Source organism: Ochotona princeps, chromosome 10 (genome assembly GCF_030435755.1).
Source record: "Ochotona princeps isolate mOchPri1 chromosome 10, mOchPri1.hap1, whole genome shotgun sequence".
Taxonomy (NCBI): Eukaryota; Metazoa; Chordata; class Mammalia; order Lagomorpha; family Ochotonidae; genus Ochotona; species Ochotona princeps.
This window is the reverse complement of record NC_080841.1, coordinates 74,575,770-74,719,948: the sequence shown is the minus strand read 5'-3', so window position 1 is coordinate 74,719,948 and position 144,179 is coordinate 74,575,770. Positions and strand designations below refer to the sequence as shown.

Sequence of the window (144,179 nt, the reverse complement as noted above, 5' to 3'; positions counted from 1 at the left end):
CTTAGTTTGATGTAATCCTATTTGTTTATTTTTGCCTTAATTGAATGTGCTTCCGGGGTCTTTTCTGAGGAGTGTTTGGCTACACCCATGTTTTCCCAACTTTCCCTGATGTTTTCTCCAGCAATCTGATCGTATCAAGTCAATACATTTAGACTTTTTTTTTTAATTGCTTTATTTTGACGGTCCTTATATGGTTGATTAGGGCACAAAGAGTGAAGGGCTACAAGAAAGTGGGTAAAATTATTGTTTCCACATGATTGCTTTTTTTTCTGTATCTGGGGTAAAGGGGAGATAAAGGGAGAAGCCCCACCCAGTCTCCCACCCATCCCAGGTCCCTGATGTGGGGCATGCAGCGAGGGTCCTGCTCAAGGGGTTTTGATACTTCAACAGTTCTGAATTGCTGCCAATCTTGCCGTTCCAAGCATGATGAGATCGCTGCAGAATCCATTGGCTGACATAGTCCACCTTAGGAGTCTCTGCCCAGATTTTCACCGCCAACACATGGCTGGGGTACATATCGATTTGTTCTGTCCTCCGTCCTCTGTTGTGGTACCAGGTGTCTTCTGCAGGTTCTGATGGACTGTCATTCTCCGTGTACACCTGGGTATGCTGTCCACTGCTCCGTCTGAGCCTCTGAGGAGATTCAGCTTTGACACATGCACCCCATGGTCAGACCATGGATGGAACTGGCACTTCTCTTCATAGTTGGGGTTCTGAGTCCAGCAGTTCGATTGGGGAGATCCCCAAAGAAACTTTGTCTGAGGTGATCCCAGACCAGATTCTTACGTGTGCTTGCCAGCACAGGGCCCGGCACAGTCTGTCGTCACAATCAGCTGGTGGCTGCAACTGATGTGTCAGTTGTTTCCAGCCCTGTCTTCCACATGAACCAATAGATGTTGCAGTCCAGCCTGATCCTGCCCAGCGCACACTCAGCCCTCACGCAAACCAGTGGGAGCTGCAGCCTAGTCGGAGCAACCTGCAGGAGAGTCCCTGCCCCTGCCCTGGTTCCTGTGCTTGCCAGTATGTACAGCAGACTAGTCCAGTCTGTCCCACATTCCATTCAGCTCTTATACATGTCAGTGGGCACTGAAGCCTAGTTCCAACTAGCCCTACTATCCAGCCCACACACATGCTGGTGGGGGCCATTCTGTCCAGCCAGGTCTGTCCCAGTCCTGGTTTTCATGCTCTCCAATGGGAGTGATAACCCAAGAGGAAGGTGCCCACTATTTCCTTCCTGGGCCTATTCCCAGATCATGCACTTTCCAGGTGGTTCTGCAGTTTAACTTGACAGAATAAGCCCCAGTGCCAGCATCTGCCTTCTGATGCTGAGGCAAAGTCCAACCAATCCTCACCCATTCAATCAATTCTGGCTCTTCCCTGATGTGGTTCACATGAGGCCTACAGGTGTTGTAGGCCTGCCTGATCTGTCTGCCCCAATCCCGACTCATGCTTTCCAGTGGACGAGGATTTCCAGCAGAGGGGCCCTTCACATTCTCCCTACCAGCTTTACCCTTTCCCTCCCTGGTTCCTACATATGTTGATTTGGTGCTACAGCCCAGTCTGACATGGTGTCCCTCATCTTGGCATTTGCCAGTGGGTGCTATAACCTGGCCCGGCCTGCCCCCTCCCCTGCCCCAGTTTCAGTTAACGCTGGTGAGGGTTACAGTCTAGCCCAGCCCAGCAGGCACCCAATCCCAGCTGTAATGTGTACTGGTATGTATTACGACCAAACCCAGCCTGACCCACACTGTTCTGGGGCTCAGATACCTCAGCAGGTGATGTGAACTGGTTCAGCCTGATCTGTCCCCTACCTATGCCAAATGTATGCCAGTGGGTACCTTTCCCTGGTCTGGACAGGTCTGGGCTGTTCCTCCCTATTGTGGTTCTCTGTGCCCTGCCAGAGGAGTTTCCCAAGCTCCTCCATCAGAACCCCTCCCTATGCCCGATCCTGACTGGTCTTCTGACATTCTGGTTCTTTCTGTTGGATGTTTCAGTCCAGCCAAGGCTCATCCATACCCAGATACAACTCACACATGGCTCAGTAGGAGCAAAGGCCTAGGTTAGTCCGTCCTACATCTACCCAGGTTATCCAGATTACAAGATGGTGCTGGAGTCTAGCCTGGATTGGTGTATCCAATCCCAGTTCACACTTGTGCCAAGGGAGACTGCAGCCATGTCCAGACCAGAACGCAGCCCCTACTCTGGTCCTGGCACTCACCAGTGGGAACCCCAACCCAGCTAGGGTGTCTTCTTAGCTCCCCAACTGGACCTGTTCCCAGCCATAGATTGTGCGCATGCCAGCTTGGCACAGCCCCTCACCTGTCTTGACCTTTTCCTTAGATGCTGTGGCCTAACATTCCTGGCTCATGCAGACCAGTAGGTGTAAGAGCCTAGCTTGGCATGACCTTTGCTCCATCATGATTTCTATTCTTGCTTGTGAGCTAAGGTTTGCTCAGCCCTGCCTGGTCTGCCCCTGCCATAACCAACCCACACATTAGTCAACCATTGGAGCTACTTTGCCCAGTTTGAGCTTGTCCATCAGTGAGAGTTGTAACCCACTAAAGGAGTTTCCCAAGGTCCCCCACTTGACCCACACCCAGATCCAGTTCTCATACATGCCAGTGGGTGTTAGGCCAGTGTCTGGTGTAGTCTGGCCTTCCATTTGGCCTTATATGAGCTGGTGAACGTTGCAGCCTGGCCCACCGCACACCCTATTTTAGAATGCACATTTGGGTGCTGCTGCCTTGACCAGCCCAGACTGTTGTCGGTTCCTTTACCCATGAGTGATGACAGGTTTCATGGTCACAGCTAGCTGAGTCCATCACCACCCTAACTCTTGAGCTAACCAGTTGGACTAGTATTTCCGCAGTGCTTGGCCCATACATCCCCCACAGAATCTACCCCCGGAAATGATTCTCTTGTGTGCTGGTTAGTGTCATGGCCCTGCCTAATGTGACCCGTCCCCTGATCCAACATTCTGTCAGGTACTAAGATCTGGCCCTGCTAGACAAGCCCACAGCCTTGGCTTTCACATGGACTGGTGTGTGGTAGTCAGCATTACTTGGTGATAACAAGTTCTACATAGCACTCGTAAGTAAGCTGGAATATCAGTCTGACCCATACAGATCGTCCAGTCTCTCCTCCAAACCACCAGGTCTCACGTATTCTCGCTTACCTTCAAGGAAAAGTTACTATGTCGTTGGAAGTCCTTCAAGATTGATTCGCAACCCACAAGCACAATGGGCTCACCATGGACGTATCAGGGCAGCAATTCCATATCCCCAAGACCCCAGAGCTTGCTGCCAGCCTGGGGCCCAGCTCACCTTATAGTAGCGATGGCTGGAGCCAGAGCTCCAAGTATGGAGTCTAACATAGCCCGGGACCTCCCAGCAGCCAACAGGCTGCTGGAAGTTCTCTTACCCAGACCCCAAGGTCGCACCATCCTGGTCCCACCCACTGCATGGTGCTGGTGGCGGGTGGAGCCCGGGCCCACCCTATTCCCCAAAGTTCCCCTCTCAGCATACTCACCAGGAAGGGAAAAGCTTCTGGAGCCCAGGCAGGCCCGGGCCCAGCTCACTGCATGCTCATGTTGGCTGGAGCCAGGGCCCCAAACATGGAGTCCGACATTTAGGCTCTTAATCATATAGGTCTTATTTCATAATTCTACACATGTAGATCCAATTTTCCCAGCCTTATTTGTTGAATAGATTGATTTTTCACCCTGGATCGATTCCAGTTTTTCTGGCAAATATTGGTTGCTTATGGATATTTGGATTCGTTTCTGTGATGTCTGTTTTTGGCCAGTACTAGGCTGTTTGGATTAGAACTGCTCTGCAGTACATCTTGAAGCTTGGTATTATGATACCTCCAGTTTGTTTTTGTTATTTATTTAGCTATTTGGGGCCTCTTGTGTTTCCACATGAATTTTACCATAATTGTTTTCTAGATTTGAGAAGAATGATTTCGGTATTATGATTGGGATTACACTGAATCTTTTCATTGCTTTCAGTAGTATGGAAATTTTGATGTCCAATCCATGGACATGGGAGATTTTTCCATGTTTTGGCAGGATGGCAGTTTTAACTCCTATGCTACCGTGCCAGACCCAGTAAATAAATCCTTCAACAAAAAGGTTAAGTTTGGCTAAAAACACCCCCAGATAATGGTTGACCAAATATCTGGGCCAATCAATTTAACACAGAAGATGAATCATCCCAAAGGATTCACAAAGAAATGGTTGGAAAAAGAAGAAAGATGTTTTTATGACTGTTCAGCTAGGGAAGAAATCCTTCTGACGGTGTTATGCTCATGGCAGCGTGACAGAAAGTGAGTAGGGAAAAGGGGAGATTAACTCAGTCTGTATGCCAGCATTAACTATGCCAGCATTCACCTGCCACTCTGTGGTGCCATCCTACACATCGCTCACCTTACTTCTGCTCAAGAGCTGACTTCGGGAGGTTTCATGCTTCCACGTCATTATTTTACTTGTGTTATTAGGAGCAATTCTACGCCCTGTGGATTTAGGCCTCTGGCAGTTGTGCCAGGTTCAAATGCCTTCTTAATCAAAGAAGTCATGGATTTAACTCAAGCCCACCATAAAGTAAAATATTCATGTCTGTGTACATAAGGATGCCATAAAAGAAATATTTACACATTTAAACTAACATACAGATCTGCTTTATAACTCCTGCATATAGTACAATGATAACATCATTACATAGAATAAACATGACTGAATCTAGGCCTCCATAAATAGCAGTTGGCATTCTTGGCCCAATGTCACAATCTTTGTTTGGTAATTTTATGCAGTGTCATAAATACTTACTACAAGAAGGTGGTAGGCATGGCTTGTACCTGAATGCTTTAGTGTTATTGTTGAATTGGACAAAAACCTACATTCCTCCTCACACACCCTGCCTTCCCACTCCTCACACCTGCATTGTTCAGAAGGTCCTCTGAAGTCTAGAGAATGAATTGCTCCCTTTTTGTTCTTTCGAAGAAAGGCTTTATTAAACCATAAACTCACAGCACAGAACTTTTATAGCACATATAAAAGCTGCAACCACAATCCTATAAATGCCCGTGTATATGAGTTTCCTATTGCCGTGCAACAGATTACATGAGCTTAGCCACTTAGGGCAGCATCTGTTTTTACAAGTTCACAGTTGTGTAGATCAAAGTCTAGCAAGACCGGGCAGGGAACCTGCTCAGAGTGTTACAAAGTGAAAGTCAAGGTGCTGGCCCGCTGAGCTCTCAGCCCAGGCTCCGGGGAAAGAATTTGTTTCTGAGCTCACTGTTGCTGTTGGTAGGACTCAGTTCCTACACTCCCTGTGTCACTGACATGTATCTCTGTCTCCAAGCCACCTCCATGTGCTTCCTCCCTCTCACTTCCCTTTCCCTAGGTCTCCAAAGGACGTGCTTTTTCAAGAGTTTCTGTAATCTTACCTCATTTATCCAGATGATCCCCCTGCTCATGAACCCCAAATCAACTGAGTTTGATGCCTTAATGACATCTGTGCCATCTCTTATAGTAATGTCAGGTGACATTACCACAGGTGTTATCGCCAGGGGGACAGAAATCACCGGAGTCACCTTACAATTCTTACCTCACCTTGCCACCCAGGTAAAAGGATGGGGACATTGTCAAGTCTCTGTGAGCACTTGCTTGAACTTGCCCCTTCCTCAATCCTGGATTCTGAGGCCAACCTTTCCTTTCTTACTCCTGTTGAATGTAACATTAAGCAATAGATCATTTCCAACTGGTACGGATGAAATGGTGTGAAAGCAACGTTCTGAGACTCGTGGCCACACTGATGCCAGCAGCTGTGACAACAAACATTTATTGTTGATTCTAAGAACAGACCGTATTGTGGTTAATCCGGCTGCTTGTGAGCATGTCTTCTGTTTTCGGTAGTTTATTTTGTTTCACAGATACAGCTTCTAACCTCCTTGTGTATGTCTCCGGGTTCACTCAGATTTTTGTAAGGACAGAAGCCTAAGCATGTGATCACAGGGGCATGGAAGACCCATATTTGGGTTTTACTGAGGCAAAAAGGATTCCTTCAGCTTTCATTTTGGGTTTCGAACTAAACAAAATCATGGTGAGAAAGTATGGCCAATATAATAGCAATCCTTGTTGTTGGGTTTATGTTTCCTTGATGGCCTGGCACACAGTTTACATAAATACAATGCTTCTGGATATACAAGAGCACTTCAGAAAGTTTGTGGGAAGTGAACTAATAGGTAAGTTGATAGGGGCCAGTGCAATGGCTCAACTAGCTAGACCTCTGATTCCATGTGCCATCATTCCACAGGAGCGCCTGTTCAAGTTCCGGCTGCTGCACTTCCCATCTAGCTCCCTGTTAACGCACCTGGAAAACAAAGGATAGTCTAAGTGCTTGAGACTCTGCACTTAGAGAGAACCAGAAGAAGTTCCTGACTCCTGGCTTCAGCTCAGCTCAGCTCTGGCCATTGCAGCCATTTGGAGGAAGATCTTTCTCTCTGTGTCTCTCTTTCTCTTTGTAAATCTACCTTTCCAGTAAAAGTCCTAAAACAAACAAAAAAATAAGTTGATTTTGATGTAAAAAATTGTGAATTTCATGCAGACGAGAGGGTCTTCAAAAAGTCCATGGAAATGGGTATCATAAAAAATAATTCATGACTTAAAAAAAACTCTTTGCACCAAAATAAACACTTCTGAATATCATTTTAAAACCAAGCTGTTCGAATCATCTGCCTCCTCACTCACTAATTCTGAGTTTTTTGGATTGTGTGATCTTTCCTCAGCATCAGATTTCCTTCGGGACAAGCATCTGCCCTGCTAATTTAGCTTTGTGCTCCCTATGCTGCTGTGCGTTAGATGTGCATGTATTCCCCCCTGGAGGACAGAATCAATTGCTCAGAAAAAGATACTGAAATCTCTCACTGTGGTGAGTTGTTCTTCCCTACTCACTCCATGCTTCACATATTTCGAGACTGTGATGGCAAGTGCATAAAATTATCTACAATGTTCAATTTTCCCAGAGCACTAATTCTTTAAGAATCACTATGCTGGGGCCCAGCGCCGTGGCCTAGCGGCTAAAGTCCTCGCCTTGAAAGCCCCGGGATCCCATATGGGCGCCGGTTCTAATCCCGGCAGCTCCACTTCCCATCCAGCTCCCTGCTTGTGGCCTGGGAAAGCAGTCGAGGACGGCCCAAAGCTTTGGGATCCTGCACCCGCGTGGGAGACCCGGAAGAGGTTCCTGGTTCCTGGCTTCGGATCGGCGCGTTGCGGCTCACTTGGGGAGTGAAACATCAGATGGAAGATCTTCCTCTCTGTCTCCTCCTCCTCTCTGTATATCCGGCTTTCCAATAATAATCAAATCTTTAAAAAAAAAAAAAGGAATCACTATGCAGAAGCTCTCTATATTATTTTGTGCATTTTTAAATCTTGCTTGCTGTAACTATTTTGTGTCTGATTCAAACATGGCAATGTCATCTCTCCTTGAGCCACTATCTTTTTGTTCAGCGGAGCTTCTTCTGCTTTAAATGTCTAGTATTTCTGTGTCTTTGTGACAAAGGTATAATTACATAGAACTGGTTTTTAAAATCTAACCTTGCAACTTTCACCTTTCTCCAAAAGGATCTGATATCATTATACCTATTATATCAATTTGTAGCATTTAAATTTATTTCCCCATAGAATTTTATATATCTTATTCTGTAGCCTTTTAACACATTTCCAATTCCATTTTGCGTTCTTTTTATTAACTTCTCTCCTCTGGCTCAATATTTTTCTTTTAATATGAGTCTCTAAGAACTTAATGTTAGACAATGTTTTAACTTCTTTCTGAATAATATAAGGAAGGCCCTTGTAACATTATTCTGATAATTTTCTTCTAATTTCTCTATTTTATTATTTTTATAGCTCAGATCAGATATTTTATTGCTCATGTAGTCACGTTTTTCAATCAATACTTTCTTCTCTGTTCTTGCATTTCAAAACTTCACTTAGAATAACTCTTTGGCCTGATAAAGGTGCGTTAGAATTTCTTTCAACAGGAATCTCTCTGTCATTACTCAGCTCACCCGCGATGGCTTGTCTGGAAAACACTTTTGCATTCTGATCTTGGATGACAATTTCTCCAAATAAGCAACTCTGGTTGATTTTATTTTTCTTATCACATTAAATATATCTCACTACCGTCTCTAACGGCAGCGCAGCTGTTAGGAAGCCAACTTTTGGCTTTCTGCATTTTCATTTGAGCACAACATTGAATTTGTATCTAAATCTATGTATTTCTCTATCATCTGTCCTTTTGTTATGAGATGTGTTGGCTTCCAGAACCAGAATTGGTGTATTTTCATAATTTTGCAAAGCGCATATTCGTTCTTTGTGAAAAGGACTTCTTCCCCACTCTTTCTTTTAGCTCCTTTTAGCACTCTGCTAAGGATGTCAGCCCTGTCTCTCTCTGATAATTCTGCCTCTCTCAGTGGCCCGTTTTGTATAATCTCTTGGGATTTTCCTTCTTTGCTTCCTCTAATATGCCCATCATCGAGCAATGGGAAAACCTACTGCGTTTCTGCTTGTTTTTGTTTTTGAATAATCTCTTGGCCTTTACTCATTTATTCAGTGTTTGCTGTTAGTCTGCCTTCGCTCACTGCCACTCCTGAAGGCTTTGCAGCTCTGATTCCACCACCTGTCTAGCTGCTGGCTCCTTTGAGAGAGGGCCTTAAGGGTTTGTCATCTCTGTGATCTATGTGTGCGATCCATGTCCCTGCAAATTCTTTCTGGTGGAATGCTTTGATGGTTCGGTAGAGGTGATGTGCCTGCAGAAGGAATGGAGATTTGCTTCAAAGGCCTTTCCTAGGCTTGGGCCATTGTGAGTTAAGTTCTGTCCATGTGAGGGTTCTCTGAGTCCAACCAGGCTGCTGGCTCAGGGGAGGCTGGCTTCTGGTCAGGAGTTTCTGAGGAGACATTGCCCCCTCTGACTGAGAACAACACTCAGGGCTGATGAAATGTCCCTGCCATGCCTTACACAGAGTGGATTAGCGAGATCCAGTCTGCCAGCAAGGTCCAGCGTGTATGTGGGAGGCAGGAGTGTCGTCCATCTTGTTCTTGGTTGTTCTTTCGTGGCCTAAGTGGAAAAGTCAAACGCTGCAACATCTACACCATTCTCACTTTCTCCTCAGCTGGGGACTCCGGATTTCTCATTGTTATTGACAGTTCAGTTCCGTGTTTCTAATAAAGACATAGCACATCTTTCAGCGTTCTTCATGATCTTGAATAATGTGAGAATTATGTAATTTGACCGAGTGTGGGAAAAGAGCTCTGTTTCTTTCTTCTTCCGTTTGCAGATACAACTCAAAAACATATTTAAGATGACATACTGATACGGATGTAGAAAAGGAATGAGAAAAAGTTAGAACCTCTTGGAAAGTGACACATTGGCATGCTGCAATCTGTCCAAATGTCCTACTCCTTACTTACACAAACCCATGAGTACTGGCAATGAAATAGAGTCAGAAATCAAAGCTGGGTTAGTCCATGTCTATAATCGTTTACCTTCTTTCCTAGGCAGGAGCTGCAGGTTGTCCTCCCATCTCTTCCCATGTCTCACTCTCAGGACCACCTGCTATCTCTGACCTGTGTGAGGCATCCCTTTGGGAAGATTCTAGAAAACAGAGTCCAAAGCAGCCACTAGAAATAAGCTCAAAGAAGGGGAAGTGATTAACTCTGCTTTTCAAGTATTGGTTGTTGATGACACTCAAATAGACTTGTGTTTTGCAAAAACAACTTATTTGGGGAACTAGTTATTTATGAATTCTCAAGTTAATCAGATTTTTAAAGCATTTGGAATACAAAGGTCTTTATGTTGCAATACACCAATGCTGTTACAATTATCAGAATATTTCTCAGTTAGTTAATCCCAGTTACAGCAGCACCGAAATAGCCAAGATTATGCATTATAAATCATTTGAAACATGAAGGAAAACACCAAACACAATTATACTACACAGGTAATTTACGTAGTAACATCTGGGTCCCCAGAGGGCATCAGATTGGCCTTCTGCTATTAAAAAACCCACCAGACATTATAATTAGACCACAGCAACTGCATACTGATGGTGCCTTCCAGTGCTCGATGCTGGCGAAGTGTTCTTTCTAGTCATCTTGGGTAAAATCCACACAGGTTTCTCAGTACAAGTAGGAGAAGAAAATGTACACACGCACAGTCCCCTCATTTGCAGGAAAGGGGAGTGCACTTCTGAAGAATCTGCCCACACCAGCTGGTCCTTCCCCGCAGACTGCAGGCCCCATGGGCGACCAGAGCACCTCCTGGAAAGAATTGACCTGCTAAAAAATGAACACCTGAATTGTTGGCAAATGGCTACATCGCTATCCTCACTCCCATTTGGATGTGAATTACAGCACACACAAATAACAAAATCTCCTATCTTCCCTCAAAAGAAGAACATTCGGAAGGACCAGCACCATGCTAGGAAATAGGCTTGCAAGCATTTTAGTGTCATGGTGTGTTTCCTGAGGCAAAGGAACTCTGTCCACTCTGGCTAACTTTGGACAACTGCACAAATGGTGGCAGCTCAGATTTCTCTCTTTTCTGCCATTCTAAAACGTCTGGCTAACAGAAAGTAAGATGGGTGAGGCAGCAGGAGGAGAAACATGAGAAAAGAAGAACCCGAAGCCAGGATCTCCAGCACAGGTGCATGGTCCCAAGGCTTTGGGCCATCCTCGACTGCTGTCCCAGGCCACAAGCAGTAGATGGGAAGTGGAGCAGCCAGGACATGCACAGGTGCCCATATGGGATTCCTGGCTCATGTGAAGCAAAGATTTTAGCGACTGAGCCTGCACGCTGGGCCACTTACTTTCACTGCTGCGAAACATTTTTATCTTTATTTTCTTTGTCTTCTCTTGATTCTTTTTTTTTTTGCTTAATTTATGCATTGATTTATATAATTTTTCTTCTATATAAGGCTTAGTACAATAAAGATAATACATTGCATATTTTAACATGAAAATTTTTTTTTGATTGTCAAATTCAGAATATGTTCTAATTTTCATTGTTGATCATGGTTATCTGAAATAATAATTTTTCCCAAACATCATCTGTTGAGTTGAAATGCAGAGTAACAGAGAGAGGGAGAGAGCACAAAGGAGAGACAGAAAACTTGCATACGTTGGTTCACTCCCCAAAAGGCTGAAAAAGCTAGATCTGGACCAGGCTGAAGCCAGGAGCCCAGCGCCCATTGTGGTCTCCCACATGGCTGGCAAGGGCCCGAGTGCTTGAGCCGTCCTCTGCTTTCTCAAGTGTATTCAGAGGAGGCTGGTGAGGGAGTGAGCTCTCCAACTGGCTCTCCACTACGGAACGATGGCGTCACAAGCAACAGCTCAACTGGCTGTGCCAGTGTTGGCTCCCAAAAGGATAATTAAAGACTCCAAACACATCAGGATGTGCTATACTTGATTTTAACCAAAAGGTTGAGAAGCAATTCATCAAGATTTTCTAATTAGCACTTTGCTATCTATGTTTTTTTTAAAGTCTAAAATTTTTTTTTTATTTTAGATGATGCTTAGGAATATTTATCTTTAACATGTAATTATGAATTTAAATGAAAAGAACAATTTTCATGTATTTTATGTACAGCATTTTAAGAACCATCTCTCCTTCCTCCTTTCTTTTTTGTTTTTATTTTTGTGATATCATACTTTCAAGTTACTGATAAATGGAGCACAAAATAAAAAAGAACGATTGTCAAAAAAAAAAAAGAAAGAAAGAAAGAAATGCCTGTTTTTCTCAAAGACTTCCTGGAGACATGTCAGAAAAGCCACCTCACTTCCTGGAGACATGGCTTCAGCATCCTCCCAATAGAGGTGCAAGGTGGCCTCTATAATCTGTAACAGTCATCAATTCAGGAAGACATTTATAGGATTAGACTGTTAAATGCACTGCATAGGAACTCTCCTCGTATTTCACTCTGACAACAACCTTGCAAAAGAAAACTTGTCAATTTCTTTGTACAAATCAGGAAACAAGAATCAAAGAGCAGAAGGAACATTCCCAAACCTTCTCAGCTTGTTACTCATTTGGCTTGACTCCAGCCCGTTTGTCTGACCTCTAAGTGCTATTCCCAAATGTCCTGAAGAGGGTGCGAGCAAACCAGGACGTGAAGCTACATTGCAATATGCATCTCTACTCCTGCCTAAAAGGGGGACTCCCAATGAAACTCTTCAGCAATATCCTGACAATATGATATTAGATTTTCTGCCATTGCCTAAACCTGCAATGCAACAATACACTTAAAAAGCACAATGTTGGACTTGTAACTGTTGCTGAAGGACTGTAATAAATGGGGAAGATTGTGAGGGTGAGAAATGGGGAGAGAAAACGGAGGGGCTAGAGGAGGGAATTGCCACACCTATAAAAACCCTATCATGGAAAATAATGTAAATTAAAATCATGAAGAACATAAAACTTAAAAAAGCGAATGTAATGTTATGTTATAGCTTATTATTTTGCATCTTATTAATACAGATTCAGGAACTTTTGGATTAAGTCCTTTAGCAAAATGGTATATAAGTGGTCTACAAGTATCAAAAAGGGTCTGAGATGGGCACCCTCTTTGCTATTTATTTTTAACCCAACTTTTATTATGTTCTGAGGACTGAAATAGATGGGTCATTTTAAAAAATGTTGCTTTAAAGAAAGGAATCATTTTTAAGTATTTCCAAATTTTGTTCATGCCCTTTATCTTTCAGCTGTGAGCGTTTTAGCAGTTCCGATTGTTTAAATCTGTAACTAGGGAAAATTTCAAAGTCTTATTTCTGTCATTAACTACTATGGAATTTGGAATTTGCCGAGACTTTCTTTAGGGCTTATGGAATGATGAATTTTTGTAACTATGTATGCCCTTTAAAAGAAGCTTAATTGTATGCTTCATTCGTAGTTTTTTTTTTTTTTTCCTTTTAAGAAAGCAAGCTAAAGGCAGCTCATTAGATTCTGAGAGATATCTTCTATCTGCTCATTCATGCTCCAGGTATCTCAATAGTCAAGGCTGTACCAGGCCAGGAGTCTGGAAGTCCATCCTGGTCTCCCACATGGGTGGCAAGGACACAAGTACCTGGGCCTTCTGTGGCTTCTTGGAGTGGACATAGGGCCCTGGGCCTCCTCCTGCTGCTTCTTGGGATGGACACAGGGCCCTGGGCCTCCTTCTGCTGCCTCTCGGGGTAGACACCATGACTGGAGCTACACTAGGCTGAAGTCAGGAACCAGGACTCCATCTGGATGCCCCACGTGACTGTCAGGGGCCCAAGTCCCCGGACCATCTTCTGCTTTCCCAGGTGGATTAACCTGGAAGAGGGGCATCTGACCTCACACTGGCTCATATGGGAGCAAGGCCATTGCTTGACTCACTGCACCATATTCCTGGCCCCTCATCACATTTAATATTTTATTAAACCTTTTGCTTTTGTGTTTATGTTTCATACGTTCCTGTATTTCCATTATAGCTTCCTATATGCATTACATTTATTTAATTGTCTTGATCTGTTGTAACACTTGCAAGGATTTTTGGTTTTGTTCTTTTTCTTTTGGGATAGCTATGTGCCATATCACTGTAGCATTATCTTATGCTGTGTCCTGCAGAATCCCAGGCCCGAGTGAGTGCCAGGTTGATCAAGAATAGCAAACCTCGGGGCCCGGCGGCGTGGCCTAGCGGCTAAAGTCCTCACCTTGAAAATCCCGGGATCCCATATGGGCGCCGGTTCTAATCCCAGCAGCTCCACTTCCCATCCAGCTCCCTGCTTGTGGCCTGGGAAAGCAGTCGAGGACGGCCCAATGCATTGGGACACTGCACCCACGTGGGAGACCTGGAAGAGGTTCCTGGTTCCCGGCATCGGATTGGCGCGCACCGGCCCGTTGCGGCTCACTTGGGGAGTGAATCATCGGATGAAGATCTTCCTCTCTGTCTCTCCTCTGTGTATATCTGGCTGTAATAAAATGAATAAATCTTTAAAAAAAAAAAAAAAAGAATAGCAAACCTCTAGGGAGAAAAACACCCAGGCCCCATCACACCAAAATATTTCACCCTCCTTGGTCACAAACAACATCTTCAGATTAGTGACTTGAAATCACTTGGTGAGCAAAGGAAATACTGACGTCCAAGGCGGCACCCAGATCAAGTCAATCAGCACCTCTGGGAGGGTGGACCCTGGTTAGGAGTGCTGGTGCTCTGTGAGCAGGGACTGTGGGCAGGACTGCGTGGAGCAGTGCAGTCTCCAGATGACCCAGGTCCCAACCCTGACAGGTGTTTCATGCTTCTTTGGATGTTTGTTGCTGGCTTTTGAAGAAAGTTATATTATCAATGTACAAAAAAGGGCGGGGCACTAAATCTAAAGTCTGGCATGGTGGCTCAATTGCTAATCCTCACCTTGCAAGCACTGAGATCCCATATGGGTGCCGGTTCTTGTCCCAGCTACTCCACTTCCCATCCAGCTTATCGCCTGGGAAAGCAGTTGAGGACAGGCCAAAGTCTTGGGACCATGCACCCATGTGGGAAACCAGGAAGCTCCTGGCTCCTGGCTTTGTATCAGCTCAGTTCCGGCTGTTGCGGCCACTTGGGGAGTGAACCAGCAGATGCAAGATCTCTCTGTGTGTCTCCTCTTTGTAAAATCTGATCTGACTTTCAGATAAAAAAATTTAAAATATTAAAACAAAAAACCTAATTCTAAAGAGCTTCTAAGCCTTTTGCTGCAGCAACAAATACTCTCATCCTCTGAGTGTGGTCATCGCACACACACACACACACACACACACACACACACACACTTCTTGCTCAGGGGTGTCAAGCCCATTCTCTGAATCTCTGCTCTGTTCTATTCCTCGGTTTTTCTGGTTCATTTTGTTGGAAGGAGTCTGCTCACCTCCAGCGGGACCTCCTCCCCTAAAATTCTGAGGCCAGAAATCCACATCCCCAACCAATGGGATTTCCTTGAACCCCTGGGCACTCACATTTAGGTGCCCATGCACCTGCATGCGCGCACACTGTCGTCCCAACTCAGCCCCGCTAAGATGAACTGTTTTGGAAATAAACTGACTGGCCTCGTGCATTTTCAAAGTCAAAATCCTCACAGCTGAAGAAAAAAAACTCACTCACAGCAGGTCTTGCCAAATACTTCACTCCCATCAAGTACAGCTCTAGCCTACTGTGAATCCCAGCGTCCCTCATCGTCACGTCGTCAGCTTCTCCACCAGAAGCCAAAGGGGCTGTCTCCGCAGCCCATGCATCCTTTCCTGTCATCCCCGATCCCCTCCGTTTCCCAAACAGCTCATGTTTCGTTTATCTTTGACATCTACTCTCCACGCCTTCTCGGTTTTCTCATCACTTCGGGATGTTTAGCGTGTGGAAAAAGTTCCCTATCTTCTCTAGGGGATCGGTGCTCCTGCTGTTTCCGCCCTCCTTGACATCAGGTATGGGGCGACTCAGAAACCGCACGCGATTAGTTGCTGACGCTTGTACTGTGTGCGTGAAGAAATCACCTCTGACGTTAACAGCTGGAGCCAACACATGTCTACAACCTCGCGGTTTCCGCAATAGGGGCTTACAAGGCCGCAGCGAAATATTGCCAGGACAGGCCCTCGCCTGGAAGCCCAGCTAGGAAAGGCTCCGCATCCCAGGGCCAGTTGGCAGCCATCATTCTTTGTGGCTGGCAATGTCTACACAGCCGGTGAGGGAAAGGAGGCGTCTAGAGCCAGCCGGCCAGCAAGACGGAGTCGTGTAGGTTGACACTCTTGGGAGCCACCTGTCATCACCTTGGCCACTTTCTATTGTGTAGGAGCAAGAAGAGAGGACTGGGATGGGGCTTTCTGCCCAGTGGTGGCTGAGACACTGTTTGGTACCTGGATTGGACGTCTGGCTCTGCTCCTGACTCAAGTTTCACACTAATTCTGACCCTGGAAGCGCCGGTGACAATTCATGTGGCTGGATCCCTGCTGCCTGTGTGGCAGACAAGGATGGTGCTCCTGGCTCCCAGCTTCAGGCTCGTCCGGTGCCAAGTGCTGCAGATATTTGGAAAGATGAACTCGCGAATGGAAATCTGTTTGTATTTCTCTGACTTTAAAATAGAATAAATAGAAACTCTTAACCAGGAAGAAAATGATGCAGAGACCGGAGTACCAGGAGGATGGTGTCGGGGAATTGCCATCAAGTTTGCCCATCATGTACTACTAGCCTGACCCCACAGGCTTTCCTCTTCCAGCCTGAGATTCCTGATGTTGGGCAGCCCATTGACGGGTTCTCATCCAGTGACTGACGCGCAGAAACCACTTGCTGCCTTGGCTTAGTTCTAATGTGCCAAAGGGTTTTCAATGTTCAAGCATTAGGTAGGATTTCAGTGTGGAAGCACGCACAGGGAGCTGAATGGGACTTAAAGCCAATCAACAGTCCAGCGCTGAGCAGTTGCAGGGCTCCAGCCCCTGGGCTTACCTGGGGGTCATGGCTCTGTCCATCACAGTGCCCTGTCATCCCTGGGGCACTGTTTACATCGCTTGGTCCATGAAGGCCACTGTCAGGGCCCAGACAGGGAGGAAAACACATTCCTGAAACTGCCAAAAAAAAAAAAAAAACCCAAAAAACATGTGGATTAGCCCATCAGAGGAGGCCAGGACGTGCAGACTCGGTCACTGAATGGTTGTAATTCTGGCTGAATAAATCAGGGATTCTGTCATCAAAGAAAGGAAGAAGACCAGAACCTGGAGGGCAGTCAGCATTCCTTTGCAGTGAGCTCCACTTCAGGGCCATTTACCAAGATATATCATAGAAATCCTAACTTTGAGATCTCCCAGACTGCCTGCGTCACCCTAAAATGAGACATTACAGGCTTGCCCTTGTGGTGTAGTGGGCTAATTCACTGCTTGTGATTCCAGCATCCCAGAAGGTTGAAAACCCAGCTGTTCCACTTCTGATCCAGTCCCCTGCTAATGCACCTGGGAAAGCAGCACAAGATGGCCCAAGATCTTGCGTCCCTGCACCCATGTGGAAGACCTGGAAGAATCTCCAGGATTCTGGTTGCAATGTGGTTCAACTTCTTTGGCCATTTGAGGAGTGAACTTGTGGATGGAAGATTCTTTCTGTGTGTCTCCCTCTGTCTCTGTAATTTTGCCTTTCAAATAATAAATGAAAATAAAACATCTAAATGATGTATTTAAGAACAAAATGAAACATTCTGTTTTCTATTTTCAATGACATTGATTTATTCGATGTGAAAATCACAGGAAAAAAAAAAAGACACGTGACCCAGTACTGACTGTAGCTTCGCATCTTAGCATTCTCCTGCTCCCTTCCCGCTTCAGAGCTGGACCAGGCTCTCTCAAGTGATTTCCTGCAAGAGAATTTTATTAGAAGCTCAGGCTTTCCAGGCGGGAATGGTAGTGTATCAGGCTAATCTTCTGCCTGCTGTACCAGCATCCCATATGAGCACTGATTCTGGTACCAGCAGCCCCACTTCTGATCCACCTTCCTACTTATGGCCTGGGAAAGCAGAGAAGCATGGATCAAGGACCTAAGGACCCTCTACTCATGTAGGAGACTCAGAGGAAGCTCCTGGCTCCTGGCTTCAGATTGGCTCAGCTCCAATTGTTGTGGCCACTTGGGGAGTGCACCAGCAAAAAAAGCTCTTTCTCTCTGTCTTCCATTCTGTCTGTAAGTCAGCCTTTCCAATAAAAATAAATACATCTTTCAAAAACACCATACAAGCTTCTTCCTTCATTTTTGCCCTCAGGTCTGCCAAGAGATGTAGCTCAGACCCATGTCTCTCAGGATCAGTAGTTTTATCCTAAAGAAGCAAAATAACATGAATTCAAGTGTTTTGGGGACTCAACAGCATTGGGGCAAGAACCTGACCATCAGTTTTTGTTTGTTTGTTTGTTTTTATAGTGGATGTCATCTCTATACATCTTGGACCCATTTACATGGTTCTTACGGTGACATAAGCACAAATGCAGCTTCCTGTGTAGAGTAGGGGTGAGGACTGTCGGGTGTGCCCGCGGTGCTGTCCTGTGAGCAGGTGGGAGTGCAGGTGTCACACAGCACAGGCCTGGAAGGACAGCCCCAGCTGTCCCCAGTGGTGCTCCAAGGCACAGGACAGGTGAACAGTGGGCTACGTCAGGGGGTGCCCCACACAAGGCCAATTTGGAAGTGTCCACATCTGAATCCCTAGACGCTTGGAGTCTGTCCCCTACTTTGGCAAAAGGAGTTTGCAGTCATGGTTATGTTAAGGCTCCTGCGGCCAGGAGAGCGCCCAAATGGATCCAAGGGAAGATAAACATAATTGTGCGTCGAATGGGAGGTGAGGCTGGGGGTGGAAGCCGATGTTGTGTGGCCACAAGCCAAGGAATGAAAGCAGGGTCAGGAAAGTGGAGAAACCAAAGACATGCCTACAGACCCTGGCCACACCGTGGTTTTAGACCAATGAGACCCACTTAGGATTTCTGGCCCAGAAGTCCATTCTTGCAAGATTTATTTGTTTGACAGAGAGAACAGGAGACAGTGAGAGTGTCCATCTGGTGGTTTACTCTGCAATGACTGCAACACCCAGAGTTGGGCCAGGCTAAAACCAGGATCCAGGAACTTCATCTGAGTCTCCCACATGAGTGGCAGGCCCTCAAGCACTTGGGCGATCCTCTGCTGCCTTCCCAGGCACATTAGCAGAGAGCTGGATCAGTAGTAGAGCAGCCTGGACTCCAACTAGCACTCAGATATGGGCAGTGGCACGGCAAACAGCAGCTTCATGCACTATGCCACAACTCTGGACCTTCTGCTTCAGTTTCAATAACCCTACTTGCTGGGTTTTGTGTGTTTTCTTACATTCTTGGTACTATGGCATCCTACTAGTGAGCAACAGCATACAAGCGAGTGAGCCTGTGATCTCAACAGCTATCTTATTTACTTGTATGGAGTGAACACATGTCATGGATTTTACAACACAGATTAAGGAACGTAGCAACACTTCCCATTGACCTTCCCTCCTGCCTACATTCCCAGCCCAGCAATCACTTGATCCCATCTTGATTGCGCCGCTTGGATTGTCTTTTAGAGACTGGTTTCTTTCACTACTTGTTTCCCTGCATTAACCAGACCCATTACTAAGATTTCTAAGGATTTCTTTTAAAAAGCCCAAGTGAACCCCATTTATTGATGATGACATGTAAAGTTTCTCCCTATTCCCTCACGGCTACGGGTGATTCTGTTGTGAAAGAGGCACCCAGTGACTGGATTGAGTTTCTTCCTGCTCTATTTTTAATATTGATAAAATTTATTTTTACTGGAAAGGCAGATCCACAGAGAGAATGACATATGGAGAGAAAGATCTTCTATGCTAGCTCACCCGCCAAGCTGAGCCGATCCAAAGCCAGGAGCCAGGAGCTTCTTCCAGGTCTCCCATGTGGGTTCAGGATCCCAAGGCTTTGGGCCATCAACTGCTTTCCCAGGCCACAGGCAGGGAGCTGGAAGGGAAGTGGAGTAGCTGCGACAGGAACCAGTGGCCATTTGGGACCCTGGTGCATGCAAGGTGAGGATTTAACCATTGTGCCGGAACTTCTAAAATCAGCCCGGAGTATTACGGATATCCCAAACACTTGTGAAGAAGCCACTAGACAATAGAAAAATGGCAGACAAGAGTCACTTGCTTGTTGCTACCTCATCATCAGTTAGACTTCTGCTTCTCTGTGGTGCCCACGGGGAGAGGGGACCATGGGATCCACCAGTGCTCCCCAACCCACCCCCAGCAGCCCTGCCTTCTCCACACCCTCCCCAGAACGTCCTTCTCTTCCCGAAATGCTGCATTGTTCCTCAAAGCAGGAAGAGACCTGGCTTCTCTCACCTGCTCCAAACCATGATGCACACAGCGCTGTGGTTGGCATGACTCCTAAATTCAAGACTCTCATGCTTTGGTCCTCCCAGTCTTACTTCTTTGTCCTTTGCAGGGAACGCTTAGGGGATGACAACCGGGAGTCAGAAATGCAGAAACCTGCTCTTTCCCGTTCACACTCCTTGGTTATCTTCCTTAGTTCATTTCCCCCAGAAATGACTCCCCTACCGTGTGGTTTAAAAATAACTCCATAGTATTTGTGTTTTTCAAAAATAAAGAAATTTTACCTAAATTTACTTTTATTTTACAATTTATGAGCATTTTTAAAGATTTATTTTATTTTTATTATAAAGTCAGATATACAGAGAGGAGGAGAGACAGAGAGGAAGATCTTTCGTCCGATGATTCACTCCCCAAGTGAGCGCAAGGGCCGGCACTGCGCCAGTCCGAAGCCGGGAATCAGGAACCTCTTCCAGGTCTCCCATGCAGGTGCAGGGTCCCAAAGCTTTGGTCATCCTCGACTGCTTTCCCAGGCCACAAGCAGGGAGCTGGATGGGAAGTGGAGCTGCTGGGATTAGAACTGGCGTCCATATGGGATCCCGGTGCGTTCAGGGAGAGGACTTTAGTCACTAGGCCACGCCGCCGGGCCCAATTTTATGACATGTTATTGTAGGACCCATCACTATGGCATCGTGAGTAAAGCTGTGACACTAGCATCCATTTGGGCACCAGTTTGTGTCTCAGCCTCTCCAATTCCAATCCAAGTTGCCTGCACAGGAAGACAGAATATGGCAGAAAGTGGCCCCTGCTACCCATGTGGAAAGCCCAGAGGAAGCTTCTGGCACCTGGCTTTGGGTTGTCCTAACCTTGGCTTTTATGGCCATCTGCGGAATGAATCAGCAAATAGAGCATCTCTCTCCCTCTTCTTTTTCTCACTGTTTTTGTTTCCCGCTCTCCGTGGAATTCTAACTTTCAATAAACAAACAAATCTATAAAAATTTCATTGTATTATTTTCAAAATGAATTCTTGCAACAAATATGTGAACTTCCACCACGACCAGGATGGCACTGGCAATTGGCTGCTCAAACCTACTGTCCTGTGATCATTGTTGGCAACTCTATTCAGAAGACTAGAGGTGACAGTGAGAAGATTAGTAAATTTTAATTCTCCTCCAACGCATTCTGCCATTTCAATCCAAAGCAATGAGCAGCATACAGCGTCAGCACTGGGATGAACAGCTGGTTTGTATAGAATAGCTCCTTAATTATATCCATTCAGTGCTTTGCAGCTTCAGGGGTTTGTGATGTTGTTGTTGGAGAAAACCCCTTACTTGTGTTTCTTGTGTGAAAAGCTTGTGCTTCTGGGGTGCTGATCTGAAAAACATGGTGGGAATTGCTTCAGAAAGCTCCTGTGCTGATTTCTCTCTTCAAATTTTACTCTGAAGCAATCATTCTCTTTAGGGACGGGTCTTATTAAACAGAAGATGCCACTAAATCATGAAGAGATAGAAGATGCAACAAGCCAAGCGAGCCTGGGGGAAAGGCACAGAAATGAAGTACGGAGCCTGTCTGTGTCTACCTCTTTCTCTAGCAACAGGAAAGCTGCCTCCAGTGGAGGCCATGGTGCCAAGACCTGCCACCTGCCCCTGGTGCTGGCGGAGGGAGCACTTGTCAACACAAGGGGCAGATGAGGTCCCCAAAGCAGCCATTGTGGGGGAGCAGACATGTTACCGAACTATAATATTAACATTATATATTAATAAAGTCTAACGTGTCTATATTTACTAAAACACCACACTGTACTCATAGATATCTACCACGCACCCTAGTCTGACTGGATCATCGCATCTTGGATACATGTACTAAATAACTACCTCATACATGTGTACAATTAAAATAATATAAAATATTTTCAAGTTCTTAGAAGGGCTCTGCACGGTAGTGTAGCAAGCTAATTCCCTGCCTGTGGACTTCAGTTAGTGTCCCAGCTGCTCCACTCCCGATCCAGCTCCCTGCTTGTGACCTGGGAAAGCAGTAGGCGATGGCCCAAAGCCTTGAGTTCCAGAACCCACTTGGGAGACCTGGAAGAAGCTCCTGGCTCCTGGCTTCAGACCTGCCCAGCTCCAGACATTGTGGCCATTTGGGCAATGAATTAACAGGTAGAAGACCTCTCTGTCTCTCCTCTGTAAAAATCTGCCTTTCTTATAAAAAGAAATATTTTTAAAAATTAAATATCTAAATAAAAAGATTTTAATAAGTAAAATTATTTTTAAGAATAAATAAAAATAATTTTTGTGTGTTTCCCATCACATTGATTTTCTTTTGTTTTCTCTTTTTATTGTTTTTTTGATAGATTAGTCAGTGCTGGAATCTCCCTTCCCCCTCCCCGGAGTTCCCTCCCCTCCCCTCTGTTCTCCCTTCCAGCCTCACAATGGCGGTCTTTCGTGAATTTTTCCAAGTCCATCATGCTGCCGCTGGAGTGTCTCCCAACCATGCAGGAGACTGTCAGTCATTTGTTGTGGGTTCATTCTTGCATCCTAGGGCCCTTAAGTCGGTATAATGAGGACTAGATCTTTGTTATTTATGAGTAGTACCAACAACAGTGATAAAAGGGACATTGACCATCTCAGGTAATTATAAACAATGAATCTCGAAGGATGGTTGATTAATGAATTTCATCACAAGATCTCATTACAAAAGGTACAGGTAAATAGGAATAGACACAAAGCAAGATTCACATGTAATATCCCTAGATCTGACATCATATCATCTTAGAGCAAACGTGATATCCGACCATTTGAGATTGGTTCATTTCCCTTAGTGTAACGATCTCTTGTTTGGCCCATTTGTCCACAAAGAATTGTATTTCATATTTTAAATAGCCAAGTAGTATTCCATAGTGTAGATGAACCAGCTTCTTTATCCAGGCCACTGTTCATGGGCATTTAGGTTGTTTCCGTGTTTTTGCGATTGTTGACTGTGCTGCAATGAACACTGGGGTGCATAAGTCTTCTGGATACATTCCTAGGAGTGCTATTGCTGGGTCATATGGTAGGTGGATTTTTAATTGCCTAAGTGTTCTCCATACTGACCTGTCTCTCCTCTTTCTGTAAAAATCTGACTTTCACATAAAAATAAATCTTTTTCAACAATTAAATAAATATTTTTAAGAATCAATATAAATAATTTCTTTAAAAGTTAGTAGATGTCTCCAGCATAGAATGTGTGGTTTGGTGCAATCCCTAAGCAGAGGCTATGGGCCCTCTGTTGTAGTTGTAATCAGTACTACTCTATTGGGGCCATCTGTTTTGGGAAGTTCATTAGGACAGTGAAGAAATCATCTTCCAGCCTTTTAATCACCTGAAAGTCCATCTACTTTTGCACACGTAAAAATTGTGAATTTCTTTCCAGTCTTCCTGTGTTTTGTCTTGTACCATTCACATGCCCTCACCTGTTTAATACGGGTCTGAGGACCTCTCAGATATCAGAAAACACAAGCTATGTGAGTTGGCTGAAAATCAACTGCTTCAGGCAGAGCTTTGCAACAGAAAGCTCTAATACAAAGGTCAGGTACCTCGCAGAACATTCTGAAACTACCCACAAGGCTTCCTTTGGTAAGCACTGTTTTCTTCATTGCTTAATTATTTAAGTACATACAAAATTTCAGAAACAAAACACACCCACTCCTGCCTAAGAAGGCAGCTGTTCTCGGGAGCACCCGCCGAGGGCTTAACATCTTGTTCTAACAGTGACACAGTGATGGGGTAGGGTTAGGCTAAGGGAGGAGATTCCGGAAGAGATACTTTCACGGGGCTTGGACCCCCATGGGATTAAGGAGCAGCCTTCTCTAGACACAGACAGCAAGGGAACCTGCCTATCTAAAGTTATACACAGTGATGTGGAAAAAGCAAACATCTGGCACCCATGCACATTGCAAGTAAACAAACTACTCATGTGACCAGAAACTCTAGAACAATTGACTTTAAAATCTAATCCTGTAAGTCCTGCAATAAATAAAACATTCACATTTGCAGATATCATAGTAAATCCAAACAAGATGAAAGAATTTTTTAAACAGTTTTTCCAAAGTTTTACTTATTCTTATTTGAAAGGCAAAGAAACAAAGCCAGAGAACTCCCCAAGTGTGTGCAACAGCCAAACAGGGCCGGTGCCCAAGCCAGCACCCTGAACTTCCTCTAGCTCTCCCAGCTGGGTGGCAGGGACTCAGCAGAGAGGACCACAGGAGCTGCAGAGCCAGTTGCTAGTGAAGCCAAACACTCCACATGCCTCCGATGAAAAACTTGCCCCCAAAGCATATACTGCCTGAGCACAGTGGCCAACAACTTCTGTGGCCCAAACGCCAGGCCAAATGCCACGTGCTCCAGTCACCATGGCTACCCCAAATGGGAAATTTTAATGAATAAAATATTTTTAAAAGCAGTTTATTTTATTTTTATTGGAAAGTCAGACATACAGAGAAGAGAGACAGAGAGAAAGAGCTTCCATTCAATGATTCACTCCTCAAGCAGCTGTAATGGCTGGAGTTGCGCCGATCTGAAGCCAGACGCCAGGAGCCTCTTCCAGCTCTCCCACATGGGTGCACGGTCCCAAGGCTTTGGGCCGTCCTTGACTGCTTTCCCAGACTACAAGTAGGGAGCTGGATGGGAAGTGGAGCAGCCAGGACACGAACTGGCGGCCATATGGGATCCTGGTGCATGCAAGGCAAGAACTTTAGCCATTAGGCTACCATGCTGGGTGCCTGAATGAAATATTTTATAAGTGTTATAAACTACAAGTATTTTATAATCTATACAGTTATACTACGTAACTTATAAAACATAACTTTATAACACATATTTATAATATAATTTATAATCTGTATCATATAAGGATGATTTATAGTATATGAATCATATAAATGTTTATTATAAATATAATTATAGACAAGTATCATTTATATACTATATATATCATATGCAATTTCTATATTACATTGATATGAATAAAATATATAGCACATAATTATATTGCAATATAAATTATAGAATTCATATGAATACAATATATAGCATGTAATTATATTGTGATATAAATTATATAATTTATAATATAATGCATAACATGAATTTTTAAGCCAAATATAGATAATATTTATAGCCACATAACTCACATTATAAATTATATAATAGTTATGAATTGTATTTATTTTCACTTACAGATGTGCTTATTTATCTTGAAAGTCAGAGTCGCAGAGATAGAGGGAGGACAGAGGCAGGTGTTCTATGTGCTGGCTCGCTCCACAAGCGACCGCAACGGCCAGGGCCAACCCAGGCAAAGCCAGGAACCCAGACCTTCATCTGGGTCTTTCACGTGGGTCACAGCAGCCTAACTGGTTGGGCCATTTTCTGCTGCTTTTCCCGGGCCACCAGCAGGGAGCTGGATCGGAAGTGGAACTACTGTTCCACTCAAACCCAAACCCACAGCTGCATGGGATGCCACCATTACTGGCTACACCACAATGCAGGTCTCTACATTTATATTATAAAGATGCATCAATCGATATCATAAATTCATATTATACAAGTATTCAAATGTATAATATAGAATGTATAAAAATATTAAGAATAAGTGTGAAATTAGGACTTTTCTGGATAAAATTTAAACTGTTTTGTTTTTTGCCCAAGAAACTCACTATAAAATGTTTTAAGGAAATAATTTTAAGCAAAGGAAAGCTTGAAATAGGGAAAGCAATTAGTAAGCATAACTATCAAATATTGACTTTACAAAACAACAATGTCTGAAGACAAACACACAGACACATAAAAGCAGATGGAAACAGCATGTAGCCTGAAGGGGCTGCTATATGACGGAGAAGGACATTGTTTCAGAGCCTTCTCTCGCTCCTTCCTGTGCCTTAAATAATAGGAGTAGGTTTAGGATTTTGCCTTCTAAGGCTGACGCAAGGCCACTGGAGAACCCTGACTCAGGGGACATGATTGCAGAGCGTCTGCATTCTTATGGACGCTCGTGTGAGTGACGGGAAGCAGCAACTCAATGCAAAGTCCAGGCCAGCAGTGGGAGAGGGCCGCTCGGCCTGGGGCCAGGAGAGGCACCATCAGTGTGATGTGGTTTAGCATCTGGAGGATTTGCTTGCTGAAAGGATGAAGGATGATCACAGAAACCTGGAACTCAACTACTGGCCAGCAAGGAGCCCTGCGAGGGAGCAATCAAGAGCTGTCCAGCTCTGTCCCAGGGAGATGAGGATGAGCCTGAAGACACCGAACACCGTGTAACAGCAGAGTGGGAGACACTGACACCAAGATGCAAAGTTACTTAGAACTGCGATTTTAATGATGTGATCCACAATAACCACAAAATAAAAAGTGCGTTCAGGGAAATAGGTGGGAATGAAAGGGGACATAATCATTGCAATGAGATCCTGGTCTCCACACATGACCCCACATTGTCTGTTACAATGTTCCTTTTCCTTTTGAAAGAGTTACTTATTTACTTGAAAGAGTTACAGAGAGAGAAAGAGAGAGATCTGTTGCTTCACTCCCTGAGTGTCAGCTATGGTCAGGGCTGAGTCAGTTGAAACCAGGAGCCAGGAGCTTCTTCTGTATCTTTCAAACAGGTGCAGAGTCCCAGGGCTTTGGACCATCCTCCACCGCTTTCCCAGGTCACAAGCAGAGACCTGGATGGGCAGTGGAGCAGTTGGGATTCAAAGTGCTGCCCACAGGGAATGCTGGCACTGCATGCAGTGACTTTACCCACTATGTCACAGGACTGCCCCTCCCCCAATATTCCTAATTAGAAATTAGTAACAGGAGTGAATATTAGGCCTGATTGTTAAGTCATTTGTTGGGTTGCCCACAGTTCCTATCAGCATGCCTGGGCTCAGATCCTGGTTCGACTTCCAGTTCCAGCTCCCTGCTAATGCATGCTCTAGGGGAGGTGGCTGATGGTTCAAGGAGGTGGCTCCAATGAGCTTCCAGCTTCCAGCTACTACCTGGCCCAACTCTGGACGTTGTGGGCAGTTGGGGAGGAAATTGATGGTTAGGAGCTTTCTCTCTCTCTCTCTCTCTGCCTCTCAATTAAAACCAATAAAACATTTTAAAAAGTCAGTAATGAAAAGAAATAGTAATTTTCCCTGAAAAAATGAACAACGCTAGTTTAAAAAATAAAGTGACAAATGTAAGATACAATCAGTGACAAATGTAAGATACAATCAAGATGGATACTTGAAACTGTAGAACTAAACGACAGGGAATATGTGAGTACCACTTACCGAAATTTGTGAAAATACATCAAGGTGTTACTTAGTGATAAAACTTCCTGTCTGAAGAATGAACATTTTAGCTCAAAGGGTTAGGAAATGCTTGACAGAGAAACTCTATGGGGTGAAAGGAGGGTCACCTTTACAGAGATGAACAAGCTAGAATACACACACACACACACACACGCACACACACATGCACACACACACACACGCACACACACAGTAGGGGTTTTGCTGCTGTTATTGCTTGCATTTCTCTCTCTCTCTTTTCACTGGTAAAACACCGGCAAGTGGGTTGGTGCCTTCCGGGAGGGAACAGGTAGAATGTGTCCTGTGTGGACAACGGACTGATACCGCTGTGTCACGTGACTGAACAGCAACCACGTGCGTCCTTGCTGAGAAATGAAAAACACAAGTGCACTTATCATGCCAAACATAAAAAATTTCAAATGCACCCGAGGGTCATGTTTACTCGTGTGATGACGCAGCCACTTCCCAAGAGCTGAAGTCTGCCTGGGAGGCAGTTTGACACTTGGGAAGCAGAGTGGGTGGCACACAGGAAAAGACATTATCTGTTCTGTTTCTACAAGTACAGCAAAGAAGCAACTTTAATGTAAGGCTGAATCTTTTTTTTTAATTGTTTATTTTTATTGTGAAGGCAGATTTACAGAGAGAAGGAGATTTATATAGAGAAAAATATTCCATCCATTGGTTCATTCCCCAAGTGGCCACAGTGGGAGGAGCGGAGCTGATCCGCAGCTAGAATCCAGGAGTTTTTTTCTGGGTCTCCCACGTGGGCGCAGGATCCCCAGGCTTTGTGCCACCGTCCACTGCTTTCCCAGCCCACACATAGGGAGTGGAATGGGAAGTAGAGTAGCTGGGATACGAACTGGAACCCCTACGGATGCTGCACTTGGAAGTGGAGGATTAGCTAGCTGAGTCACTGAGCCAGGCCCACGTCTGAATCTAAGTACGTACATTTTGTTTTATATTTTCTGAAGTATTTGAGAGTTTAAGGATAATTTCTAAAACGATCAAAAAATTGTTTCTGCTAGGAGCATCCCTGAAATGTTCATTCTGCTTTTAAAAACATTTACTCATCAGAAAGGCAGAGGGAAAAAGAAAGACTTTCGTTTGCTGGTTCACTCCCCAGATGGCTGCCGTGGCCCTGGTGGGGCTCAGGCCAGAAGCTAACACCTGCATCTGGCTCACCCACCTCAGCACCGGAATCCTCACTGCTGCCTCTGATCACTGCATTGTACAGCTGGTATCGGGAATGGAGCAGGCCTCAAACCTGGTGTTCCGCTGTGTGTCATGGGCATCTTCACTGCCAGGCCAAATGCCCACCCCAGAAACTTTTCTGCAGCACCACAAAGTTCAAAGTCAGTTGGCTTCCATCTTCAGCAAGTGATTCATGAGTCGGCTAGCACTTGACACTACTCCCAATTTGGTTTGCCTGACCCTTCTTAGGAGCATATTGCTGTAGAAAGAATATTGGCCAGCTCAGCAATGATCACAACTAAAAGAACCATCTTACTCCAGGATTATACCTCAGTCAAGATGTCTGCATCAGGGCTCGGCGCGGTAGCCTAGTGGCTAAGGTCGTCACCTAGCACACTCAGGGTTCCATATGGGTGCCAGTTCGTGTCCCAGCTGCTCCACTTCCCTTTCAGCTCCCTGCTTGTGACCTGGGAAGGCAGCAGAGAATGGCCCAACACCTTGGGACCCATTAGGAGACCAGGAGGAGGCTTCTGACTCCTCACTTCGGATTGGCTCGGCTCTGTCATTGTGGCTACCTGGGGAGTGAAGCAGCAGATGGAAGATCTCTGTCCCTCCTCAACTCTGTAAAAATCTGATTTTCCAATAAGAATAAATAATCTTAAAAAAAAAAAAAGACGTTTGCACCAGGGGCTGATGTGGGGGACAGCGGTTTTAAGCATCTGCCTGTAACACTGACTATCCTATATGGGCACCGGTTCACATCCCAGCTGCTGGTCCAGCTTCCTGCTGATGTACCCAGGCAAGCAGAGGAATGAGGCCTGAGTGCTTGGGCTCCTGCTGCCATGTGGAAGGCTAAGATGGAGTTCTGGGCTCCTGGCTTAGACTGGTTCAGTCCTAGCTGTTACATTCTTTTGGGGAATGAATCTGAAAATGAAAGATCACCGTGTCTCTCTGTAATTCTGCCTTTCAAATAATGAAACACACCTTTAAAATAATCCTAACAACACCTGTAGGAACTACAGTATCTGGTTTTCTTCCCTCCTGACTACATCACATCTTCCTGTTAATGCAGCCCAGCCAGCCGTGATGCCTCAGGAAGCAGGGTTCTTGCCTCCCATGGAGGAGACCCAGCCCAGCACCAGCTGTTGTAGGCATTCAAGGCAATGAGCGAGCAGAAGGGAGTTCTGTCCCACTGTTTCTCTCAAAATAGGTAAAGAAAGGATAGGTCTTCCGCTGGTAAGTCTTCAGGGTTAGGGTCAGCGCAGATTCAGTGTCGTACCTACGCACTCTCCTTTGAATTCACTGCTTGAGAAGAGGCTCTGTGAGCCTCCACAGAGCAACATGGTCCCACCGCACACAGCAGACACCACACAGCGCAGGGCACACGGAGCAGGGAGACTCTGGGTGTGGTTCTCATCACAGACCTCCAAATGATGTTTCCCAGCATGATCAAAAGAGGCAACCCCTGGCGCTGGGGCTGTGGTGTATTGGGTTAAGTTGCCACCTGTAGCGCTGGCATCCCATATGGGTGCTGGTTCGAGTCCCAGCTTCCAATTCAGTTCCCTGTTAATGGCCCGGGAAAGCAGCAAGATGTGGCCTAAGTGACTGACCTCCTATGTCTACATGGGAGACTCCGGAAAAGCTCCTGGCTCCCGGCTTTGGACCTGCCCAGCTCCAGTCATTGCAGCCACTTGGGGAGTAAGTCAGCAGATGGAAGATCTGTCCATCCTGCTCTCTGTAAGTCTTTCAAATAAATAAATAAATAAGGAGGTCTACCACATGCCTATTTCTGGAGTTGGAGGTATTTTGAGCGTGTTAATATACATAGTCATTTCTGGAACACAGAATCCATAACGCACCTGCCTTCTTGCCACACCCTTCCTGACCATGCAAATGCAGACATGCATCCTCTGAGCTGCTTTAACTGGGCCGCATGCTTCCTGCATCCCTGCAACCTGACAGAGCAACATTAGCGTGCAGGGACAGGAACAAGCAAGCAGATTGGATGGGCACACCCACAATGGGGAAAGTGTGGAGGTTGACAGGGAGAGAGCAGAGGTACGATCAGAGAGTCCACACCAACCCTGGCAGCTTCATGCTCGCGGCTCCTGGGACCGGCCATAGCTGGGCCTCCCAAGCCCAGCAGACACTGCAACTAGAGAATGTGTTCTCTTAAACAGCAAAAGAGGCACTGCAGATTTGCTATAGCTAGGAAGCTTGATGGGGATCTGGTCCGGCTACAGGAAAGAAGCAGGAGGAGTTTACTCAATGAGGGAGAGGTGATGACAGCAGCAGGGGTCAGAGACAGAGAGGCCAAGATAGAGGCCTGCAGGCTGCACTGCTGGCTTTGAAGATGGACACCGAGGGCCTCCAGAAGGATGCCTTGATCCAGGTCTCCTGGCCTCCCACCCGTCAAGGAGCCAACCTATGCTGATGTAAGCCACTGACTGTGGTGCAGGAATCCCCTTCATCTTGCTGTTGGTAGTCTCAGTTACCTGCAATCCACTGCAGTATACAGACACCCGATGGGACAGTCCAGATATTAAAAACCAGGTTTTTACTCAAGTGCCATTCTGAGCAGCAGGATGTAATCTTGTCCTGACCAGTACCCGGCAACTAGTACCCACCAGCTGGTGCTTACAGTTGTCTCAGTATCCAGCAGCTGGTTCTCACAGCTGTTGCAGCACTAACTGCTGTGGGCATTTAGGGAGTGAATCAATGAGTGGAAAACTCATTCTCTCTCATCTCTCTGCCTTTGAAATCAACAAACACATCTATAAAAGAAAAGGCTCAGGAAACATGCCTGTGTCAGCATGGCCAAAGGGCTTGGTTCAGGCCACCACGTCCGTTGCACTTGTGCACTTCATTTCCAGCATGGACCCCCATTATGGCTCCATAGTGACAAATTCTGAACTGCTTGTGTGGGGAGTGAGCCCTGGGTTGATATCTGTGTCGCGGCGGTGTCTACCTGTGCTATTTGTGAAGATAAACTTGAAGCCGAAAGAAAGGCTGGTACAATGCCAGCTATTGTAGTACAGGTAGTTGGGCCTGCATCCCACCTTGGAATGGTGGTTTAGGTTCCAGCAGCTCTGCTTCCAATTCGGCTTCCGGCTAATGTGCATTCAGGGCGGGCACGGATCATGGTTCAAGTGTATGGGTCTCTGCTGCCCATAAGGAAGGTTCCAGTCTCTTGGCTTCCACCTAACGCAGGCTGATCCCACAAATAAGCCTCAAGACAAGTGTCGAGTTATAGCGGGAAGAGACCATCAAAGCGGACATCTGGAAGTGTGAACGGAGGGGGAGTTTCAGAATACAACTCATGGTAAGTAATGAAACCATGAGGGGGGAGGGAGAGGGAGAACAAAGGTGGGGGAAAGCGGTGGGAGAGAGAGAGAGGGAGAGAACAAGGGAGAGAGGAAAGGAGTGATGGGGAGAAAGGAAGGGAGGGAGGAAGGGAGAGAGAGACGGAGGAGGAAGGAAGGAGGGGTGTGGTGGGAAGCAGATACATCCTACAGAGATTTCTGCTAAGGATAAAGTTATTCAAGTGCAAAGATGAAATGAAGGAAAGACAAACAGAAAAGTAGGGAGGGAGAGAAGGTTAAAGTGAAAAAGAGGTTATGCAGCAACAGTATTGCTTCAGTAAAATACCTTATTAAAGTTTTGAGTTCAAATATAAAACCAAGCCATCATGTCATTTTGATGGGAGGGGGAGGCATTTTAACTTTTTAAGTGCTTGTAAAGTTGTATCTCTTTAGTAAAATATCTTTAAGTTTACAATTCAAATATAAAACCAAACCATCATGTCATTTTGATGGTGGGAGACATTTGACAATTTTAGGTATTTGCAAGGTTTGTGGCTTGTAAAACCCATTCTGAAGGAATTACCAAATGATCTACTTCTTTTTTTTTTTTAAAGATTTATTCATTTTGTTACAGTCAGAAATACACAGAGGAGGAGAGACAGAGAGGAAGATCTTCCGTCCGATGATTCACTCCCCAAGTGAGGCGCAACGGGCCGGTGCACGCCGATCCGAAGCCGGGAACCTGCAACCTCTTCCAGGTCTCCCACGCGGGTGCAGGGTCCCAAAGCTTTGGGCCGTCCTCGACTGCTTTCCCAGGCCACAAGCAGGGAGCTGGATGGGAAGTGGAGCTGCCGGGATTAAAACCGGCGCCCATATGGGATCCCGGGGCTTTCAAGGTGAGGACTTTAGCCGCTAGGCCACGCCGCCGGGCCCGATCTTCTTCATTTTTTAAAACAAATGATGTGTTTCTCTCTCTCTCTCTCTCTCTCTCTCTCTCTCTCTCTCACACACACACACACACACACAAGGGGAGGGGGTAATCTTCCATCCATTGGTTTACTGTACAAATGGCATAATGGCTGAAGCCAGGAACCAGGAGCTTATTCCAGATTTCCATGTGAGTGGCAGGAGCCCAAGCACTTGGGCAGCTTTGTCGTTTTTCCCAGACCATTAACAGGAAGCTGGATCAGAAGTCGAGCAGCTGGAACATGAACTGGCAGCTGTATGGGATGTGAGAATTGTCGGCAGCAGATACCAGATATATCACAATGCCAGTCCTAATATACTTCATTTAAAAGCAAATAAGCTAAGTGTAGTGGCACAGTGTATTGAAAGCGCTACTTGGGGGACCTCCATCCAATACCACAGTGCCTGGTTTGAGTTACAGATACTCAGCACTTCCAAAGATTTCTTATTAATACATCTGGGAGGTACTGAATGAAAGCATAAGTACTTGGACTTCTGCCACCCATGTGGTGGACTGATGGCATTCCTCACTCCATGTTTCAGCTTGCCCAGCACTGACTGTTGTGGGCATTTGGGGAGTGAGTCAGTGGGTGGAAAACTCATTCTCTCCTATCTCTCCTCCTTCATCTCTCTGTCTTTCAAATAAATAAATCTTAACTAAAATAAAATAAAATAAGAGGCAGCAGATGTTTGGCCTACTGGTTAGATGTCTACCTCCCATTAGTACTGGAATACTTGGGTTCAATTCCCGGTCCCTGACTTCAACTTCCAGGCTGTGCAAACTTTGGGAGGCAGCGGCAGATGCTCAAATAATTGGGTTCCCGCCACCCATGTGGGAGACCTGGACTGAGTTCCCAGCTCCTGGCTACTGTCTTCCAGCACTAGCCCAGATGTTGAGGGCATCTCAGAAGTCAACTAGCCGACTGGGAGTGTGCTTGCTTCTTTTTCAAAGTAGTAATAATAGTAATAATGTTAAAAATAGAACCAAAAATGTTTGGGGAAAAGTCCTTAGTGAACTTAAAAAAATGGAAATAAATCAGAAAAAATGTATAATTCTTATTTGACAAGATTTAGAATAAAAATACAACTTAAGAAATAATTGCTCAGGGCCAGCAAAAGGCACAATGGGTTAGGCCACCACCTGTAATACCAGCATCCATTTGCACCTGTTTGGTCAGAAATGGCTGCTCTGCTTCTGATCCAAATCCAGGCTAATGTGTCTGGGAACGCAGAGGAAGATAGTCTGAGCCCTTGAATCCCTGCCACCCATTGGGGAGGACCAGATAGAGTTCCAGGCTCCTGGCTTCAGCCTGGCCCAGTCCCAGCCATCACAGCCAAATGGAGGTGAACTAGCAGATGTAATGAACCAGTGGGTAAAAGACCTTTCTCTGTCTCTCCCATGCATGCTGCAGTTTTGCCTTTAAAAAACAAACAAAAAACTTAAAATATTTTTCTGAGATACATATAACCTTGTCTAAAAACAATAAAATCTATAACTCCAACTTCATGTGCTGTTCATAAAGAAAATTTCATGTGTTAGGTAAAGACAACTGAAGTTTCCAAACCCTTGACTGCTCAGGTTATGAATGACAGGAAAGAGACAGATAGGGGACTAATATCCAGGATTTACAAAGAGCTTCAGAAACCCAGGGACAGTGAAACAAGCAAACAAACAAACAAACAACCCTGTGAAGAAATGGACTAAAGAAATGAGCAGACACTTCTCAAAAGAACAAATTCACACGGGTAATAGACATATGAAAAGGTGCTCAGGCTCCCTACCCATCATGGAAACACAAATGAAAACCACATTGAGATTCCAACTAACTCCAGTGAGGCTGTCCTACAATCAGAACTCGAAAAACGACACCTGCTGGCATGGATGTGGGGAAAAAAGTATCCTCCTTTACTGCTGGTGGGAGTGCAGGTTAGCACAATCACTATGGAAAGTGCTTGGAGAATTGCAAATAAACTTGCCATATGATCCACCTATCCCATTCCTAGGAATATATCCAAAAGAAATGAAGACTACATATGAGAAGGGGATCTGTAATCCTATGTTTACAGCAGCACAATCTACATTAGCAAAGAATAGCAAAGAAACAACCCAGATGCCCATCCAAAGAGAATTGGCTAAAGAAACTGTGGTACAGCTACTCCACGGAACATTACTCAGCCATTAAAAAGAACGAAATCATACCATTTGCAACTAGATGGTCCCAACTAGAGACCATTATTCTCAGTGAAATAAGCCAATCCCAAAAAGACAAATACCATATTTTCTTTCTGACATAAGGCAGCCTTCATTCAAACCCTTTCTGTATTGTTTCCGTTACATCCCATGTGTTTTGATGTTTTTGTTTTCATTTTCACTTCTTCCAAATAGTTTTCTTTTCTCTTGTCGAATTTATCATTGGATCATGGATCGCACAGTGGCATTATTTTACCCAGGAAGCTTTTGTATTTTCTTTTCTTCACCCATGCGTTGGCTATTCCAAGGTGCATTTTTCAACTCTATGGTGCTGTAAATTTTTTAACTTCATATCTATTGCTGAGTTTGTTTTGTGGCTTCTCATTTAAGGAAATGTATCAAGATGGCATAATAGACTATCATATTCAGGTGTGGAGATACAGTGCAGTACTCATCACTACTCCCAAATCAAAGATGGACTCCCAATGAAGCCGTTGGACATATCTAGGCAATAGTATGCTGGACTGTCTGACACTGCCTGGACCAGCAGCATCGGGGCACACTTAAACAACAGACTGATGGACTTAGGACTGCGTATGAAGTTGGGATATGGGAATTTGGTGGGGGTGGAGAAATCCTAGATCCTATGGAATTTTATCAGAAAATTCAAAATAAAAGGAAGAAAAAAGAAATCTATAAGGGTGCCAGTATGAAGATTGGTAATATGACCAATCACTTGCAGGCCACAAAAATACTGATGAGACAAAGAAGCATACTGCAGGGAAGAGGAAGATAAGAGAAGGGGGAAAAGAGCACCCAATAGGTTAAAAAGAAAAGTACATTGAATGGGTACCATAGACCCAACTAATAGGAACCATACTGAAGGTGTTTGTTATTGCAGTGAGAATAAATGGGTTAGCTCCAGCAAATGAAAGATGAAGGTTCTTGGATTGGCCCAAACACAGCAACAAAACTCAGCTATATGCTGATCACACAACACATACATAAGTAAAAGTTACACAAAATGGAAGATACTTAAGTATGAATGGATGTTAGCACTTGTACACAATCAGCGTCAGCCAAAACATAACCGAAGTAGAAAACACAAAGATGCAAACAGGAGACGTGCCTTGCTGTGGTAATAAGCAACATGGATGAACTGATAAGCATTGCCTCTGCAAGGCCAAAGTTCTGGCAGGGGAAATGAGGAGCCCTGGATGGGAGGAAACACCCGTGTGTGTGGGATTCAGCAGGTCCCACCTAAGCTGGTATGACGGACATGATGGTGGGGCATGGCAACACATTATATGCCCTCGGTGGGATTTTAGACAAAACAGCTTTACATAGGAAAGCAGAGTGTTTTTTAAATGAACATAGAATCTATAGAGTAAAATGCACAGATGTTACAGAGAAAATTCCATGAGTTTTGGAGATGGCTTACTGTGTTCCTAGCTGCCTAGCAATGACATAGATCCTCTGTCAGTCTGGAGCAGATCTGTGTACTTTTGTGTCTTTTCTAATGGCCAGGCTTTAACCAGGAAGGCTGGTACTTCTTATACCCTGTCTCAGAAATCTTTACCAACACTATTCGATTCTGCCACAGTTTCTTAGAAAGTTTAAAGGGTTAGCTTTTAAGCCAATAATCAGTCCAGGATTAATCTTAGTGTGTGTTACAAAGCAGTTATCAAGGTTTATGCTTTTTATTGCATATTCTCCAAGTTGTACTCCAGTGGAAAGATTTCTCATTTTCTCCAAGTTGCACTCCAATTATTTGTTGAAAGATTTCTCTTTACATTCAATTGTCCTGGAGCCTTTATATAAGAATCCAATTGAAGGTACATGACGGGGGACTTCAGAAAGTTCATGGAAGTTCAGGTTCTTGATGGTGCTTGGGACACCCCATCCCTGTGTCAGAGTGCTGGAGGTCAAGTTCCAGACTGCACAGGGTGGCAGGAACACTTGGCCATCAACGGGCATTCCCCAGGATGTATTAACAGAAAGCTGGATTGGAAGCCAGGCACTCTAAATGGAAGAAGGGCGTTCTAACCTATGGTTTAAACAGTTATGTCACAAGGCGCACCCCAAACTTAGATTCACTTTTTAAATGTTTATTTTATCTATTTGAAAGGCAGGGAGATACTCATTGGTTTGTTCTTCAAATGACCTTAGAGCTTAGGGGAAGGTCCAGACTATAGACTGGAACCAGGAACTCTACCCTGGCATCTCACAGCAGTGGCAGGGGCCCAAGCACTGACTCCATCTTTCACTACCCTCCCAAGTGCAGAAGCAGGAAGTTGGACTGGAAGGGAGCAGCTGGGTCTCAAACTGGCACTCTGATATGACAGTGCAAGCAACAGTTTATCCCAGTGCAACATAACACTGTCCTCTAAACTTGTATCTTTTAGAACTTTTAGAAGTACCGCAGCCTGCAAGCATGGCAGATACTTAGGGATAACAATGTATCAATGCAGCTTCACTGGTGGTGACAAAGTTATCACACTGGTGAGAGGCTGTGAGAATGGGTGGTGGCAGAGGATAAATGGGAACTGTATGTTTTCTTGCTCACGTTTAATGTAAAACGTCTCTTAAAAAAATATGTATTCTTTAAAAAAAAGCAGCCTTGAGATGAAAATTAAGGAAATAGAAATATCACGAATACAAATGTAGACTTTATCAATAAAGCCAAGATTTAAAAAGCAGCAACTGTGCTCAGGAATGCGAGCTGAAAAAAGGACTTTGCATATTCTACAAATGACTCTAGCATTAGAAACATATTTATATCAAGACTGTCTGTCATTCTCATCCAGAAATAGCGTCATTTAAGCAAAGGAAAGCAGAGAAAGAGGGACGATGCCAGATGCTGGTGAAAGGACAATGACAGGATTGTCTCGTAACGCAAAACATTTGCAGAAGGAAGCCCATTAGAAATAAACGTATTCGGAACACTGGAGTCAAAAACCATCGGACAATTTTGTTCCAAAAGTCTGGTTGAAAATGATGTGCAATTTTAGAAATTCTTTATTTTAACTGAGTGTTTCCAGAAAACAGTTCTCTCATCTCACAAAAAAGTGAGCATAACCTCTCCTTTCACTTCCTAAATGGTTATAAAAGAAAAAAAAAAGCCAACTCTTTTTCTTATCTTAGGCCCCAGGTTTAATGTCTTAGGATGGTGGCATCCTCACACATCTGTAACCTTCCCCTCCACCTTTCAAAGATAAAAGCATGCAGCAGCAAGCAAGCCTTTGGCCTCCTCCAAAACACTTCCAAGCTCCGGCTCAGGGCTGCGGGCTGACTTCCAACAGAGCATGCCATTCCAGAACAGAAAGGCCCAGGACTAAACAAACAAACAAACAAACAAACAAACAAGAAGGTGACTCCTGGATGAACTGTGCCCAAAAGCAAAGCACAGCAACAAAGTTACAGACCGGAGGAGGCCTAAGGCTTCCCTGGAGCTGGTCTTCCCACAAGATCCCTCCTCTACTGAAGGGCTGCTGCCACCTCCTGGACATCCCAAGGGGCTCCGGATTCTGGGCCGTGAAAAACACCACAACCTACTCACAGGTGCTTCTCATTGTTAAGCTGCGTGTCCTGATTTGTAATGTTCTTCTTTTGATAACTACAGCATATGACAGGAATACGACCCAATCTCCTTTTAAGTGATTGCTGCTTGGATTTGGATTTCTGTTCCCTGAATGCTGGCTGCGGAGTAGCAGCCTGGTGGGACAGGCTACGATTCCTCCCTGCCACATTTGCCGTCACCTTTACACTCTGCCGTAAAATCAAAAGTGGCCTTGACACTGTGTTCTGTGTGACATCCTAACATCAAAAGAGCTTTCCTGGTTTTGGTATTGATAGCGCTCAGGTTCCAAGTTCTAGCCAAGTCGTGTGATCCCAGCAAATAGAAACAAGGCAAGTTCAAGAGGTCAAGTGAGATAATGAATTCACTGCCAGCAAGTTTCAACACTGGATTGGGAGCAAGCCAATATCCTTTTCTGCAAAAAGTGTGATCTTGTGACGTGTGAATTTTCAATCATAAAAATGTATGAAATGGGGGCATGGCACAGTGTTAAGTCACTCCCTGGCTGCCCCACTTCCCAGCCAGCACTCTAAAAGCCCAGGAAAAGCAGTGGAAGATGACCCACGTGCTTGGTCCCCTACCATTCATAAGAGATACAGAAGGAGCCCCGGGCTGCAGGCTCTGGCCCGGCCAGCTCAGGCAGCCGTGCTCATCTAGGAAGGAGAGATTCTCTCTTTAACATAAATAAGTTAAAAATTGTTTTTGAAGTACAAAATGTTATTTTTACTGGAGATTGAAATTAGATGTGTACTAGTTGCATCTTAGTTGTTTGGAACGAGCTAAGCTTTGGCATTTCCGGCGCTTTGCCTCACCCACTGCTGCACCAAGTCCTCACCGCATTTTCACACGTGCAGCAAAGAAGCCATCAGCCCGGTTCAACTGCCTGTGATGCTACCCCTGCCTTGAGCTCTTTAGTTTCACACACACACACACACACACACACACACACACAAATCTTAGTAAGAAATTTGAATGCCTATGTTTGCGTTCTTTCAAACGTTGAAAGAGAAACACCTAAAAAGTCTGTTTTCAGTTTTACAACCAGGATGAGTCCATATAGAAATGTAAGCAAGCAGACACTTGGCACAGCAGTTCAAACCCTGCCTGGGATGCCAGATCAGAGTGCTCATTCAACTCTCTGCTCCTCATTCCAGCTCCTGCCAGGGTGCGCTCTGGGAGCAAGCAGGAGGTTCGGACTCTGCCACACAAGGAGGAGACCAGGGTTGGTTGAAAAGATGTTGATGTTGAAAGCATCTAAGGAGTGAGCCAGTGGATAGATGATCTCTCTCTATTTCTGCTTCTCTACCTTCAACATAAAAATTAAGACGTTCAAAACTGGCTTTGGTGTTGTGGTGCAGTGGATTAAGCTGCTACCTTATGTCAATATCTCCTATGAGAACCAGTTCAAATCCCCGCTGCTGCACTTCTGACCCAGTTCCCTGGGAAACAGTGGAAGATGATTCTAAGGCTTTCGCACCTGCCACCCACGGGGGAGACTGTGACTGAGTGGCTGACTCCTGCCTCCCACCTGCCCCAGCCACAGCCATTGTGGCCATTTGGGCATTGAATCAATCGACAGATAATCTCTCTTCCTGTCTCTCCTTCTCTGTAATTCTGCATTTCAAATAGCCTTAAAAATTTTGAAGAAACATCCAAAAAATGTTTCACCTTACATGCACATAATTAAACACACACAGAGCTGGAATTCAATTGATATTCATCATCATAATATTTATAATATATGCACATTATCTGCTTTCTTACATAAATATGAAAACATTTAAAACTTAAATAAAAACAAAATTCTTAGTATCACATTAAGCAAAATTCAAGGCCCAAACTTATTAAGGCAAAGAGGAAGGCCCGGCCAGTGTGCTGTGGAGGTGGAGCCTGAGCTTGACCGTGGCAGGGACCCCTGAGAGTCCGCCTCAGCATGCTCCCTTGTCGCTCAGAACCTCATGCAGCCAGAAGCCAAACTTAGTGGGGCTGAGCCCCACAGCTGATATGTCCCAGCAGCCGTCACACAGCACCTTAAGTAGGTGGGGGAAACGCTCATGTATGCCTCCACCGAGGGCAAGGCCAAGGTGACACGCACGCTGCAGGTCAAGTACAAAGACACACTGGCCACCCAGTTCATGGCCCACAAAGTGGTGCAGGCCGTATCCAGCCCTGCCTCAAAGCCATGTTCACCAACGGGCTGTGGGAGCAGGGCATGGAGGTGGCGTCTTTGAGGCATCCACCCACAGGTCATGGCAGGCCTCATCGAGGTCGCCTACATGGCATCCATCTGCATGGGCGACAAGTGCATGTTGTACATCATGAACGGCTCTGTCGTGTATCAAATTGACAGCATCATGCCAGCCTGCAGCAACTTCCTGGTGCAGCAGCTCAACCCCAGCAACACTGCACATCACCACCCTGGCTGAACAGATTGGCTGCACCGAGCTGCACCAGTGGGCCAGCAAGTACACCTATATGCACTTCGGTTGAGGAGGCCAAGCAAGAGGAGTTTTTCAACCTGTCCCACTAACAGTAACGCTCATCAGTTGGGATGACCTAAACGTGCGCTGCGAGTCCAAAGCGTTCCACGCCTTCATCAACTGGATCAAGTACGACTGAGCAGTCGCGCTTCTATGTGCAGGCTCGCTGAAGGCCGTGCACCTGCCACCTGCTCATGCCGCACTTTGTGCAGATGTCCTACGGTGGGGACTCGTGTTGCAAGAACTACCTGGTGAAGATCTTCCAGGAACTCAGCATGCACAAGCCCACACAGGTGAAGATCTGCCGAGCGCCCAAGGTGGGCTGGCTCATCTACAGGGCCAGTGGCTACTTCCGGCAGTCCCTCAGCTACCTGGAGGTCTACAACCCAGCAAGGCACGTGGCTGTGGCTGGCAGAACAGTAGGTGCGCAGGAGCGGCCTGGCTGGCTATGTGGGAGGCGGGCTGTTGTACGCCATGGGCCGCAGTAACAAGTCCCCCAGGGGCAACACTGACTCTGGCGCCCTAGACTGCTACAATCCCATGACCAACCAATGGTCGCCCTGAGCCTTGATGAGTATGATGAGCATGCTGAGCAACCGCATAGGAGGGTCCGCGTCATTAACCGGCAGGTCTACACGGTGGGCGGCTCCCACAGCTGTAGGAGCCCGAGCGTGACAAGTGGCACCTGGTGTCTGAATGATCATCCCCGTAAACAACATTCACAGCGGGGCATGCGTCTGTGTGTTGCACAACTCCATCTATGCTTGTAGGGGGCTATGACGGGCAGGACCAGCTCAACGGCCGAGCCCTGCAACATGGAGAGGGAGACCTGGAGCTTTGCAGCTCCCATGAAACGCCAGCGAAGCGCCCTGTGGGGGGTTCACTGTGCACCAAGGGAAAGCCTACATCCTAGAGGCTTTGACGGTCACACCTTCCTGGACAGCGTGGGGTGCCCGTGACCCAGACACATTTGCCTGGTGCAACGTGACCTGCATGATATCCGGCTGCAGCGGGTTGGGCATCAAGGTCACCATGTAACCCTGCTGGAAGTAGATGGACCAGCAGAACTATAGTGTTAAAGAGCTTGTTGTGTTCCAAAATGCCAAGGCGAAATGGCCTGTGCCAATAGGGAAGGCAGCACCCAACCATCACACCTCCCACTGGTTTAGGTGAGGGGCGAGTGTGTGATGGGCAGAGCCGGGGAGAGCTGCAATACTCATTGGTTCCAATGGAGGTCGGGACTCAGAATAGATCCAACCCAGGGGTTACAACCACCAGCTGATCGGAGTGATGGATGGTGGCGGGCACTGTGCTTACTAGTAGTACACGTAGGAGCCTGGACTGGGAACACCTCAGAGTTTCTTTGGGGATTCCCCTGAACAAAATGGAGGAATCAAAACATTACCCAAGAAAAGATGGAAGATGGAGTAGATCAATCAACCACCTCAGCTATATGATTCCAGCGGAAAACTGAACAAGGGGAAACTCTAAGATGGACTATATCAATCAGTGGACTCTGCACCAGCCTCATCGTACCTGGACTGTTGCTGATGATATGTTGGAGCTTCTAATTGATAGAGGTGATGCTCTGCTGGCTCTGCCTTCAAACCTGAGAGGGCCTCCCTAAGAGGCCGTTGAACTTGAACTGGACAAGTGGGATGCTGGACTCTGTATGGTGTGAGCTTTTAATTAGGGAATCTCAACGGAACTTGAGCTGTGGTTATGCATCATGGTGAGGGAATTCACCATGGGGGAAGGGTTTGGGGTGAAGAGGGGAGAATCCCAGTACCTATGAAATTGTGTCATGTAATACAATGTAATTAATGAATAATAAAAAAAAAAGAGCTTGTTGTGTTCATGGCATGGAAAAGGAAAAAAAGAGAGAAACCAGAAGGTCCCTTCCCATGGAGGGTATTGTTTTTACACACACACACACACACACATACGGGCAAGGTAGCAGGGAAGACATACCATGACTTCCAGGAAGGAGACTGTATCACCACACCAGAATACAGAGAGGATGGCCAGTCCCACATTCCCAACATTCCCTCAGCCTGTCCAGAAGGTGGCAGAGGAAAGGCCGGCTCCCCCGTCACTAGAGACTATATAAGCTTGGGTCCCTCCCCGACGCCAGCCTGCAATCAATCAGGTGTTCCGTGTCAGTCCCTTGGGAACTGGCCAAGTGAGGACCTCAGGGGGCCAGGGCCCCACCAAGGAGGCCTGGTCCCTGGGAACCGCCCTGCTTAGAGAAGCCCCAAGACTTGGATTTCTCTGCCCTGGGCAAGTTACTTTGTTGATAAGTAATCCTGTAACTTAACCTAGGATGCAAATAAAGAACAAACTAACTAGCAAAAAAAAAAAAAAGACAAGGAGGAAGAATTTTGGAATGATACAAGATACAGTGTACACGAAATGTTAGAGTATGTGAATGATTCATGTTTAACTCAATAACTTTGTATCTTATAATACACATCAAATCTTACATATGAGATATTTTTAAAAATCCAAATCCCAACCTTATTGGTCTTGTGACCTCTGAAAAGTTGTGCCATTCTTATTCATTACCCCTGTGAAGTAAAAACCATCACCTCCAGTCACTGAGTTACTGTGAGGCTTAATGATTGGTAGCAGTAGAAGCCAAGCACGGGACTCGGCACCGGCAAGCCGGCAAAGAGCAGGCGTTTCTCTTCTTTGTTAGTCTTGCTGTTTATCACGCCCACCTTGAGTACTTCCTACTCATCTTCCTCTCAAAGCTGTGGAAGCACTTGGGAAACCTTGGAGCCTTCCACCCAAGGTGGGGCAAGCTCAGATCACTGCAGCTTGGAACAGGAGCTGGGCTCCGAGGGACCAGCCCGCCAGAAGAGCTGCCCCTGACTGCAGCAGCCCTGGGCTACCTAGCTGTGACACTCAGATATAAGCCAAACAAACAGGCACATACAATCCAACTTTTAGCTAACCAAGAAAACTTTAATCCCCCAGAGATTTTTTTATATCCCATTTCTTACCATAACTGAATTGAAAAGTAGAAGTTGACAACAATAATGCCTAAAGGTGAATGTATAAGATTGCACAATCTGAAAGGAAGACACATTCTTTCAAAGTTCCTACAAAGATGTAATATAAAGTAACATTACAACAGAAAGCATTTTTGACATAAAATACCTGGGAATAGTTAGTTACCTCACATAAAGTAGAAGCAGCTGAAAATGCTTGTATTACTAAAAAAAGATTTGCAAAGAAACCAAGCAATTAAAGAACCCTTGAAAAATTATGAAAAATCAGAAGAAAGTCACAGAGAGTGAAGACTGGAGGCTGATGACAGAGTGAGCCTACCTCAACACTTGTGTTCACGTAGGGTCTGTACACACTTCTCATCCACAGAAGCTTCACTTGTAAAAGCCAAGTGGCAGAAACAATCACCGCCAGGTGAACGACAGTGGTCTCCGTGGCACATCCACACCATAAAATACTCCTGGAGCAAAAAAAGGCTGCTTGATACACCAACAGGAGTCGACCTCAAGACCCTTACGGTGAAGCTAATACTAAAAGGTCACATGGCTTCAGCAGTGTAGTGCGAGCAATGCTGCTGCCTGGGACGCTGGCACTGCACATGAATGGGTTTTAGTCCCACCTGCTCTCCTTCTGATCTCGCTCCCTGCTAACGTGTCTGCAAGGTAGCAGACAAAGGCCCAAGTGCTTGAGTATCACGTGGTATCAGGTGGGATACCAGGATGGAGTTTCAGGCTGCTGGCTTTGGCCTGGCCCAGACCTGGTCACTGTGGCGAATTAGGGACTGAACCAGGGGATGGAAAGTCTGTCACTCTGCCTAACAAATAAATATATTTAAAAGGTCGTGTTCCTTTTTTTAAAAAAAAAAATTATTTTATTTTTATTGCAAAGTTAGATATACAGAGAGGAGGAGAGACAGAAAGGAAAATCCTCCATCCAATGATCACTCCCCATGTGGCTGCAATAGCTGGTGTTGAGCCAATCCAAAGCCAAGAACCAGGAGCTTCTCCCGGGCTTCCCACACAGGTGCAGGGTCCCAAGGATTCGGACCGTCTCCTCTACTTCTTTCCCATGCCACAAACAGGGAGCTGGATGGGATGCAGGGCTGCTGGGACTAGAACCAGCACCCATATGGGATCCCAGTGCGCTCAAGATGAAGACTCCAGCCACCAGGCTACCATGGTGGGCTCCCTTTAATGATTTCATCTATATATGGCATGGTTGAAATGACCAAATCACAAATAATTAGTGGTAACTTAGGATTAGGAATGGTAGAGGAAAGTGGGAATTATCATTAGGAAAAGATAAACTGGGAGCTGGCATCGAGGCACAGGGAGCAAAGCCATGCCTGTGACAACAGCATCCTATACAGGGATCTGCTCCACTCCCGACCCAGCTCCTTTCTGGTGGCCCAGGAAAAGCACAGCAGGATGGCTCAAGTGTTTGGGTCCCAGCTGCCCTGTGGGAGATGAGCGCTCAAGTGTTTGGGTCCCTGCTGCCCTGTGCGAGATGAGCTCCTGGCTCCTGGTTCTGATCTGGTGGTTGTGGTCATCTGGGGAGTGAACCAGTGACGGAAGATCTGTCTCTTCCTGTCTCTTTACAAGAAAGAAAAGAAAAAACAAAAGTGAAAGCCCTGTGGGGATGAACGTCTTCATTACGGGAGTGTTTATACTAACGTGCACACATCATACAATACCAGACAGGCATACACACACGTTGTACCAATGCTGATCTTCCGGGGAGAGACCGGCTCATGGGCACAGGAGGCCTCTTTGCATTATCTTTGCAACTTTTCATAAATCTGCAGTGATTTCAAAGTGAATTCCCTAAAAGTTTCATGATGGTGTGCTGGGGAGAGTGGGGGAAGAGGCGAGAGGGTGGGGAGAGAAAATGAAAATATAGCCAGGAAAAAAGATACAAAATATAGTTCCAACTACAGAAGAGATTAAGGGGTATAACATACAAAGTTCAAAGGTTATAAGTCTGAAAATTTAGGGTGAATATTCTACTTTGGGGCTTTACTATAATAATAAATATTATTATTTATTATTTTTATATGAGTTGTTTTTGATAATCACATAGGGTTTGTTACTGAACTTCTTGGAAACTCCAGATGATAGAATTCCTAGTGTCCACAGGAGTACTATGTGTGTGTATGTGTGAGACAGTAATGTCCCCTTCATTGGATCTTAAAATTTTTTCAATAAAAATTTTTTTAATTTAATTTTTATTTTATTTTATTTATTTTTATTGGAAAGTCAGATATACAGAGAGGAGGAGAGACAGACAGGAAGATCTTTCGCCCATTGATTCACTCCCAAAGTGACCACAACTGCCAGAGCTGGGTCTATCCAAAGCCAGGAGCCAGGAGTGTCCTCCAGGTCTCCCATGAGGGTGCAGGGTCCCAAGACTTCAGGCCATCCTCAATTGCTTCCCCAGGCCACAAGCAGGGAGCTGAATGGGAAGCAGGACCGCTGGGACACAAACCAGCGCCCACATGGGATCCTGGCACATGCAAGGTGAAGACTTTAGCTGCTAGGCTGCCACGCTGGGCACAGATCTTAAGAGCTTAAGATTAATTCACCAGGTCCATCTACGTCCTCATGTGGCTGACAGATACAAAAGCTATCAAAAAACATGAGGAAATCGAATCAGCATTATTTTTAAAAATACAGTTCAAACAAGATACACTCCAACAACAACAAAAAAAACAGTTTGGCAACAGAAAATCTTCAACGAAATCCATTACATTAAATCAAACAAAAATCACACTTATATTAGTTGCTGGCTAAAAAAAGAACCTGAAAAACAAAGGAGAGGAAAAAAAAATCTGTTACGTGAAAGAAAAACTGAAGTAAAATATTAAAAGAGTGATGCTAAATCAATTAAAGGCATTCATTTGCCACAGTAAAAAAAAATACATAGAAAGGCAAAATACTGTAAGATCAGAAACAGCTAAAATTCTTTGTTCTCATATATTAATATGAACCTAGAAAATCAAAATCACTAAAAAGATTAGCACTAACAGCATATTTGGTAAGATGTTTATAATAAAAACAAACACTAATTCTTTATTTCTTAAGCATGGAAATGGCTAAAACTACATCAGACACTGTAATAACAAAATATGATGATAAACTACCTAGAATTACATTCACAAATATAGCTTGAGGGTCAATATGAAAGAAACTCTAAAATTTTATTAAGGGACATAAAATAAGAACTGAGTTAAGTGGAAAGACACACTACGTTTCTGGATGAGAACTTTTTAAAACGTCACTTTCATAAATTAGTACATAAATTTAACATAGCTCCTGTGAGAATTCCAGAAGACTTTATTTTGTAATTGGTAAAATGATTGCCAAAAGAGTAGCTGTGAAAAAAAGTGAGGGAAAACCCCGATTTGTAAATTCAAAGTTATGACTCTGGCTTAGGACAACACTGGTGTAACAACAGATGGGACAGTCAACAATATATGGAAACTTAACTCTTTAACTCGGGAAGCAGCCGTGATCCATCCAGTACCGTGGCCTCTTTATCTTCAACTATCTTTCCTTCCACACCACGCGAGGCGTGAGCACACACACCCTACTCCCAAATATCCATGTGAAGCGTATCTCTGCCTGCCTGACTTTTCAGATCCCATGAGAAACGCCCGGCCTATGGTTTGGGTTTCTTTTTCCTTTATGAATAATTTTTTTAAAGTGATTAAAGATTATTTTTACCTGAAAGGCAAAATTACAGATAGAATTACAGAGAGAGGTCTTGTACCCACTGGTTCACTCCCAAAATGCCCCCAAAGGGCTGGCACTGAACCAATCTGAAGACAGGAGCTACTTCCAGGTTTTCCCTGTGGGCACAGGGGTCCAAGGACTTCAGCCATTTTCCGTTGCTTTCCCAGGCAATAAAAGCAGGTAACTGGATTGCAGTAGAGCAGCTCAGACATTAACTGATACCCGTATGGGAATCTGGTGTTGCAGCAGAAGCCTAGCCCACTATATCACGGCACCAAACTAACAATTTTTACTGGCCGCACTTTCCTCTTGACCCAGTTCAGAGCTCTCAATTCATGTGCCCTGTCTGTTTACTTCCAAATAACTTACATATCTGTCTCCTAGATAATTAGGTCCCAGTTGTCTTTTCTCAAATGGTCTCCAATGAGTAATGATCTTGTTTTTCAGACAGATCACACCTCGGTAACCAAGAGGACACGAACATCCCTGCCCTAAACCTACTGGCCTGGTCCTATGTCCACATGCAGTTTCCCATCTGATACAGGGGACGGGCTCTCTGCTCCTCTCGGCGACCACTACCTCTGTCCACCACTCAAGAACTTCCACCCTGGGCCTGATGCTCAATGGCTAAATCCTCACCTTGAACACTCTGGGATCCCATACGGGTGCTAGTTCATGTCTCGGCTGTTCCACTTCCCCTCCAGCTCCCTGCTTGTGGCCTGGGAAAGCAGTCAAGGACAGCTCAAAGTTTTGGGACCCTGCACCTACATGGGAGACCCAGAAGGAGCTCCTGGCTCCTGGCTTCAGACCAGCTCAACTCTGTGGGGAATGAACCAGCACAAAGGAAACCTTTCTCTCTGTATTTCCTTCTCCCTGTAAATGTTTTCCAATAAAAACATATCTTCTTAAAAAAAAACTATCAGTTTCCCTTCTAACTAGTAACTCTCCCACTCTCCGTCACGTCATTCCCCAAACCACACACACACAATCATGGATCATCTCCAAGCCTGTCTGCTCCAGGATGCAGAAAGGATGTGCCCTCTGCTCCCTGGTCACCCTTCCTGACTCTTCCCACCTACTCCCTCCTCTTCCATCTCTCCAGGTCACAAACTGCCTCTGTACTCCCAAATCAAAAGCTGTCTCTTTTCTGTCAACTCCAGTACTAGGCGGTAGCACCTAAAACTCTTCAGGCTTGAAACAGCTGTGAAAACATGCTAAGTCACCAGCACTGAGTACCGGGGTTTCTTCAGGGGGAATGGTAAAGTATGTTAACACTATGGTAATATTGCCTGGCGAGGATTCTGTGATTTAACGTGTGCTAAGCGCTTTGAAAATGCTTGGCACAGCATAAGCATTCAGCAAGTATTGGCTGGTAGCACTAGAGATGTTCCCTTCCTTGAACATTTTTTGTCTCCCATCTGCCAGTTGAATTCCCGAGTACCTTATGGTCCTGGTTTTTCTAGCAACCCCTTTTTGGCATCCTTCACTGACTCCTTCTAGCTGTCTAAATAGCAAAAGATCCTCAGACATATTAGCACTTCCCTCTTTTCTACAGACATGTCTTCTTCCTCAGGGGCTCTACGGCTTCCTCTACGGCTTTTAGTTTCATCTGTGCTGACAAATTTCAACTTTCCAGGTCACTCCTCTTCCCTTGTGGCCTAGACTCTAATACTCCTTTCAAGATTTCCATTTGGCAACTAAACTTCAGTAAGTCCAAATAATTTTCCTCCCTCAACCTGTTACCCTCTGTAAAAGCATCCACTTGCTTTGCTTTCTTTATTCTCATCTTTCACATCAAGCCCATTTTCTGCATGTATCCTTGAAACAGGTTACTTTGTATCAACTCTTGTTTTAAGACTGACTGTAAGAGAGGCAAGATGGCGGCATAGGGTAGACACGTTTGATAAGACGGAGAATCTTTAGACAGGGTGAAGTACAGTAAGTAGATTACAGGGAAAAATAGAGTTCAGGCAGTAAGCAGGGGGTACCTGGAGACCCCCTGGACACAGGGAAGCTGCGGCAATGGGACAGCAGTGTTGCAGTGCACCGAAAAACCCACTAGCAGCCGGTGAGCGGCAACTCAGACCCTGGCGATCCAGGTTCCGGCGATCCAGGTTCCGGCAATCCGTTTCCAGCACCAGCCAGACATACAGCAGTGGCCTCCACACAGCTCTTGTGACCACCAGGAAGGAGCCTGGGTCTGCATGGGGAGCTAGGGAGGCGAGTGCAGTCTGGAACCTGACAATCGAGCTGGGTGATTGGGACCAGCCACAGGCGGAGAAAGAGTAAGAGACTCACGGCACCATCTTGTGTGGAGAAGCGGAACACGGACTTGACGGAGCGGCACAGAGGAGGCTCATTTCTGGCTGATCACACAGAACTGATCCAAGTGGGGAGGGTAGCACCAGCTTCGCTCCCTGCAGGGTCGGTGTGGTCCCTGGAGCTGAAAGCCAGCAGCCACAATTCTCCAGCAGCATCCCACCTGGCGCCATCTCAGGTAGCAGGGCAGCAGGTGTGGACCCGAAGTGAAGGTCCAGAGTGGGCGTGTTACTAGCTAATTGCACTGAGCTGAGCCCACAGCACCAGCCTTGCAGCTTGTAGGGTCTGTGAGGTCCCTGGAGCTGATGGCCGACAGCCCCCGATCACTGTTCGTGCCCTTACAGGTGCCATCTTGGACACTGAGGCAAGTACTCCAAACACTGATAAACTGCAAGAGGAGGAGTGGTAAACTGCGCATGCACTAATTCAGCAGCTCTCAGATATCAGTGCCACAGGACCAGACACTGTTACAATGAAGGGAGGACAGCTGAGCTGCCCAAGAACTAAGCTGGGAACAAAATCACCACCATCTTAAAGCACTGCACAAGCCCCACAGAACAAACAGTCCCAACAAGGCAAGCCATCAACTCCACCCAAAATAACTCCAGGAGGTACTCAGACTTATTGGCCAGCAGGGGGAGACAAGATCAGTACTGCCTACAACTTCAGTGCCACGGACAAAGCAATTATTCAGGACAGCTGTGTTTTCCAAATCCAGGGCACTGACTGAACATAAAGAATCAACTTGTAGACCTGCAGGTAATACACCTTAGAGATGATTTCGTCAACCAGATTGGCAACTACAAAAGGTAAAAGAAAAGACAAAGACACCATGAATATTACTGAAGACTCTCCAACAAGGGAGCAAAAGCTTTGCCCACTCTCACAGTTAACTGAGGAAGACAGTGAGAAAATGGGGGACAAAGAACTCAGAAAACTCGTTATAAAGCTGCTGGTCAACAATTAGAAACACAAACAAGAGTTCAAAAAAGAAATAGCAGTAATAAATCAAATTAAGGCTGATACATCAGAAATTAAGAACAATAGAGCAAATTAAAAATATAGTGGAGAGTCTCAACAATAGAATGAATGAGGCAGAAGAAAGAATTTCAGAATTAGAAGATATTTCCTGTCACCATGAAGAAGCAAACAAAAAGCTGGAAGCAGAGATGGGTCAAGCTAAAAAAAGTATCCAAGAATTAAAAGATATGATTAAAAGGCCCAACATTAGAGTTATGGGGGTTCCAGAAGGTGCAGAAAAAGAAGTTGGGATTAAAGGCATACTCAATGAAATAATAAAGGAAAACTTCCCTAGTCTGAGCAAATTGGAAAATAATATACAGGAGGGCTACAGAACTCCCAGAAGAGTTGACCAAAAACAAACTTCACCACGACACATGATAATCAAGCTCTCTTCAGTTGAACAAAAAGAAAAAAAATCCTTAAATATGCACGTGAAAAAACTCAAGAGACATATAGAGGAATCCCAATCAAACTCACAGCTGACCTTTCAGAGGAAACACTACAGGCCAGAAGAGAATGGAGTGACACATTCCAGATTCTAAAAGAAAAAAATTTTCAGCCCAGAATAACTTAGCCTGCAAAGCTCTCCTTTGTCTTTGAAAATGAAATAAAATTTTTCCACAATAAAGAAAAGCTTCAAGATTTTGTCTCATCTGAACCTATCCTACAAATGATACTCGAGGATGTTCCCATGAAAGAAAAAGAAATAGCAACCACCAAAAAAACAAAGGCAAATGTGGAGAATATCCCACTAAAAGGCTAACAGAAGACTCAATCATAGAACAATGCATTGCCAAAATGACAGGACCAAACTGCCCCTTATCCATAATAATGCTGAATGTGAATGGCTTAAACTCATCAGTCAAACGCCATAGATTAGAGGACTGGATCAAAAAACAAAACCCAGCTATCTGCTGCTTACAGGAGACACATCTGACCAACAAGGATTAGAGAAAATTGAAAGTCAAAGGATGGAAAAAGATATTCCAAGAAGATGGTAAGGAAAGATGTGCAGGTGTAGCCATTCTTATATCAGATGACATAGACTTTGATGTAAAGAGCATCAAAAGAGAAGAAGAAGGATACCACATAATGATCAAAGGAAGCCTTCAGCAAGAAGAGATCAGCATAATAAATGTTTATACCCCAAACGCCAAAGCATCTAGCTACGTGAAACAAGTATTAATGGGTTTAAAGGGAGAAATAGACTCTAATATGATCATAGTGGGAGTCCTTAATACCCCATTAACCCAAATAGACAGATCAAAAAACCAGAAACTCAACAAAGAAACAATGGAACTCACCCAAACTCTAGAGCAAATGGACTTAGTTGACATCTATCGAACCTTTCATTCTACAGACAGAGAATACACTTTTTTTCTCATCAGTACATGGAACTTTCTCCAGAATTGATCATGTTATAGGTCATAAAACAAGCCTCAGCAAATTTAAAGAAGTTGAAATCATACCATGCACCTTCTCAAACCACCAAGGAGTGAAGCTTGAGACCAAGAATTGGAAACACCAAGGAAGACTTACAAACATATGGAGGCTGAATAATATATTACTAAATGAGCAATGGGTTAGAGAGAAAATCAAAGGGGAAATTTAAAAATTGCTTGAAACAAATGAAGACATCAACACAACATATCAAAACTTATGGGACACAATCAAGGCGGTGCTAAGTTCATCTCAATCAGTGCTTATGTCAAGAAACTAGAAAAGCACCAAGTAAATCAGCTAACCTTACAGCTGAAGGAACTAGAAACACAACAAGCAATCCCAAGATTAGTAGCAAAAAAGATAACATCAAAATAAGGGAGGAAATAAACCAAACAGAGACCACGAGAACTATACACAAGATCGATCAATCAAAGAGCTGGTTCTTTGAGAAAATCAACAAAACAGACTCTCCACTAGCCCAACTAATCAAAAAAGGGAGGGAGAAAATACACATCAATAATATCAGAGATGAGAAAGGAGATACAACAATAGATACTTCAGAAATACAACAGGAACTATTACCAGCAACTATATGTGAACAAATCAGAAGACCTAGAAGAGATGGGTAGATTTTTAGACACACACAATCCACTAAAATTGAATCAAGAAGCAATTAACAATCTAAATAGCCCAATAACATGCACTGAATTGAATCAGTAATTAAAGCCCTCCCAACCAAGAAAAGTCCTGGACCAAATAGCTTCACTGCTGAATTTTACCAAATGTTTCAAGAGGAACTTACCCCAATCCTACACAAGCTTTTTCAAACAATAGAAAGGGGGGCAATCCTTCCAAGCTCTTTCTATGAAGCTAATGTCACCTTAATACCAGAGCCAGAGAGAGACACAACAGAAGAAGAGAACTAAAGACCGATATCCTTGATGAACATAGATGCAAAGATCCCCAATAAAATACTAACCAACTGAATCCAACAACACATCAGGCAGATCATTCACCCAGACCTGGTGGGATTCATCCCAGGAATGCAGGGATGGTTCAACATCCGCAAAACAATAAATGTGATACATCACATCAACAAATTGAAAAATAAAAACCATAATGATCCTCTCAATAGATGCAGAGAAGGCATCTGATAAAATCCAACACCACTTCATGCTAAAAATCCTAAACAAGATAGGTACAGAAGGAACATTCTACAACACAATCAAAGCAGTTTACAATAAACCCAATGCCAGCATCATACTAAATGGGGAAAGACTGGAAGCCTTCCCACTAAAATCTGGAACTAGACAGGGATGTCCACTCTCACCACTACTCTTCAATATAGTTTTGGAAGTTCTTGTCAGAGCATTAGGCAAGAAAAAGCAATTAAAGGAATACAAGTTGGAAATGAGGAATTAAAATTATCGCTATTTGCAGATGACATGATTCTCTACAATGGAGAACCAAAAGACTCAGTCAAGAGACTACTGGAACTCATAAGAGACTTTGGCAGGGTAGCAGGATACAACATTAATGAACACAAATCGATGGCACTAGTGTACACAAACAATTCCATGGCTGAGAAAGAAATTCTAAGTACAGTTCCCTTTTAGAATAGAGGAGAGGAATCTTAAATACCTAGGAATTAAGCTAAGTAATATGTGAAAGACCTCTATGATGAAAACTATAAATCATTTTAAAAGGTAATAGAAGAGACCTTGAAAAGTGGAGAACCTTATCATGTTCTTGGATTGGCAGGATCAACATTATCAAAATGATCATATTATCAAAGCAATATACAGATTCAACACAATCCCAATAAAAATCCCATCAACATTCTTCTCAGAAACAGAAAAGACGATACAAAAGTTCATCTGGAATAACAAAAGACCATGAATAGCTAAAGCTGTCCTGAAAAATAGAAATCAAGCTGGAGGAATCACAATTCCAGACTTCAAGACATACTACAGAGCAGTGGTTATTAAAACAGTCTGGTACTGATACAGAAACAGAGAAGAAGATCAGTGGAATACAATAGAAACACCAGAAGGGAACACACACATGTATAGTCAACTAATCTTTGACAGGAAAACTGAAAACTATCCAGGCAAAAATCCTGGTCTATTCAACAAATGCTGTTGGGACAACTGGATAGCAGCATGCAGAATTAAGAAGCAAGACCCATACATGTCACATTATACGAAACTTAGCTCTAAATGGATCAAGGATGTAAATCTACACCCAGAAACCATCAAACTATTAAAAGAAAACATAGGAAACACACTCCAAGATATAGGAACAGGGAAAGACTTTTTAGAAAAGATACCAAAAGCAAAGGCAATCAAATTCAAAATGAACAAATGGGACTACATCAAACTAAAAAGCTTCTGTACAGCAAAGGAAACAATTAACAAAGTGAAGAAACAACCAACAGAATGGGAGAAAATTTTTGCATACTGCAGAAGTGATAGGGGACTAATATCCAGGATCTACAAAGAGCTTCAGAAACCCAGGGATAGTAAACAAAACAAAAACAAAAACAAAAACAAAAAACAACCCTGTAACAAAATTGGCAAAAGAAATGAACATTTTTCAAAAGAACAGATTCAAATGACTAACAGACATATGAAAAGATGCTCAGAGTGCCTAGCCATAAGAGAGATACAAATGAAAACCATGTTGAGGTACCACCTAAATCCAGTGAGACTGGCCTACATTCAGAACTCAACTAACAACACCTGCTGGCATGGATGTGGGGAGAAAGGCACCCTCCTTCACTGCTGGTGGTAGTGTAGGCTAGTACAACCAGAATGGTAATCAGTATGGAGAGTGCTCGGAAAATTGCAAATAAACCTGCCATATGACCCAGCTATCCTGCTCCTAGGAATATACCCAAAAGAAGTGAAATTTGCATGTGAGAAGGGGATTCGTAATCTATATTTACAGCAGCACAATCTACAATAGCAAAGACATGGAAACAATCCAGATGTGCATCCAAGGGCTGGGGTGGCTAGACGGACAGGCACTTAGCAACATCCATGAGGGCTGGATAGTTGAGTTGGTTGGAGGGAACTGTTTCAATGCCCATTGACAGGTATGGGAGCCAAATGGGAAGCGGGACAGACTGGACTAGTCTGCTATACATACTGGCAGGCCAGGGTGGGGGCGGGCCTGGTGGGGGTTATTGTGGCCCGCCCCGACTGGGCTGCAGCCCCCACTGGTTGATGAAAGGGTCGAGTACGTGCTGGGCAGAACCAGGCTGGACTGCAACACCCATTGGTTCCAGTGGAAGTCAGGACTGAGAGCAGAACCAACCCAGCAATTGCAACCACCAGCTGATCGTGGCGATGGACTTTGCCGGGCCCTATGCTTACTAGAACATACAAGAATCTGATCTGGGAATATCTCAAAGTTTCTTTGGAGATCTCCCCAGTCGAACTGCTGGACTCAGAACCCTAGCCAAGAAAAGACAGAGGACAGAATAAATCAATCAACCACCTCAGCTATATGTTGGGTAGCGAAATACTGGGCAAATGAAGACTTTATGATGAACTGTGACAATCAGTGGATTCTTCAATGACCTCATCGAGCTGGGAGTGGTGAGATTGGCAGCGATTCATAACTAGAGAACTATTAAAACCACTTGAGCAAGTATCTCAGAGCATGCCCCACATCCGGGACTTTGGGCGGGTGCGAAACTGGGTGGGGCTTCCCCCTCAATATCCCCCTTTACCTCAGATACATGAAGGAAACAATATGGACATAAAAGTCTTACCCACTTCCCTATAGTTCCTGAACCTTTATACCGTAATTAACTATGTAAAGAATAAAAATAAATAAAGTTTAAAAAAAGAAACTGTAGTACATCTACTCTGTGGAATATTATTCAGCTATTAAGAAGAATGAAATTATTCTATTTACAACCAGGTGGTCCCAACCAGAAACCATTATGCTCAGTGAAATGAGTTAATCACAAAAGAACAATCACCATATATTCTCTCTTAAACAAGGAAACCAACATGGAAAGTGCAACTCCAACAGTTCAATCCATACTGCTTTTTAATTCTTTGCTTTTTTGGCTGTATCCCATGTGTTTTGATGTTTTTATTTCAGTTTGGTTCCTTCCAAATCATCTCTTTCCTCTAGTTGAATTCATCACGTGCTCATGAATTATATTATGGCATCATTTTACCCAAGAGACTTCTGTGTTTCCTTTTTGTCACACATGTGTTGGTTACTCAGTGGCATGTTATTTTTTCAAGGTGCTATAATTTGTTGTTGTTGTGGCTGTTCTAACTCATACCGATTGTTGACCTTGTTTCATGGCTTCTCACTTATGGTAATGTATAGTGATGGAGTACTTGGGTCTATCGTATACAGACATGGGGGTACAATGAAACATGCATCCCTGTATGCAGACAAAAGATGAATTCCCAACAAAACTGTTGGACATGTGTAGACGATGGGACGCTGGACTGTCTGACATTGTCTGTACCAACAATGTCGGGTACACTTAAATAAGAGACTGATAGAATTATGATTCCTTATGAAGGACTACACTATTGTAACAAAATGGGAAAAATCTGATAGGGGTGGGAGTTTGGGGAGTGGGAATCCCAGCCTATACAAAAATGTACCACATAATTCAGAATTCAAAATAAAAATTAAAAAAAAAGAATTACAATAAAAACAAAGACTGAGTGTAGCCCAAGTGTTCGAGCTTGTTAACAGTGTGGCAGTGTGGGAGGCAGTGGGACCTCTAGGAGATAGGACCTCTGAAGGAGTTCCCTTTGTAAGGGGTGAAGGCAGTCCTCAGTGAGCTAAACCCTTCCTATCTAGCTGTCACCATGTCTTCTCTTTCCAACTTCAGAAACTGAGCTAAATAAATCTCTTCCTTTAACGTATCCACTTCTAGATGTGTCAATACAACAACAGAAAACAGACTAAACACACCATTCCTAGTCCAAGGCACCAGGGTGCTTTAGTCAGGGCTTTTAATTTTATTTCAAAAGCCAGAGAGGAAACAGATAAAAAGAGACAGATCCTGTACCTGTTGGTCCACTTTCCGGGGAGCTGGAGTAGCCAGTGTCGGGCCAGGTTGAAGCAAGCAGCCAAGAGCTTCTTCCAGATCTCCTACATGGGGATTAGGGGAACACACACTTGGGTCATCTTTCCAGGCCATGGCTTGACCTGTGGAGCTACATTCTGGGCCCTAGCCTTCCTTAGGATTTTGCAACAATGTTCTTATAGATTTCTGCTTCTATCCTTATTCCTGATTATTAGGGAAGCAATTTTTCAGGGGAAATATGTTATTAGACCACATTACTTCTATAATAAAATTGGCTAATTATGTTCTTCACTACCTACAGAAATTTTTCTGGGCTTGCGGATAATCTAGATTGCATAAGGGGACTTCAAAAAATTTGAGGAAAATGCATTAATCTCCTTCAGTGGTTTCCTAGCTTGCTTTATAATTACCTATGACCAGGTGACTCTACTCCAAGAGAAATATCATGTAAGCCTTATGGAGTGTCCCTGAAGAGTGCTGACCAAGGGAAGCACTCCCTCTGTCTCACCCTCTTTGCCAGGAGGATTGCGGACAGGATAAAGGGAGCTCCACAACTATGCAGCCCACTGAGACCAGGAAAACGGATGCCTGAGGACAGGACTGGCCAGTGCAGCTCACAGTCCTCACTTTTATCAAGTGAAAAAAAAATTCCAACAGGTTAAGTCACTATTCTGGATTTCTGTGCTCTATAGCTAAACCTAACCCTAAATGATACAGCTCCTCTGCTGCAAGCTCTGTAGGGACTTTTTGGTACACTGGACATGAAATCCAAACTTGAGCAAAGTGTCTAGGAAATGTTGGTGGTCTGACCATTCGTATTAAGTTCCTCCCCAAGCTTGCCAGGCTTGGGCCGCACAGACAGTATCAGCCTGGTGTCCAACACATCCTACACCAGGGACGCTGGTTTCTAAGACCACTGCAGAACAGGGTCTCAGCTCAAACAAGGCTCAGACAGGAGTTGTGGAGCCCAACTACGTGTCTGGCCCAGTTTCTGTGGTCTATTTTAAGTCCTTACTATTGCTTGAAAATCAACCAAAATTTTCTGCCCACTACATCAAGTAAATGAGGGTATTGACTTTAATCACCAGTTTATTCCTAAGACTTAGTTATGTCTGGCAAATAGGAGGTATGAAATAATCTCTCTTTAATATATATGTGAATTATGGCATCTGTATTTAAGGGAAATTTTTTTTTAAGATTTATTTTTTTTGTTGTTGTTGTAAAGTCAGATACACAGAGAGGAGGAGAGACAGAGAGGAAGATCTTTCAGACACTGATTCATTCCAAGTGGCCACCATAGCCAGAGCTGAGCTGATCTGAAGCCAGGATCCAGGAGCTTCTTCCAGCTCTCCCACATTCCAGTTCCAAGGCCTTGGGCCGTCCTCGACTGCTTTACCAGGCTATAAGCAGGGAGCTGAATCGGAAGCGGGGCCGCCAGGACCAGAATCGGAGCCCATATGGGATCCCAGCACATCCAACGTGAGGACTTTAGCTGCTAGGCTACCGTGCCAGTCTCAGAAAATTTTTAATAATCTTGCCAGCAAACTCTGCTATCAGCCTGGAAGAAAATAATAATCTTCAAAACACCATAAATACAAATAAGCCAAGACGAATGATTTTTTTTTTGTTTCAATGTAACATAAAAACAGATACACTAACAGCAAAACTATGTAATAGTAAGAGAAAATTTACAGAACTTTTTTTTCACTCTTGGGATCAGGTTGTTTTTAACTCAAAGGGGAATCTAGAAGCCATGAAAGGAAAGATGAATAGCCCTGTGCACAGAAAAATGAGGCAAAACAATTAAAAGTCAAATGACTGTCCTGACTTGGGAAAGTATTCCCAACACATGTTGGCTTTTTTGCCCTCTCAAGAATATATTAAGAATATACTAAAAATAAGTAACAGATGAAAAATGAAATAAACTAAGACTAGTGAACAGTTCTGAATGCTAGAATGCTTCTACATATTTATGCAAAATGGGAGAAAAGACAGAGGTCTCTAATGAATAAATGAGGAGAAAAAAAGAAGTCTAGAACATGCAAGTGGAATCCCTAAAGGAGGGTGGACACAGGCAAGCTGCCTGGGAGATGGGGTGCCACTCAGAACATCTCAGTCAATGCAGGAAGGAGTAACCCAACAGAACATGGGGTACTTCCTGGTCACAGGAATGTTCTGTACTACATGGCAGAGTATTTGCCCTGGCACATATTGATTAAAACTCATCACAATGCCTTAAAATGGATATAAGATATACCTCAATAACGATCTAAAAAATCCCCTAGTTTACCCTCTATATACATGAAAAGCACACAGATGTAAGGTGGTTTTTCACTGCAGCTTTATTTGTAGTCACAAAATGTTGGTATCATTCCCCGTCAAGCAGGCCAGCACACTGCAGCAACCCCAAGGCCGTATCGATCACGCAGGAACAAAGAGGTAGAGCCCCACCCACTGAGGACACCCAGAGTCATCTTTTAAGTTCATACTGGCAAGTTTAAAAACGAAACATTCAGAAGAGTATATATAGATTGCCTCAAGATAAACTCCAACCTGTCACTAGTGACTGTTCAGGGAGAGTGTACGGACAGAATTGGGGCAATGAGTGACTTCTTTGATAATAGCTTTTCACACAGACTAACTTTTCTTTTTAAAAAGATGTTTCTTTTTATTTGTTTAAAAGAAAAAACAACCCAGAGAAAGAATTTTCCATTTACTGGTTCACTCCCCAACATGCTCATGAATAGCTGGGGCTGTCCGGGGTTTAAACGTGCCAACAGGCCCTGAGGTCACCTCACCAGGGTGAGGCGGCTGTGTTCTTCAGCTGAAGAGCCACAGGAGACAAGCTGGTGAGGAATGTCCACTTCATTATGCACAAGTTATGAGTTTTAAAAGCTAAGGAAGGGGAAGGCAGGAGGGCATCTTCCGGCAAGCTCCCCGATCCACCAGACACTGTAATTGGCTACAAGGCATATCCATTTCCCCTGACCTTCTGGTCATGTCAGAGGTCATGCTCCACGTATATTTCCCTTGACCTTCTAGTCATTTTGGAGGTCACGTACCACGTGTAGGGCTAGAAGCTGTGCCTCATGTCATGGACAGGTAAGCAGTGAGGCGCGCCTACCAGGTAGCAGGATTCCAAGTCCTCGGGACTTCTTCAGCTGTCTGGCCAAGCATACTGGCAGAAAGCTGAACCAGAAGGAAAGCAGCTGGGACACCAACCGGTGTTCCCATATGGGATGCTGGGAGTAAGCCCCTGCACTGGCCCCAGAACCCTCGACTGGGCAATGTGCTACAAAACCTGGTGGGATTCTCAATGGGTGCCTCTGATTACAAATCCGTACATCATTTATTTCCAGTTCACTTTTCCAGGGACTTACTGCCTGACTTAAATGGACAAAAAAATAATGTGAAAAAGTAGAAAGAAAACAGGCAGAGCAGAGCCTGCATGTTAAGCCATGGCCTGTGATTCCACAGCCCATACGAGCAACAGTTCAAGTCCTACCTGCTTTACTTCTGATCTAGCTCCTGGCTAATATGCCTGGGATACCCTGGGAAAACGGCCCAAGTACTTAGCTGGAGTTCCTAGCACATGGATGTGGCCTGGCTCAGTCCTGGCCTTCACGGCCATTGGTGGAGAGTGAACCAGTAGATGGAAGGTCTCTTTCTAGCTCTCCCTCTTCCTCTGTAACACTGCCTTTCAAATAAATCTAAAAAAAAAAAAAAAAAAAAAAAAAGGAAAGGAAAGGAAACATGGACACATGGTGTGAGAAGCTGAACCCAGATAAATGATTTGATGTTTTCCCAGAAACTTTTAAAGTTGTAAAAAAAAAAAAAAAGAAAGAAAGAAAATGTTGCACTTCCTCCCCGTGAATTATAAAAACCCGAGACACAGTGATAAGGGAAACGGTCCTCCCACCGCTCACCTGATCCTGATGAAGGTGATGAGAGCACTCCTGGGCTTCAGCACTAAGAAACAGAGCCTCCAGAGGTGAACTGGCCCAGGTGGGCACAGTAACTGAGCTGAAATTAGGAGTTCTACCTCACTTCAATAGACCACACCTAACCATGTGCCACCCTCAATTCTAGCCAACTTTTCACAAACTGCTAATCTCCATTAAAAAAAAAAAGATTTACTTATTTTTATTGCAAAGTCAGATAGGAGAGAGGAAGATCTTCCATTCAATGATGTACTCCCCAAGTAACCGCAACGGTCAGGGCTGCACCGATCTAAAGCCAGGGGCCAGTAACTTCCCCCAGGTCTCCCATGTGGGTGCAGGATCCAAAGGCTTTTGGCCATCCTTGACTGCATTCCCAGACCACAAGCAGGGAACTGGATGGGAAGCTGGGCTGCCGGGACTAGTAACGGTGCCCATATGGGACTCTGGTACATTCAAGGCGAGGACTTAAGCTGGCAATCTACCGAGCCAGGTCCTAATCTCCATTTTTAAGTTACAGAAAATGACAGTATTCTTACCAATCTTTTGAAATTTCGCAAAATTATGACATTAACAACAGCAACAATAACAAAACACAACAGCCCAATCTCACTGTGACTATACAAGAAGGAAATCGGAAATAGACACTGCGGCGAGTGTGGAGAGCTGAACGGCGTGGTGATCCAGGGGCCCCAGAGTTGCCAGACACTCCCCGAGCTCAGTCTCAGCCACTTGTCAGAGAACTATCCCAAATACACCAGAGAAAACAAATGCCTGCAATTTCTGCTACATAAACATAACGGTTAAGATTACAAGCTATGTATTTTTTGAATTTTTGAATTATGTAATACAATTTTGTATAGACTGGGATTTCCCCCCCCAACTCCCACCCCCGACAGATTTTCTCCATTTTACAACAATGGTATAGTCCTTCACAAGGAATCATAATTCCATCAGTCTCTTAACTAAAGAATTCCTAGTTTAAACCACCAAGTACCCAATTAAACAAAGTGACTAGGTTGCCGGATAGACTTAGAAGTCTATAGTTTATCCTTACTAGTGACAGACTTTACTTCAACTTATTTTGTTTGAGCTTAATATTGTCCCATACACACACAGCAAATGTTGGGGCAAGGAGGAGAGATACAAGGGAGGGGAGGAGGAGGAAGAGTGAAGGGGGGAGAGAAAGATGAACGGCTCAGTCCATTCACTGGCCCACCTCCCAAATGCCCGCAATAACCATGACTGGGCAGGCCTGAAACAGAGGCCAGGAGCTCCACTTGGGTCTTCTAAAGCCGTGGAAGGAAACCAAGTACTAGAGCCATCACCTGCTGCCTCCCAGGATGTGCACTAGCGGGGAGCTGGGACTGGGAACCCAGCGAGGCTCAGAATCCAGGCAGTCCACAACATCGGGGGTGGTGACCCAGCAGTACCCTAGGCCAAATGCCCGCTACGGCACAGATTCTGAACCTGGAATAACCTATATTCTAGCTACACTGGAAAAAAAATCCTAGAAATAATTTTTAATTTTTTTATAAACTTCTATTTATTTGTTAATACAGGCAGAAAGAGAAACAATCACTGAGTAAACTCCATTCACTGGCTCACTCCCCTGGAGCCCAGAGCAGCCCTCTGGTTTGGACCAAAGCAACTGAACCACTGTCTCACAGGTGGTGGTAGGAGTCCAGTCCCCACACTGTCACTGCCACCTCTCAGCAAGCTAACTTCAGGTGCCGGAAGCAGGCATGGAATCAGGGCCCACAGATGTGGGCTGCAGGCATCTTATTGCCACGTCAAATGTCCAGCTCACCAGGTCTGATTTTAATAAAGTACCTAAAAAGAAAACTATACAAGCATTTTTCTTAAAAGACATAGAATATGAATACAAAAGATATCAAAGCATCCTAATGGCAAACCTTATTAAATGATCAGCTTTCTCAGACTACAGAAACACTGTATGATTTTAATTAAAATCCCAACTTCTAAACAAAGGAATTCAAATGACCATTTAAAACCTTAAATATGCAACTGTTTCAGACACAAAAGACAAGTCACTGAGTGAAGATGCAATAATGACAGGTTGGTGTCTACATCACAGCATAAAAAATCTCCTTCATATGAACACACTAAAAAAGCAGACCTCACAAAGCGAAACATCGGCAGGATAATCTTTAAGATGTTCATGTTTGTGAAGTGTTTGCCCATTTCCCGTGCCCATTTCTTGAGTGGCTTGTTTGTTTTGACATTTTGGTTGTTTTGTAGCTCTTTGTATATTCTGGAGATTAGCCCTCTAACACCTATGTCGTGTGAAAAAATGCTCAAGTTCCCTGGAAATAAGGGAAATCCAAATTAAAACATCAATGAGGTACCACCTAACGCCAGTAAGACTGGCCCACATGAATAAAAGCACCAACAACACTTGTTGGCGAGGTTGCGGGGAAAAGGGAACCCTACTCCTCTGCTGGTGGGGCTGCAGGCTGGTATAGCCTCTATGGAAATCAGTATGGAGAATATTCAAACAACTCAAATTCAACATACTGTATGATCCAGCAATAGCACTCCTAGGAATATATCCAGAACAATTATTTTATGAGAAACCAACATGCACTCCTATGCTCATAGCAGCACAATCAGTAATTGCAAAAACATGGAAACAACCAAAATGCCCATCAACAGAGGATTGGATAAGAAAGCTATGGTTCATCTACTCCATGGAATACTACTCAGCTATTAAAAAAAAACAAAATGCAGTTCTTTGTGGCCAAATGGGCCAAACTGGAAACCATAATGCTAAGGGAAATGAGCCAATCCCAAAAGGTTAAATACCACATGTTTGCCTTAATTTAAGATGATATGATGTTATGTATAACATGTTATGTTATGAATGTTATATGTTGTGTATAAACTAAAATTGAAATGTAAGTGAGGTGGTCACAGAAGGTGGCTAGGAACTCGCTTTTACTTTTAACATATTGGTTACTCATTACTATGTCAATTAATTCCATAATGATGTAAATTTTTGCTGATGGTATGTTGGAGCTTTCAATTGACTGGGATGATACTCTGCTGGCTCTGTCTTCAGACCAGAGAGGCTGTACCTAAGAAGCAGTTGAACTTGACTGGACAATGAGATGCTGGACTCTATGTTTGGTATATGCTTGCAATGGGGGAATCTCAACTGAACTTGAGCTGTGGTTATGCAACAAGGTGGAGGAATCCACCATGGTGGGAGGGTTTGGGGAGGGGTGGGGAGAACCCAAGTACCTATGTAACTGTGTCACATAATACAATGTAATTAATGAAGTAAAAATAATAAATAATTAAAAAAATAAATAAATAAAATAAAATTCATTATAACACAGAATAAAAATTATGCAGTTATATATTTGGATTTGACATTCAGAGTCTTCAGAAGTTCTTAGAAAATGTACATCATTTAAAAAAGTGAAGATTTAAAATTACCTTTGCAACAAAATAAATTTGTCTTATAATTCAAAGAAAAAAAAAAAAAAAAGATGTTCATGTTTAGGGGTGGCTGCGGTGCCTTACAAGCCACAAAGGGTGTGGCCTAAGAACCAGAAACCATCAAAAAGCCACCATCAACTCTTGTGTTTTTCCAGGCCTCCAGCCAGTGGACAAAATCTATGGAACCATTCTGAGAAGGGCTTTTGAAAGGAGAAAGTAAACACACTGGATTAAAGAACAACTACGCTGAAATGTATGAACCCGCCTAAAATAGAAGGCCAAAGCGGGGTACATAAATCGCAGGCATTTCAGCTAGGACAACAGTCCTCAGCTCCCTGGGGATGGCTGGTGCTGACACAAATGGTTGTCTATGTGAATGAGACAGCTTCTTATCGGGCACCATAAACAGAGGCAAATTCCAAGTTATAGGAGTATTAAAATCTAAAAAGCTTATTACAGTTAAGAATAAAAGTTAAGATGCCTATTTAAGTACATACAATCTTCAGAGCTGGAGAATCCACAAGCCAAAAACTATAGGATAAAAAAAATTTTAGAAAAAGTCTTAGAGAGAATCAAGATGGCAGAATAGGGTAAGGACATGTTTAAATAGATGGAGACACATTAGCCAGAGTGAAGCAGAGAGGGCACATTCCAGGAAATAGGAGAGGACAGAACAACAGCAGAGGGGCACCTGGAGACTGACAGACACAGGAGAGCAGTGGACACAATGGTGTGGTGTTGCAGTGACTGATACTCCAGCGGCATTCAGCAAACAGTGATCTGAACTCCACCGGCAGCCAGAACTCCACCAGCAACAGGTGGGAAGGGATATTCACTGCATCTCAGGAGGTGAACCCAGACAAAGAACTGCTCATCCTGCTGGTCTGTTCGATCTGACCAGGAGCAGACAGAGAGCAGCAGATCTGAGATGGGCAGTGCAGGTACAATGTGGATTTCACAGCCCCATACACCCCCTAGAGACAAATTGGGCCCCATTTTGTGTAGGGAGACAAAGGCTATGGGACAGGACTGATCACCAACAACTTAGCTATTTAGGACAACAACTTTAGCTATTAGGTGTCTTTCTAATCTTGGAAACTGCTCAAACCAGAAATGGGAGAAAGGTTGCACAGACAACTGTACAGGCTCAACACGGTATCACAGGAGGTGGAGAGTGGTGAGCCAGGAGCTGGGGCTACGGAGACCATGGTGGAAAGCCTAACATAAGAACCCAGACCTGGAACTTGCTGGAGGGAGTGGCACAAGTGACTGCAAGCAAAGAGCCGTGTGCCAACTGCAATAAGTAAAATCGAATTGTAGACCTGTGGGTGACACAGCTTAGAAACCTGCCCCAGGGAGAAGACTCCGCTAACCAGAAGTACAATGACCAAGAGCAAAAGAAGACACAAAGGCACAATGAATATTACTGAAGACTTCCCTGCAAAGGAGCAAGAGCTTTTGCCATCCTTAAAGTTAACTGAGGAAGACATCGAGAAAATGGGGGATACAGAATTCAAAACACTTTAAAAAATTTCTTCTCAACAAGAAGAAGCAAGGAATTTAAGGACTACGTCACACTAGAAATGAATCAAATGAAATCTGATATATCAGAAATGAAGAATACAGTTGAGTAGATTGAAAGTGCAGTGGAGAGCCTCCAAACAGAATGAAGGAAGCAGAAGAAAGAATCTCAGAGCTCGAGTAAATTTCCTGTCACAACGGGGAGACAAAAAGCTGGAAGCAGAGCTGAGTCAAGCTGAAAAAAGTATTCAAGAACCCAAAGACACTATTAAAAGGCCAAATATAAGAGTTATGGGAGTCCCAGAAGGTGCAGAAAGAGATGCTGGGTTTAAAAGACTATTTCATGAAAATATAAGGGAAAATTTCCCTAATCAAGAGAAAGAATTGGGAAACAACATCCAGGAGGAGCACAGAACTCTCAACAGGGTGGACGAAAAGTGATCGTCACCCAGGATAACGCACCAGCAAAGCTTTCCTTTGTCTTTGGAAATGAAACAAAATTTTTCCACAGTAAAGTTAAAACAATATGCCTCTTCCAAACTTGCCCTACAAATGATGCTTAAAGATGTTCTCTAGACAGAAAGAAAAAAACAATAGCACCCACCCAAACCAAAGCCAAATGTGAAAAACTTCCCACTAAAATAACAACAGAAGACTAAATCAAACAATGAACAACCTATTGTTAAAATGACAGGACCAAATTACCCCCATTCATATTAACCCTGAATGTAAATGGTTTAAACTCATCAATAAAATGTCATATATTAGAATGGATTTAAAAATGAAACTCATCTATTTGTTGCCTGCAGGACACATATTTCATCAACAAAGATCAGTAGAAACTATCTCAAGGATCATGATTTTTTTCTGTTTAGTTTTATCTCTTCAAAATACTTTCTCATTAAATTCTTCAATGGGTTGGGGTAGGGGTAGGGGAAAGGGTAGGGGTAGAGGTAGGTCACACAGCAGCATAATTTTCTTCAAGAAGATTCTTGATTTTCTTTTTCATTTCTTCAGTGACACATTAGTCAGTAGCATGTTATTTAACTTCATGGCATTGTAAATTTCTATTTTTCTTCCTGTTGTTGACTTTGTACTGTGACTTTTCACTTACAGGGATGTACAGTAACTGTGTAATGCAGAGTATCATATCCAGATGTGAGGATACAATGCAGTATACATCTCTACTTCCAAAGATGGACTCCCAATGAAATTGCTTACTATGCCTTGACAATAGGATGCTGAATTGTCTCCCATTGTCCATGTCCACAATGATGGACATATGACTGTTTATGAAGAACTATACTATTGCAGTAACATAAGGAACTCGGGGGGGAGGGTACTTGGAGTGGGCGGAGAAGGGCAATCCCAGGGCTTATGGAACTCTCATAATTGATAGCAATCAATGATAATAATTAAAAATAAAAAATGATAATAAAAAAATAATTTTTTTAAAAAGTAAAAAACAAAAAGCCTTAGAAAGGGCCCAGCATGATGCCCTAGTATCTCAATTCTTGCTGTGCATGCCCTGACACCCCATATGGGTGCCAGTTCAAGTCCCAGCTGTTCCACTTCCCATCGAGCTCCCTGCCTGTGGCATGGGAAAGCAGCGGAGGAAGGCCCATATCCATGGGACCCTGTATCCATGTGGGAGACAAGACCCTGGCTTTGGATCGACTTAGCTCTGGCCATTGCAGCCACTTGGGGAGTGAATCAGTGGATGAAAGATCTTTTTGTCTCTTCTCTCTGTATCTCTGCCTTTCAATAAAAATAAATAAATCTTTAAAAGAAAAAAAAAGCTTTACAAGAATGTTTATTACACATATGAATTTAAATTAGTATCTAAACCACATAAAGAGCTCATGTAACTGATAATAAAAACCATAAACTACTGAATAAACTGGCAAAAGATATGAATAATCATTTTTAAAAAGCCAAGTCTAAATGCCCACAAAAATGAAAAGTAGTCTGCAGAAATTTCAAACTAAAATAATAATTATAATCAAGTTTCTGAGGCCACTGCCTGCAGTATTGGCATCCCAGATTGGTGCTGGTTCAAGTCCCAGGTAATCCACTTCTAATCTAGCTCCCTGCTAATGGCCTGAGAAAGCAGTGGAGGAGGATGGCCCAAGTACTAGGGCTACTGTATGTATGTGTGAGACTGAGAATAAGCTCCAGGGTCCTGGTTTTAGCCTGGCCCAGTTCTGGCTGCTGAGGCCATCTGGGGAGTCAATCAGCAGACAGAAGCACTCTCTCTGCGTCTCCCTTTCTATGTCTCTCTTCCTTTCAAATAAATGGATCTTAAAATAGAAAATTACATCTTAAAACTATCAAAGTGGCCAGAAGCTCTGAAGGCTGCTGAAACTGTGGAGGAAATGACAACCTCACATACTGCTAGTATAAACTTAAAATGCTACAGATGCATGTAATGTTATCAGCAAAATGGATCAAAGATGGACTCCGAATGAAATTGTTTACTATATCCTGACAATAGGATGTTGTACTGTTTGCCATTGTCCATGCCCGCAATGATGGACATACGACTGTGTATGAAGAACCATACTATAGTAATAATACAAGGGAAATCGATGGGGAGGGGAGAGAATTAGAGAGAGGGCAAGAGAAATCCCAGGGCCTATGGAACTGTATTCATAAAATGATAATAATAATAAGTAAAATTAAAACTAAAAAGCTTTGATCCATGCATCCAACTCCGATATTTATTAAAAATATGCATGTACAAGAGTGTTTATCCATTATGCTATTATCTCTAGTAGCAAACAGAGGAAACAAGCCCACATGTAGCAGGAGCATGGTGGCAGAAGAAGCCATAATATATTGATGTCTTGGAAGATCAATGCCACACAACCATTAAACGGATGCTGAATCAGGTGGGTTGGCTGGCCAAGACTTTCAGAATTTAGTTTTACGTAAGAAAAGCAACATGCAGACATAAATAAGAACCTGACCCTATTTTTATGAAGCACACAGTTTACATAGAAACATACATGAAATATCCGTATGGGCATATGTACATGTCTGCATATGACCATCGAGACTTGGAGAGAGGCAGCAAGCAGACCACACATGGCAGGCTGCAGCACTGGAGGCGGGGGAGCACGACAGGAAATTAAACAGAAGATCACAATACTTTATAAATCAAGGGATCCTTAAAATAGCACGCTTTAAGTTAACTCATTTACACAGTTTTCTGTGTATATACTCCTAATGAAACACATAAACATAAAGTTAATGTAAATAATTACTTAAGAGTAGTAGCTTTCCAACACATGGTTTACTTTTTCCTTCCTTTCTGCAAATAAACATTGACTGAACTTAATGTGCAAAGAAGTCCTATAAATAAGAAAACACACCCACCCACACAGCATGCATTCGGTTTTAAGGAAAAAAAAAAGTGAAACCAGCTTAAACAAAAAAGGAATTGATGGACTCACACATTGGTCGAAGTTCAGAAACAAACTTTGCTGTTTAGGGCCCAGGAGATCTGAAGTTCCAAACGCAGCAGAACTCCGCCCGAGCCTCCTCCCGGCCTTCGTGGCAGCACCAGAGACTGCGGGCTGTTCAGGAGGACAGCCTACAGCACCCCACCTCCGAGAAGACGTCTTCCATCATTCCTCAAGACGGCCCAGCAAACCTTGCGCCTCAGGTGCCTGCCAAGAGTGCGCAGGTTTTCCTGAACTGTTGATTACTTGGGGAGGGGCCCTTAAACCAAATTAGAAAGCTCAAAGTAACACCACTCACACCTCAAACTTGGCATCTGCGGCCGGGAGGGGCAGGGCAGCAGGCCAGTACCCAAAGAAAAGGCAGGCAGTGTGGGATCAGTAGGCAGTGTGGGATGAGTGAGAGCAGATGTTGGAAGGTTAATCACACAACACACAGGAGGTAGGAATTAAGGTAAATAATACAAGCATTCTGTAAGGTACTAAGTACTCAACCTACCCAGTGATCTAAAACAGTAAATGAAACTATATCAATTTGCAACTTACCAGGTTGAAAAATACACAGACCCTGTACCTGTACGCAGTAGATGGCTAATTGTTAAGGTGATAATTTTGTATGCCCTGCAGAAGATATAGAAATAACCAAATGGCCCTTGGCAGAAAAGAAAGGCTCCCTATTCCTGTTATGATGGACATTCCCACAGCTCTAAGACTTGGCTCTGTCAATCCGTGCTGTGATTGTTTCTGGCTAAACCAGGTGAAGTCTACAGTTTACTACCCACAGTAGGGCTCGAGGCAAATCAACAAGTCATTTATTTGAAAGGGATGTTTACAAAGAGAGGAGGAGGGAAAGAGAGAGAGACACCTTTTTACCAATACTTGTTCACTCCCCAAACGACTAGACCAAAGCCAGGAGCCAGGAGTTCCTTTTGGGTCTCCCACGTGGGTCCAGGAACCCAAGAACTTGAGTGTTGCTTTCTCAGGCTCATTTGTGGGGAGTCGGATCATGAATGCAACAGCTGGGTCTTGAACCAGCACTTATATGGAGATGCTGGTTCCACAGGCTGAAGGTTAACCTACTAAGCCACAGCATCAGCACCTAAAAAAGTCTTTCTCAACCTGATTAAATGCTTTTATTCCCTTCATGATATAAGAAACGTACATAATGGGGGGTGGGGGGAAGTCTCCTAAGCACTACAAGGAAATGGATCCCAAGGCACAGCAGCGTAATACTGAAATGACAAAGACTTCAGGATATAATACCTGAAGGACTACTGTCCCAGTTCACTAAACATATATATGCACTCCACTGTACTGAAAGATAACAATGACATTAGTGTCATCTTACAAGCAGAGTAAGTACTGGTATAAGAGCTATGTCAGCCCCTCAGTACACAACCATGTCACATCTCTTCAGTATGCAAACCATAATAAGTCAAAGCCAAGTCTAACTTCACTGCACTGATGTCAACACCAGGTGAAAGCTTGTAATTGCAATTCATTACTGTAAATGAAAACCTCTCCCCACATTTCATTTGGGGCAGAGAATGTTTCAAGGAGCTACAGTTGTGGCACAGTGCATTAAGCTGCCAACCGCAGACACCAGAGCCCCACATGGGTGGCACTTCAAGTCGTGGCTACTCCACTTCTGCTCCAGTTCCTTTAGACAACTGGGAAAGTAACAAAGACCAGACAGAAGCTCCTGGCTGCTGGTATTGGCTTGGTACAGCCCCAGTGGCTGCAGTCACTTTGGGGAGTGAAACAACAGCTGGAAGATCTTCTGCCCTTCATTTTGCATTCATTTTTATAAAGATTTATTTACTTTCATTGGAAAGGCAGATTTACAGAGGAGATACAGAAAGATCTCCATCCACTAGTTCACTGACCAAGTAATCCAATACAAAGCCAGAGGGCAGGAGCTTGTTCAGGATCTCCCACGCAGGTATAGGGTCCCAAGGCTTTGGGCCGTCCTCGACTGCTTTCCCAGGCCACAAGCAGGGAGCTGGATTGGAAACAGAGCTCCCAGGACACAGACCAGAGCCCAAATGGGATCCCAGCATGTGCAAGATGAGAATTTAGCCTCTGGCCCATTGTGTCAAGTCCTCCTTCCACCTTTTAAATAAATACATCTTTAGAAAGGAATGAAAAGAAGAAAGGAAGGAAAAAGACTGCTTGCAGACTTAATTTGTTTTATCTAGTATAATTACAAACGGAAGTTAGGGTGCTATTTCTTAACTTGCTATCTTTTTAGTATCAGTGCTTTTCATCTCACTCTAGAAGGTAAAAGAAAGGGAAAGACTTGTTCCGTAGCTCAACAGGCTAATCCCCCACCTTCAAGTGCTGGCATCCCATTCAGGTGCTGGTTTTCATCCCAGCTGCTCCACTTCTGATTCGGCTCCCTGCTAATACATCTGGGAAAGCAGCTGAGGATGGTTTAAGTCTTTGGGACCCTGTACAACTGTGGGAGACCCAGACAGAAGCTCCTGGCTCCTGGCTTTGGATCAGCTCAGCTCCAGCTGCTGTGGCAGCTGGAAGTGAACCAGTGGATGGGAAGTGAACCAGTGGATGGAAGATTTTTCTCTTTGTAAATTTGCCTTTGCACTAAAAAAAGAGACCACTCACTCCATCCATGACCTTCACTGTACCACAAATGGATCTGAGGGCCACGTTTACAGCATTGTAATGTGTTCTATAACCTGTGATGCAGAAACATAGGAACTTCCTTGACTGTATCAAAACAAGAATCCAGAGGCAAGCAGCAATGCTTGGAATCTGGGCTCCCTCTGGAGTGAAACAGCCCAGCTGGGACCCAGTCAGGCACTGGCTGAGTGATGTGGCCTCTGGTGATCTGCCTACCACACCCGTGCCTGAGCTCTGCCCCTTCAGCGAGCATCGCCACAGCACCCAACTCAGGAAAAATGTCACTGAACACCCACAGGCATTCAATGGAAGCTGGCTATTATCAAGAAACAGAATACTTATCTTTTAGGTCTGTGTCAGAAGTCCTAGAACTCAAAATACTATGTTGTCCTTGTTGTAATTAGTACCACTGCAAAAGGTCTTTCTAAGATCTCTTTCTAAGATTTCTTTAAATGACTTTGAACTTGATGAAGTGCTTGATTTTAGCAACTGCAACTATCTCCCAATATTTCTACTAACTTTCTTTATACTAAACTGAAAACAAAATGGTAAAATTAAAGCTCCATAAAGTAAAAGAGTCTCAGTAACAGTGCATTCAAATGGTCGCCAGCTGCTAAGGAAAGTAGTAGGGAAATGTATACTCCCTGCACAAACGTGTCTAGGGAAAGCAGGCTGTATTTATTCAAAAACTATAAAAGGTTACAGTATAAACCTACCGAACAAAATTAATTTGCTATTATTAATTATATTCAAGTGACCCAGAGGTGTTCACATTCTGCACAAATCAGGGCAAAACTCCAGTGGACAGATAGTATTATACAGCTCACACCAATGAACAGAAAAGTCTTGTCAACACAGACTCCTATATAAATACACAAAGTTAGAGTTTTAATGGAACATGAACAAATTCTAAGTACATGTGTTTCCTACCTTTCTTTAGCATTATATAGAGAAGTAAATTTTTTTTATTTAGCAAAAACATACAGAACATATAAATCTTTAACCACACGTATTGTTGACTAACAAGTGCAAACAGAGTAGAACGTGAGGTTTCTTATGTGGGGACGTGAACTTCCGAAAGAATCCAACTTGAAGTAAATTGACTTACACACACATTGCAGAAATCACTCACAAAACATTTATCATTTGCAATTGTATATAGAGAACAAACTGTCCAGAAAGTAATACTGGACTCTTACTGAGGGGTATCATAGTGACAAATTACTTATTTAGGGGCTTCAAATAGCAAAGATTAATGTAAATTAAATAACATATGAGTGAAAAACTATACAGTGTACAATAGCAAGAAGTTACAAAACTGAATACTGTGGAAAAAGTTGTTAGTCTGTACAAGTTGTGTTTTGATAAACTACTGATTACTTGTTGCAATAAATTCTGACAGTTTTCATTGCAACAGTATTAATTTTCCCACACGCATCAGAATCTGGAAGTAAAATGTCTTTCTCAAATTGTCATTTAGTTTTTTTGTCCCTAACCCTCAAAACAAGGAAACAGGTTTTGAACATCAACTGCCATTTATAGAAACTATAAAATATGGATACTTATTAACATTACATGAACCAAAACAGAGGAACCTGGACAAATGCTACCAACACTCACAATGAGAAAAAACGAATGGTTCTAAAAGTGGTAACTGTGACTGGAGTTACAATAAGCATACTAAGTCTTTCTGAAACCTTGTTGTGGTTCTGCAAATACGTGAACTCCAAATGCTGTGCCGAGGCCCTTGAGTCAGACAGATCAGAAGATTAAAACTCCAGGCAAGCAACTGAGCTAATCACTGAAGAAAATTAAAAAGTAACTTCTTCAACATATAAATACTCTTTCAGAAGCATCATCAAGACAAACAGAGACTCAATCATAACCGGCCTGTGCTACAGTCTGTGGTGTAGTGTTGTTTAGTACCAGAAGAGGATCTTGACACCCTAGAAAAGCTGTCAAGTCGTGTGCCCTGTCATTCCTGAAGGACACCTGTGGATCACCCGGGCTCCAGAGCTCACATCCCAAAGGATCCAGTCATTGAAAGGAGTACTAGAGCACAAAGAAGGAGACCAGAAGCAGACCTTGTTTCAACATATGCTAGATAGATGGATTTTTTTTAAAAAATGACATGATAAATGTAAGTCATAAAATCAAATGCACTCATAAAGGTACACCTATTTTATGTTACATAAAAAACTGCAGACTGCAAACTGTGCATGCTTACCGTAACATTCTACCTGGGAAAGCCGATGAGTGGGATTTCTTGCAATTATTTACTGCCATGATACAAAACAATTATGTGCAAACCGCAAGGCCCCCACATAGCAGTTACAGAGTATACACACAGAAGGTGCTGCTATCTGATGGACGGGCAGAGATGGGGCTTCCTGAAGTTTACAGCACAGAGCAGTAGCCACTGCAGGCGCCGGCTCCCTGGCCTTCGTCCCTGTGAGACAGTTTGACTCCTTTGTTCTGGGCCTCGCTCTCCCACAGTCCAGGCGTCTGAATGATCTTTTCCACAAGCTCCTCAAAGGCACACTGGACACCATCACAGGTTTTTGCACTTGCCTCTGAAATTCAAGGGAAAGAGTTACCGTGTATTCTCTTCTGGCCTAGTCCCACGTTTTTCTGAGACATATGGAGACGTAAATATCACCCCGCAATATATGAAGAACTACACACTCACAACCTCTCTCTACAAACATAACATTACATTACTGAGTTTTCCCCAACTCTCAAAACTGGGCTAAACTGCATCCAGAAAAATACAAAGTTTATGTAAGCCCAAGATTTTCTGACAGAAATGGAACTTACAGAGCCTTACTAAAAAATATCCAGGTTTTCTCCTTAGCACAGCAGTTCATTGATTCTTAGCAGCGGGTTAGTCCTGCTTCACCAAGAAGCTACAGACAGCTGGATAACATGACAGACATTTCGGTCTATGCTCCTGAAACCCTGCCACTCCCCAGTGACGACCTTTTCCATAATCTGTGCTGCCTATTCTTTCTTCTCAAAACTCTTCTCCCTCAGCACGTAAGCCAGCTTTGTGCTGAGAAAGACAGGCAGCCTAGTCAGAACTATCTGAGCAAGTGATCTACATGCTTTGCTCCTGGCACCAGGCCTGAATTGCCCCTGCTGTTCCTGGAACTGCCCGTCTTCCCCTGCACTGAGGGATCATAGCCTCTCCGCTGAGTCACATCAATCAGCCTAAACGTCTCACTTGCCATCTTACTAAAAACCCAGCTTAGCCCACACAGCCTTCTCGCAACCGCTGAGTTTCTTATCACTTCCTTTTGTTCACTTTCATCCACTGATATTACACCCTCCTGGTAACCCTTCTGCCACAATGGCACATCACTGACGGCCTCGTCGTGGCACTGCCCCTTTTCGCTGACTGCTAATTACTGGACAACCCAGGATTCGATATTCAGCCCTTTGCTGTCCACACTCTTTCCAGAAGTGCTCACTCCAATCACGCCAATGATTGGTACATCTGCTGATTCTCTGAAGACTGCCTCCTTACATCTAAGCCAAGATCTTGATTTCCCACTGCCCTACCCCAACCTGCTCTCATCTCAATCTTCCACACCCCAAATAAGGGCGGGTCAATCTATGTAGCTGTCTGACTGCCTCTTTTCTAAAGGTCCACACCCAATCTAGCATATAGCCTGTCAACTTTACTTTCAAAGTTTCTCCTAGAATGCCCAACCACTACTATTCTGCAGTTTAAGCCAGCAGCACCATTCTCATGAAACACAGCAAGAGAACTAGCTTCTTGCTCCCAAGTCCGACAGTCCACGTTTTACAAAAACAAATCTTCTCTATCATATCACATTGCCACTCCCATGCTTTCCACAACATAAAATCCATTTCTTTACCAGATCCTGTGAGGCTCAGTACCTCCCAGCATCACCAGTCTCCTCCAGTCCATAGCGTCCTTCCTACTCCCCAGCTCTCAGTGGCACCCACCTTGGGCAATGTTACACATCTCTCAGGCTTCTCCCCAAAATCACTCCCTCAGCAGTCCCAAATTCCTCATTCTGTCTCCCTTTCCAGTGATCCATTTTCTTCACTGCATTATTTCTTTGGCCGTCTACTAGAATGTAAGCTCCTTGGGGGCATGGAGTGTGCCTATTTTGTTCATTTTTCTTCCCTCAGTGATCAATAAATACTGAACAGACTAACACATGGAAACGGGGACACACAGAAATAGGCAGTAAACGCAGCACTTGGTTCCCTTTCTGAAGATTCCTCATGGTGCTTACAGCACTTTGATCTATACAACTTGTTGCCAGGTGTATCTGTAGGTTCGTAATAGCTTCAATACCATGAAACAGCCAAACCAGTAACGTCTAGGTTACCTCTTACACCTGTGACAAGGCACAAGGCCTTACCAAAGCTCCCCAGGTGACTAACACAGAGCTATGCTAAACTTTTGCTGTAAAGGATCAGACAGTAAATATTTTCTGCTTTGTGGACCACACGGTTTCTGTTGTAACGACTGAACTTGATCATGTAGCAACCCAAACCAGTATGCAGACCTGAGCATGGCTGTGTTTCAACACAAAGGTAGGACCATATTTAGTTCCTGCTGTCTTTGGCCAACCCCTGATCTACCATTTATCTCAAAGGGTAATGTGCATCTGTACCACATCTTGCTAAAATGCAGAGTTCAATTCACCAACTTAGGGTGGAGCCTGAGATAAAACCAGGCATTTCAATTAACTCCCTGGTGGGGCTGATTCACCAGCCCAGCATGACAAGTATTACATGACTTTACATAACATAATCCTATTTTATTTTCACAGAAATAAAGATACAAAACCTCATTCTGCATTTACATTTTTAACAGGAGATAACTGTGAGATGAATAAATATAAAGAAAAAAATTTAGTCACCACTCCATTTCAAAATCTCCCATGGTGCTGACTGCATCGTGTTGTGGGCTAAACTTCTGCCTGTGGTGCTGGCATCCCCTAACAGTGCCAGTACGAATCCAGGCTGTTCCAATTCTGGTCCCTGCTAATGGCCTGGGAAAGCAGCAGCAGATGGCCCACGTTCTTGGGCCCTGCCATTTGAAGCCACTTCTATGTCTCCCCTTCTCTTTCCGTAACTGTGCCTTTCCATCACAAATAAAACTTAAAAAAAAAAAAAACCTCATCAAAAGGAAAGATACTTATTTATACACCTACCTATAAATAACATGGAATGCTTTCGTGCAAACTTCAGACCTTCATTTCTGTCAACTTCACGATTTTCCTAAAAGAGAAATGCAATGATTAAGAAAAATCACCAGACAGCGCATAGTCTGAAAGGCTCCTAGGGTCTATGATCCCTGCTGAAGTACCTTTCAAAATACAAAACCGTGTTTCTCCCCATTTCTGACAGAATCAACATATCAATTCCCATCTCCTGGAGCTGCCGTCATGTCAAATGCATGGAGACATAGCCCAGACTAACCCCACCTCTGAGATGGTGTCTGAGATTTTAGCTTATCAGAACCGGAGGAGGAAGCCACCATCACACCTTTCTGATGTCCCTGTTGTTCTGAACAAGGTGCTAGACATTGCTGCTCATTGTGAATGAGCCCCCTTTTTTCTCTGATCTTTCTCCCCGTGCCTGAGATGGTGTATAAAGGACACCTCGTCCACCATTTTCTCAGGTCTTCTTCTCCTTCACTAAGGCAGGGGCCCTCTTTTTCTTTTCTGACATAAATCTTGTTTTGCACACTAAAATTGTCCACATGAAAATTATTTCATATGAGACAAGAAACGAGGCTGCTGTCGTCTTTTGCCTCAAATTCTCCACAACAAAAATACAGAACCCAGATGCTGTATCTTCCTGCTTACCTTGTCAATTTTATTTCCAACTAGCATGTTTACTATGTCATTTCTTGTACAGTATGTTTCCAATTCATTTAGCCAATTATCCAGTTTAACAAAGGTGTCCCTTCGTGTGACATCATAAACTGAAATAAAAGAAGTCACTTATTGAATAAGCTTGAAAAATGAGAAGGCATGTCATTATATTTCTGTGATGTAAGTAGAATTTAACATTACTATATAACCAAGTTTGGTTTTGGTTAGAATTTCAATGCTTAATCATGCATAACTGCTGAACCAGATGGAACCAAACAAATGTTTTTAGAAAGACCACACAGGAACATGCCCCTCTAACACACACTCTTATAGTAATGAAATTATAATCTGTGTAGCATCTGAAAACCAATTAAAGTAAAGCAGCCTATCCAAAACCCAAAGTGTCTGGATTTAACGCAAAATTAAACAATTATTACATTTCACTTAACTATTTATGACCCTGTTGACTTATTTCTTACAAGGATTAGAATTTGAAAATCTGAACAGGTTACAGCACAGCTGGTCGGCAGGATCCTTCCTGTTTCCCTCTACTGTACTTTTCTCTTGCATTATAATGAAGAAGTTACTAATTAAAGCTTTTCCAAATTTAGAAACGCTGAGCCAAAAGTACCAATATCAAAAAGAACTCTCTCTATGATTGATCAGTATTAATTTTAAATAGCTTCATAGGAATAGTAAGAATAAGCATTTTTCAACAAGTTACACTCAATTCACATTTTGGTTTTCCAATTCAGCTTGACTAAGATCAACACTGATAAAACAGATTCTACTAAGCAACAAATTCTCTTTTCCCTTATATACTGGAGCAGATATGCACTCAGTGGTGAACAACAATTTTTGGTAATGCTCCCAAACAGACCAGCACGTGTGGATTACTCTTCAGTAATGTTTTCAGCAACGTGTGCTTTTATACCAAATACATAAATCTTGTCTTTATATTTCAATTGCTAGGCAATAGAATGAGACAGTTTTTAATGTTCTAAAATATATTAAAATCAAGGGAGGTTAATGTAACTCCATGTTACATAAAAGTAGCCTTGAAGAAGCATAAAACAAAAACTTACTGATCTTCACATACTAAGAAAAATCAGAAATTCCAAGAAACAATATTTTAAGACAGTACATTAAAGTAAAAAGCTTACCTAAAATAACACCTTGTGCACCTCTATAATAGCTGGGAGTTAACGTTCTAAATCTCTCTTGACCAGCAGTATCCTAAAAGTAACAATCAATTATTATTAATAAAGGTATAAATAACAACAAAAGTATTACAAACAAGATCCTGAACACGAGTTTCTGAGTAAGAAATGGAACATGATTTTAAACAAACCATATCAATGCTCAAGCTTATTAATAATCTGTGATTTAAAGATATATATTTTTAATAGTGTTACTTAAAATAAAATTAATAAATACAGATTCACCTTTAGAAAAATACAACTCCCCTGCTGGACAACCACTTCCACTGGAAAGCCTGAGTTGGGATGGAGGCAGACCAGACCAGACCAGGCAGGGCTACAACACCTGTAGGCCTCAGGTGAGCTAGATCAGCGAAGGGCCAGGTTGGACTGACTGTTCTGACCGGTACAAGCAAAAGTTAGAGTAGGTGAGGGTTGGTGGGACTTTGCCGCAGCATCAGCTGGCAGAGGCTGGCACTGGGAGCTTGGTCTGTCAAATTAAACTCCAGAACCATCTGGAGAGTGCATAATCTGGGAGTTGGAGTGACCTAGTAGGGAGACAGTGGGCACCTCCCTCTTGGGTTACCACTCCCACTAGAGAGTACGAGAACCAGGGCAGGGACAGGGGTGGCTGAACAGGGGGCCACCCGCCAGTATGTGTGTGTGGACTGGATAGTAGGGCTGGTTGGGTTGAACTAGGCCTCAATGCCCACTGACATGTACAAGAGCTAGATGGGATGTGGGACAGACTGAACAAGTCTGCAGTACATACTGGCAAGCATGGGAACCAGGGTAGGGGGCAGGCCTGGTGAGGGTTATGGGGAGGTGCCCCAACTAAGCTGCAGCTCCCACTGGTTTGCGTGAAGGCTGAGTGTGAAGTGGACAGGATCTGGCTGAACTACAACACCCATCGGTTCGTGTGGAAGACAGGTCTGGAAATAGAACTGACCCAGCAACTGAAATGACCAACATGTGCATAAGTTGACTGGGGCGACGAACTGTGCCAGACCCTGTGCTGGCAAGCACACATGGGAATCAGTTCTGGGATCACCTCAGATGAGGTTTCTTTGGAGATCCCTTCAACTGAACTGTTGATCTCAGAACCCCAAGCATGAAGAGACTTTGTCAGCCAGTGGATTCTGAACAGATTTCACCGCGAATGCAACGGTGAGATCGGCAGCAATTCAGAACTGTTGAACTGTCAAAACTGCTTGAGCAGGACCCTCAGAGTGCACCTCGCATCTGAGACCTGGGATGGGAGGGAGGCTGGGTGGGGCTTTTCCCTTTATTTCTCCCCTGACCCCAGATACAGAAAAATGATATTAGTGCGAAAACTATGGTATTACCCACTTTACTGTAGCCCTTGACCTTTTGTACCCTAAGTAACTAAGTAAGATTATAAATAAATAAGTAAAGTAAAATTTTTTTTAAAAAGAAAAGAAAAATACAACTAAGTTATGTGTCATTCTGGATTTCAGGTGTTTATCAAACATGAAACCAAATAATTAATGCCACAGTTTCTAACTCTGGCAGGATGTTACGGAAAAGTTAACTGAAGATTTTCCCACAATTTCTGTTTTTACCCTTGCACCATAACTTTTGTGCCAATCCAATCTGCCCACTTTCCCATGATGCACCTGAGTCTCCTACACCACCAAGAAGGAGGGCATCCCCGATGAGCACACTTAGAGCTGTAACTGCGGATGCCACCAAACTCCCGGAAGACCTCACCCAGTGCACCCTGCGCAAAGGTTACTTCACTTGCCTTTTGCCTGTATATTTAAGGGTACCACCATACACCCTATAAAGGGGATGGCTGGATCTTCGGCACAGCTTCCTAGCAGACAGCTCTTGGCCTGCTCAAGGCAAGTAAGCATCTTTCCTTCTGAGTCTGCCAGTACTCACCCCTGAATGAGTAACCACTCCCTGATCTCTAATGCACATTACTTATGCCTCCACTTTGAATTCTTACCCAGGCAGGGGCAAAAACCTGGCACAAAAACTGAAATAAAAATTCCTGCAACAGCAACAAGATAAAACTTTCAAAGATTCTGAAGGAACTGAGCTAGAGGAAAAACAAAATTTAAAAAGCCTTCCTGGTGACTCTAATGTGGATCACAGTTGAAAAACCCTCAGAAGCCCCCCTCTCACTGCCACAGCCTGAGCAGCAGGACACTACACCCCAAGTCCCACACTTAAATGACAATGTAACACACTTTAGAATCAAGTCTTCCAAAACAGACTAATTTATAAGATAAAAAGATGAATTCTCTTTGCAAATATTCTGTTTCTGGGTTTCTTACAAACTCTGCCTCTGATATTAAAGTTCTTTCATTTGTGTCTTTGCTCAACTACATAAGGACCAGTAACAAATTATAAGGTATATAAAACAAATAAACTTGGGCGCAGCGCAGTGGCCCAGTGGCTAAAGTCCTCGCCGGTTCTAATCCTGGCAGCTCCACTTCCCATCCAGCTCCCTGCTTGTGGCCTGGGAGAGCAGTTGAGGACGGCCCAAAGCTTTGGAACCCTGCACCTGCGTGGAGACCTGGAAAGAAGTTCCTGGTACCCAGCTTTGGATCGGCGCAGCACTGGCCGCTGCAGTCACTTGGGGAGTGAATCATCGGACGGAAGATCTTCCTCTCTGTCTCTCCTCCTCTCTGTATATCTGACTTTATAATAAAAATGAATAAATCTTAAAAAAACAAAAACAAAAACAAATAAACTTGCTATCTAAAGCAGGTTAAAACTAATAACATGTCAATATTATAACTTCATAGTCATCAATAAAACACCATACAGATGTCTAGTAATATATTTTGATCCCTAAGACTGAAATATCAAGTTTCAAGTTTGATGAGAAAAGATAATCAACAGCAAGTCAAAATGATATTTGATTATTTATTTTATTTGACAGGCAAAGAGTCAAAAAGAAATGACTGCACAGTGACACACAGTAGACTAGACCAGGACCTTGCTGGTCTGACCAGAACTAACCAAGGGCAGCAAGGGTCAAGCTGGCAGCTCTGGGTTTAATCTAGATCTCCCATGTGGGAAGTAAGGACCCAGCTGCTGCTTCCCAGTAACTGCACCACTAGGAAGCTGAAGTTAGAGCTAAAGCCAGGAACGGAACTGACACGCAGGTGGACATCTTAATCACCAGGGTACCTGTTTGCTCCCAAACAGTCCAGGAAAGCAACTGCAAACACGCAGTTATCAAGAAATTAGAGGGTCCAGCACAGTAGCCTAGCGGCTGGGGTCCTCGCCTTGAACACACTGGGATCCCATATGGGCGCTGGTTGTAATACCTGCTTGTGGCCTGGGAAAGCAGTCAAGAACAGTCCAAAGTTTTGAGATTCTGCACCCATGTGGGAGACCTGAAAAAGGCTCCTGACTCCTGGCTTCGGATGGGCACAGCTCCGGCCATTGTGGCCACTTGTGGAATGAATCAACGGATGGGGGATCTTCCTCTCTGTATATCTGAGTTTCCAATAAAAATAAAATAAATCTTTAAAAAAAATTAGAAAATCCCACAGCCTTGAATCAGAACCTCTTTTAGAAAACTAGAGTCATAAATGCAAAATACAAGTTTACAGTCGGCGCGACCCCTGGGACGGATTTGTATGCACAGACGGAAAACACTCGTCGTACTGAACACCGCGGCTCAACTTTTCTTGTGGTTAATCCTTAAGCAACACAGCACAACAACTCTTTTACACTACCTACATTGCATTCGGCGTTACAAGTAATCTAGGGGTGATTACACCACACCATGGGGTGTGCGTGGGTTCAGTGTAGAAACATGGTACCATTTTATGTGAGAGACTTGAGTATCTGTAGGTTTGGTACCTGCAGGGGGTCCTGGAACCACAGAGGACAAACCACTATGTAAAACAGCCCCAGCTACCACCTAGAGGCTGAAAAACACACAAAACAACCCACTCCCCCATCACCTAATATCCAGATACACATTTTTTAATTCCTTTAACCCTACTATAAGAGACAGGGAATAAAAGAAAAGCCTATTGTTATTTAAGGACATAGTTTTGGAATGGAGAATTCTTGCAATTAAGAACTAGCTGATCTGCCATACTGGACCACTATTCATTCACTTAATAAGCAGTCTGGGCAAGGATCAAGACAGAAATATTTTAGTGAAGACTCTTGGGGGACAGGAAACATGTCCTTCTATTTTCATGAAGAAACTACATCTGTAGCTTCAGTAAACTGATTCCCAGAAAGCTGCACTGAAGAAACACACGATAAAAAATGGAAACTGCAATTCCAATAAAAGAAAAAAATTAAATTATCTTTTACTTTATTTTTTTTTACATTTATTTATTTTTTGTTACAAAGTCAGATATACAGAGAGGAGAGACAGAGAGGAAGATCTTCCGTCCAATGACTCACTCCCCAAGTGAGCACCGATCCAAAGCTGGGTACCAGGAACTTCTTTCCGGGTCTCCCATGTGGGTGCAATGCATTGGGCCGTCCTCGACTGCTTTCCCAGGCCACAAGCAGGGAGCTGGATGGGAAGTGGAGCTGCCGGGATTAGAACCGGCACCCATATGGGATCCCGGCGTGTTCAGGGCGAGGACTTTAGCCACTAGGCCACGCGGCTGGGCCCCATCCACTGGCTTACTCTCAAATGACTGCAACGGCTAAGGTGGGGCCGAGCTGAAGCCAGGAGCCTGGAACTGCTTCTGGGTCTCCCACATGAGTGGCAGGGACCCAAGTACTTGGGCCATGTTCTACTGCTTTTCCAGGCACATTAGCAAGGAGCTGAATTGAAAATGGAACAGTTAGGACTTGAACCAGTATTCATATGTCATGATGCTGCTGCAAGTAGTGGCTTAACCCACTATGTCACAATGCCACCCTGGAGCATAAAGAGCTGATATTTTATTATAGAAAGACTTTATAATGAAAATGACACGTTCAAATAAAATGGGCAAAGTTGGACCCAGCACGGCAGTCCTAAAGTCCTCGCCTTCCATGTGCCACGATCCCATATGGGCACTGGTTTGTGTCCCAGCTGCTCCACTTCCCAGCCAGCTCCCTGTCTATGGCCTGGGAAAGCAATGGAGGACGGCCCAAGGCCTGGGACCCTGTTCCATTGTGGGAAACCTGGAAGAGGCTTCTGGCTACTGATCAGCTCAGCTCCAGCCATGTGGCCACTTGGGGAGTAAACCAGCGGATGAAAGATCTTTCTATCTCCTCTCTGTATATCTTCTTTTCCAATAAAAATAAATAAATCTTTTTAAAAAGATGAATTTTCTGTTCCAGTAAAGACACCACTTGGGATGTCCACACTCCATATAGAAACATAGACGGGTCTGGGTTGAGCTGACTGCAGGATGCTAATGCACACCTTGGGAGGCAGAGGGGATCACCACCCAAGTGGGAGACATGTTCCTGGTTTTGGGCTGACCTAGCCTGGGCTGCTGTGGGTAACCAGTGTCTGCAAGATCTCTGTGTTTTTGTCTTTCAGTGTAAGTGATTAACTAATTAAGTAGAACCTTAGGGATCAGGCATGAGCAACTTTTTTCTTCTGCCAAGGGTTATTTGAATACTCGTAAAATCATTTGCCAGCCAACACAAAATTATCAACTTAAAACTCAGCCTGCTACAGGTTCAGCGAACTTTAAATCCTTACCTGCATCTGCCTAGGCAGGGCCAGACCAAACAATTCTGCTGTCTTGGAGGCTCAGACACTCTGCACCTGTTACAGCCATACAGAGAACCTCTTTCCTTTAATGAAGTCCTTCTTGACAACTACCAAGGATGTGCTTCCAGTATTACCTGGCCAACGTTCCTGTCACACAGCACTAGATAGTGAATGTAAATCCAAAAATGCCCTGGCTGACATAAACAGTCACTGCAGCCAGCCTCAGGCCTAGGCTAACTCAGCCCTTTCACAAAACCCCAGCAAGAGCAGAGCAGGGAGACACACCAGCCTGGAAACACACAGGGAAAAGCAGGCCTCCACTGAGCACACAGGGAGCCTGCATTCCTGGACTTCGGACAAGCCCATCACTCTCCAGCCTGTTTGCTGATACACATAGCTCTTCTGAATGATACTAAAAATACCGTTAAATACATTAAATATATCATTCAGAATTACATAGTTGCAGGGAGATGCAAATATACAAATAGTCATTTAAAATATTGTATTTTAGAAAACACCGACCTCCAAACACTGAGCACACTTGGTTGTTACTTTGGATGAAATGCAGCTTAGAAGCAGAGTGCCACTCAGTACCAATGAGATGGGTGCCCTCACTGAAAGCCAAGCAGGGCTAAGTCCGTGCAGGCGGCACTGACCACGGGCGCGCCACATGGAAGTGGCTCAATCTGACCCCTGGTCACTAAGTCTACCATTATTTGCCATGCTTATGAAACCCTGCGGTGGACTTCAAGACGTTCATAGAAAACAGAATTAAGTTTATTTTGGTGAGAAATGTTTTGAAATACATGTACACAAGGGGTACTCAAAAACTCATGGAAAAAGTGTATTATGAAAAACACTGCATGGATTTTAAGATGTATTAGTCAAAAGCTTGTTAAAGAATACGTAAAAATTACATAAAGTGCTATTATGTATTTGTACATTAGCCATCATTTTTAGACAGAAGAGAGAATGTGTATTAGGGAGAAAGACAGGGATACTAGCATCTTGAATGTTTTGCCAGTTAAGGCTCCCTTATTTACAACTGGCCCTAAGGGGGCCTATCAGCAGAGCAATGTGGATCAGAAAGGGTGTATCACAAGAAATGAAAAAGCCAGTTAAAAAAAGGCAAAGCAATAAAAGTTGACAAACTCAAATTTTATAAATATCCATAATATATTGATCAGTTGTATCCTTCCCCTTAGCATGAACTTTAGTATTAGCTCAGACCAGCTGAGCTTTTCAAAGTCCCAAGGAACACATCCAGTAACAATGATTCTGACAGATGAGATGGGTGCTTGTGGTAGCTTTTTTTTTTTTTTTAATTTTCTGTTCTGGAACATCCTTGAGTTTAAGAAATCTCGATCTAATTATCCCACTAAGTGTAACTATTTTACCCTTTGATCAACATCAAATCTTCTAAATTAGTTAATACAAATTGGTCATCTCTAGAACACTACACAAATCAATTTCTAATCCCTCACATGTTTATTAAAAGTACATTAAAAAGAACTCTTACCCATATTGCAAGTTTAGCCTTATTTCCATCCACTGAGATTGTTTTCACCTTAAAGTCAACACCTTGAAGAGACAAAAAATTTGGTTAAGTCTCCAGTAAAACAGAGTTTAGAATCCATTATCAACAGAACCAGAAAAGTGCAAAAGCTACCACATAAAATGCCCACACGTACAACCCAAATTCTTAAATTCTGGATGTGAAAATGAAAGGAAAAGTGTAAGTGAAGCTCCAATGCTTGAGATTTAACCAGGACAAATGAAAACCCAATGTCTGTAGAATTCACTCACCTACCTGTACTTCTTCTAAAATGAAGAATAAAATCCCATTTAAGGTAACAATGTGTGTATTTCTGAAAAGCTTCTGTAACTATTAAGTCAGGTAAAGAGAAGATGAGCTTCATAGACAATCACATGAGGCTAATTTATTATAACTGACCAAAAAAAAAAAAAAAAGAAAAAGAAAAAAAAGAAATCTCTCCTTTCCAGGAAATGGAGTTGACACATGCATCTGGCTGAAATGAAAAGTGACTGCCCACATGTCTCTAAAAAGTCTGAAAATACTATGCAGCCTACCCCACGAGCCAGAGGGAAAACATTAGCTCAACAAGTATGGAAAGAAACTTTCAAAAGATATTATTAGCTTGTCACAATTCCAAACAACCCAACTATCATGAACAGCACCCTCATGTACCAAAAGCTTAACAGAACACCTGTCATCATATGGAAATATTTTTGTCATTTTTGGATGACTTGCGACAATCCATTACAAAAATTAGGTAATAAAAGCGCACATTCAAAATGCGCATTATGTCAAGGATTTCTGTATGCTAAAGATACTGTTAAAAAAAAAAAAAGGAGAGTGTGAAGTTGTGGGCTAGTGATGAAGGAGCTGGAGTTGATCAAGCAGCACCTAGAATGAACAGAAAACCCTTGGGAAGGGGACAAGGTTGATTATGCAGCCAAAGGGAACCCTGAAGAGAACATCTCAAAAACTAAACACTCTGGTATTCAGATCCAGAGAAAGAAGTATTAGGCCACTTAATGGCATCATACAAACTTAAAGGAAAACCTGAGAATTTTCAGGAAGGCAAATGATTTTAACTTGGTGTAGGTACAAAATTAGGGCCACTGAGCGACATTACCGAGACAGCCTGTTATACTTCAAGGTTCAACTCTCTGGGTTCTTCAGACAGAATATGGGCAGTACACTTTTTCCTTAATAAGCACAGATGCTTGTTTAGGGAAGACCAGGCTCTTTCTTAGGCATCGACTACCTACTCAAATAAAGAAACTCACTGCTCCCTACATGTGCTTTCCCCTGCTCCCCCATCCTTTATCATTCCTACTTGTGCATGTTTGTTGATAACACTCTAACGACTCTGTCATGTGGATAGACTCTGTCATGTGGATAATCTCCGACATCTTCAAGCTATTGACACACTGCTAACAACCATGGCAGATGATGACCAGGAGAGCCAACAGACAGGGAGGCTGCAAGGGCACCTTAACGGGGGAGAGGGTCACTTCCCTTGGCTGCTCCAGGAATCTCATAAGCCACCACTGCTTCTAACTTTAGTTTCTTGCTGGTGCAAATCACAGAGAGAACAGGTGAGGGCTCAAATCCTTGGGTTTGGTCACTGCCACCCTTGCAGGAAACCTCAATCAATTTACGGGATGCTCTATTGGGCCTGGCTCCCCCTCACTGTAGGGAGCATCAGGAAGCAACAAACCAGCAGATACACGATCTCTCTCTGTTTCTTTCAAATAAATAAACATTCAAAAAAAATTTTATGAGTAAGACTGTGTCCAAAAATTTAACAGCTCAGAAGAATACAAATCTGCCTGGAAGATTTAAGATCAGAACTGACTCACAAAATATCTATGAAATATTAAAAAAAGAAATTAAAGTTTATCACTAAGAAAAATCAACTAAATAGAAAAGAAGGTATTTAGTTGGAGCAAAATACAGGATAAAATTCAGAAAACAAGTAGAAAATAGCACAAATCCTGTCTTATCAGAAATTTCAATAAATGTAAATAGATAAAACTCCAATAAAAAGGCAGAGATCAATAGACTATTTAACTACAAACTGGCAAAAAAGACTTTTTAAAAAAGATTTTATTTTTATTAGACAGTCAGATATACAGAGAGGAGGGGAAGTAAGGGGGAAAGGTAAGGCAGAAAGTGAAGGGAAGAGCTCAGACCTTCATCCACTGGTTCACTCTCCAAACTTGTATCCCACGTGGAGACAGGGGCCCAAGCACTTGGGCCATCATGTGCTGCCTCCACACACATGGGCAGGGTGCTGGATGGGAACTGGAGCCGCTGGGACAGGAATAAGCGCTGTGATGTAGAAAGCTGACATTGCAAGTAGCAGCTTAACCTGTAGTACCACAACACTGGCCCTTGTTTTTGTCTTTTGTTTTAAATAAAATCAACAGTAACAAATCTATAAACTATAGGACTACACTATTTTAAGAATATGGGGGGAGACAGTGGGGGACAGAGCGAATGGAGAGTGTGGAAAAGGAAATCCTTGAGCTTATGAAACAGTATCATGAAAAATAAAAATTTTTAAAAAAATTAAAATGACAAAAATCAGATGTGAAAGAACACATTAAAGGCTGACTTCCCCTTAGCTGAAATGCTCAGGAGCAGCAGAATTTTGGGTTTGGGGGGTCTCACAGATTTCAAGCTTCCTCCACCAGCTGAGCATCCCTGCTCTGAAAACCCAGAGTCAGACAGCAGAGATGCAGCCAAACATGCAGAGTTCTGAGCACAGGGCACTCAAAACCTTCCCACCTTCAGGGCATCTTAAATTTGGAGCGTAGGGCTGTTCCGCCTCTCCTGCCAATTTTCCATCAAAAAGGGTTGTGAGAAAATATCAGAGAACTGTACACCTACAAATTAAGACAACCTACATGAAATGAATTCCTAGAAATATACAAATGGCCAAAACTGAATGGGAATAGAATGACAAACAGGCAGTTGGAATCAGCAAGCAATCATGTTTATTTTCACAATGTAGGAATACATAACATGAACAGAATAAAAGGATTGGGCTAGCACTGTGGCCAGCTGTGGCACTGGCACCCCATATAGACTTAGTGACCTGGTTGATTTCACCCCCCACCCATCTCTCTACTTACAGCCTAGGAAAGCAGCGGAGAAAGGCCAAGTCCTTGAGACACTGGATCCATATATAAGATCCCAAAGAAGATCCAGGCACCTGGATTTAGCCCAACCAAGCCCTGGGCTGCTGTGGTCATCTTGAGGGTGACCAGCAAATAGAAGATTCTCTGTATGGGGCCTGGCTGCGTGGCCCAGTGGCTAAAGTCCTCGCCCTAAACACGCCCCAGGATCCCATATGGGCACTGGTTCTAATTCTGGCAGCTCCACTTCCCATCCAGCTCCCTGCTTGTGGCCTGCGAGAGCAGTCGAGGATGGCCCAAAGTCTGAAGGAAGCTCCTGGCTGCTGGCTTCAGATCGGCTCAACTTCAGCCAGTGAGGCTACTCGGGGTGTGAGTCAGCAGATGGAAGATCTTTCTGTCTCTCCTCTCTGTATATCTGACTTTCCAATAAAAATAAATCAATCTTGAAAATATTAAAAATAAAATTATATAAAACACTGAGAGTAACACTTTAAAACTAAATGAATGGGTGGGCCCGGCGGTGTGGCCTAGTGGCTAAAGTCCTCACCTTGAAAGCCCCGGGATCCCATATGGGCGCCGGTTCTAATCCCGGCAGCTCCACTTCCCATCCAGCTCCCTGCTTATGGCCTGGGAAAGCAGTGGAGGACGGCCCAAAGCATTGGGACACTGCACCCACGTGGGAGACCTGGAAGAGGTTCCAGGTTCCCGGCTTCGGATCGGCGCAGCATCGGCCCGTTGCAGCTCACTTGGGGCGTGAATCATCGGACGGAAGATCTTCCTCTCTGCCTCTCCTCCTCTCTGTATATCTGGCTTTATAATAAAAATGAATAAATCTTTAAAAAAAAAAAAAACTAAATGAATGGGAAAATGTAATTTATCAAATGAGTCCAAGACTCAATATTTTTACACACTCAGTATAATTACTGCTCAGTTCTCCACAAGATGGCCTGTGGATTCAACATAATCCCTGTTAAAAGTCAAGTGGGTTTTGATTTTCCTAGGCTTTCTCCAGGGCAGAGAGGTCTCTTCCCTCAGGGTAAGTACACCATGAGGGAAACCTGAGAACTGGATTAAGGGCCTGGCTCCGCCCTGCTGCTAATGTCTTGCAGCAGAAGGAGCTTGGGAGGGGTTCAAGCCATAGGGTTGGGGCAAAAGCAGCTCCCTGCAGTGTGGCAGCTGTGGGGGATGCCCCAGCCATAATGAATCCAATGCTGGGGACTCAGGCAAAAGTCACTGTAGAAAGGCAGTTGACTGAGTCCTAGGCTTTGGGCGGCCAGTGCGCCTACTGGGCACGAGGCTTTACCTGCTGGCCACCCAGCAGCAAGCTCCGGGTTTTTAGGATATGTGATTGCTGCCTAGGGACACCCATGAATAAGGCCAGTGTGAGTGTAGGTGAGGGATGGATTCCGGGTGATTCCCAGCAACGGGGTCCCGGAACTTTCTGGCAAGCATGGGACTGAGACCTGGTGGTTTGGAAGGGAGAGTCCATAAGATCTATTTTGGTCAGACTGTTTCACCAGCCCAAATAGGAATCTTGAGATGGGCTGTTAGCATAGAGCATCACTGACTACCACACACCAGTCCACACGAAAGCTATTGATGGGCGCTTGTATGGCATGGCTAGGTACCAGTACCTGACTGGGTGTTGGAACAGTGGACTGGTCACACATGGCAGGGTCAAGCCACTAACCAGCACGAAAGAGAACCAGGTTCGGGGGTAGATTCTGCGGGAGAAGTATGGGCCCAACCCTGTGGAAATACAAGTCCCACAGGTTAGCTTGCAAACTGGGGTGGTGATGAGCTGAGCTAGGTGTGACCATGGAACCCACCATCACTTACAGGTAAAGGAACCGACAACAGTCTGGGCAGGTCAAAGCAGCAGCACCTGGAATCACATCCTAAAATAGGATGTGGGGTGGACCGAGGTGCAACTAGAATGGGGTGGACTGGGCAGGGCCAAGCCAACTTCAACTTACAAAAAAGAACAGAAATCAGGATGGAGCACATGTCACCTGGGCACTTACACCTACTGGTCTGCATGAACCAGGGATACACGTCACAGCATCGAAGGCAAAGGCTGAGACAGGTGAGGGGCTAAGCCAACTGGGTCAGAGCACCCACTGGCATGCACGTAATCTAGGGCTGAGAATAGGCTTGGTTGGGAAGCTGTGAAAATACACCCTTGCTGGGTTGGGGTTCCCACTGGGGAGTGCCAGGGCAGAGTGGGGGTTGTGTTCTGATCTGGATATGGCTGCTATCTCCTTTGGCACAAGTGTGGACTGGGGCTGGGCGCACCCGACCAGGCTAGACTCCAGCACCATCTGGTGCTCTGGAGAACCTGGGTAGATGAAGGACGGACTAGGCTAGGTCTCTGCCCCTACTGATCCATGTGTGAGCAGTGTCTGGGTATGGACAAGCTTTGGTTGGGCTGAAACATCCAACAGTAAGAACCAGAATGGATTGAAGGCCAGCAAGGAGGGCTGGCCCATGGACCCACCAGTATGCGCAAGATCTGGCATAGGGAGAGGTTACAATGGAGGAGCTTGGGAAACTCCTCTGTCGGGACAGAGTCCCTGCAGGTGAGCACAAGAACCATGATAGGGAGGAACCCAGATCAGGCCACAGAAAGATACCCACTGGCATACATTTGGCATAGGTGGGAGTCAGACCAGGCTAAACCAGTTCATATCACCTGCTGGTGAAACCGAGCACCAGAACAGAGTGTGGGTCAGGCCTGGTTCGGTCGTGACACAAATCAGTGCACAATACGGAATGCCAAGGTAAGGTGAGTCGTACCAGATGTGGCAGCAGTGCCCAAACAGCACATGTGAGAACCAGGGAGGGACGGGGGCAAAGTCAGCAGGGGGAATGTGGGCTCCCCTGCTGGACAACCACTCCCACTGGAAAGCCTGAGTTGGGATGGGGCAGACCAGACCAGGCAGGGCTACTACACCTGTGGGCCTCGTGTGCGCTAAATCAGGGAAAAGCTAGGTTGAGCTGACTGTTCCAACCCGTGCAAGCAATAATTAGAGGGGGTGAGGGTTGGTGGAGCTTTGCCACAGCATCAGCTGGCAGAGGCCTGCACTGGGGGCTAAATCTGTTAAGTTAAACTCCAGAACCACCTGGAGAGTGCATGATCTGGGAGTTGGAGTGGCCTAGTACGGAAATAGTGGGCACCTCCCTCTTGGGTTACCACTCCCAATGGAGAGCAGGAAAACCAGGACAGAGGCAGGGGTGGCTAGACAGAAGGGCACCCGCCAGTATGTGTGTGGGCTGGATAATAGGGTTGGTTGGGTTGAATTAGGCTTCAATGCCCACTGACATGTACAAGAGCTAAATGGGATGTGGGACAGACTGAACAAGTACATACTGGCAAGCATGGGAACCAGGGCAGGGGCAGGCCTGGTGCTAGACTGCAGCCCCCACTGGTTTGTGTGAGGGCCGAGTATGAAGTGGGCAGGATCGGGCTGGATTGCAACACCCATCGGTTCGCACAGAAGACAAGGTTGGAAACAGAAAACAGCAGAAGGCAGCCCAACGGCTTGAGTCCCTGTACCCATGTGGGAGACCAGCAGAAGCTTCTAGCTTCAACCTAGCCAGCCCTAGCTCTTGTGGCTATCTGTGGAATGAACCAGAACATGCTGGACCCACATCTGTCTTAACTCTGCCTTTCAAATACATAAAATGAGTTTTCAGAAATAAACAAAAAAGACAGATGAGTAAATAGAGTCCAGAAATATGTGTGCATATGGTAAAACAATGACAGTCTAAAAAAGAACAAAAGCTATTAGGTTTAGAAAGGACAGATTTTTTGACTGAGGGCTAGAACGACTGGACAGCTGTATGTGAAAGAAAAAGATTTTCAATCAACACTTCACACCATTCAAAAACTATACTTAATGTGAAACCTAAAGCTAAGAAACTTCTAGAAGAAATCAGAGGAAAAATAACCATTGCAACCTTCTATAAGCAAAAACAGAACATTATTTGTTTTAGAAAAATTTAAAAATTGGATTTCATCATGATAAAAATCTTGCATCTTTAGAAATGCAATGTAATAAGAATGAAAAGATAAGCTAAGACTAGAAGGAATATTTTGAAAACCACGTGTCATTTAATATGACATTTATAAGCAGAATATATAAAGAATTTTTAAAACTTAGCATAAAAAATCCAATTAATATTAAAAAGACTGAGATGTCTCACAGCTCAGCATAATTAGTCATGTATATGCAACTTAACCACTATGATATATCAAACACTAAATTGTTAAAATTTAAAAGGTTGCCTATATTAAATATAGGTAAGGGTTATGGAAAAACAGGAATTCTCATTTAATCATCACAGTGGAAATACAACTGCATTGTATAAAAACAAATCCAAATCATTTTCCAAACTCAAGTATTAGACCATATGGGTCAGCAACATCATCACTGAATGTGTACTACAGACCAATTAACATCCACGCAAATTCGATACCTGGAGAGTTTATAAGAGGTCTATTCATAATCATGACAAACAGTGAAGAACTCAGTTTGTGGGACATGCACACAGTGGAACACAACTTTGCGAGAAACAAGAACTGGTGGTTCCTGCAAATACATTCAGCCAAGGATAAGCGGTCAGTGCCAAAAGGTTACACACCATTAGGATCCCATTCATATGGCATAGCTGGAGAGAAACTGGAGGCCAGATCGCTAACTGCCTGGGATCAGAGGCAGAAGGCAGGTTCTGGGGGGACAGAACTGTGTGGTATCCAGACTGCTGGCAATCTGTATAGCACAGGCACTTGCTATAACACACACGCTCAAAGTCAAATAACTGCATACTCCCGCCAAAAATGCTCATTTTAACAAATGCTAGTACAAATGTATTGCTATTAAGCAATATCCATGGAACATATCAAAAACAGTTTCCTTTTTTAAAAATAAGATGTATTTATTTGGGAGTCAGAATTACAAGGAGGGAGAGACAAAGAGATCTTCTATTAGCTGGTTTACTTCCTAGAGGGCTAACACAGCCAGCACTGGCCTAAGCTGAAGCCAGGAGCTTCATCCAGGTCTCCCACGTCGGTGGTAGGGGCACAAACACTGGGCCATCTTCTGCTGCTTTTTCCAGGCCATTAGCAAGGAACTGGATTGGAAGTGAAGCAGCTGGGACTCCAATAGCATCCACATGGCACTGCAGGAGGAGACTTTATCCCAACGCTGGGCCGTCATAGGCTTTTAAAGCAGAGTTATTCATGAGACTTGTGGGCAGTGTTTTTCCATCTCCTTATATCCTTATCTGTGTATTTTAGGAGTTGGTTCAGTCCAGCTTCATGCAAACACGTCTGGAAAAATTTTAGTCTAACTGTGAAAGAAATATAACAAACCTACTTAACTGTATTTTCATAAAATTCTCCTTTTGCATTTTAAACTAACTTTGCTTTTATATATGGCTTCCATTTTTTTGTGTCTACTTGCTTGTAACTATTTCAACTGTTGCATTAAATAACCAAGCTTTAAGTCATCACATAATACCCTACTTTATCTTCTTTGATACACAAACCTATAACTCTACCTTAACTTATGCTACATTACAAACCCTTGCTTAACTTACAACTACCTGGCCATTTTTTTATTTTCAATATTTGTTATTTTAGCACTTTGCAATCCTATATCTGAATTATTAGAACAATTAGACATATAGATATTTAATTCACTGACTTACTTTGTGGAGTTTCTTTTACCTACATTTAGCATTCTTTGGTACTCTGTTCGGATTTGTAGTTCATCTCTTTGATGTAGGCATTGGGAGGCTGAACTTCAGTCCCACCTCTCTTATTAAAGCCTCATTAGCTAAGGACATAAAACCTCTAAGTCAATTTCCTTCTAACCAAGAAATACTTAAGTCCTGCTTTATTGCCTTTTAGGGTTGTTTTTGTTTTGAGAGACAGAAAGCTCCCAACCACTGGCTCATTCTCCTAGTGCTTACAATGGTCAGAGCTGGCTTGGGCCAGGACTGGACCCCAGGCACTCTGATAAGGGATGCTGTGTCCTAACTCGTAGGCCAATTGTCTGTCCCACATTGTGGTACAGGGACTGCAGATCAGCTCTGGTTCAGTCCAGCTTCCTGCAAACACACCTGGAAAAGTACTCAAAGACAGTGCTGAGGCCCACATGGGAATCCCAGATGGAATTTCAGACTTCTGGCTTCAGTCCTTGCCTCACGCCTGCTGTGGCAATCTGAAGAGTGAACCAGACAGCAGGAGATCTCTCTCTCTCTCTCTCTCAGTCTGTAGGGAAAAAAATGTAAAGAAAAATGGGGGGGGGTAAAAAAAGCAGCCCCCAGCAATGCTGGGGAACACATTGCTCAAGAAAAAACAGACAACAAAAAATACACAAGTTTAGAAGTGACATAGATCACAGTAACAAATAATGCAGAGCCTGCTAGACTTACAAGTGCAACTAACCAAAGAGAAAACAAGCACCTGCGTCGCTGCGGCTCGAGGCCCTAAGAACGGCAAAACTTGAAAATGCTGATGTTCAAAACCAACAAACAAAAAGCAGCTCACAGGTTCTCACCTGTTGAGATTGTTTAAATCAGTCACAACATTTTTAAAACTACAAAGTGCTTCATTCTACAAACCAGGGCTTTAATATCAAATGTTAGATTGTAACTACACACACACAAAAAGAGAAACTACTTAAATACAATGAAGACCACTGTTAGTAGTCGAAAGAAATACTAATTTTAACTCCTTTTTTATCCAAATTAAAACGTGAATATGCATAAATTATGAGATACCAGTTTTGGTTTTCCTCAAATTATCTCATATTCAAATGTTATACCAAGTTTTTATTACACTATTAATCAAGAAGTTTAAACCTACTACTTTTCATTGTAGCTAAATTATCTTTTTTAAAGCCCAACTTTAAATCAATTGGTGGAAAGTTCCCACAAGTCTGGACTCAGCCACTGGGAGCCAAGCGCAAGTCATAAATGGCCAGTGATAAGGACACCAAATATCGGCACATCATATTTTAAGGTTTATTTGAAAAGTAGGGCTTATTTGTAAGACAGAATCACAGAGATCTTCCATTTGCTGGTTCACTTCCCCAAATGGCCACAACAGACAGGTACAGACCAAACTAAGTAGCCAGGTCTCCAGCACAGTAGCAGGGTCTAAGCAATTGAACCCCCAGATGTTTCCTTCCCAGGAGCGTTAGCAGGAAGCTGGCTCAGAAGCAGAGCAGCCAGGATCCGAGCAGTACTCCAGTGGGGGATGACAGTGCTACAGCCACAACTTCAGCAGCTGCCCCACAGTGCTGGCCCCAAGAGGATATTCTCTCAAATTTTATCGACAGTGTTCATTCTGATATCCAGTATATTAATGGGACAACATTATTCTGGTAAATAACTTCAGTAATGAGTCTTGATGCAGCAAAGATTAGCTAAATGAAATTGATAAGAAAAACAACAAATTTAGTACAGGTTGAGCAATTATTCCTGGGGTTATAATCCCACCAATGATAGTACTGAAAGTTATTATAAAGTTTTCAAAGACAGTTCATAAATTATACTATTTTATTATATTATATATAGTATCATTGTAAATAGTATATTTGTTATACTATTCTATGCTAATTGTATAGCAACAGTACTAGAAAAAATAAATAACTAAATCGTTAGTATACCAAGGAATGTGCACTGCTACTGCCCAAAATAAAATTTACAGGTAAATCATATATGATTGAAAACAAACAAACAAACAAACAAACAGTGTCTCGGGCCTGGCAAAATAGCATAGTGGCTAAAGTCCTTGCCTTGCAAGTGCCAGGATCCCATCTGGGTGCCGATTCTAATCCCAGTAGCCCCGTTTCCCCTCCAGCTCCCTGCTTGTGGGAAAGCAGCTGAGAACAACCAAAGCCTTGGAACCCGGCATGGGAGCCCCAGATGAGGGTCCTGGCTCCTGGATTTAGGTTGGCTGAGTTCCAGTTGTTGCAGCCACTTTGGGAGTGAATTAGCGGAGGGAAAATCTTTCCTATCTTTCTTCCTCTCTGTATATCTGACTCTCCAGCAAAAATAAATAAATCTTAAAAAAAAAAAAAAGTGTCTCAGGGCCAGTATTATGGCACAGCTGGTTAAGTCCCACCTGTGGCACTGACCTCTCATACAGGTGTCAAATCAGGACCCACTGTCTACTTCCAGTTCAACTTGCTGCTGATGCGCCTAGGCAAGCAGTGGAAAATGGCTCAAGCACTTGGACTCACGCGCTCATGTGGGCAGCCCAAATGAAGCCTCTGGCGGTAAGCTGGAACTCGTTTGTTCATTCTCTCTCTCTCACACACACACTCCCTATTCTGTATTTGGAATACATACTTAAAGCATAAAATTGATTAATTAAAATAAACCAGGTATCTCAAACAGAAAATTATGTGCTCAGATGAAGTGTAGGATGGCTCAAAAAGCAGCCCCAGCGAAGACACAGCTGATCAGTAGGTACGTAAATCACAGACTGCCTACCGTCCAAGAGTCTGAACACACTGCAAAACATCGGTGATAAAGAAATATGCAAAGTTTGGATGATAGGAAACAGCCCAGAACAGGCCATGGAAAGTGTCCCACTGGCATACATTTGGCATGGGTCGGGGGCAGTCCAGGCTGAATCAGTTCACATGAATCAGTTCACTGGCAAACCCAAGAACTAGAACAGAGTGTGGGTCAAGCCAGGTTCGGCTGCAACAAAAACCAGTCCACAATATGGAATGCCAGGGTGAGGTTGCCTGTACCGGATGTGACCGCAGCACCCAACCAGCACATGTGAGAACCAGGGAGGGAAGGGGAAAAGTCGGCAGGGGGAATAGGGGGTGGTTCCCTTGCTGAACAATTACTCCCACTGGAGAGCATGAGCTGGGATGGGGGCAGACCAGACTAAGCAGGGCTACAACGCCTGTGCACCTCATGTGGACTAGATTAGGGAAAAGCCAGGTGGGGCTGATTATTCCTACTGGTGCAAACAAAATTAGAATAGGTGAGGGTTGTTTGGGCTTAGCCACAGCATCAGCTGGCAGAAGCTGGCACTGGGGGCTGAATCTGCCAAATCAAACCACAGAACCACCTGAAGAGTGCATAATCTGGGAGTGAGAGAGGCCTGGGAGGGAAATAGTGGGCTCCTCCCTCTTGGGTTACCACCCCCCAGGGAAGGGCATGAAATCTAGGACAGGGGCTGGGGTGGCTAGACAGAGACACCCAACAACATCCGCGATGACTGGATAGTTAAGCTGGTTAGATGGAACTAAGCTTCAATACCCATCGACATGTACAAGAGCCAAATGGGATGTGGGACTGGAGCAGTCTGCTACACATACTGGCAAACGAGGGTAGGGGGCGGGCCTGGTGGGGGTTATTGTGGGTTGCTCTGACTAGGCTGCAGCTCCCACTGGTTTATGTGAGGGCCGAGAAAATGCTGGGTAGAACCAGGCTGGACTGCAACACCCACTGGTTCCAGCGGAAGTTGAGGCTGAAAACAGAACCAATCCAGCAATTGCAACCACCAGCTGATCGAGGCGATGGACTGTGCCGGACCCTGTGCTTGCTAGTATATACAAGACTCTGGTCTGAGAACACCTCAGACAAAGTTTTTTGGGAATCTCCGCAATCGAAATGCCGGACTCAGAACCCTAACCAAGAAAATACAGAAGACAGAACAAGTCAATCAACCACCTCAGCCATATGTTGGCAGCGAAATACTGGGCAAATGGAGACTCTAAGGTGGACTATGTCAATCAGAGGATTCTTCAGCAACCTCATCATGCTTGGAGTGGTGAGACTGGCAGCGATCCATAACTGGTGAACTATCAAAACCACCTGAACAAGAATCTCGGAGCATGCCCCACATCTGGGACCTGGGGTGGGTGGGAAACTGGGTAGGGCTTCTCCCTCAATATCCCCCTTTACCTCAGATCATGAAGGAAACAATGTGGAAATAAGTCTTACCCACTTTTCTATAGCCCTTGAACCTTTTTACCCTAATTAACTATGCAAAGATTGTCAAAAATATAATAAAAAATAATAAAAAAAAAGAAATATGCAAATTTTGGGCCTGGTGCAGTGGCCTAACCGCTAAAAGTCCTCGCCTTGAACGCGCCAGGATCCCATATGGGCGTCTGTTCTAATCCCGGCAGCTCCACTTCCCATCCAGTTCCCTGCTTGTGGCCTGGGAAAGCAGTCAAGGATGGGCCAAAGCCTTGGGACCCTGCACCCGTGTGGGAGACCTGGAGGAAGTTCCTGGCTCCTGGCTTCGGATTGGCGTAGCACCAGCCGCTGTGGTCACTTTGGGAGTGAATCATTGGACAGAAGACCTTCCTCTCTGTATATTTGACTTTGCAATAAAAATAAATAAATCTTAAAAAAAAAAAGAAATATGCAAAGTTCCAAAACATAAACTGAGAAAACTCTCTTAAGGAAAATATTAAGACTGGCATCAGCTGAGCATTAAACTTAACAAATCTACTGCAGTGAAAATTTTAGGATCCTTTTTCTCATTAAATGTATATATATTTATAATATATTTTACATAATTTATATATCAATGATATATAATAACTATTTATATAGTATATGTATTATATATAACATGTTATACACACACATATATAATATATATATCTTTGGGTCCAGCATGATAGTGTAGTGGCTAAAGTCCTCGCCCTGAAGGCGCCTGGATGCCATATGGGCGCCGGTTCTAATCCCGGTGGCTCCACTTCCTATCCAGCTCCCTGATTGTGGCCTAGGAGGGTAGTCGAGGACTGCCCTAAGCTTTGGAGCCCTGCACTCATGTGGGAGACCTGGAAAAGGCTCCTTGCTTCAGATTGGCTCAGCTCCAGTCGTTGCGGCCACTTTGGGAGTGAATCAATGGACAGAAGATCTTCTTCTCTGTCTCTCTTCCTCTTTGTATATCTGACTTTCCAATAAATACATAAATATTTTTTAAAAAAATACTATTGCAATTTTGTGTGGACAGGTGATCATTTTCATGCAAGAAATGTTATGTTTCATTATGCTTTCTTCTAAGACTTACATACATATATCTACTTTGGATTTCTATTTACTTATTTCTGCCATAGCTCCACTTAATTAAAAAAAATTGTATTTATTTATATGAAAGTCAGAGTTAAAGTGAGACACAGAGAGACCTCTGAGGATGGTGCCATGGTGCAGCAGGTAAAGCTGCTACCTGAGCACCAGCATATGGGCACCAGCTTGAATCCCAACCACTCTGCTTCCAATCCAGTTCCCTGCTAATGTACCTGGAAAAGGAGAACAAGGTCCAAGTGTCTGGGTCCCTGCACCCGTTTGGGAGACCTGCAAGGAGCTCCTGGCTCCTGGGTTCAGACAGGCCCAGCTCCAGCTGCTGCAGCCATTTAGGGAGTAAACCAGAAGACTGAAGATCTCTTGTTCTCTGTCTTTCCTTCCCTCTGCAACATTACATTTCAAATAAATAAGAAATAGATACGTCTTTGTAAAAAAGTAAACAAAGAACTTCCATCTTTAAAAGAGCATAAGCTGCGAGCTGGATTGAAGTGAAGCAGCTTGGACTGGTGCACGCAAGGCTACTGGTGCTGCACGTAGCAGTTTAATACACCAAGCCACAGTGCCAGGCCCTGACAACTTCTCAATTAACATTTTCATTCATTTTAGTACATTCTCCCCACTCTTTCCATCTTAGAACCACTTTCTGTGTTGTTTTCTGTCTGAGATAGTTCTCTGTCATCCTGGTTTTCCAAGTTCCCCTCATCTCAGTGACGGTTCTGTTCATTTTCCATCCAGTTTACCCTGCATTTTCTCATGTAGTCACAGTACTGCTTCCCCAGCATCCCGGATCCACTGTTTTGATATTAGTGCTAAGTACTTCACTAAGCTTTCTAAATTCATGACAAATGTTTACTCACAATATTCATCTTGTTTGGACAATATTTTTAGGTGTTCTTTACTTTTTTGGTTCTTCAATGTTTGCAGGGGCCTTGAGTGGAATTCTTGGACTTTTCAACTTCAAAGGAGGTGAGGTTTTCCTGGACCAGCTATTTGTAAAGGGCTCATGCACAGCAAGCCAGTCACAGACATCAGAGGAGTGAAGAATTTATTTGCAAAGCATGCAGCAAGAAGTGTGGGCAGCTGTTTTTAATTCCTGATCCAACAGGCTAAGGGTAAAGTTGAGGTTCAGATGTGCACCATCAGGTGGGTCCCACTGCTGGTGGTCCTCCTGCCATGGCTTTCTGATGGGACAGTCATTAGGTTCTTCTGGCAATTTTGATCACGGCAAAGGGGTCTCTGATGAGTCACGGGGCTAAGAGCAGGCAGTAGTTACTTTCTGTTCAGAGCCAAGGACTCTCGTTAAAACAGAGAAACAAAACCCCCTGAAGACCTGACCTCACAACAAGAGGAGCTGCTGACTCCAGAGTCCCAGGAAATGAGTGACTACTGAGTCTGCCAATCCGGGACACCACAGGGCCGGGTGGATCTAATACACCACTCCCACAGCTTAGGGAGGCAATTTTAGAAACAGGCTCATTTTTCATCATCAAAGAAAGGCAAAGAAACTTAAGGAAATTAAATAGGAAACCAGGGCCTGACAGTATCTCATATCCACATCAGCAGGACTAGATATGTTATTTTTCACAAGGCCATTACCACCTGAACCATTGTTCAAAAACAATAAAACTCTTGTGAGGTACTGATGCTGTAGCGCACGAAGTTCAGCCACTGCTTGTGACACTGGCATCCCACATCTCAGAGTGTGGGGTTCTGAGTCTTCCCTCCTCAGCTTCCCACCAAGTTCCCTGCCAATGTGCCTGGGAAAACAACACAGGATGCGCCAAGTGCTTGAACCCGTCACCCACATGGGGGACTCAGATGGAATTCCTGGCTTGTGGCTTCAGCCTGCCCTAAGCATTGTGGCCATTTGGGGAGTGACTCAGCAAAGATCTCTCTCTTTCCTCTGCCACACTTGCAAGTAAATAAATGTATCTTTTCAGAATGCTGGACTTTTGACTTACTGAGGACTATACTATTACAATAATACGGGGAAAATGGAAAGAGGATAGAAAGGGAGGAAGGGAAGGGGGGAATCCTTATAGCCACAAAACTGTATCATGAAAAATAATAACAATAAATAAGAATTAAAAAAAAAACAAATATAATTGTATTGGTTATAATTCATGGCAGAAAGTAATTTGATACACAAATGCAAAAGTTACTTTTTAAATATATTCCAAACCCATGGTCCATCTAGGGAACAGAGTACATGCACTTTTATTAGCATACTATAATCTTGACATTTGGTTTTGCAAAAGACAAAACTGTTATAGCAGTAAGGACAAGCCAAGATATGAGATTCTGCCAGTTCCCAGATTCCATGTGGGTTTGAAATGAAAATATCTAGTTTCATGTTACACATAAGCTCATTCTTTCAGCAAAATTTGAAACACGTTTACGTTCCCTGCAGTTACTATTCCTCTACTCCTCACTACCCATTACTAGGCCTGTTCTAGGCAACGTGAAGTTTTACTAAGTAATTCTTAGAGGCACAAATAACACATCAAAGGTAAATTAATAAGTATTAGGGTTTAAATCATTCTTTGAATACATATAAATGTATAAATGTAGTAATACCTGATAGAATCAAAATTTAGAGGCATCACAAGTTCATATTGTAGAAAAAAAGAAGTGGAAACCTTCCTTTAGAATCCAAGAAATCTAGAAATCTAGAAATCTAGACAGAATGGTCACAGCTGACTCACATATACCTTACCAGGTAGGACACAAAGATTAATTACTCCTCACTAAGGTATTGAAGATTTCTCTGCACACCCCTCCTAAAACTGTTCTGCACCTCAATTGTTGACATATGCCTTGATGGAGTTATAACACAGTTTAGACTATCCTAAAATCTGCCAAGTCCAGCAAAATTATGCTTCAGCACTATAAACTACTAAATACTAAAATGAAAATAGACACGAGACAGCCATAGCCATTTTAAGGTGTATAGCAGCCGGTTGTGTATAAACCAAAATTGAAATGTCAATGAAGTAGTCACAGGATGTGGTTAAGAACTTGCATTTATTTTTTTAACATACTGGTTACTCAATACCATGCAAATTAATTCCATAATGTTGTAAATTGTTGTTGATGTTATGTTGTGGCTTTAAATTGATCAGGGTGATATTCTGCCAGCTCTACCTTCAGACCAGAGATGGTCTCCCCAAGAAACTGTTGAATTTACCTGGACAATAAGATGCTGGACTCTATGCTTGGTACACTCTTGCAATGAAAGAATCTTGACTGAATTTGAAATGTAATACAGCAACAAGGTGGAGGAATCTACCATGGGGGGAGGGTACAGGAAGGGATTGGGGGATTCCCAGAGCCTATGAAACTGTGTCACACAATGCAATGTAATTAGTAAAAAAAATATAGATCTATATAGATATAGATATAGATATAGATATTAAAAAAAAAACAGAATGGTCACAGCTGAAAAATCACCAGCTGACAATCACCACAGCTGCAATGACGTGGTTACGTAGCGTCCTTATTATTTGTTGAAGCCTAGGCTATCAGGGGACACTAGAGCAACAGGGCAAAAATATGGAACAGCTACACTGTCTTTTCTCTGCAAGAAACTTGTTAGTTACAGAAGGGAAAGTAAAGCCTGTAGAGTGGGAGAATCTAGCATTTATTGCCTTAGAGAACCAAAGCTCCCTCCCCAGCAACGGGACACGCACACAGGCCTGCTGAGATGGGCCCTGCGAAGCACATGTGGAATTCCTGCCCGTGAGAACACACTGGGAAGGAAACTTGACAGAGGACCTGGCAAGCGCTTTTCAAAACCAACAAGATCACTGAGACAAAGATTAAACAAGTGTTCAGAACAGCAGGATGGAGGAGAAAGCACAACTAAAGTCTCACTGGGATGCTGGGCTGGTTCCTAAACCAGAAAGTCTCCTTTTCTTTAGGACATTAGTAAGACAGTCAGTCAAATCTGGCCATAGACAACAAAACTGCATTCATCCTTATTTAGGAAGTACACAGTAACTACTTACACAGAAAGGGGCCAGTGTTGTGGTCCAGACGACTAACCTGCGACCTGTGACACTATCATCCGAAATGGGTACCAGTTTGAATACCAGCTACTCTACCTCTAATCCAACTCTCTGCTAATGTGCCCAGGAAAGCAGCAGAGGGTGGTACAAGTGCTTGGGCCCCTGCACCCACATGGAAGCCCTGGAGGAAGCCCTGGCTCCTGGCTTGGACGTGGCCCAGCCCAGGCTGTTAGGGTCATTTGGGGAGTGAACCAACCGATGGAAGATCAATCTCTCAGTCTCCCTCACTCTCTCTAACTTTGCTTTCAAATAAATAATAAATATTAATAAAATAAAATATGTACATATTGTGAAAGACAATTCGCTCTAAACTTGCAAAAAGAATATTATGTGTGTATGTAGAGAGAAAATGATAAAGTAAATGCAATATATCTGGGGATTTGAACATAATACACAGAAATTCTTTTGCTAATTTTATGATGTTTGGGTTAGAAAATATTTCATAAGAAACAAAACAAAATCACACCATAAATGCAAACAGGACGAGTTAAGAAAAACGCTGAACTTGCCGACAATGCTGAAGTTGGTTATCATGTATTCCACTTGTCATATAAGGAAACTAATGCTGGAAGAAAATGGTCTTCTCTTGCCCCCAAATCCCTCAATTTACAGATGAAGACAATGATGAAGGAAGACGACTACAGAGAACATCAAGCTCATAGCACAGCGAGGTTACAACCCAGCTCAACAGCTTCGCTCTCCTGCAGAACTCCTGGCTGGCTCCGGAGGCCTCTGCCCCACCGTCTACTCAAGCTCTGAACAGGCGATGCTGGAATCTTCATCCCTGATGTTCCATGAGGTCCAACCAGCCCATGCTATTTTAAAAAGGCTCTTAGGTGTCACTGTACTTGATAATCTTTAGTCAGTAACTAATATCAAAAACAAATATGTGGAGTGCAGAATCCATGCCACACACTGCAGCAAATATTCAGCATGAAACATTGGCGCACTATTAAGTCCATGATAACAGACAACAAGCTTGCATTAGTCATCGTTACCGCCCCACCACTCGGGTTAGTGCCTGCACACCACAGATAATCAAACACTGTTGTGCTTTGCAAAATAAAAGCTGATCCACATGCACGAGAGAAACATGTAGGCAGATCATCTCATTATCGGCAGGTCCACCCAGTACCACAGACCCCAGGGAACGGGCACACTCACCGGGAGAGCTCTACAAAGGCTCCAGAGGGGGAGGAGCAGCACAGCTAGGCTCTGAAACAGGTGCCATTTCAAAGGACATGCAAGCAGTGGGACAGCAAGGAGAGAGTGCGGTGACAACACAGAGCAGCCCGAAGGCACACCTGTCAAAGTTGTAAATACAGACTTACCTATAGTAGCTGCAAGCTCTGGATCAAAAGTATCGTCCGTGAACCTCAAGAGCAGGCTAAAAGAGACCATAAAAAACAAATACCTTAGAAACGTGACTTTTACTTCCAATGCTATGACAAATGAGTTCAGGACTGTAAGGTGTTGTTCCACACTATTAGATGCACATAGGGGCTGACATATATCTTCTCCCAGGAACTCTTCAGTACAGATAAACAAGGACAATAAATTGTTGCCAAGTCAAAAATCCTAACAGCAAAGCAGTTTACCAGCAAGAAGGACTTCAATGTTCTCTCTGCAAAACCCGAGCAGGCAAAGTTGGTTTTATTGTTGTTTTAAACTGCTCTGGTATGTCCTGAGAGAAAAAAACCAGCAGCTTGGGAATGCTGTAATTGACTGGATGCAAGGGGAAACACTTTGTTGAGTTCAACAAACTGAATAAAAATATGATGAATAATCCACTAAGTCAGGTCACAAAGGTTTTTTCCCAGCGGTGTCTTGGTGTCTAACCAGCAGCATGACTTTCTTAGCAGGAGGACAAGGCAGAATGGAAATCCTGAGAGCAAGACAAACGTATTCTGACAAAGGCTACGGAGGGTCAACTGCGAGCCAGGGAAGACTCTGATAGGAAAGAATGACAAGATGTACTAACACCAGGAAAAAAAAAGAAAAGCAATGGGAAACAGGTGCCACTGCTACGGTGGCAGAGCAAAGGACTGAGCCTACCAAGTGTAAAGAAGCTGGAAAGGAACAAAAGCAGGGAGCATCAGTTAGAAGAGGACTCTAAAGCTGCGTCTCCTACCTATGGGGCTCTGACACACAAGTAATTTGAACCTCTTGGAAGAACAAACTGAAGCCGCAGTTGCAGACCTAGCTTGGGGCCCGGTGCCGTGGCCTAGCAGCTGAAGTCCTCCCCTTGAACACGCCAGGATCCCATATGGGCACCGGTTCAAATCCCAGCAGCGCCGCTTCCCATCCAGCTCCCTGCTTGTGGCCTGGGAAAGCAGTCGAGGGTGGCCCAAAGCCTTGGGACCCTGCGTCCACATGGGAGACCTGGAGGAAGTTCCTGGCTCCTGGCTTCAGATTGGCGTAGCACCAGCCGCTGTGGTCACTTTGGGAGTGAATCATCGGACGGAAGATCTTCCTCTCTCTTTCATCCTCTCTGTATATCTACCTTTCCAATAAAAATAAAATAAATCTTAAAAAAAAAAAAGACCTAGCTGGACAAAATGAAACACTTCCCCCCCATGACTCCTGTTGTAGAACATTTCTGCTAACCTGTCTGCATTAATGAAATCAAAGCAAATAGCCACCAGATTGGAACTGAAGAAAACCCCTGGGATTATTGCTGCTAACTATTTTTCTGGTCTAGAGCATTATGCAAAACAGAATGGCTCCCTGATCATTTCCAAACTCAGTGTCAAACACACATGAAGAATTAACTGCCATTTTTTAGTTGTTTTAGTGAGTCTACCGCAAAAATATAGGCCACAAAATCCCAGGTAAAACTAAAGTCAAAATCTGAACTTTGGGACAGGTTTGATACCACATTCAGCCTCTGCCTGTGAATCCAGCATCTGATGCAGGCGCTGGTCCAAGCACCGGCTCCTCCACTCCCATCCGGCTCCCTGTTAGTGGCCTGGGAAAACAGCAGAGGATGCTGAGCATGGCCCAAGTCCTTTGTCCCTGCCCACATGGAAGGTTCAGAGGAAGCTCCTGGCTTCAGACTCTCCTAAGTTTGGCTGTTGCAGCCATTGGAAGATTTCCCTTTCTCCCTCTCATTTTGTCTCTGTAACTCATTCAGATAAAATTTTAAAATAAACAAACATTTTGAAACTTTTTACTTCATATTTTGTCTGTTTTTACTGACTTTCAACATGAATCATACGACAGCACTAGTAACTTCAAAATGATATATAAGGGCCCGGCACGGTAGCCTAGTGGTTAAAGTCCTCTCCTTACACATGCTGGGATCCCATATGGGCACCGGTTCATATCCCAGCAGCGCCGCTTCCCATCCAGCTCCCTGCTTGTGGCCTGGTAAGCAGTGGAGGATGGCCTAAAGACTTGGGACCCTGCACTTGCGTGGAAACCCAGAAGAAGCTCCTGGCTCCTGGCTTTGGATCAGCCCAGCTCCAGCCACTGCAGCCACTTGGGGAGTGAGCCAGTGGTCGGAATATCTTTCTCACTCCTTATCTGTAAATCTGACTTTAAAAAAAAGAAATAAATATTTAAAAAATTAGATTATATAACAAGCTTTGTTATCCTCAGGTTAAGGATAGAAAAGGTATGTTTTCATACTCAGTCAACACAGAAAATAGCACTACAAAAATACACGTTAATGTAGTCTTGTAAAGAAGTAGTAACAATAACACTACAGTAGGGCCCGGTGCAGTAGCCTAGTGGCTAAGGTCCTTGCCTTGCATCCGCCAGGATCCCATATGGGCACAGGTTTGTGTTCTAGTGGCCCCACTTCCCATCCAGCTCCCTGCCTGTGGGAAAGCAGCTGAGAATTGCCTAACGCCTTGGGACCCTGCACCTGCATGGGAGGCCCATAAGAAGCTCAAGGCTCCTGGCTTCAGATGGGTGCAGCTCTGGCCGTTGCAGCTACTTGGGGAGAGAATCAATGAACAGAAGTTCTTCCTCTTTGTCTCTCTTCCTCTCTGTATATCTGACTATCCAATAAAAGTAAAACAAATCTTAAAAAAAAAAAAAAACAACACTACAGTAATAACACCAGTGATAACGGCAGTATTGGCCGTTGTAGTGTGTCAGACACCAAGCCAGGGATTTCTCTTCCATTACCGCTAATCCTCCTGTAACAGCCTTGGTCACCAAGAAAGGCGGGCAACTGGCGTGGTGTGGGGCAACCAACTCTACCATGCGCTCCAAGTCTACATCCCATCCAGCCAGAGGCGTATCCTACTGTCCATGCACGTGTTTCCCTATGGAATCCACATCTCTACCAGGCTTTAAAAGGAATTCACCACAGCGGATGTTTAAGAACCACTGCGCTCATATTCCACTTTCAAAAATCTTCAAGTTTTCAAAGCTTAAAGGTGTAAAACATTCACCATGCAATACCATGTCAAGAGTAACTGCCATCAGGCCATGAGGACCAAATGTAGCAGTGACTGTAACTTCTCTGCTTTTCCTAACTTACAAATCATTCATCGCCCAGCAAGGGGCACGGAAGGCGTGTACGAGGGACAGCAATTGAGAGCCCGGGGTCCCGCAGTCCCTGTCGGTTCCTGAGACACTGCCATATGCTTACTTCATGAGGCTTCATCACAGAAGCAGTTCTAAACATTTACAACAGAATCTGAGAAGTTTCTCTGCAAAGCCCTTCGAAAACCAGAGATGTCAAGGATCAAACACAAGGTAATGCAAACAGCAACGCAAGTTTCACAAGCCTCACTCCTGGCTCCGCTTTCTTTCAGGAAAGAAGCGGGAATCCTGTGCTAGCCTCACTCCCACCAGCGCAGTCCTGGAAGAGGCCGGAATCACACAGAACAGCCCTCTGAGACCACATCCACGGCAAACGTTCTTGTGTTAAACTCACCTTAAAAGGCACAGGCTTCTCAGACCAGTAATGTGCCTAGACCTAGAAAAGTCAGAAAACTATCTCCCTAGATGCAAACCACGAAAGAAACAAAGTGTTAAAACTGTGCAGGGGGTAGTTAATCATTCACCGTTAAGTATATTTGTAGAAAAAAAAGGAAAGCAGACTAATCTCAAATAAACTCATATGGAATGGGGGAGGGATGAACTAAGATAGACCAACAAACGCAGCTGACAGACCACGGTCTAAAGAGGGAACCCCAATTAACTCTTCAGCTTACTGCACCTAAGACACTTCAAACCATAGTCCAACACAGATTATACCAACTACCTGAAATGATGGCTGACCCTTCCTGACTCCTAAAACAGCCGTTTCAAATGCCTTAACTTACATAAGAGGCACGGCTCAAGCAGAACAGGAAAATTAGAAAAGACTATGGAAGTCCTATTAAGACCATCCTCAATACTAAATGAACTTTTTAATCCTCTGACACGAGCAATAACAGAAGGTGGCCACGACGCCCATCTTGGTTATTGTATTCCGCCCTTGAACCCCAGCACCGGCCAAGGACTTTGGAATCCGGAGTGCACCACTGCTCCATCCGTTCCTATGCAGAAACCCCTCACTGCATCGCACACAGTGTGTGAATGAGGCAGAACTACCACGGTGCCAAACTTGGGGGAAAAAAACCACACACCGTATGAGAATACACATTTTAAGCTTTCCATTTCCCAAGTGTCGTGACGGTTGAGTCGTACCCCGAGGCTGGCCCAGCCCTAGCAGCTGGCGTCGCGGCCGCACCTAGAGAACTTCGTCCGCACAACCTGCCCCAATTCACGACCCTGAGGTCGGGGCCACACCCCGCGCTGGACGCCGCCCCGGCCAGGACCCCGAAAGTCGACCTCCTCCAACACCCCGAAAGTCGACCTCCTCCAACACCGAGTGGCAAAACCCGACAACAAATCAGGCCAAAGTGACGCGGCAAGCGCTCCCGTCTGCCAAGGCTGGCCGGGGCGAAAGAACAGCAGCCACCCCGGGCTGCGCCACAACCGGCCGGGAACGCGACCCCGCGCGGAGGGAGCGCGGCCCCTTCCCAGGACCCGGCCCTGTTCTGCCCCCGGAGCCTGGGCCGCGCCCGTCCCCGGTTCGGTTCCCGGAGCCGCACTTGGCGGCGGCCCTGGCCCAGGCGGCCCGCGGGGCGGCCGGGAGGCCTCGGGAGCGGCCGCCGTTGACCGTTCCCCTCGCGGGCCAGCACAGCTCCTCACCTGGACTTGCCGACGCCACTCTCGCCGATGATGAGGATCTTGAGGGTGGTCAGCACATCCTCGTCCATCCTGACCCAGTCCGAGCCCCGCCGGCCGCCCTGTCCGCCTTCTCACTTCACTCGGGAGCGCCGCTCGCGCATGCGCACTGCCCTGCGGCCGCCACCTTCCTCCCTCCCGGGTGTTTGGGTTGCTCAAGCCGGGGACGCCCTAGTTCCGCCTTCAGGGAGCACTGCGTCTGCGCACAACCCCGAGTCTGCCGCGTCCTTCCGGGTGGCGGGCCCCTCCCGTGCGCAAGCGCAGTGCGGTCTTCGCCGCCTCCGCAACCCTGACCTGACCCTCCGTCTCTTGGGTAACTGGAAGTGAACGGAGACTCCAGGGAAGACAGCTACGGTGTGTCAGCAGCTGCTTAGAACCAGAGCCTCGTACCTGAAGCCGGAGGTCCAGCCAACTCCCCTCGGAGCCTGGGTCTCTCACAGAGCTGTAACTGCTTGGCATTTTTATGACGAAAGGAGCTAAATGGCATGCTCTGTAAAGTGCCTGAACAGGTGATGTTAACTTCCCTGTAGCATTTCCCTGCGTGAGTGACTTCATCTTGCAAGGGAATTGTAGACATCAGCAGGTGTATTGTAGCTTGTTCCACCCCAAGACCTGTTGCACCGTTACAAAAATTGCGTTTGTGGTATACGTTCCTTGTCTCATTTACCAAGCCAAGCTAGGACACCTCCTCCGTTGTGAGGCAGTAGATGAGCCGGTGGGGCAGTTAGCTTGGGCCCCCGTTGGAATGAGAGAAGAGGAAGTCCTTCTAGAAGGATACAAGTGCGATTTCACCCTTCTTTTTTTCCTGCAGATTTATTAATTATTAATTGAAAGGCTGAGAGAATGAGAAAAAGAAAAATCTTCCATCTCTTGGTTCACTCCCCAGGTGGCCGCAACAGCTGGAGCTGAGCTGATCTGAAGCCAGGAACAAGGAGCCAGGAGCCTCTTCCAAGTGTCTCATGCAGGTGCAGAGTCCCATGCTCTGGGCCGTCCTTGACTGTTTTCCCAGGCCACAAGCAGGGAGCTGGATGGGAAGTGGAGCAGCCGGGATGTGAACCGGTGCCCATATGAGATGCAGGGTGTGGAGTTGGAGGATTAGCCAGTAGAGCCCCAGTCCCAGCCTTGTTGCGGTTCTAGTTTTAGGAGTGTAGAAAGAAGTTCCCCATCGCACTCTTGTTTTGGCTCTTTGTTTTACCCTGAGCATCTTGATAGGATTACATTTCCGGCCTTCTGTTGGTCTTCCCCACCTCCACCCCTCTGATTGTTCCCATCATTCTGCTCACCAGCAACTAACTTCTCAGGTTTTCCTGCCCTGCGTCTCCTCTCCTGACTGCTGCTGCAGCAGATATCTGACAAATAAATCTAGCTTTTCTTGCTGCCTTGTCCAAGAGGAAATACTTCTATGTGAGATAAGAACTGGGGTCACCTTTCTTCATAGCCTTCCTACCTGTAATAATGGAATACTTGGAAACTGCCTGGCATGTGTCAAGCACTCGGTAAACTTTTGTTACCTCATCTAACCTCCTGACTCTTCAGCTAATGTCATATATAATAGATACATGACATAGTTTAGCATTTTATTAGTTCACTGGCTAATCTTCCCAAACAGAGAGAGCTCATGGCTATGCTGTAGTAATGATATAGGGGGATTCTGGGGGGGAGGGGACTTGGGGACGTGGCAGGAGAAATTAAAAATAAACAAATAAATAAGAAAATACACCAGATGGCCAAGGGCCACAGCAACTAGAAAAAAATTTAAAAAAAAAGAGCTCAAGAGGATCAGGATATTTTTGTCTGTTCAGTATTATATCCTGAGTGTTGAAAATACCTCTTGGCACTTAATATGTGCTAAATATGTGTTGAATGAATATTGTTATGTACAGTGCTTGGGCCCCTGCACCCACATGGGTAACCCAGAAGAAACCCCTGGCTTGTGTCTTCACTCTAGCCAGGTCTTCCATGTGCGTGACAGGAGCCCGTGTACCTGAATCTTACCTGGTTTTCTGCAGGGTGCATACAGGAATAGCAGGAAGCTAGAATCAGCAGCAGAGCTCCAATGTGAGCCCAAGTCCTCCAATACGGGACGCTAGTATCACAAGTAGTGCCTTAATCACTAGACTAAATGCTAGTTACAGGCTATAAGAAATCATAGGACTTGGGCCGGTGTGATAGCATAGTGGTTAAAGTCCTCGCCTTGAACATGCCAGGATCCCATATGGTCACCGGTTCTAGTTCCGGCAGCTCCACTTCCCGTCCAGCTCCCTGCTTTTGGCCTGGGAAAGCAGTTGAGGACGGCCCAAAGCTTTGGGACCCTGCACCTGCGTGGGAGACCAGGAAGAGGCTCCTGGCTTCGGATTGGCTCGGCTATGGCCATTGCGCTCACTTGGGGAGTGAATCATCGGACGGAAGATCTTCCTCTCTGTCTCTCTCCTCTCTGCCTTTCCAATTAAAAAAAAAAAAAAAAAAAGGAATCAAAGGACTCAAAATGCTTGAGAACTGCTACACTGTATCAGTCATACCAAGATAAAAACAGAAATAAAAACCTCCTCATCATTCTTGCAACATATCAGATGAATATGGCAATACCATATTCTCTTGAACATCTGCCAATCACATTTCCCCAGTTTTTTGTTCATATTCTTGCTTACCCTTCAAACATTTCCCTTCAAGCTTAAGCCTGATTCTCCGACTACATTCACTGGCCCCTGCCTGCCCTCTTGTGCTCACATGATTCATTCTCCCTTACATGGTCGCATCCCAGACTTGAATGTCTCTAGCAAAGTTTCCTCTCGTGAATTGCAGGTCAATATCCACAACTTCCAAGACTTCTTGCTGTGGGCCTAGCCAAGTGCACTGTGCCAGGCTAAACATCACTGGTGCTGAACTCATTCTCTTCCCCCCGTACTCTAGCTTTTCTCCTGATTTCCTTCTTATCAAATGGCAATAACGCTCATATAGTTTGCGTTCGCTCACTCCCCAGATCTCTTTAATTCTCATCACCTATACTTTTCTCAACAGTGCTACTATGTCATCATCACCCCGTCACCTGCGCAACTGGCCTTCCTGTCCCCACCCTTCTCTCACACTGTTTTTGCTTCCATGGCCAAAGTGATGTTCCTAAATCATGATTCTGACTCATCCTGTCTTCCAGGCATCTCCTTGTCTGCAACGGTGCACATGGGTGCCTTGGGAGTCAAGGAGCAGCTTATTTCATTGTTTCGTTGTTTTGGTAGGGACTGTAGACTTGGGACGCAAGTAAAGTTCAGGAAGCAGGTGGGGAGAGGTGTTTCAGTCCTAGGAAGAGATGAAGTAGCCATTTGAGATTCAAATACCGCTGTCTCGGCGCCTTTGGATTTTGTAGCTCAGTGGAGAAGATGGTCATTACACTGTTATTCTGCATTTGAACTTGACACTCCTTTAAGGAGTTCATCTTATAGCAAAAGAAGCATGGCAGCAGACTCGTGCATGCTCTTGAACGTCACTGGTGTTATCACCATACCTCCAGCCCTGGGAACCCCTAGTCTGATAGACTGGGAAATGGCCCAGTTTAGGCTAAGTTTTAAGGTACCAGTAGTGCCTTAGTAGTCTTTGAGGTTGGATGGTTGCTGTACATGATGCAATAAAAACTTAAGACCTGCATTCTTTTTTTTTTTTTTTTTTTTTACAAAAGTTTATTTGTAAATGTATGATGGGCTCTAAGGTGATACTTCATTCTAACTATGGGCGGTTAAAGATGCTCTGGCCGTGGGGCCAGATGTTCAGACGTGTGTGGGGTCAAGGGCAGCATCACTTCAGGTGCCTAGGAGCTGCTTACTTTTTGCCATATTTCTTAATTCCACCTGTGGCCAGGGGCCCTTCCCCGCAGCCTTTGCTTTCAGCTCCTCAAGTTTCTTCTGTTCCTCTTTCTGTTTCTGCTTGAAAGCCTTTATCCTCCTCATCCATCTCCTTGGCCTGCTTCTTGGGTTGTTTCAGGGGCTTCTTTTTGCCACCTTCCCAGCTGGACATGGCACCTGCTTACCCTTCCCCAGACCAGGCCAAGAACTGCATTCTAAAAATGATGCTACTTTCCCAACAGGACTCATTTGATCTCCCAGGTTTGTATTACATCTTTCTCCTGGACTTTGCTAATTATTTCCTGCCTCTGCCTCTCTAGATCCTACCTGAGAAACACTTCTGGGGCCGGCACTGTGGCACATCAGCCTAGTTCTCCAACCCACAAGGCCTGCATCCCACATGAACACCATTTGAAGACCTGGACACTCCACCTCCAATCCAACTCTTTGCTGATATACCTGGGAAGGCATCAAAGGATGGCCCAGATTCTTGCACCCCTGAACCCAGGTGGGATACCCGAAAGAAGCTCTGGCCTGGCCCAGCTTTGGCCACTGAAACCATTTAGTGACTGAACCAGCATATAGGAAGTCTTCCTTCCTCCCTCCTGCCCCTTCCCTCCTTTTCTCTTTATCACTCGAATTTTCAAACAAATATGTAAAACCTTAAAAAAGAAAGTGTTCCTCCTGAAGTCAGTCTCTGGATCCCTTTTTATTGGTTGCCTGAATCTGATCACATTGTTATGATGGTCCCTTGGTTCTAGTCTCCAGAGGCACTTCAGCTGGGACCATGACAACACAGCCATTGTCTCCAGCTCTTCAGTGAACCAAGAGAGCATTCCTAATGCAGGTACTAGTGTCTTCACAAGGAGTGTCATGCAACATGATGATGCTGCTTTAAGAGGCTTTGTGGGCAGCAGACATCAATCCATGAGAGGGAAGAGATGACAGAGACCACATGATACGAAGCTGGGACCTACATAAATACAGTCAGCTGGTCTTTGACCAAAGGGCAAAGGCAAGACCATGGAGGAAAAACAATCTTTTTAATAAAGAGTACAGTGTACTCACACACATAAACAAATAATAAGATAAACTACATAGACACAGACTGAATACCTTTCACAAAAATGAACTTTAAATGGAAAATAGAACATTGTAGAAGCCTTAGAAGATAACGCAGGGAAAAAAAAAATCTAGATGATCTGGACTGAAACATTGAGTTTTCAGATACAACATCAAAGGAACAATCCACAGAAGAAATTATTTATAACCTGGACATCACTGGAAAGAGAAAGGGAAGGAAGGAAGTGCTATGCAAAAGACAATTTGAGGAGAAAACTGGAAGTCAAGGCACAGACTGGGAGGAAAGTATTTGTGAAAGACATTTGTGACAAATGGCTGATATCCAACACACAAAGAATCCTTACACTCAACAGTAAGAAAAGTAACTACCCAACTGAAAAACACAGGCAAAAGGCCTTAACAGGCACCTGACCAGAGAAGTTAGACAGATGACAGATAAACATGTGAGAGGATGTTTGACATCATGTGTCATCAGAGCAAAGCAAACTAAAACATCAATGAGATGCCCTTTAGATTGGCCTGAGTCAGCGTACGGACAGCACCATGTGGTGGTGAAGCTGTGGAGCCACCTGAGCTCTCACCGTTGCTGGAAATGCAAAATGACACAGCCAGTTTGGAAGTCAGTGTGAAGATTGCTTACAAAAGTAAATGTACACTGAAAGAGCTGAGTGCATCAGTGGGCAAGAGAGCTATTCACGAGCCAGGAACTCCTGGGTTTGTGGCTAACCTTGCAACACCAAGCAACAGACCGAATCTCCAGTGCTACCTCTCCTTCATCCCTAAAAATAACCAAAGCATCATTGGCCTCAATGCTGTCTTTTCTTCTTGCTTACCATGAGTTGTGAATAACTAATCAGAGCATACCAACACTCTGTGTTAATGTCTTCTTTTTTTAGTTTCAGTTAACATAAGAAAAACTGTTCTAAGAACTGCTGGCTGCACTTAAGATTAGATTAAAGGAAGCTTTGTATGACACCGAGGTTCCGTGGGGTATAAAATCTGTGTATTCTTAAATACACAGTGTGTCATCCCTAACGTGTGGATAATGGCCACAGCGTAGATTAATAAAATCATTTCTCCATTCAGCATCTTCTTGTTGTCTGTTCAATCAGTCATGGCAGTACACACTCTTACCATGTGATCCAGTAAGACGACTTCTTGATATTTATCTAAATGAGGTCAGAATTTATGTCCATATAAAAACCTGTTCATGGACATTTATTGCAGCTTTATTTATAGCTACTCAAACTTGGAAGAAAACAAGATATCCTTCAGTAGGCCAATGGATTAGCTGTAACACAGCTCAAGAGTAAAGTAAGATTCAGCACTGAGAAGAAATTATCACGCCTTGGAGAAAGTTTAAATGAATATTACTAAGTGAAAGCAGCTAGTTTGAAAGACCAGCATGCCACCTGAGCCCAACCATATCACATTCTGGGAAAGGTACTACTGTGAGGGTAGGACACAAATCAAGAGTTAGTGGTGGTAGGGCCCGGTGCCGTAGCCTAGCAGTTAACTCTTCACCTGGCACACACTGGGATCCCATATGGGCACTGGTTGTAATCCCAGCCCCACTTCCCATCCAGCTCCCTGCTTGTGGCCTGGAAAAGCAGTCGAGGACGGCCCAAAGCTTTGGCACCCTGCACTCATGCAGGTGACCCGGAAGAAGCTACTGGCTGTTGGCTTAGGATTGACGCAGCTCCAGCCATTGCAGTCACTTGGGGAGTGAATCATCGGGCAGAAGATCTTCCTCTCTATCTGTCCTCCTCTTTGTATATTTGATTTTCCAATAAAATTAAAAAAAAAGAATTAGTGGTGGGAGCAAGGGAAGGAGAAGTAATACTCAGGGCACCATGGTTTTTGGAGCAAATAAAGTTATAAAAAAAAAAGTTGATTATTTGAAAGGGGGAGTTCCAGCAGGAAAAAATCAGAGGCCAAGAGGAAAAAAAAAATTCCTCCAGCCACTGGTTCACTCTTTAAATGGCCTGAGCTGGGCCAAGTTGAAGCCTGGAACTCATTTTGGGACTCCCACACTGGTGCAGCAAGGGACCAAGTATTCACGCCATCTTTTTCAACTTTCCCAGGTGCATGAGCAGAGAGCTGGATGGGAATTGGAGCAGCATGAACTTGAACTGGCACCCAGATGGAATACCAGCTCTGCAGAGGGTAGCCCTACAAGCTATACCATGGTGCTGGCCCCGAAAAATTACTTTGAATGATACTATCATGGTAGGTACATGTTCTATACATTTATCTGAATCCACCATATTTACCACCCCAGGAACGAACCTACATGAATAAACCAAGGACGTTGTGCGATAGCGTTGGTCTAGATAGAGCCAGCTGTTGCTACCATATCTTAGTCCAGTGTAGTGGGGGGAATAGTGAGAGCCTCCATGGAGCTGCAGGTGGAGGGGATGGAGGAGATACAAGAAATACAAGTACTTCCCTTTGGCTACGAATCTAAAATTGTTCTAAGAAAACGGTGTATTCTTTCTAAATGGTCAGCAAAAAGCTCCATTGAGGACTCCAGGAAAGAAGGGTGATGGGGAAGATAAGGGAAAGAGTACAGTTCTGCCAAGCAGCCAAAGGGCATGGAAAGCCTCCACATGTGGGGCATCCATCTGCATGGTCTGATGTGTGCTTTATTGCAAGGCCAGGGAGGCCTGCGACATAGCAGTGACATTACCAGTTCACCTGCATCTGAAGAAGTACACAGCTCCATGGATTAGGAAGCATTTATTCCCACAGTTACATGCTTTAGAATGCTCCATTTTATGTGGTTTTTCAGGTCAGTTTTTTTCTAAAAATGACAGTGAGTTATTTGTATTTTTGTTTTGTTTTCACTTTCCCTTGGTTTACTGGTATGCGAAATATTTTTAAAAATTGTGTTTGCAGGAATATGAACAGGCAAAGGTCACACATTTTGCTTGTTCCAAAATTGAATTTGGGGGCCAGTGTTGTGGTGTTTGATGCTAAACCACCTGGTGTCACCAGCATCTCATATGGGCACCAGTTCTGTAGCAGTTCAAGTCCCAGTGTTTCCACTTCTGATCCAGCTTCCTGCTAGTGTGCCAGGGAAAGCAGTAAAAGATGTCCCAAGTGCTTGGGGCCCTGCCGCCCAAGGGGGAGGTCCAGCTGCTGTTTAGACTCCTGGCTTTGCTTCCGCCTAGCCCAGCAATTGTGACCTTTTGGGGAATAAACCGATTAACAGAAGATCTCTTTTCCTTTCTCTGTCTCTCCCTTACTCTGTAAGTCTGCTTTCAAATAAATTAACATTTTTGAAAAATAATATCGAATTCTGAATATAATCCAAACTGTAACTTTAATCATATCTATAAATTAAATATATCCAATATTATAATAGGAATTGAGTGCTCCTAACTTCTCCACAGGATAGCTGTGGGGCCTGGGGAAAAAGACATGAGCATATAAAATACAGTGTATGACTTTACAGAACACGACATGGTCAGTGTGTTGCCCCTGAAGAACAATGAATAAGATTTAGAACTTTTTTTTTTTTGTAAAAGTTTAAGTTTTCCTGGGGGAATGTGGAGATTGGTGGTATTGCGGCACAAGAGTAAGCCTATGATGATGGTATCTCATCTGAGTGCCAGTTCAAATCCTGGCTGCTCCATTTCAAACTCAGTTCCCTGGTAATGTGCCTGGAGAAGCAGCAGAAAAATGGCCCAAGCACCTGGGAAATCCAGATGGAGTTCCTGCTCCAGCCTGCTTCAGACCTGGCCTCGTGGCCATTTGGGAGCATGAACAGCTGGTGGAAGATTAGTCTGTCTCTCTGCCCTCTGACTACCTCTGTAACTCAGCCCGTCAAGTAAATAAAATATATTTTTTTAAGCTTTCTTTCATTCCAGGCTTCTAGGTTGTTTTAACAAGTGCTTGTTTAACACGGTCAAATGTTTTTTCTATGTTAGTTAATGTGGCATTATCACATTGGTGGACTTCTTGTTAGTGGATCAATTTTACATTCCAAGATAAGCCCTTTTGCTTGCTTTGAGTTTGTTTTGTTCTTTTTTTGGAGAATTGTATAAATTTTATTTTTGATAATTTTTACATATTTGATTAGGGTGCAAAGGGCCAGAGGCTGGAAGAAAGTGGGTGAGACTATTGTTTTGACATTCCTTTTTTCCTTCCTTATTTGGAGGGAGAGGAGAGATAAGTGGAAAAGCCACATCCAGCCTCCCAACCATCCCAGTGTCCCCGATGTGGGGCATGCTCCAAGGGTCCTGCTCAAGTGGTTTTGATAGTTCAACAGTTCCGTATTGCTGCTGATCTTGCCACTCCAGTCATGATGAAATCTCTCCAGACTCCACTGGCTGACATAGTCCACCTTAGAGTCTCCGTTTGTTCAGGCATTCACTGCCAACTCTGTGGGGTGGTTAATTGATTTGTTCTGTCCTCTGTCCTCTGTTATGGTACCAGGTGTCCTCTGTAGGCCCCAGTCTTACTGCCATATCCTCCATGTGCACCTGAATTTGCTGCCTACTGCTCCATCTAAGCCACTGAGGAGGCCCAGCTCTGACATATAACATGGTCAGACCATGTAATCTGCACTTCTCTCCATAGTTGGGGTTCTGGGTCCAATAGTTCAGTTGGGGAATTCCAAAAGAAACTTCATTTGAGGTGATCCCAGGCCTGATTCTTGCCAATGTTTTTATGTTTTCATTCAGTTTTTAATCAGCAAGTTTATCAATTTGAAGTCTTCTAATATAAGCACTTAGTATCAGAAAAATTCCTACTAAGTGCTGATTTAGCTGTGCTCTACAAATTTAAACTGGGTGTCTTCCCATTTTACTTCATTTCTAGCCATTTTCTTCCTTCTCTGGAAACACAATTGTTGATCCATGACATGTTTAGACATGAACAGCTTAATTCTCTCATGTCTGGTGATTTTTCTCCTATCTTGCTCTCACTGATCCCATCATAGCCAGAGAACCATTTCTGTAATTATGATTTTTTAAAAAATATATATTTATTTATCTTTGTATTAGAAAGGCAGATTTTACAGAGAGGAGAGACAAAGAGAAAGATATTCCATCAGCTGGTTCACTCCTCAAGTGGCCGCAATAGCTGGAACTGAATCAATCCGAAGCCAGGAGGCAAGAGCCTCTTCCAGGTCTCCTATATAGGTGAAATGTGCCACAGCTTTGGACCATGCTCGCTTGCTCTCCCAGGCCACAAGCAGGGAGCTGGATGGGAAGTAGAGCAGTCGCAGTCGGGATATGAACCAGTGCTCACATGGGATCCCGACACGTGCAAGGCAAGGACTTTAGCCGCTAGGCTACTGCACCGGGCCTTATTGTTATTTTAAGTTTGAATTAAATCTGGCACAGCTTCAATGTGGCATCATAACTGCACATATTACTTATGTTAGATGATGACCATCGACCGCCCACCCGTTGGTGGAATAATATCAACAAGTTGTCCATATTTGTAAGGGAAGCTTTATTAGAGAATCTGCCCCTGGGCCCTCTTCACACAGAGCGGAAGGAAGATGGAGGCGAAAAGGACAACTGAGATATGTGTCCAGGAGTTTTATACTCCTCTAGACACGTCGGCTGGCAAAAGGGACAGACTATGCCCCAGTTATGTAAGGAATGTCCGTTCAGGTGTGCCATTGGTCGGCTGGAATCCCACCAGGCAGGTGACTTTACTGGCTCCTGTGGCCCCTCCTGTTCCGGGCTGAAGCCTGGGAGACATGCCGGGTCTGGAGCAGATCCAGCCCCTAGTCTCCAGTGCCCTGGGTAGCTATCAATTTATGTGCTGTGTGAATTAGTGAGAAGCAGTTCAATTCTCTTCAAACCCAGGCCTTAAAACACTTAAGTTCCCCTTCCCCTCCATCCTTCCTCATTGTGCAGGAAGCATGAAGGCACATGTGTGTCTGCATTCACACACACACACACACACACACTCACACACACACTCGTGCAGACAGGATATTTGTTTAAACAAAGAGCCTACCCGATTAGATTCAAGTTCCAATTCACCTTCCCCAGAGTCAGTTCAGTTTCCAGAGCCTTGGCATGGCTGCTGGGCTTTATCAGTGTTTGCATCCCCAGTGACTGAGAAAGTAGCATACCTTGTCATTCACTTCTGTCTTTGGAGTGCTGAGTAGGATTGTTAACTGGGATGTCAGAAATTAGCCTAAGAGTGTGTGACAGCGACGGAAGAACAAGCATGAGAACTTAGCGTGGCTGAGTGAGGGAAGAAGTAAAGCACATCTCAGAAGCTCGCCAGCGTTTGCACATCAAGTCTTTCCAAATCCAATAGCGTTATTAGGTGAATTCCAGACCTTCTGCTGGGGAAGCTAGGGAGACTTCCATAACCTTACCAGGGGAGGCTGTTAGGCCCAGTAATGCCGTGCTGATTAAAGTCTCTGGAGAAATTTTACAAATTCCACGTCCCAGAAGAAGGAGCTGGAGGAAAATCAGTGAGTCCTAGCCATACCCATGCAAACCACAGTCTGAATGCAATCTGAGCTTTCAGTTCTTTGTGGAAATGACCTCGTGGCTCAGCAAAGGCATTCTCTTGATTCAACTTGGCTAGTGCGCTTACTGCGGCTCTTCCTCTCTTGTTTGAAATTCTTGTGTGAAGACGAGGACCTCTGATGCAGTTCTTGAGCTTGGAGCTTAGCCCTCAAGTTCACAGATAACTTCATGGCCTCGCTTTCCTCAACTACTTCCCCCTCCTGCTCTGCCTGGACTTTCTGACCCACTACAGCTCCTAGCTTCAATCCTGTAGTCCGGAAACCAGGGCTGTAGTTATCCCTACGATGCCTTGTGCTTTCTTCAGATCTTGCTACTCAAGCCATGTACTACTCTTTCCTTCCTGAAACCTCACATCAGCTCCTTTCATTCTTGGGTTCCCCAGCTCCACTCGGTGCCAGAAAATGGATGGACCCCATCTATCCTCTTGTACCTGAAATCAGACCAGTTCCCAGTGGTTTTTAAGTTTTGGGGTTTATGGCCTTTAGGTCCACTCACAGGACTGGATCTGTTAAAGAACTAAAAATCACCTACTGGGTCAAAAGCTCACACTTGACCTTCATGCCTTTCATTCCTGTAATTGAAACATAATGGTTTGTTTTAAAGTTTATTCATAATCCTTGGTTCATGTGGAGGACATGACCTTACTGTTCTCCACCAATTACATTTCCAAACAAGGGTGCATTGGTAAGTGGTCTGCAGGGCCCCTACTCCCAGTGCAAGGCCAGTGCCCTGTGAAAGGAGTCTGTTGGCTGGAATCTGCTTCCGGCTTTGCTCTGGCCAGGCCCGTGGCCTGGGGCTGTGTCAGTTCTGTCTCCAGTTCTGAGATCATTCTTAGAAAGGTCAGACTTTGAATCTGACACTCCCACTGTTCCTGTATCTAAAAGCAAGCCTGTCTTCTTATCCTTGAGATCTGTTTTTCCTTGGGGGTGAACTGACAGAACCTGTCCAACTCTGTCAGTTTTGATCACTGGTTAGGAAAACAATTCCTCAGCCTCTATTTATAATGTTTTTTAAATGCACTGACTAGCATTTTGAAAAATATTAAAGGTATATTTTCATTTTTATTGAAAGGCCAGATATACAGATAGGAGGAGAGACAGAAAGCTCTTCCATCCAATGATTCACTCACCAAGCAGCTGCAATGGCTGAAGTTGAGCTGATCCGAAGCCAGGAGCCCAGAGCCTCTTCTGGATCTCCCACACAGGTGCAGGGTCCCAAGGCCTTGGGCCGTACTCTACTGTTTTTCCAGGCCTCAAGCAGAGAGCTGGATGGGAAATGGGGCTTCCAGGATTAGAGCCAGCGCCCATATGGGATCCTGGCACGTGCAAAGGAAGGACTTAAGCTGCTGGAAAAGAAAATATTCAATAATGGTGAGAATAATTAACATTTCTTCTTAATCTTAAACTTTTTGGAGACTTGAGAGTTTCCCATGTGGTTTTGTAGCTCTTATAACAGGGAGCAAGCGAGATCACACCAGGTATGTCTAAGGTTTATTAAGGAGTCTTTATTAACCAAGCTTGGTGATAATAGAACACACCAAAAACAGCAAATCACAAGTCCATATGGCAATCCAACCAATCATAATCCAATCAAACATAATCCAAAGGGGAACAAATGGTCATTATCCTTAAGTCCATCCGTTAAGCTGAAGACCTATGTCCCAGCTTCCCCAACAATATCAGCTATCCTAAGAGATATGTAACAAAGAACCTGCACACACTTACAGAGCTGCAGACATTCACCTTTCCCTAGCTTCTCTGCCCACATTCCACTACTGCTAGGCTTCACCTCTCCTGGAACTCCTGACAGTACACAAACCAGAAACAACATTACTATATCCATTGTCCCATCTAAGTAGTACACAGGGACCATGCTCAGGGGATAACCTGTCCTGGGTCAGCCAATAGTCGAGGTGCCAGAGTAACGGAAGCACCTGACCAGAAAGAGAGTGAGAGCCCCTGCTTCATGGGCCCTCTATAGGGGCTTGTGAGGGGAGTAGATACACGACAATGCAATACTGTCCCCTCTCAGTTGATAGGTGAGTCACAGGTGGGCAGGAGCAAATACCTACATGGTGTTGGGGTGGGGGGGATGTAGCTGATGATGGAATTAACATTCCATTGCTGTTAGGACTCACCTTCAGGACAGAGGGTGGAGGACACAGCCACATTCCATTTGCCCACTGTCAATGGGTGCTGGCTATCACTGACTGCACCCCATAACACTCTCATAATTGCTTAATGTATTATTTCAGTATATTTTATTACATTATCCTTTAATTGCACAAATCCTGATTTATGTTGCTTAGTCATTCCTTTATCTACTGTGTGGCTATATGTTCTGGAATGTTCCTAAGTGAGGTTTATGTTTTCCCTCAGGTCGCTAGTCAGTCAGAGAAGAGAGAGCAGCGTAGGCACTGTAGTGAGAAAATCACCAGCACTGTACAAGTTGTCTCCATTTGTGCATAGGCCCTTCACAGTAGATCTTGATTATTTCTTGTTTTATTTTTCTTTCTCCAAAATGTATCTGAGATGCAGAAAGATAGGGAGTTCCCATTCACTGCTTCACTCCCGAAATGCCCGCAGTGACCACAACTGGGCCAGGCCTGGCTGGAACAGGTGGCTGGGAGTACGGGTCACCCATGTGAGACGCATGAACCCAACTGTTTGATCTGTCACTGTTGCCTCTCAGGGTGTGCATGAATAGGAGGCTGGGTCAGGGGCCAGACCTGGGAACTGACCCCAGACATGTTGATATTCTACTTTACTGCTACACTAAACCCTGCTCCTCTATCATTTTTGTTTGTTTTCAAATCATTCGGACTCTTTAATGTTAAAACATGGGGTAAGCAGGCAGTGGTAAGGCTTCACCGAGATTGCTGTTGTCTAAGTCCCTCTAGCAACAGGTAGATGTGGATCTTGAAGCTTGTTTATTTTAAATTATCCCTTTTCTGAATAGTGCTATCCTCTTTTTCCTCGAGGAAAATTTCCTTAATGTCATTTCTGAGAAGTTGATCTATCTCTCCAGTTCCAGGAGATGGCATGTAACCACAGCCCAGCTAATGAGATAGCTGCCTAGTTCGGTTGCTTTAATCATGAATTATGCTCATGGATGGGTGTACAATTTGGTGGCATAAATTCTAGGAATTCATAAGAGACAAGTTCATTTTGCAAAAGATGCCCAAAGGTTGAGGTATAGACATGGAGATAGTGGGAGCCCTTTTGTATCCCCAAGGAAGAGCCTGAATGAAAATAGAGCCAGAAAGAAGTAGAGCCAATAGGCTGAGACAGAGCACTCTGATGACACCACCGACCTGGTTCTCTGGATTGAGCCAAACCTGCAGACATAATAATTAACCCTCTGTGAGCTAAGCCCCTATGTTCATTTTAAAGACATTATGAAATAGTCTATAATATAAATATCTAAATATAAACATCTGAATAGAGAATAGCGTGTTGGACATCGAGTTATACCAGATGGGTTACACATCATATGTTATCTAATGTTTGGAAGCATTAGACATTAAAGGCAGGGTCAGGAGCCTGCATGGCGGTGAGGCAGCTGAAGCTGCTCTGTTTCTGATCCAGCTGCCCGCTAATGCCTAGGAGGCAGCAGAGGATAAGCTAAGTCCTTGGGCAACTACCACTCACATGGGAGAGCCAGACAGAGTTCTGGACGCTCAGCTTCAGCTTGGCCCAACACTGGTATTGTGGCCATTTGGGGAGCAAACCAGCAGATGAAAAATGTTCTGTCTGTCCGCCTCTCCCTTTCTCTCTGTAACTCTTTCAAACCAACAAATCACTCTTTTTTTTCTATCTCTATTTTACTTTTAATTTTAGATACAATTTCATAGATTCTGTGATTTCCCATAGCCTCCCTCCTCAGCATCCCTCCTCCCAACTGATTTCCCCCATATTATTAAAAGCATTATTCATAAACAGTCATTAAATCCATCATTCTGCTGTTTAAGTGTATTCTGACATTGTGGGTATGGAAAATGGCAGAGAGTCCAGCATCCTATTGTCAAAATACATCCAGCAATTTCATTAGGAGTCCATCTTCGATTTGGAAGTAGAGATGCATTCTGCATTATATCTTCACATCTGGATATGATAGTCTCTGTTACACGGCTACTATATATTACCTTTAAAGAAATGCCATAAAACAGAATTAACAACAGGAATAAAGTTAGAAATTTTTACAACATGCAGTAAACTAACAAGCTACTGAATAACCAGTGTGTTAATAAAGAAATGAAGAAAAAAAAAAACCTTCTTGGGTAAAATGAAACTGCTGTGTGATCTATGAGTCAGTGAAGAATTCAACAAGAGAAAAGAAACTACTTTAAGGAAGTGAAAATAGAAACAAAAATATCAAATTCCATGAGTTGCAGCAAAAACAGTATTGAAAGGGCTATTAATTTTTTAAAAGATTTGTTTATTTTATTGGAAAGGCAGATATACAGGGAAGAGGAGAGATAGAGAGGAAGATCTTCCATCAAATGATTCACTCCCCAAGTGGCTGCAATGCCCGGTGCTGTGCCGATCTGAAACCAGGAGCTAGGAGCTTCCTCAAGGTCTCCCACGCGGGTGCAGGATCCCAAGGCTTTGGGCCGTCCTTGACTGCTTTCCCAGGCCACAAGCAGGGAGCTGGATGGGAAGTGGAGTGGCTGGGATTAGAACCGGTGCCCATATGGGATACTGATGCATTTAAGGCGAGGACCTTAACTATTACACTATCACGCCGGGTCCAGGGCTACTGATTTTATGATCTGCATGAAGTTTGCCTTAAGATAGTGAGAACATGCGGTATTTGTCCTTTTGGAATTGACTCATTTCACTGAGCATAATGCTATCTAGTTGGGAGCATTTTGCTGCAAATGGTAGAATTTCATTTTTTTTTTAAATAAATAAGTAATATTCCATGCAGTACCACAGATTCTTTTTTTTTTAAGATTTATTTATTTTTATTACAAAGTCGGATATACAGGGAGGAGGAGAGACAGAGAGGAAGATCTTCCATCTGATGATTCACTCCCCAAATGAGCCGCAACGGCCGGTGCCGATCTGAAGCCAGGAGCCAGGAACCTCTTCCAGGTCTCCCACACGGGCACAGGGTCCCAAGGCTTTGGGCCGTCCTCGACTGCATTCCCAGGCCACAAACAGGGAGCTGGATGGGAAGTGGAGCTGCCGTGATTAGAAGTGGCACCCATATAGGATCCCAGCGCATTCAAGGTGAGGATTTTTGCCTCTAGGCTATGGCACCAGGCCTGTACCACAGATTCTTTATCTACTCGTCTTTGGAGAGGCATCTGGGTTGTTTCCATATCTTTGCTATTGTAGACTGTGATGCTGTAAATGCAGGGTTACAGATCCGTTTCTCATATGCAGAGTTTGTTTCCTTTGGATATAATCCTAGGAGCAGGATAGGTGGATCACACAGCAGGTTTATTTGTAGTTCTCTAAGCACTTTCCATACTGACTTCCACAGAGGTTGTACTAGCCTACACTCCCAACAGTGAAGGAGGGTATCTTTCTCCCCACATCCATGCCAGCAGGTGTTACTAATAGAGTTCTGAATGTAGGCCAACCTCACTGGAGTTAGGTACTATATCAATGTGGCTTTCATTCAACATATCAATTTTTAGGACGTAAGTGAATAGAGATCTCTGCATTCCATTTTTGACTCCACAGAATTGCTGCCATAAACTCAAGATTTCTCATGTCCATATACAACTATTTTACTACCTAACTTGCATTCTTAAACTAAATAATTTTACAAAACTATCCACAGACACTTCTGTAGCTTACATTTTTTTTTCTTCCAGCACTGTTCCTGAGGTACTTTCTCTTAACTAAGCTGACAGATGTACTTGTAGTTCATTGAAATTACCATATAAATGTGAAATGCATACAACCATATATTCATCAGTTAACCTCCTTGCCCTCTTTCTAATTTATTATCTGTCTCTGTCTATCCATCCATCCATCCATCCGTCTAATCTTTATTGATCATCTCTATTCCTCCCACTTCCATAAGGGGATCAAAATAGACTACTCCAAAATAGGCTGCTTGGCATATGGATTACTTTGAACTGGAAGCCTCTGGGACTTAACAGATCTAAAAACAATCCTTCCTGGAACTTCCTTACCTGCCTGACCACAGAAACTGCTGGGCAATGAGGAAGCACTTGTCCTCAAGGGGTTTGATGGTTATGGGAAACTGGGAATGTCAGAGGTGAGTTGGGGCTGCACAAGCCAACCCTCTTCACTTTGCTTTCCCTAGTATCTTTTCTGTTCATTCATCACAGCTCTTTAAAATCCGAGGCCTTTTTGTCTCATCACTTCTCCACAGACTGGCCTTTGTTTAGATACTATATAAGCCTGGGTTCTAAGCATCCTTTTGAGTTACTCATTGCTGAGTGTCTCTTGAACGCACCTATCAAAAACCTGGATAGGTTAATAAGCTATCTTCCTCTTGTTCATCGGCCTGTCATCTGTTTCATCCCAAAGCGCCCGGAGCAGGTGGGGAACCTGGACGGGCAGAGGAAAGAGCTTTTTTCTGTCTATATTGCCAGTGTTTTGCTGGTTGCCTTCTTCCCCCTTAGCCCTATTGAGTTTGGGTTTCCCTTTCTGGACACTCAGAGTCCTGAATGACCCATTCAGAAAACCCCATGTCGCTCTCCCTCTAAGGCACACAGAAACCTCAGCATCACAGCCAGTCTTCGTTTCAGCACTGTGTCTGGAAGTCTCTCCTGAGGTATAGGTATTGTTGCCAAAGCCAATGAGGGACTCACCACACAGCCCAGAGTCTTCCTCCTGTAGAAAACGGGAATGTTGGCTGGAGAAAAGCATTTGACTCCTCTGGGGACTCTTGGGAGGAAGAGAGCAAGCCTGAGCAGGGTTGCAACTGGGGAGACTCCAGGGTGGGCATGGGAGTACCAGGTGCTTGTCACAGGTTAGTAGCTTTTTGGATGTAAAACATCAGCTTTGTTGATTACTGACAGGCGAATCAGATCAGGCCCAGCTGATTTCAAAGCTTCATTCAGTCTTTATTGTCTTTGTAGCATGAAGCAAGTCAGGCATCTTGCTGAGGCTTTGTCTCTTCATGTACACAGTGAAATGCATTGTTTCTGTTTTCAAGAGTTTGTTGCATTATGAGTGATGAGCATACAGTGTCTGGTGAGGAGTAGATCAACAGACGATGCCTGTTATTGACTGGCTAATCATCAGCTGCAGAGCCAGCGTTGTGTGCCTGGGAAGCTGCCGTTCCTCGCGAATGCTGGTATGAGTCCTGGTAGCTTTGCTTCCAGTGCAGCTCCACACTGGGGCTTCTGGGAAAGCAGAAGATAGAACAAATGCAAGAGTCACTGAACCCACATGGGAGACCCTGATGGAATTCCAGGCTCCTATCTTTGGACTGGCTCAGCCTTGGAGGTTGTTGAAATTTGGGGAGTGAACCAGCAGGTGAAATCTACCTCTCTGTTTTTCTGTCCTTAAATTAAATAAATCTTTAGGAAAAAAATGGCAATGAACTGCTGTCAGTGACTCTCCATAGACACTTTTTTTTAAAGTTTTATTTATTGAAAAGACAAAGTTAGGGATGGGAAGGGAGTAACTTCCATCTGCTGGTTCACTCCAAATGGCTATTTATAATGGTGGGTCAAGGCAAGGCCAAAGCCAAGGTTCTGGAACTCCATCCAGGTTTCCCATGTGGGTGGCAGGGACCCAAGTATTTGGCCCTCTTCTGCTGCTTTCCAAGGTGCATTAGCTGGAACAGAAGAGGCATGTCCAGGACTTGAACTAGAGCCCTTATGGGATATGGGCATTGCAGGTGGCAGCTTAACCTGCTATGTGACATTGCCAGCACCCAATTCCTTTCTCTAGTGCATGTGGAAAAGGCCAAAACTGATTTCCTGAGTGTGCCTGTGGTCAGATAAGACCGATTCTCCTGAGATGCCCAGACACTTGCCCATCCTGTAGTGTCTGCATGTCACAGGTTGGAAGGTCAGCATTCAGTTGCATGAAAGATCTTTTGGTGATAACACTTTCCCGTGGTGGAGAAAGCCGCAACATGCTGACATGAAAGAAAGAAAACACTTTGTTTGTTTGTTTGTTTGTTTGTTTTTACAAAAAAAAGACTGTGCAGTAGGCTGTTTGATTCTGTAGCATCACTGAGACATACTTTCCTGTAAGCCACTTCTTCATTCCACTGCAGATCCAACATCATCCAGTTGCAGATTGACAGTGAATAGTGAGCTTGGGCCACACAAGCCGTTTCCAGAGTCTGTTGTTTCTGTGGCTGTGACCAGAGACCCCTAATGTTCAGAACCAAGTGTGACCAAATGAAGGCACAATGGAGTCTTGGAGAAACCTCACTTCCCTTAAGGGTGATTCCATGGGGGCCCAGGCTAGCTGACTATTCTTGCCCTATGTTAATGGCAGGAAACTGGAAGATGATGTGTTTTGCTGATTTCTGACCGTTTAAAATAAAAAGATTCTCCATCCTCATTTAAGATGTAGACAGATAATTCTATTTGGATTGAGAACTCTAGTTTGGGTTGCATTTTGGCCACCTAAGGAGTTTGGCTCTCTTGCAGTTGGTAACGTGTGTGTGTGTGTGTGTGTGTGTGTGTCCAAAGCTAATTTGGAAAAGAGTTCCCCCAGAGGCTGACAGCTTGCTGTGCTTTTCCACACCAGCTGTGCTTATACCACCACTGTAGACTCCCATGGCATGGGGTTAGGGAGGGGTAAGAGGGCTTCTCTCTTTTTTTAATCCTTTGGATAACATGCTGCCTGAGGTGAGACCTGCTGGGACAGGGAAGTCTACAAGACTGAGGTCCCACACATGCAAAGAATATGACAATGTGATATTACAGCGTCGGTCATTCTGGGAGAGGTAGATTGCAGACTTCACATGCTGCCAGTGTTAGCTCTGCCAGCAAAGCTGAGGTTGGTCACCGAAGCAGTTGCTATCCTTGGAACCCATGGAAGACCAAGGAAGTGCTCCTTGATGACACAGAGAACAAACCCAAGGAGAGACACCTAGAAGACTTCCTGTGTGAGCTCCACACAATCACTCTGTGTTGAATGACTTGCATCTGAACAGGTGTGAGCAACTGTGATTCCGGCCTGCCATTCAGTATGGTGGCAACATGGTGATAGAGCTGAGTTAGCACCAAGGGCCTCGATTAGAAGGCCTGTGCTGTCAGGGATGGACTCCGTGATCAGAAAATGGCCCTGACTGCCAGAGGGAACCAAGGCCTTGTGGAATTCTCGTAAGGTTTGGCTCTCTGGCTCTGTCTCTGGACACTGGGCACACTGGTTTGTTCAGGTCATAAAACTAGTAGAACTGCATGTTCTTTGGCATGTAATTGGTGCTTCAGTCTCAAGTCTTAAAGAAAATAAAAAACTAATCACTATACCCATCCAAGATGTATACATGTTGGAAAACTTTTTTCTGTTGGAAAATAAATGTCTGCCTTGAATTTTTCCACTTACAAAACGTGGAAGGAACTCAGTGAGAGGGCTAGTTAAACAAGAAAACTGAAAAAGTCACTTCCAGGGATATGCAGGTGGGCCTTTTACTTATCAGGTGACTTATGGGTCTTCAGATACACTGAGGTGGATGCCTACAGAAGGCAGTGGAGAGCTCATTTCTGTGCAGTTTGATGAGAGTAGTGGGGAGGGGACCTTGGTAATAATGGAGTAAGAATGGATTCTTTTTTTAATGATTTACTTATTTTTATTGGAAAGGCAGATTTTACAGAGAAGAGAGAGAGAGAAATAGATCTTCCATTCACTGGTTCAGCAAATGGCTTCAACAGCTGGAGCTGGGCCCACCCAAAGCCAGGAACCAGGAGCTTCTTCCAGGTCTCCCAGATGGGTGCAGGGTCCCAAGGTGTTGGGCCATCCTCTGCTGCTTTCCCAGGTGACAAGCAGGGAACTGGATTAGACATGCAGCTGGGACACAAATTTGCATCCAAATGGGATTCCAGCATTTGCAAGGTGAGGGTTTTAGCCTCTGAGCCATTGTGCTGGGACCATAAGAACATTTTCTTAAAGGACTCTTTGATCGCTGATCAAGCTCTGATATGGCAGAGAGAGCCTGAGAAAAACGATGCCTAGAAAGAATGGGAAATGTGTGCTGAATGTGGCTAAAGGACTCTTAGGGAAAGAAGTGTCTAGGAGCTGGCGTTATGGTAGGGAGGGTTAAGCCTCCATTTGTAACACTAGTTTCCTTTATTACAGTGCCAAGCCTCATTTGCTCTAGTTCTAATCCAGCTCCCAGCTGATGTGCCTGAGAAAGTAGCAGAGGATGGCCCACTGGTTGTCAGAGACCAGATGGAGTTTGGGGATTCTGATACAGCCCTGGCTGCCATGGCAACTTAGGAGTAAACCAGTGGATGGAAGATCTCTCTTCCTCCTACTCCTCCTGCTGCTTCTCTTCTCTCTGTGGCACTGTGCCTTTCAAATTAAAAAAGAAGAAGAAGAAGAAATTTAAGAAAGCAAATAAAAGGAACAGTGGACTTTGGGGCAGAGTGTGTCAAATTACCGCTGTAGTACCGGCATCACAGAAGGAGCGTCACTTCAAATCCCAGTTGTTCCATTTCTGATCCAGCTTCCTGCTAATGGGTCTGGGAAGGCACTGAAGATGGCCCAAGTGCTTGAGGGCTCCTGCCCATGGGGGGAGATCTGGTTGGAGGTTCTGGCCTGCCACTTCAGCCTGGTCCAGGCCTCAGCCTGGTCCAGGCCTGGCTGGAGGTATCAGCCTCCTGGCCTCAGCCTGACCCAGGCCTGGTTGTCATACTCATCTGGGATGTGAAATAGTGGATGGACGCATTCTCTTCTTCTGCTTTTCAAGTAAATAAATAAATATTTTTAAAACAAAGGAATATCGAATATTCTTTTCAAATGCCTTCAGTGGTTACAGTTTAACCCCCTTCATTTGCTCCGGATTCCCAGTGATGCTTACCACTCAAGTTGTCCTGCCACCTGCCCTGTAATGCTAGTGAGTAAAAAACCAGCAGAGAGAAAGCTGCTGCAAGTTACTGCCACAGTGAGCCGGCACTGACCAGGTTCTTCCACTTCACATGTTGCAGAACATCGAATCCATTTTTTTATGACACATGCCTGTACCTGTATAATTTTAGGCCAGACTCCCTAACTATAAAACGCTCAAAAGCAACACCCCATTAAACAATGTGCCCTTACAATATACCCAATTCTGACACATAGGTTATAATTGCTACTTTCACTTGCAAGGATTAAAAGATCAGTGTCTCCCAACAGCTGTGTTATGGGATAAAGAATAGTAAAACTTCAAGTTGGAAGGTTAGCTGTGTTCCTTGAGAAAGTTGCTTAACATCTTTAAGCTTGTTTCCCATTCTATAAAATGCGAGTAGGAGGATTCGGGGTCTCTAATTTAAAGGAAAAAGTATATTAGAACTAAGTCTGTTAGCCGGTGGCATATATGGTAAATACTCAATAAATACTATCTTTCATTCTCTCTTACAAATACATATTTAAGAGTTTATTCATTTTTATTGGAAAGGCAGATTTATAGAGAGAAGGAGAGACATAAAGAACCATTTTCCATCCAGTGGTTCACTCTGCAAATGGCCACAATGGCTGCAGCTGAGCTGATCCAAAGCCAAGAGCCAGGAGCCTCTTCCAGGTCTCCCACACAGGTGCAGGGTTCCAAGGCTTTGGACCATCCTCTACTGCTTTCCCAGGCCACAAGCAGGGAGCTGGATGAGAAGTGGAGCAGCTGGGACATGCACCGGCACCTATGTGGGACCCTGAGTGTGCAAGGGGAAGATTAGCCAATAGAGCCAATGCACCAGCCCCATAGATGTATTTAATAAAAGTTGATTGTTGAAAAAATTATTGCTACCTGAAATTGTTCACAGGTTATTCACAAAGCACATTCCTTCCAAATGACAAATATCCATAAGCAGGGATTGTGTGGTCTCCCAATGGTTATTCGACATTTTGTTGTCTATCACAGGGAGTGGCCTGCTCCTGGGATCCAGTGAATAGAGGCTGGGGCTGTTCCACAACAAAGGACCCTGCAGTTCTGTCAGTGATACCACTATAAGAAACCCTATTTTGGTGGTAGGACCAATTAGTCTGGGTATATGATTTCAGTTCTCTTGAGTGCCTGTACACACATATTGATATTCTGCAACCTTAAAGAATTCCCTCCTCAGCAGGCAAGCCCTCGAAAAGGAAGAAAATTCTCTTTGGGGTGACCCTGTTCCTGCATGACCAGCTGTGTAAGCCATGAGCCTGTAACAATATGAAGGCAGTACTTGTATTCTGTTGCCGAAGAGTGCACAGAACTCTTTCCTTAGACTTTCTTCTCCACCCTCCAAGTCTAGAGTGTGAAGCGCTGCCATTTCTGGAGCCCTGTGCCGCCTACCTGTCTCCAGCAGCACTGAGTAGGCTGGATGCCACTGCTTTCGGCTCACTGTATGACTCAGCACTGGGGACAGAGAAGATGGCTGCTTCAGAATAAGAGTCTTCCTTTTTAAAAGATTTATTTATCTGAAGGCAGAGTGAGCCAGCAAGTACGAGACATCTTTTATTTGATGGATCACACCCCAGATGGCTGTTATGGCCAGAGCTGGTTTAATCTGAAGCAGGAGCTTTTTCCAGGTCTCCCACACAGCTGCAGGGCCCAAGCACTTGAGCCAGAAGCAGGGAACTGGATCAGAAGTGGAGCAGCTGCAGATGGCAGCTTTAACCACATTGCCACAGCGCTAACCATCCCCTCACCATCCCCTCAAATTCAATTTTAGAGATCAAAATGAAAGAACCAGAACTAGTTAAAGGACTGATCAGAACCATTTTTGTTATTGCCAAGGCATTTTCAGAAACGGTCTTCCCAACCCTGACTCTAACAGAGGGTGCAACTGGTAACCTGGGGTCAGGAAGCTGTTTGTCACCTGTTGTCCTTGTTACTCCTCTACTGCTGGTCCCATAACTGGCCTAGAGGTCTAACAATATGAGTTGGGTCAAAGAGAAGGGTGTTGGAAAAGTGAGCAGATTTAATCTAGAGTTAAGCTGTAATTATTCCATCATTTACTATTTTCAGAACTTTTTAACAAGTCACTGACAAAATACATATCTCTATCCCGAATTTACAGATAAAAAAAACTAGCTAGTCTATATTTTAAATAGACACTAGTCACTTTTAAATGATTTTGCATTTTTGTTTGGTTTTGGAGAAAGGTGTCACAACTAACTCTTGGTACTACATACAGTCGGATTTTTTTTTTTTAAACCATAGCTTGTAGCTTGTCTGTAAACCAAGAATGTGGTATTCCCTGCATTGTCTACAGGCCCCAAATTGAGAATTCTGTATATATGAGGCCAGTGTTGTGGTGCACCATATTAAGCTGCCATCATTAATGCTAGCATCCCACATGAGCACCAGTTGGAATCCCAGATGTTCCTCTTCAAATACAGCTCCTTGCTATTGCACCTGGGAATGCAACAGAAGGTGGCTCAGGTGCCTGGGCCCCTGCACCCACATGGGAGACCTGCATGGAGTTCTAGGCTCCTGGCTTTGGTTTGACCCAGCCCTGACTGCTGCGGGCATTTGGGTAGCGAACCAACAGATGGAAGATCTATTTCTATCTCTGTCTCTCTCTAACTTTTAAACAAATAAAGTTTCCAGAAAAAAAAAGCTGCATCTATATATTTATATCTGTAAATGTAACCCAAAATTGTCATGTGCTTTTATGCCATTGTACTTTGCCAACTCCTAACTTCAAAGGCATGGCAAAATTCTGAGTGAACAGACCCGATTCATTCACTTCTCCACACAGAGGGAGGATTCAGCCAGAGGGGAAAAAAGCAACCCAGAAACATTTTGTTCCGGTATCTTCTGCCATTAGGAGAAGCCAGGGAGAGTGCGATTCTAGGAATCATGACCAACTCATAACAATGCAGCACAGATAATGACAGAGGAGCCAGCCTGAACAAAACTGTGACCGAGCTAGTGGTTCCTTAGTGATCTCATCCTTGTCTATTTTGGGACTACACAATAATCATTTCTTTTCCTGTAACTGAATGCTTGCTCTCTCTTCTTCAATCCACCTTTAAGTCAGTAAACAACTTTGCTGTTGCTGACAAATTCCTGCTTGGATGAAAAACAGATCTATTGGAACTACTTAAACCAAACCAACAATAGGCTCTTCTCCCGCTCTCATACACATGCACATTTCAGTTGTGAAGTGCTGCCTACGTACGATGTTACCCATATCTAAAACCCATACACAATCATGACATAGGTCACAAAATAGAAATTTTCTAGCATACAGCTACTCACATGGTAGGCCTGTTCCCTGGTATTATAATGTATTTAATCTCAGTGCTAGTCTAACTTTTGTTCAAAGATTTTCCTGCTTTTCTTTTATTGTAAATATGTTTATTTTTTTCATTTGCTGATAAGTTGCATCGGAGACCTGGTGTCATGGCACAGTGGATTAAGCTGACACTTGTAATGCTAGCATGCCTTATTGCAGGGCCAGTTGAGTCCTGGCTGCTCTGCTTCCAATCCAGCTCCTTAAAAATGTGCCTGAGGGAGCAGAAGAGGACCCATGTACCTGGGACCCCGCCACTCATGTGTCAGGCCGAGATGAAGATCCAGGCTTCTGCCTTTGCCTGGCCCAGGCTTGGCTATTGCTTTCTTTGGGGGAGTGAATCAGTAATTAAAGATCTCTTTTCTGTCTCTTTCTACCCTTTACCCCATCTTTATTCATTTAAAGCAAATAAATATATTTTTTTAAAGGATAAATCTGATTATGCCCATGCCAGCAACAGCCCCCAGCTCATGGGGGCCTGGGGATGTGGACTTGTAGGGGGCTGGGGGATAGCACCAGTGGGAGCATGCAGGGACCTGGGAGCTCATGTCCAGGCAGGCAGAATCAGCCTGGGGATTTTCCAGGTGCTTGGCCCCAGGTGAGGTAGGGGAGGGAAGGGGAGAGCCCCAGTTTAGCAAGCTGACCCGGAGGGCTGGTAACCAGGCTTGGGGAACATTGAATGGACCTGGATCTTGGATGTGTAGAGGGATACGGTCCCAGGCCAGCACAAGAGCCATGAACCAGAAGGCTGGGCTGGGGAACCTATGCACTCCCTGGTACAGGAACTGTGGAGTAGTTTGGGAAAGGGTCAGGGGGTTGTGGAGGAGGGAGAATCACTGAGGGAGTATGATGCAGGAGAGGAATGACTTCTGAGGGACTCCCGACAACAGGGCCATTGTACTTGCACACAGGCAAGGGGGCTGAGACTGAGCGGTTCGGAGAGGAGAGGCTGGAAGATCTTTACAGGGTCAGACTGATGCAACAGCCCATGTGGAAGACCCGAGATGGGCTAGTCAGCATGGACCACAACTGGCTACCACTCATGGATGCACACTAAATCTCGGGCTGGGGGACTGCCTGGCAGGACTGGATCACAGTACCCACCAGTGAGTGTTGGCACAAGAGACATGTCATGTTGGGTTGGGCCATTACACTAACTAGCACATGAGAGAACCAGGTTTGGGGGCAGATTCTGTGGGGGATATGTAGGCTCATCCCTGTGGAACTGCAATTTCTGCTGGTTAGCTTAAGAGCTGGGGGTGGTAATGGGCTGAGCTAGGTATGACCTCAGAACTCTCTGACTCTTATGGCTGCCAAGGTTGGAAACAGGCCAGGCAGGTCCAGACTTCAGCACCTGCAGGTACACCCAAGAATGGGGTATGGGACAAGCAGGGCCGCAAAATCCACCAGCTCATACAGAGGCTTGGATGCAGGGAGAAGGCTATGCCAAGTAAAGGCCTAGCACTCATTGGCCATATGCAACCTGGGTCTTGGAGTGAGCCTATTGAGGAAACTTGGGAAACTCCTCTGGTGAGCCATAGTCCCTACTGGAGAGCATGTGATTCAGGTATGTGTGTTGGATAGACTGAGAAAGGTAGCTACACCCATTAGCAAATGTGTAGGTTGGTTCTGGCGCGGGATGGACCAGGCAGGGCTGAGCCAACATTAGCCCACTGACAAGTCCAGGAGCCAGGCTGGAATGTGAGTCATGCTGGACTAGGCTATCACATTTGCTAGTTTCCACGAGTCAGTGATGTGAGCACACTGAGTAGGGCCAGGTTGCAGCATCTACCAGTGAGAGTTGGAACTGGGGGCAGGATGTGACAGGTCAGGCTGCAGCAAAGGCCAAGGCAGGGGATGGGCTGTGCCAAGCTGGTAAGAGCAATCAGTGGCATGCACTATATCTGTGGCTAGGAACGGACATGATTGGGGAACTGGGTTGTGGTTCCCACTGGTGAGTGCAAGAGCTAGAATGAGGGTGGTGACCTGGACTGCAGCCCCTCTTCAGCAAGGGTGTGGACTGGGTCTGTGATGGGCCAGACTCAGCACTTGCTGGTGTTCATGAGAGGCAGAACGGGTGTAGGATGGCCTGGGCTAGGTCTCTTTCCCCGCTGAACCACATGTAAGCTGTGTCTGGGTGTGGACCAGGTGTGACTGGGCTATAACAACCAACAGTAAGAACCAGAATGGGTGTGGGCTGGTTGGGCAAGGCCACTATTCCTGTCAGGACAGCAGGCAGACTAAGTCAGCCCAGGCCAAGGACCCATGAGATCTGCCACTGGGAGACTTGATAGAGGAGCTTAGGGAACCCTGCCAAGATGCTGTCCTTGCAGATGAGCACAAGAACCAAGGCAAGAAGCAACTCAGATTGGGCCAGGTCACAGTACCCACTGGCATACGTGAGGGTGAGGTTATGGTGTGGGCCAAGCTGGGCCAGTTCATAACATCCACTGGCAGATATACGAGAACCAGGTCAGGGTGTGAGACAATCCAGGTGAGGCCACCACACCAGCAAGTTCATATTAGGGCTGGGACTGGGGGCTGGTTGTGCTGGGCAAGGCTGAAACTCTCACAAGCATGAGCTGAACTGCAGGCAACTAAGCTGGGCCAGCTACAGCCCCCAGTGGCAAATGCCGAGGTGAGGCAGGCCATGCCAGACTGGGCCGTGGCACTCTCAAGTACACGTGGACCTGGGGGGAGGGTATAAACCCAGTAGGGGAACTGGGGCGGGAGGCTCTGCTGCTAGGCCACTGCTCCCACTGGCAAGTGTGAGAACAGGGATGGGGTCAGACCAGGCCAGGCAGGGTTATAGCACCTTTGACCTGGATCAGGAGGCGAGCCAGGCTTGGCTAACCAATTGTACCCTCTGGTGCATGCATATGCCAAAATAAGTGTGGGCTGGTTGGACTTTGCTGCAGCATCAGCTGGCGAGTGCTGAGACTGAGAGTAAATCCTGTCGAGCTGGACTGCAGAGCTATCTGGAGAGTCCAAGAGCTCATGCTTCTACTGATGTACCAGGGTTGCAGAGTGGGCCTGGCTAGGTAGGTGGTGGCAACTGCCAGCTTAATTGTGGGATGGATAGTGGGTTTGATTGGGTTGAGCTAGGCTTCAACATGTATGAGAACTGAATGAGAGGTGAAATAGTCTGGACCAGTTTGCTGCACAAACTGGCAAGCACAGGAACCGGGTCTGGCAATGGGCCTCATGGGGATTATTGGGGTTGCTCTGACTAGGCTGCACTTTCCGCAGATGTATGTTGAGGGCTGAATGTGCGGTGGGCAGGGTTGGGCTGGGCTACAGCATCCACTGGTATACATAGGAGAAGGGGCTGGAGACAGAATTGACCCAGGAATTGTAACTACTAGTGTGTGTATAGGCTGATGTGGGGTACAGACAGAGCTGGACCCCACACTGGTAATCACACACAAGAATCAGGTCTGGGATCACTTCAGACAAGGTTTCTTTGGGGATTCCTCCAACTGAACTGCCGGTCAGAACTCCAACCATGAGAAAAATCACAGCATCTGTTGTGCATGTGTCAGAGCTGGGCCTCCTCAGTGGAAAAGACAGCATTGGATGGCATACCCAGAAGCACATGAAGGATATGACAGTCTGGAGCCTAGAGGGGACATCTGGTACCATAACAAAGGAAGGAGGGCAGAACAAATCCGTTAACTACCTCAGCCAAGAGTTGGTAGCAAATATCTGGGCGAAGGAGAATCTAAAGTGGACCATGTCAATGGACCTTGGAAGGATTTTCTCATCCTTGGATCGGGGAGATCAATAGCATTTCATAACTATCAAAACTATTGATGCGCCCGGCACTGTGGCCTAGTAGTTGAAGTCCTCGCCTTGAATGAGCCGGGATTCTATATGGGCACCGGTTCTAATCCAGGCAGCTCCACCTCTCATCCAGCTCCCTGCTTGTGGCCTGGGAAAGCAGTTGAGGACGGCCCAAAGCCTTGGGACCCTGCACCCATGTGGGAGACCTGGAAGAGCTCCAGGATCCTGACTTCGGATTGGCTCAGCTGCAGCCGTTGCGCTCAGTGAGTCATCGGACGGAAGATTTTCCTTTCTACCTCTACTGCTGTCTGTATATCTGACTTTATAATGAAAATAAAATAAATCTTTATTTTTTAAATTAATTTATTTTTTTATTGATTACATTGCATTATGTGACACAGTTTTACAGGCACTGGGATTCCCCCTACCCCTTCCCAACCCGCCCCCCATGGTGGATTCCTCCACCTTGTTGCATTAGCACAGTTCAAATTCAGTTGAGATTCTTTCATTGCAAGCATATACCAAGCATAGTGTCCAGCATCTTATTGTCCAGATAAGTTCAACGGTTTCTTGGGGAGACCATCTCTGGTCTGAAGGTAGAACTGGCAGAGTATCATCCCGTTCAATTAAAAGCCCTGACATTACATCAGTAACAATTTATAACGATATGGGATTAGTTGACATGGTATTGAGTAACCAATATGTTAAGAGAAAGAAAAAAAAAAGAATGCAAGTTCTGAACCACATCCTGTGACTTCTACATTGACGTTTCAATTACTAGTTTATATACAACCAGTTTCTATACATCTTAACATGGCTATAGATTACTATTCAGCTGTCTCATGTCTATTTTAATTTTAGTATTTAGCAGTTTATCATGATTTTGCTGAACCTGGCTGTTTTTCGGGTAGTCTAACTCTGTAACTCTAGCAAGACATATATCAACAGTTTAGGTGAACAGTTTTAGGAGGGGTGTGCAGAGAAATCTTCAAAACCCCAGTGAGGAGTAACTAATCTTTGTTTCCCACCTCGTGAGTTATAAGTGCATCCCCGCTGACTGTTTCCTGTCTGGTTCTAAGCTTTCCTTGTTGTTCTCTGTCTATCTATTCTAGTTTTTTGTTTGTTTGCTTGTTTGTTTTGAGGGGTTTCTGGAGCGACCCTGATGGTCATTACGAGAGAGGGTGGGGACCCAAAGCTGGAAATAAGTAAGGACCAGAGAAAGCTCCTCTCCCTAGTCCTGAAGGAAGTTTACTGTTCTTCTGTTTCTGCGGACCGCTCAGTGCTCCTGGTTGTCGTTCTGATGACCTTGGATCCTGCAAGGCAGGATTTGGGCTTCTTCCATCCCATGTGGTAGATCCAAAGGGGGGTGGGTGACCTCAGAGTTCTTGGCCTCTGAAGGCACTCCATTTCCCCGTGGTCTCCTTGAAAGTTGGGATGTAGTCCTTGATGCCCATACTGATAGTTCTTGGTGAGGATCTGGGGAGTCTTCAGGGTTGGGATACAAGCCTCCTCCTGTCCACCTGCTCCACTCTGGGGCCCCCCCTGCTCTGTGCATATGACCTCCTGTTAAGAGGTTGTTAGGATTGCTCCTGATTCCGCCCGTATGCCTTTGTAGTTTTGCTATTGTCTAATGCTGATTCGAGTCTGTTGTCAATGAGTTACCAGTTATGATCCTAATAGGTTATACTGAAACCACTTGAGCAGAACTCTCTAAGCATGCGCCACACTAAGGACCCTGGGATAAGACCTGGTAGCTGTTCCCATTTCCTGGGTACTGAGGCAATTGGGAGGCCGGGTGCAATTTCTCTCTTTATCTACCTTCATCCCCCAAATACAGGAAGAAGAAAAAAGAAAACTTGGAGAGCCTGGTACGATAGCTTAGTGGCAAAAGTCTTTGCCTTGAGTCCGCTGGGATCCCATATGGGTGCCAGTTCTAATCCTGGCTGCTCCACTTCCCATCCAGCTCCCTGCTTGTGGCCTGGGAAAGCAATTGAACATGGCCCAAAGAACTGGGACCCTGCGTCCACGTGGGAGACCTGGAAGAAGCTCCTGGTTCCTGGCTTTGGATCAGCTCAGCTCCGGCCATTGTAGCCACTTGGGGAGTGAATCAGTAAATTTGCCTTTACAACAAAAATAAAATAAATCTAAAAAAAAAAGTGGAACTTATGGTCTCATCTACTTTCCCCTCACCCATGACCATTCCCATCCTAATTAACTATGTAAACTTCATCAAAAATAAAATTAAAAACAAGAAAAAAAGATACATCCCTGGCTTGATGCTGTGGTGTAGTGGATAAAGCTTTTACCTGCAGCGCTGACAGCTCATAAGGATACCACTTTGTGTCCTGGCTACTCTATTTCCAATTCAACTCCCTGCTGACAGCCTGGGAAAAACAGCAGAGGATGACCCAAGTGTTTGGCTCACTCACATGGGAAATCTGCAAGAAGTTCTTTGCTTCAATCTCTCCCCAGTCCCAGCCATTATAGCCATGTGGCAAATGAACCAGCAGTTGGAAGATCTCTCTCTCTAACTTTGACTTTCAAAATAAATAAATTTATAAAAGATACACCTATATTGTGTGTAGCTATAAAACTTACCTAATTTCATTACTTTACTTTCTACTTTATAAAATCACCACAATTGAAAGCTGCTTGGATTTCCCCCCAGTTTTGGTTAATTTTATCAGCAAAGCCACCTTGGACATCCTTGCACACGTAGCCAGGGTATGTGCAGGAGTGGAATTTCTGAGTCATAGAGTAGGCCCATCCTGAGCATTACCATACAGTGTTAAAACGTCTCCCAAATTGGTTGCAGCCATCAAAACTCTCATCCACCTTGCATGATGGTTCTTGAAGTCTCACAGCCTTGTCAACTGTCTGTGTGGTGGGGCCACATGTTTTTGTCAAGCAGGGAGCAACCTACATGTTGTAACTAAATGACTCAAGAAAAACAAAGCTTTTAGAAACTGTTCCTGCAACCTTTCTCTGCATCCAAAATGCTTTTGCAAAAAGGAAAGGCCAAGGGCCCGGTGCAGTAGCCTAGTGGCTAAAGTCCTCGCCTTGAATGCACCCGGATCCCATATGGGCGCCAGTTCTAATCATGGCAGCCCCGCTTCCCATCCAGCTCCCTGCCTGTGGCCTGGGAAAGCAGTCGAGGACGGCCCAAAGCTTTGGTACCCTGCACCCGCGTGGAAGACCTGGAGGAATTTCCTGGCTCCTGGCTTCGGATCGGCGCAGCACCGGCTGTTGCGCTCACTTTGGGAGTGAATCATCGGACGGAAGATCTTCCCCTCTGTCTCTCCTCCTCTTTGTATATCTGACTTTCCAATAAAAATAAATAAATAAATATTTTTTAAAAAGATGTG

The 144,179-nt window shown here is 44.5% G+C and overlaps 1 protein-coding gene and 2 pseudogenes across 2 annotated transcripts; 1 reads left to right on the top strand and 2 right to left on the bottom strand.

Annotated features, from left to right (window-relative positions):
- Nucleotides 1–40,358: 40,358 nt before the first annotated feature.
- On the top strand, nt 40,359–42,053 carry LOC101516274 (kelch-like ECH-associated protein 1; annotated as a pseudogene).
- Nucleotides 42,054–73,161: 31,108 nt separating this feature from the next.
- RAB18 (RAB18, member RAS oncogene family) lies at nt 73,162–111,453 on the bottom strand. 2 transcript variants are annotated; one of them, XM_058669643.1, is made up of 7 exons: nt 111,203–111,425; nt 106,378–106,433; nt 86,749–86,810; nt 79,529–79,601; nt 78,357–78,475; nt 77,700–77,766; nt 73,162–75,077 (listed from the first exon to the last, which is right to left on the bottom strand). In XM_058669643.1, the coding sequence occupies exons 1-7, from the start codon at nt 111,268–111,270 to the stop codon at nt 74,902–74,904; spliced, it is 621 nt and encodes a 206-aa protein (XP_058525626.1). In that variant the 5' UTR covers nt 111,271–111,425; the 3' UTR covers nt 73,162–74,901. The 2 variants fall into 2 exon arrangements, with proteins under 2 accessions (XP_058525626.1, XP_058525627.1); XM_058669644.1 differs by lacking the exon at nt 77,700–77,766 and having other exon boundaries at nt 111,203–111,453.
- Nucleotides 111,454–115,048: 3,595 nt separating this feature from the next.
- LOC131481213 (translation machinery-associated protein 7-like) lies at nt 115,049–115,243 on the bottom strand (annotated as a pseudogene).
- Between the last annotated feature and the right edge of the window lie 28,936 nt (nt 115,244–144,179).

Coding starts and splice junctions, on each gene's coding strand:
- RAB18 (XM_058669644.1), bottom strand. CDS start 111,270: ATGGACGAGGATGTGCTGACCACCCTCAAGATCCTCATCATCGGCGAG. Junction 106,434..111,202: donor AGTGGCGTCGGCAAGTCCAG/GTGAGGAGCTGT, acceptor GGTCTCTTTTAG/CCTGCTCTTGAGGTTCACGG. Junction 75,078..78,356: donor TTGGAAATAAAATTGACAAG/GTAAGCAGGAAG, acceptor CTTGAATTTCAG/AGGCAAGTGCAAAAACCTGT.